Source organism: Phodopus roborovskii, unplaced genomic scaffold, assembly GCF_943737965.1.
Source record: "Phodopus roborovskii unplaced genomic scaffold, PHOROB, whole genome shotgun sequence".
In the NCBI taxonomy this organism is placed as follows: domain Eukaryota; kingdom Metazoa; phylum Chordata; class Mammalia; order Rodentia; family Cricetidae; genus Phodopus; species Phodopus roborovskii.
Window position 1 is genome coordinate 45585440 of NW_026126407.1, and position 122991 is coordinate 45708430.

Here is a 122991-nt window from a genome sequence, read left to right on the forward strand (position 1 = left end):
GGCGGAGCACTTCTCCCTCAGCACCTGCAGTGTGGTGGGGGAGCACTTCTCCCTCAGCACCTGCAGTGTGGTGGGGGGAGCACTTCTCCCTCAGCACCTGCAGTGTGGTGGGGGAGCACTTCTCCCTCAGCACCTGCAGTGTGGTGGGGGGAGCACTTCTCCCTCAGCAACTGCAGTGTGGTGGGGGGAGCACTTCTCCCTCAGCACCTGCAGTGTGGTGGGCGGAGCACTTCTCCCTCAGCACCTGCAGTGTGGGGAGCACTTCTCCCTCAGCACCTACAGTGTGGTGGGGGAGCACTTCTCCCTCAGCACCTGCAGTGTGTGGGCGGAGCACTTCTCCCTCAGCACCTGCAGTGTGGTGGGGGAGCACTTCTCCCTCGGCACCTGCAGTGTGGGGAGCACTTCTCCCTCGGCACCTGCAGTGTGGGGAGCACTTCTCCCTCAGCACCTGCAGTGTGGTGGGGGAGCACTTCTCCCTCAGCACCTGCAGTGTGGTGGGGGAGCACTTCTCCCTCGGCACCTGCAGTGTGGGGAGCACTTCTCCCTCAGCACCTGCAGTGTGGGGAGCACTTCTCCCTCAGCACCTGCAGTGTGGGGAGCACTTCTCCCTCAGCACCTGCAGTGTGGGGAGCACTTCTCCCTCGGCACCTGCAGTGTGGGGAGCACTTCTCCCTCAGCACCTGCAGTGTGGTGGGGGAGCACTTCTCCCTCGGCACCTGCAGTGTGGGGAGCACTTCTCCCTCAGCTATACTTCCAGCAGCAGCCTGTAGAAGGAGCCACCACTGAGCAGTGTCCTCACACCTCGGTTTCCTTTTTCCTGCTTAAGGTTCATCCCAGGCCTCCTCCTTGATTCTGAGCGCCTCCTGGCCATCACCTGGGAAACCCTTGCCCTGAGAATGCATTCTTCATTGGAGTTCTTGTAAACCCATCTCTTGCCTCAGTTTTCTGGAGTGCCAGCACAGCATGACCTCTGCCCCAGATGCCAACCATAGTCCCTCAAAAAGGGCCAGGCAGAGTACAGGCTTGCTGAGCAGGGAGTCCACTTCTTGGGCAGAAGTTCTGCTCACCCTTGACCTTGGAGAGTTGGTTACACTGCAGAAATATTTCTGCCTGGCCCTAGTCACCTTCCTCCACGCCTTTTGTGGTTTCACAAGGAAAGAGACCATTTATGGGGTAGATTTTAGTGCAATTTAGGCACTGTGTCCCAATGTCAGCTGCGTTTTATTTGCCTCAAAAGACTGGTGCTGGCAGGGGTAGGCCGTGTCTGCTCCCCTTTCCCTCTAGTAAAGAGGCCCTGGAGTCCTCTTATAGCTCACAGGATTGCTTGGGCAAGTCACTTGCAAAAGAACTTCCTTTGCAAGCAAAAGCCAGCATGTCACCTGGCCTCTGACTTTGCAGCTTACTGATGGAGACCCCAGTGTGTCAGCTCAGGATCTGCCTTGCTTGTGTGATCTGAACCCTCCAGCTTTCCTTCCATACATTTCATTCAACATCCTGTTCAAAAAGCAAGGAGACAGGACCAGTGAGATGGCTCAGCGGGTAGGGGGTCCTTACAGCTCAATACTGAGACCAAGTTCAACTCCCAGGCTCACAAGAAGAAAATTGACTCCCAAAAGTGGGCCTCTGACCTCTGCACACTCATGTGCCACACACACACACACACACACACACACACACACACACACACACACAAAAACACAGGGTGGGGGGTGTAAAGCATGTTTGGATCTAATTGTCCTTTTCTAGCAGTATGCTCTTGATTCTGCTTTCCTTAAGCCTCAGCTTTCCCATCTGTAAAATGGATGAATGATAAGTTTATTGGATGTAGTTAAGGAGACAGGGGACTGAAATGGGGGAAGCAAGTGAGCCTACAGATGCCTTGATATTGGATTCCAGCCTCTAGAACTGTGGAGAAAGATAGTTCTATGGCTTGAGCCATTCAGACTCTGGTGACCACCCATGAACTCTATGGTGGTTTGACAAAGAAGTATCCCCACAGGCTCATATGTTTAAACACTTGGCACCCAGCTGGTGGCACTGTTTGGGACCTTTAAGAAGTTCAGCCTTGCTGGAGAAAGTATGTCACTGGTCACTGGGGGTGGGCTTTGAGGTTTTACAACCTGGCCTTGTTCCTCCCTCCCTCCTACTCTCCCTCCCTGTCTCTCAGTCTCTCCCTGTCTCTCTGTCTCTCTATCTCCCTCCCTCCCTTCCGTCTCCTTCCCTCTGCTTCCTTAGGGAGATGAAATGTGACCAGCCAGTGCCATGACTGGCAGGTTGGTCTCACTCCTGCTGCCGTGCCTTCCTCATCACGATGGACCATGTCCCCTCGGCTTCCTCATCACGATGGACCATGTCCCCTCGGCTTCCTCATCACGATGGACCCTGTCCCCTCGGCTTCCTCACCACGATGGACCATGTCCCCTCGGCTTCCTCACCACGATGGACCCTGTCCCCTCGGCTTCCTCATCACGATGGACCCTGTCCCCTCGGCTTCCTCACCACGATGGACCATGTCCCCTCGGCTTCCTCACCACGATGGACCCTGTCCCCTCGGCTTCCTCACCACGATGGACCCTGTCCCCTCGGCTTCCTCATCACGATGGACCCTGTCCCCTCGGCTTCCTCACCACGATGGACCCTGTCCCCTCGGCTTCCTCATCACGATGGACCCTGTCCCCTCGGCTTCCTCACCACGATGGACCATGTCCCCTCGGCTTCCTCACCACGATGGACTCTGTCCCCTCGGCTTCCTCACCACGATGGACCCTGTCCCCTCGGCTTCCTCATCACGATGGACCCTGTCCCCTCGGCTTCCTCACCACGATGGACCCTGTCCCCTCGGCTTCCTCATCACGATGGACCCTGTCCCCTCGGCTTCCTCATCACGATGGACCCTGTCCCCTCGGCTTCCTCATCACGATGGACTCTGTCCCCTCGGCTTCCTCACCACGATGGACCATGTCCCCTCGGCTTCCTCATCACGATGGACTCTGTCCCCTCGGCTTCCTCACCACGATGGACCATGTTCCCTAGGAATTTGGAGCCAAAATAAACCCTTTTCTTTTTGCCAAGGTGCTCTGTTACAACAGAAAAGTAACCAATGCAGAAACCAGCCCTGCTTTGCAGTCAGGCTGCCTGGCTGGACAGGGTGACAGCTACAGGTGGACACGCCTGGCTCAGAGCTTTAGATGAGACTTTTTCTCAGGATTGAGTCCTGCTAGGGGCCGAGGAGGCATCGCCATTACAAGATGGCGCCCACTTCCGTAGGGCAAGTGGTGAACAACTCCATTTAAGGCTTGGAGCCATCTGGGTTCGCGCCTGCAAGAGTGCGCATGCGCATGAACGCCCTACGTCTCAGGCCAGTCCCGAGGCTTGGTGGCTCTGCAGACCTGCCTGGACCTATCAGGACCTTACCCGTGTCCATGGTCCCTTTATAAGCAGCTCGCTTGGCTTCCTCCGGGCCCTTCAGCTCCTGCTCTCCCTCAACCAATGTGCTCCAATAAAGTGTGACTCAAGAAGGATCCTCGAGTGGTGGTGGTTCTTCCTCGCTGGCCGAGGGCCTCGCCGCAGAGTCCATGAGCCAGTTTTGTCTCACACGGCTCTCATGACTTGGTCACCTCTTAAAGGCCCCACTTTTAAATGCCACAACAGAAGCTTGGGAGTGACAGCCATTTCTCAAGTCCCAGAGTCAATGTGGCACTCTGTGGATCTGGGGTCATTCAGAGATTTATCAGTCTGACTCAGATTTTGGTTTTAGTAAAGACTTTTTATGAAAAAGAAACTGGCCAGAACCAAACCAGAAAGACTTCTCCAGGTAAGGTCAAAGGATTACAATGGCAAAACCCATAAAGTTGTCATTTTGGGGAGTCAAATTAACTCATGTTCTGTCTGGGTGTGGGCAAGTCTTGATTTTGTAACAGATGTCCCACAGGTGCCCCAGCCATCCAAGCCAGCAAGCATTTCAGACAAAGACAGAAAACTTTAGTGACTAGCCTGTTTAATCTAGTGACACATTACCTTGAGACAGTGAAATACTTTGCAACAATCAGTTTTTTAAGACTAGCCCACCTGTATCAGGAAGTGGTCCATATCGGGCCAGCTGACAGGGTATATTGAAGGTAGGAGAGTCTTCCTCATGGCTTATACAAGTTAAAAACAATTTTGTCCTAACAAGCCTAACACAGTAAATTTATCCTCTAAAGATGGTGTTCACCATCACATTGGACACCCTTCTCTTCTGAGGGGGTCCCAGCTCCTTTCTGAAGTGAAACTAGGTAGGGGCAGGTGGAGAAAATCTGTTTGCTATGTGGCCATGTGTAAGTTGTTCATTCCTCTCTACCTAGATGCTAGGGCTGTTGATAGAAATGAATGCCTTCCCACATAGAAAGCACCTACTTAGTGCTGGCCACATAGACAAAGCCCACTGAGTGCTGGGATGTGGACAATGGCACCTATCGGTGCTTCATGATGGCTGCAGCTGGGCCCACTCTTCCCTGTTGGGAGTCTGGGATCTTGTAGAGAAGCATTTCTTAGGCAGCTTGCACTGCTATAACAAAATACTAGAAACTGGTAGCTTATGCACAACAGAAAATAACTTCTTATGTCTGGAAGCAGAAAGCTCCAAGTTGTTGGTCCAGACTCTGAAAAAGGCCTCCCAGCATCTTTCTCCATGTGACAAGAAGATAACTCTTCTTTAGGGCTCTGCAAACATCACCCCTCTGGACACCAGATGGGTGTGGGATACAGAAACAGTCAGAGGGAGGCCTGTCCCTGTAGCAAATGTGCAGTGGCCCCAACAAGGCAAGGGGGGGGGGTGGTGAGGGGCTGAGCAAATGCATAGATGAGCTGAGAAGTGTGGACAGTGGCTGGGCCAGCCTCCACGCTGAGCCACCTCCGCCCTTTCCTCCTGGAAGCCATGTCATTCCAACTCCATTCAGCCCAGATTGAAGTGTAAACCACGGGGAAACCCAAATACTGGTCATCAGATAAATCACCCGCTTACTAACCAAGACTGTCCTCCCACTGTTAAAACCTACTGTTTTCCCCGTGAGAAGTCAGCAGACCTCCTCCCAGCGCCCGCCCGACACCACACCGAGGTCATTAATCCAGGAAGGGCGGATCTCTCCACAGCCGGAAACCCCTTGACAGTGGAAAAACAGCCAGCCTGGGTGATTCAGTGGTCCCCGAGATGGCCAAGAAGTGTGCTTTCTGCCTTCCTGGCCCAGTTTGTCCTGCTTTGTCTAGGCTGAGATTAGGGAAGACACTTAAACCAGTGAGCAGGGTGGAGCTTAGTACTGGTGTCCTGGGGACTCTTCCCAGGACTGCACTGGGCCCTTGATGCCCAGAGGCTCTGAGCAGGGCACAAGTCAGGGAACAGGGCACTGGGAGGAAAGGATCTGGGAGGATGCTTAGGTCACCGAGGGCCAGCCAGAGCACCTGGATGACATACATTTGGCCCTGGCTTTGGCAGCTGGAGAGAGAACCACATATATTGGTATTTTTCATTTGCTGATATCAGTCAACATGTCCAGTACTGGGCAGAGACAACATTTGTACTGGACTGCGCTGCAGCGCAAGTGCTAGGCCTCCTGGGGGCGGGTCCTGCCTGGGGCTCTTTGCTCCTTCAGGCAGTAACACCTGCTTTTTCTGCCTGCTGGGCCTTGGCAGGAGAAGCCTGGAACTTAGAGACTTAGTCCCTACTCACAAGAACTTGTGTATTTCAAAGGCCCCACAGGCCAGTCTCCTGGCCCTTCCCTCTGACACCTATGCACCCTTATAACCCAGCTGCTCTTACGATTCCCTGTCCCTGCTATTCCCACTTTATTTTCTCTCTTCTCCTCCTCCATCCTCTGCTACTCTCCCCTCTCTCACAGATAGCCCTGACTTGTCTACTCTGCTAGGCGTATTCAGTCTACTTCTGTCTACTTCTTTCTCCTTTCTCTCTCTGCTCTGGATTCTTCCAGATGCCTCTGGCTGTTCTCTCTCTCTCTCTCTCTCTCTCTCTCTCTCTCTCTCTCTCTCTCTCTCTCTCTCTCTCTCTCATCTACAATAAAATCTTCTCATACAATGGTGTGGTCATGTGGTCAGCTTATATACAGGGAAGATCCAAGCTTCCCATATTCCCTCTGCCTGCCCAGACCCATTCCCATGCTTAACTGACTAGGGAGGCAGAGCTAGCCTACATCCAGGTAGGATTTATATTCTACTCTGAAATGCAGACATCCAGACAGGAGACAGGGGAATCCTCTCCTGGATTTAGCAATATGTATCCAACCTTAGGAGATGCATCACTGACCTATGCCCCATTACTGGATAATTTTTACTTTGGGTTGGTCATGTGTCCCTGTTCTGATCAAGCAGATGTCTCCAAAGGTCCCTGGAAAAGTTCCTTCATTAATAAATGGTAAGTTTCTACTTTGACCCAGGGATACAGTAGGTAAAGATGTGATGGCAGCCATCTTAGGACTAGGAGGCAGTCTGTAGGGTTAAAGAAAATATATTGAGGCTGGTAGAATTAAGTGAGTTTTCGGAGGGAATTTTAGATGTTAACTCTGAGTCATTGAGCCACTCTTGGGGGCTGTCAGTCTGTGATTGTCTAACAGATGATGTCCTGTTTACAATTCAGTTAGTTGGTTACCTTGTTGCTTTCAGCCAAATGCATCCTAATATATTCCACAAGTAAACACAACATAAGAAAATCCATCTTGGGAAGATCATACTTTCCTCATGACACTAATATCTATTTGTGCTGTGTTTTTGGAAGTTGTGTTCCCCTTCCCAGCCCCTGGTCACCACTGATATAGTAGAAAGAGGGTGGGTTGGTGGGTGTGGCCTGCAGGACACACTTCCCAGTGGTTAGTAGCCTCTTTCCTGTGCTACATCCTCCCCAGCATCTCACAGAAGAATGGACAAAATGCCTACCTCCCCACCTGCCTTGAGCACTGGATGTGTGTTGGTGGTTGATGGGACCTTTGACTCATTCTCTGACTGTCCACTGGCCCTTTGGCCTGCTCTCTTGGTCACTTGTTGAACATTGATCATAAATGCCATCACTTACAACTAAGAAAGAGAACCACAGACTCTCATGAACATTGATGGCAAAAATAGTCAACAAAATATTGGCAAATTGAATCCAAGAACACATCAGAGAAATCATCCACCATGACCAAGTAGGCTTCATTCCAAGGATGCAGGGATGGTTGACATATGAAAATCTATCAATGTAATCCACCAGGTAAACAAACTGAAAAAGAAAAACCATATGATCATCTCCCTAGATGCTGAAAAAGCCTTCAACAAAATCCAACACCCCTACATGATAAAGGTCTTAGAGAGATCAGGGATAACAGGAACATACCTAAACATAATAAAAGCAATATACGGTAAACAAACAGCCAACATCAAACTAAATGGAAAGAAACTCAGTGCAATTCCTCTAAAATCAGGAACAAGACAAAGCTATCCACTCTCTCCATATCTCTTCAATATTATACTTGAAGTTCTAGCTAGGGCAATAAGACAACAAAAGAAGGTAAAGGGGATATAAATTGGAAAGAGAGAAGTCAAACTTTCATTATTTGAAGATGATATGATAGTTTACATATGTGACCCAAAAAAAACTCTACCAGGGAACTCCTACAGATGATAAACACCTTCAGCAAACTAGCAGGATACAAAACTAACTCAAAAAAATCAGTTGCCCTATTATATACAGAAGATAAAGGGGCTGAGAAAGAAATCAGAAAAACATCACCCTTTACAATAGCCACAAACAACATAAAGTTTCTTGGGGTAACTCTAACCAAACAAATGAAAGACCTTCATAACAAGAATTTTGCGTCTTTAAAGAAAGAAATTAAAAAAAAAAAAAAAAAGATATCAGAAAATGGAAAGATCTCCTATGCTCTTGGATAGGAAGGGTCAACATAGTAAAAACAGCAATCTTGCTAAAAGCAATCTACAGATTCAATGCAATCCCCATCAAAATCCCAGAATAATTCTTCACAGACCTCGGAAGGATAATACTCAACTTTATGTGGAAAAACAAAAGACCCAGAATAGCCAAAACAACCCTGTACAATAAAGGAACTTCAGGAGGCATCACCATCCCTGACTTCAAGCTCTACTATAAAGCTATAGTCCTCAAAATAGCTTGGGATTGGCACAAAAATAGACAGGTAGACCAATGGAACCGAATCGAAAATCCTGATATTAACCCACACACCTACAAACACCTGATTTTTGATAAAGCAGCTAAAAGTATACAATAGAAGGAGGAAATACATCTTCAAAAAATGATGCTGGCACAACTGGATGATGGTATGTAGAAGACTGCAGATAGATCCATGTCTATGGCCATGAACAAAACTCAAGTCCAAATGGATCAAAGACCTCAACATAAATCCAGCCACACTGAACCTCTTAGAAGAGAAAGTGGGAGGTACTCTTGAACGAATGGGTACAGGAGACTGCTTCCTAAACATAACACCAGTAGCACAGACACTGAGATCAACAATTAATAAATGGGATCTCCTGAAACTGAGAAGCTTCTATAAGGCAAAGGACACAGTCAACAAGACAAAACAGTGGCCCACAGAATGGGAAAAGATATTTACTAACCCCACATCTGACAGAGGGCTGATTTCCAAAATATACAAAGAAATTAGTCAGCAAAACACCAAATAGCCAATTAAAAAGTGGGGTACATAACTGAATAGAGAGTTCTCAATAGAGGAATCCAAAATGACTGAAAAACACTTAAGAAAGTGCTCAACACCCTTAGGGAAGTGCGAATCAAGGCAACTCTGAGATACTATCTTACTCCTGTCAGAATGGCTAAAATCACAAACACCAGTGACAGTTTATGCTGGAGAGGACGTAGAAAGAGGGGACCACTCCTCCACTGCTGGTGGGAGTGCAAATTTATACAGCCATTTTCGAGATCAGTATGGTGGCTCCTCAGAAAATGGGAATCAGTCTGCCACAGGACCCGGTAATTTCACTCTTAGGCATATACCCGAAAGATCCATATCCATGCAACAAAGACATCTGTTCAACTATGTTCATAGCAGCATTATTTGTAATAGCTAGAGCCTGGAAACAACCTAGATGTCCCACAACTGAGGAATGGATAAAGAAGATGTGGCACATTTACACAATGGAGTACTACTCAGCAAATAAATAAATAAATAAATAAATAAATAAATAAATAAATGGAATCTTGAAATTCTCAGGCAAATGGATGGAACTTGAAGAAACCATCCTGAGTGAGGTAACCCACTCACAAAAAGAGGAACATGGTATGTACTCACTCATATACGGATTTTAGACATAGCCTACACCACCAGCCTACAATTCACACCCAAATTACACCGCCAGAGAAACTAGGATACAAGGAGCACCCTAAGAGAGTCATACAAGGTCCCCCACAGAAGGGGAAAGGGACAAGAGCATATTGGGACTGGGGGGGGGGGCAGTGAGTGGAGAGGGAGTTAGGAGAAAGAGAAGGGGAGAAGAGGAGGGGAGAGGATAACATGAGGGACCAGGAAGATTGAATCGGGAGACGAATAGACGAGAGCAATAAAAGAGATACCATAATAGAGGGAGACATCATAGGTTTGAAGAGAAAACTGATACTAGAGAAATGTCCAGAAATCTACAAGGATGACCCCAACTAACAATCTGAGCAACAGTGGAGAAGCTACCTTAAATGTCCTTCCCTGATAATGAGACTGATAGCTACCTTATATGCCACACTAGAGCCCTTATCTAGTAGCTGATAGAAACAGAAGCAGACACCCACAGCTAAACACTGAGCTGAACTCCTGGAATCCTGTTGCAGAGAGGGAGGAGTAATGAGCAAAGGGGTCAAGACCAGGCTGGAGAAACCACAGAGACAGCTGACCTGAGCAAGGGGGTTCATGGACCCCAGACTGATAGCTAGGAAACCAGCATTGGACCAACCCAGACCCCCTTAATGTGGGTCTCAGTTTGAAGGCCTAGGCAGTCTACAGAACCTTTGACAGTTGAACCAGGATGTATTCCCAGTGCACAAAAGGACTTTGGGAGCATATTCCCCATGGAGGGATGCTCCCTTAACCTAGAGACAGGAGGAAGGGCCTAGGCCCTACTCCAAATGACTTGATAGCTTTTGATAATCCCTCCTGGAAGGCCTCACCCTCCCTGTGGAGTGGGTGGGGAATGGAATGGGAGGAGGGACAGGGAGGGTGGGAAGGAGAGGGAATTGGGATCGATATGTAAAATAAGAAAAAATAAATTGAAAAGTAATAATAAATAACAAATGTCATCATTCATTCTCCTGGCAAGATCAGAACAGCCCTTTTGGTTTTCCCAAGTCTACCCTTTTTGTACAATCCCAGCTGCCTTCTAAAGGGCACAAGGTGGGTAGGTCAGCGGACTTCCCCAGGCCATTGCCCAGGGGCAGAGAGGGAGGACTGGGTTTGCATATCTCAGCCTCTCCCTTTGCTGGGGGGGGGGGGGGGGCTAGTAGGGATAAGCAGGTATGCTTAAGGAGGAGTGGATGATGGCAGGAACCCCAGGCATCCACTTTGAGGAGACCCTCCTCTGTGACTTGAGCCTGTCATTACCCACCCAGCCCTGTCTTTCCCCTCGTAGGCTTCAAGCCTTGCACTCTGATAGGATGTGCCCTCTGTCTCCACCATTCCTAATTCTTGTGTGCCAATCTCCCACCCCACCCCCCACCCCTCCTCCACCCACCCCCCACCCCACCCCACCCCCCGCCCCTTGCTCCTTCAAACTGCTTCAAAGCCTTTGACTATAATGTCACACAGAGCCCAGACTTCAGCAAGAGTCTGGACTTACTGTCCCTCCCACTCCATCCAGGAGCACTTCCTGTTTGCTTCAGCTGCAGCATCCTCCCAGAAAACACGGCAGGCCAGACCCAGAGTCTTGCTGTTTTGTGAGCCTGACTCTGAGCTGAGCTGTCTGGAAGCCTGCATTTCCTGTGAGGAGGGGTGGGTGTGAGGATTAGGAGAACAGTAACAGGAGAGTTAAGATGCCTCTGCAAGCCTGGGATTTGGGCAGAGGATGGACAGGAGTTGCAAGGGTTAAAAAAGCCATAGCAGTCTGAGGCCTGAGTGGGGGAGACTCGGATTGCAAATTGACCTTCCCCACCCTAGGAAAACAGGAAGCAGGCTTTACCTCCTGACTCTGAGCCAGAAGGAGAGGAACCACACCTGAGCATCCCAGACATAAGTTTCTAGCCCCGGGGAAACAGGGAAATCCTAGTTCCCTGCCAAGGAAAACATCTACCTCGCTTTTGGTAGAGAAATAATGACGTCCAGTAGACATCTGTGCCATCCCTAGGCTTGGGCCAAGTTACCATAAAGGGCTGGGATCATAAATAGCAATGGGTTGGGTGCAGGAAAATTGAATTCTGGTATGGCCCTTGTTTGTTAGCTGTGCGACCTTGGATACATCACTGTCCCTCTCTGGACCTCTGTTGACATAGCAGAGTCTCCTGTGAACTACTGTACAAACTCTCCCATGCTAGAATGTGAGTTTCTTGCTTAGACTAGCTTCAAGGAAAGGGAAGACAAGTTAGAAATCAGAAAACTTGAGTTCAAGTGTATAACCCTCCCAAATGAAGGAAGGGCCACCCCTACGGATAAAGTTTTGCAGAATGGACTCAGGGCTGCCCTACCATAAAGGGCCACAGCCTGTGTAGGGCCAGACCCTGCAGGGTTTGCAAGTGCAACACAATATCTAGAATACAGGGAGGCAGATGAGTCTCTACCCTGACAGCCCAGAGGACTGGAGAATGGAATCGTGGGTACCGGCACACATTTGGGCCCTGGAGAAGGGCTCAGCCCCTCACACTTCCTGAGCAGACTGCACAACATGGAGACTTCAGAGACTTCAGGGCCAGCTCCACACAAACTCAGGGCCACCTCTTAATGGGGCACTCACCCAGGCCAGGTTAGAGAGATGAGGATCCCAGAGAGAAGTGGACCCCACTCCCATCAAACCTCATCCCATTGCTACCCTGAGATGGAGGGGATGTCACACCCAAAGGGGACTGGGTTATGAACCCAAATCAGGAGGACTTAATTCCTCAAGTTTGAGCTGAAAAGTGGCTGCAGAGTGTGGTCTGGCACAAAGCTCATGTCGGAGCTCAGAAGTCAGCTTTTGGCTATGTTCTGGAACCAAGGCTGCATCTTCACAGGCTGGAGCTTGTATCCAAGAAACGAACATTCCAGATGGAAGCAAGGGATCTGGATGCCACAGGCCCTTGAGAAGGCTCCCAGCCACTCAGCTTCCCACACTCATCTCTCCCTAAACATGGCTCCTGGCAGGCAGAGCCCAAGTATACATATACAGATGTGTCCCTAAGAAGGTTCCCAGTCATTTGTCCTCACACAAAGGGAATGGTGAGTGGGACACTGACATCTCTGAGGCCAACCTGGTCTGGACATGGACCATGAATAACTTGGTCACAGATCTACTGCATGCTAAGTGTCTCACAGATAGCACCTGTAATCTGCAACAAGCCTGCAAGGGAAGTGCACTGGTTGATTTTGTGTCAACTTGACACAAGCCAGAGTCATAAGAGAGGAAGGAGACTCAGCTGAGGAAATGCCCCCATGGAATCTAGCTGTGAGCCATGGGGAGGGCCCAGCCCATGGTGGATGGTGCAATCCCTGTGCTGGTAGTTCTGGGTTCTATAAGTAAGCAGGCTTTGGGCCAGGCTATGGTGACACACACCTTTAATCCCAGCACTTGGGAGGCAGAAGCAGGTGGACCTCTATGGTCTACAGAGCTAATTCCAGGATGGTCAAGGCTACACAGAGAAATCCTGTATTGAAAAACAAAACAAACAACAACAAAAGCAATCTGAGGAAGAACTGTGAGTAAGCAGCACCCTCCATGGCTTCTGTATCAGCTCCTTCCTCCAGGTTCCTGCTCCGGTTCAGTTCCTATCCTGATTGCCTTCGATATGAACACTGATATGGACATGTAAGCAGAATAAACCTTAGCTCCTCAACTTGAGTTTTGGTCATGTTGTTCTGTTGCAGCAATAAAAACCTGTAGGTGGATATCTCTGTCCCTCCAGCCAGCTCACAAATAACCACACAGAGACTTACTAATTCTAGAATCTTGGCCTATAGCTTAGGCTTGTTCCACTAGCTCTTATATAACTTAAATTAGCCCATTTCTATTCATCTACATGTTACCACATGACTCATGGCATTTACCTGTCCTCCTTCATGTCTTGCTCCTTCTCCATCTGGCTATTGACTCTGAATCCCCATCCTTCTTCTCAGCATCCTCTTTGCCCTAGAAATCTTGCCTAGCTATTGGCTATTCAGATTTTTATTAAACCAGTCCAAGTGATAAATCTTCACAGTGTACAAAAAAGATTATCCCACAACATTTTTTCCTTTTTGTCTAAAAAATAAAACTATAAACAGTAAGAACAATTATCAGGTAACACATTTACAATGTCCAGGCCATTTGTGGTTGGCATATTTGGAGAAAATACTCCACTATTTATTTTATCTTGATGAGTCCAAAGCTCTGTACCTAATTTACCTTTTATCATAACTAAGGAAAACACTATGACTATCCAGTCTTTAACTCCATCAAAGACTGGAGAAGGATATATGTTACCTGAATAAATAGAAAGTGCAGTGCAAGCCACTTCCAAACCTGTAGAAATGACAGACATCTGGCTGCCTAGACAGACACCCAAGTTTTCTCTGCAATGTTGAGGCATACAATCTTTGGTCTAAAGGCCTAGAATATCTGGCAGGCATTTTTGAAGGACTGTCCTGCCTTATCTTGGCAAAGGTCAGCAGTCATGTTTCTTTGTGTCTTGCTGATTCAGTGTGGACAGCATAATGTCAATAGTCAAGGAAAGGACAGTTTCTTGCCAAAATGGCTAGCATTTTCCATAAAGAAAGCAAACTCCATAGGAAGGTTCTTCAAATGCCCATCATCTTTTTTTGAAGTAAATTAGTGCTGCCAGGAGCAGATGTGTCTCATTGTCATGAAATGTTATAACATTTTAAATGCCATATTCTGTAGGTCTTTGAAGAGTTTGAATAACACCTATCTATCTAAACTATATCTCTGTATGACCTAGTAAACATACCTAAAATGACTCTTATCCTGTATTATCCTAAATTGCTTTCAAAGACTAAAATTTTACAGAACCTTTTTAAATGAGCTGCATAAATACAATACCTTAAACAAGAAAAAAAAAACATAAATACAGTATAACAAAAATAACCTTAAATTTGTATCAATATACAAAAATCCATACCAATGTAAAATATTTGAGACTGACGGTTGTTTAAAAGTAGACTTAACAATCCACTCTTTTATCTCATCATTTCTATACTATAGCCCCCTTTTCTCCTTCAGAAAGAGATCTTTGAATCTAACTCCTTTGTTTGGCTTTTTTCCTGATCACGACAAATGACAACTTGTAACCAATTCCCCTAAATTATGACAAACATCTATAACCTATCGAATGACAAAAAGCCATCCATTCCACCTCTTGGGAATGTTGGTGTCATGTTCTCTAGACTGTGTTATGAGCATGTTTCCTGCCAGCCTAGTCCCTCAGCTGCACCAGCCCCAAATAACACACAGAGACACTATATTAGATATATGTTGTTGGCCTGTTACTAGCATTACTTATTGGCTAGCTCTGTCTTAAATATTAATCTATTTCTATTAATCTAAGTATTTCCATATGGTCTTATCTTACCAGAGAGAGGGGCAGGTGTTCTGTTCTCCCCATCCTACAATTTGAATCTCCTGCCTACTACTTCCTGCCTCCTCCTTGTCTCCTAGTCTCGCCTATCTTGCTTTCCTATTGGCCAACAGTGCTTTATTCATTAACCAATACGAGAAACATATTTACAGAATGACATTTCCCATCAAGACTACTTCTTGTTGTCTGTGGCAATGGAATCTTTAGGGAACCCTGGGAAAATTGGGAAAGTGGTCAAGTCCTGGGAGAGCTAGCTGTATTATTTATTGTCTAGTCTCTGTGCAATGGGAAAATGCAAGGCTTATCTGAAGTCCTGGCTGGAGAAGTCTGTGAGGCCAGACCATCTCAGCCAGCAGCCTTGAAGCTGTTCTGGATGCAAACTGTGAGGAAACTGCAACAGAGGTACTCTTGAGAGGCTGGATTGTAGTGAGATATCCATCACGGCCACACATGGGCATGGTCAGTGCAACAGGTGCGGTTGGGGTGGATATCCCACTACACTGTATCACCTGGACCATCTGTTTTCATTGGTGTCTGGTTCCCTTCCTCTGAAAACACATATACTTTCAAAGGTAACATACATATCTTCATTAACAGAAGTATGGAATGTGTGGTGTGCACAAGTCAATTAAAGATGACTTTTTTGTTGTTCTATGTTTGAGCAGGTAAAAGGCATCTGTCAATGTTATAAATCCATTTGGACTGTATAATCAAACTTCAATATAAATCTCTGTCCATGCTATATGAAAGGATGACATGTAATAATAAGTCATAAGGACTCTGTAGCCAACAAGATTTTGCTTTTTCCCTTATGTCTGTAGCCAAGATCCTCAGGTCTGTCCCAGTCAAATCTGATCTCTTTTAATCTGTAAGGAATCCACAGCCCTTTGTTTCCCATGGAAACAAAAACATAATCTCTTCCCTGACCTAATACAGTTTTTGACATACATTTTCATGTTAAGCCGTTCTTAAGGTATCTAGGCAGGTTTAATTCAGCAGTTCCTTTCACAATCCAGTGTCTCTCAGCAGCAGTTGTCTATTTATTAGCATTCAAAAAATTCAAAGACAACACAATAACATACAGGACTTCCTGTGTATTTGCCATCTCTGCAAAGCTTATTCTTTTTTTAAACTTTACTTTCTTTAAAGACTTTATTTTTACACTATTTATTTTTATAAGTGTCTGTGTCCTTTTTCTTTTTCTTAATCCTCCACACATTTTTAAACACACTGTAACCTGTTTAAATTTTTTTTCCATCTGAACCTGCTTTACTGCATATCTGTATCCTTTTCTGTCTGCATGAGCAAAATCTTAAACCTGCCATGTGATTTAGCTCATGACACACTGGCAGGTCAAGAATACAGGCAGCAGCTGGGAGATGTATCTCTGTACCACATCAGCATGAGAGACATGAAACTAGGAAGCAGTGTTTGGCTGTGTGTGTGTGTGTGTGTGTGTGTGTGTGTGTGTGTGTAACCCTTTTTAAAAAGCTTTCTCAGAGGCTGGTGAGATGGCTCAGCAGTCAAGAGCACTGACTGCTCTTCCAGAAGACCTGAGTTCACTTCCCAGCAACCACACTGTGGCTCACAACCATCTGTAATGAGATCTGGTGCCCTCTTCTGGGGTGTAGGCATACAAGCAAGCAGAATATTGTATACATATTAAATAAAACTTTAAAAAAGACTTATACTTAAAGTAATACAGAATGTGCTAGATGGTGACAAAGACTGTTTAGATGACCAGCTGGAGGCACCTCCCATCTCCATGGCATGATGGACAGCACTAGACTCGTAAATTAGCTGCTCACACAATCTTCTCTAAGGAAAAGGCTTTTAGCTTCTACCTGAAAGAGAAGGAAGCAAATGGCAGGTAGTGATGGAGCTTGCCTTTAATCCCACCATTAGGGAGGCAGAGGCAGGCAGATGTCAGTGAATTCCAGGCCAGCTTGGACTACAAAGTGAATTCCAGGATGGCCAGGACTGTTACACAAAGAAACAAAAAATTAAAAAGGGGAGGGGGGTGGGAAGGAAGCAGTCATGCACATGCTGAGAGAGAAATGCATGCTAGACAGAGGAACAGCTCATGCAAAAGTCCTGAGGCAGGAACCTAGATGGAGAACACTCCTACAGCTGGTATGTAAGGCAGAGAAGCCTGATCCAAAATGGCAGGAGTGAGAGCTCTACAGCTCACAGCAGAGTTCCTGTGAGATTTGGAGGGCATGTTGGGATAAAGAATAATAAGTTGGGACCACAGATGACAGGTTCTGGGGCAGGTGATGGACGGAGGGCAGATGGGGAAACAGAGACCTCTAGACGTGACTCATACTGAAAGTTTTATTGAGGGGGAGGTAAGAAAATAAGGTAAAGAGACACAGAGACAGGACAGAAAAAAAGGGGGAGATAGGTGGGAAAGACCATAACTGGGCAGTTGCCTTTCCATTAAAGGGGTCCTTTGCAACTTCAAGCAGCCATGGAACCTTGGGCTGACCAGAGTACTGCCTGAGTGCATTCTGCCAGGTGATAGGGGCAGGCCAGCGTAATGCCTGAATCCTTACAAGAAAGGTAGCCTGATCTCATTTGTTCGTGCAGATTGGCTGGCCCTGTGTGGCAGATGAGTTTCAGTGGGAAGGCAAGGGCATAGCTGCTCCCAGCATCCCAGGATGATCAAGCTGTTTAAGGGCACTGCTCCTGAGGCCACATGGGCAATACTGCCAGGGGCCGGCTGGGCTCTTTGTCCTCTGGTCACCTGTCTAGCCTTGCTGTGTGGCTGTGCCATCCTCAGGGGCAGACCTCTTCTTGGTTCAGGTGAGGACCAGAAATGATGGTGCCCAAGCACAGAAAAGTGTGGCCTTCATTCCATGCCAAGTGACTCCAACATACTTTTTAAGCCTGTACGTGCTTTTACCCTGGCTCCTCTGTAAAGAGACACACTTTTGGATGTGTTTTGAAAAATATTCCATATGCTAATGGAATGTCACCATCTGCCAAAGAAGGCAGAGCTGTTTTTAAAGGAAAAACTATTACAGAAATGAGGTATTCACAGAGGGGCACTAAAGAGCCAACTGTCGCTGACCTGAGGCTGACCTGGGCCACCTGTGTTACCAACATGAAAAGGGGCAAGGAAGTCTGGGACCAATCCCCCACCTTCCACCCTCTCTTTCTCCTTCCCTCCTTCTTTTCTCCACCCCACCCTGCCATCCCCACCCCCTTCTTGGAGACATGATGAAATTTCCTGAAACAAAACCTCACAGCCTATTCTACAAACTGCTTTTGCCTTTGGTGGAGAAGTCCCCACGGCCCCTTTTATCTCCTGTTCCTGGGGTGCAGACCTGGCCCTAGGCTGTTTGTGCAGATGGGCCTCAGGAACATTCCCAAGGAGGGAAGCCAGCAAGCAGGAGCTGCCAGCGAGAGGCTGGAGGCTGCCACAGGATCCTGGAGTCCTGGCCGGAGTGTGAGGAGAGATTCGGTGTCCGCTGCTCCTAAGGAGAAGCCTGCATTCTGGTCCTGTCTGTACCACGGCCCCCTTCCTTCTCCTAAACCCACGTGTTCCTCCAGATTCAGGAGCAACCATAAGCCCCTTTTCTAGGTATCTCTGAACACCTTCACTGTTCAAACTCAAAAACATTACCTGTCCACATCACCCCCTGCCAAATCTTCCTTTCTCCTTTCTAGGGGACTGGTTAGGCTACAGAGACCATTTCAAAAACAAACAATTCTCAAGGGCCCACTGCCCTATCCTCAGGCACATGCTGGCACCCTAAAACAGACAGCTGTACGTTCCATGATAGCTGGGCACTTAGTGCACGGAGCCTGCAAGAATCTGGGCCTATCCTCTATAAGCCCCAAAGCCCCTCACTGATAGTCAATCAGCACATCTCTAAAAATGCTTACCATACCACTAGTTCAGAGACGCAAGCTGCTGGACAGCTTGGCTTAAAAATAAAAGTTACCAAAGGCTGGATGGCTTAACAGAGGGCCTAGGTTCAGTTCTCAGCATCCATATCACAGCTCACAGTTATCTGCAACTCCAGTTCAAGGAAGGGGACCCAATGCCCTTATGGCCTCTGTAGGCACAGCCCAACTTGGCAGGCAGTGCTGGACACAAGCTGGAGTCATTTGAGAGGAGGAAACCTCAGGTGGGAAAAAACGTTCCATTCTGACTGTAGGCAAGATCTGACTGTAGGCAAGCCTGCAGGGCATTTTCTTGACTAGAGATTGATGTGGGAGGGCCCAGCCCATTGTGGGCAGGGCCACTATAGGCAGCCCTTTATGGTGGAAGAAAACAAGCTGAATAAGCCAGGAGGAACAAGCTAGTAAGCAACAGTCCCACATGGCTCCTGCCCCAACTTCCTTCAGTGATGGAGTGTGAGTTGCATGTAGTACGCCTAAGCCCTTTCCTCAAGTAGCTTTCGATCATGGTGTTTTATCACAGTGATAGGAACCCCAAGACAGAGCGTGCACACACAAATAGGAATACATCTCGAAGACAAAGTGCTTCTAGCAGCTGGGTGGGCACCGTGAAATCAGCGCTGGCATCACTGGGTCTACTATTACTTGCAGTCACCTAAGCTTGCCATGTGTCTTCCTGCATACCAAGTCAGACAGGGAGCAAAGACCCCAACCAGGAACCCCTGGTAGCTAACACGGGAGGAGCATCAGCCAAACGGCCCATTGGAATCTTTATTTAGAAAACAAGCAGGCTAGATGCTCGTCTCTGATGGTAGTCAAGGAGTTAATCATGGAGTTCAAGAAAACCCTCAAATCCCCAGCACAAGGGATGCATCTGAAGCATTCAGGAAGAAAGGATGGGAGGGAGGAAGGGAGTCTACCAGCTATGGGAGAAGGTCAGAATCTTAGACTGCTGGGATAAAACATCATGACAAAAATGTCAGTTGGGAAAGAAAGGGTTTATTCTATTTACACTTCCATATCACTGTTCATCACCTGAAGGAAGTCAGGACAGGAACTCAAGGCAGGAGCTGATGCAGAGGCCATGAAGGGTGCTGCTCATGGCTTGCTTCCCCTGGCTTGCTCAGCCTACTTTCTTGTAGAACCCAGGACCACCCAGCCCAGGTTCGGCTTTTCCTCATCAATCACTAACGGGCCACACTGGGAGTCCATCCCTTGTTGTTCGTAAGGTCTAGCCCAAACCATGAGGCATGGCTTACTGTATTTAACACTTGGGCAATCTCCACTCTCAACTGAACTGGCAAAAAGATATATTCTTATAAGCAAATACTAAGCCACTGAACAAGAATGGCATGGAATGATCACCAGAAAAGGAGGGGGGTGGGGAAGCAGGGCTCTGTACTCTTTTAGGGGTTACAAACTAGTTTTCACGGGATAATGCATCAAAATACTGTTCTGTTCCATTCAAAACGCCCACTCTCATGGCAAGCTCACTTCCTGCACCTGTAGTGCCATCACCCACACCACTTCAAGAGGAAGGCTCTTCTCACCTGGAAGGACTTGGGGACCTCTTTCCTACTTTGCAGAGCTTATGAAAATCTCATGCACACCAGACACGTGAGGAGCCCTGGGCTCTGGAAGCTCTCTGGGAGAGCAAAAGGTAAGGAATCCCGCAGGCCACAAACACTACCTTCAGCTTCACCTTCTAGACCAGATGGCTCTGAAAATCCACCTTTAGGTATGTCACTTAATTCCTGATAGCACCAAACTGTTTTTTTCTGAAAAATGTAACAGAACAGCGGAGTACTGCAACACTTTATTGAGAGTATTGGCTTTGAATTAGTAGCTGAAGTAACAAAGGCCATGAAGCCAGGCCAGGTGTACTGCATAATACTCATCTTGATTTACTGACATTACTTAGCAATTTATTGGACAAAGGTCAAACTTTTTATTAAGCACATTCCACAGTACAAAGCTGTCATGATAATATCTGTACAATTTAACAGCTTCAATAGCTGTTCAGACACATATTTATTTCAAACAGATAATTGGCAAACATAATTAATTACCAGTTAGAATTAGACTACCCCAGTGCTTTAACACATTAATATAGCAGTAATTTACAGTTGCTCAATTACAGTTAGCAAAATAAAGTCCAGAGTACAACTGGGAATTACTACTGCAATCCCAGAAATTGGAATTCCTTGGGTACCCAAGTCCCCTGCTATAATTTAGTAGGCACAATTCAAAGGTCGTGTGCATATTTGAAGGCCATGATCTCCCAAGGATCGACACGAACTTCTATATTTAACATGCAAAAACAACATAAAAGTCCAATTATTTAGAACTTATTTCCTCCCCTCCCCGTCCTTCTTCCCTGGGCACTCCTGTCAAATGGGTGATGAGCTGTGAGTGGTGTTCACACCCCCTTATGGATAGAGGCCTACTTTCTATACATTTTGAGCCTCCACCTCTCAGAAACAAATGTAGAAGAGCGTGAGAACGATGTATTTAAAAAACAAACAAACAACAACAACAACAAAAAAAAAACAACAACTAAAAAGCACCGCCAACCCAGTAAACAAATCACCAACACACACTGATCCCCACAGCATTCACAATGCCAGCCAGAGGCCTTCTCTCTCCTAGAGTGTGCTTCCAAGGGAAGAGGCTCCATTCACAGGGAGGGGCTGGTTGGTCCTTTAAAAGGGTACTGACATTTCTTGATCTTTGGAAACAATGGTGAGGAACAAATCAAAACCTAATCTTGAGAGAGGGAAACAATGTCGACCAATGTCCTGTCTGTGTGCCCCTCCCACTCGGAGCTTTGAGAACGGAGTGATAAGTGGCACCAGAACTGACCGGGCCTGAGGTTGTACTCCACACAGGTCTGCCTTGCCCTTAATGTGGCTCTGAACAGCTCACCTGCTCCGCAGGCTCTCACTCAGCAGATGACTCCAACACTCTGCCAGAGTGCACAGAGTCTGAAGCCAGGAGCCCCGTCAACAGGGCTGCCTTCTCGCTGCCTTGGGGTACCTGCCATATAGAAGGATGTTGGACAGAGAAGTCATCCATGATCACCACGATGAGATGACCATTAGCTATCGGGAAGGGCACTCAGGAGGAAAAGAGCAGTGACAGAGAGACTGTGAAGCTACCTGTCCACTGCAGATGTCACAAAACAAATAAACACCATGTTAAATTTCTGAAATTCCATCTGAAAACAGCGCACACAGGTCAGTGACAAATAAAAAACGCAAATGAATACTGCAGAAGGTTCTAGAATCACAGCAACCTTGGAGTCAGGCTCTCGGGCCCACCTGCTGCTAAGAGCAACACTCCACAGCAGTGTCTCCACGCAGGGGGCCCCGGTACGGCAACCTTGAGCTTGAATTGTTATGTACATTATATCTACATGCGGGTACAGTATTTTAAATTAGGAGGCAAGCACATGGATAATGGTGTTACTCTACCAAATATCAGGAAATGATAAGGGAACAGAACAGTTAATAAAAGAAAATAACTATTACCTGTGCAGAGGTAATATAACTTGCTTATTCTTTAAATTAAAAAGAAACCAGTACAGAAAGGAAGTATAATCCAAAAATACTAAAATAACCCAGAGCTGTCCATGTCCGACACATTCCTATGCTCGTCAGAACAACAGTGACCTGAAGGTCTAAGGAGAAGCTGCTGCTGCTGCTGCTGGAGAGGAAAGCCCTGAACGCCCAACACTTCCCCGAGAATGCAATGCTGTTTTTAGTACCAAACCAAAGTGCAAAGCGATGTGAATTATAGCCAGTCTTCTCCGGATGTCGCCTTGCTTCTGAAAACAAGCCATGTGTCCTTCACGTGAACATGTGCATCAGAAGGAAGCGCTGGGCTCTTCACTGGAGGGAGGGGCATGAGCTGCTGCTCTACTTGCAGTTGGTGAGCTAAGCTGTCCTTCTCCAAGTAGAGCCGGGGGTGGCGGTGAGAAATGTTGAGGCCTGAAGAGTGGGGCTGCTTTGTGTCTACCCAGCATCTAGAACCAATTCCAGCCCCAGAACTCAGCTGTGAACGAACTCCCTTAGGCATGTGGTAGCCATGTAGCCAGTAGTTCAAGACCAGGAAACCCTGGAGAAGAAAGGGGAACAGACATTAATTGGACAGGACAGGCACAAAGAGGAACAAGAGTGCAGGCTCAAGGAGAAAAGGGAAAGACCAGGAGGGAGGCCACACCTTCTCCCCCACCCCCACCCCATGCTCCTTAGGGTTTTTTGATTATGACTAGTCAAGAGCTCCTTGTCTTCTGCCTGTGTGGTGTGCTCCGAAGATTTCACTTAATGAATACAAGACCCTGCCAGGTGGATTTTTCAAAGGACTTACAAAGAACCTTCCAAGAGGAAGTAGCAAGGGAGTGGATGACTGTAAGCACAGTGTTAACACATGGGAGACCAGGAGCAGTAAACATGTGAGTGGCTCTCAGGTCCTTGATACTGATGACCTCCCCAACACACAGTAGGTGTCACCAGCCCACCATGCCTTGCAGTCACTTGGGGTTGCAGAGCTGTTCCCTCAACTAGCACTACTGATTATCTGTCATTCTTGATGCTGAGTTTTGATTCTTAAAGGACTACACAGGACATGTTATATAGGCTGTGAGAACTTTGTCCCAAGTATTCAATTCTGCTGCTGATGCACAAGACGCAGCCACAGTAAATGTAAACAAATGAGTGTAGCTATGCTCCAATCAAAATTACTTCATGGAGGTTGAATTTTAATATCATATAATTTTTACATGGCATCAAACTTTCTTTTTTATTATTTTTCAAGTGTTTAAAATATAAGAACTATTTTTGACCTGGAGTGGCAGAAGAAACAAAGCATACAATGGGTCAGATTTAGTGCTTGGCTACAGTGTGCTAGTCCTGAGCAAGGTGAACTTCTTGAGAGTCATTTAATTGACTGAAGAATATCTAAAATGATGAGACTTTGGGTAACTTGATATTAGGGGTTCTTATCTCTCCATCCCCACTGTTTCTCAATTTTAGACATGGATGTTTTGTCCTTTTTAATAAAAAAGAAAGTACTATTAAAAAGCTACAAAGAATTAAGTATTGCTTTTAAATCAAGAGAATTTTAACCAAAGTCTTTATACATATATATTCAAAGAAGTATGGGTAGGTACAAGTCTACACAGTATGATGTGCACAGAATCCTGGCAAATCTTCCTATTGGGAATGTTATTCTTAGTCATGGGTATCTGGAATATGGACAAGTTGGCGATCTCTCATCCTTCTAAACTGAGCATATTGGTGAGCAACAATGTGATGGCTCTATAACTAGAGCAAAGGATGTGTTTCCCAAAGCACCTGCACCCTCACCATGAAGAATGGCTTTCAAGGCTCACAGCATACATCAGTGATCTCTCTTCCAGAGATGGCAATGGAGATGGACTGTGGTGGTGCTAAGAAGAGGAATTTGGATTATTCTTGTGTGTGCACGTATGTATGCGTATCTGGCAGCCATAAAACCAAAGGACCAGGAAAAAAGGTTAATTCCTACACTCCAAAATCAAACCCAAAGAACTATCCTGGAGTGTAATGGTCATGACTATTTAGGAAATCACTTAGGAAGCCAGTTTCCAAGACAGCAACCACATCCATCACCTGTTATCCTGTGAAAGTCCACAGTGCACAGGGTTCTATGGTGAGACCATCAGGACCTCACCTGTTAGGTCCAGAAGAGGCTTGTTCACATCACCAAGGAATTCCCAGAAGGAAGACCTTGAAGAGCCCAGGTAGGGCTGGGGTTCGAGCACACTCACCAGATTGGGCCAAAGTGCAGACCGCTATCTGGAGATATAGGTGTAGGTTCTGGAAGGAGAGCGTGTCTCATTCTGGGCACTAGGAGGCACATTTAAGAAATCCCAAATCAAAATAGTGTCGTCATGGGAACTGCTAATGATCTGGAACTCATCAAACTGCAGCCGAAACACGCGTCCAGAGTGTTCCTGTGGAAGAGCAGCTTAATTAACAGGACAATCTTTACAGCCTCTACCTCCAGAGTTGGGATTTAACTCAAGTTGCAAAGTCAGCATTTACCCAAGCTTCCTACATGACCTTCCAGCCACTAAGCAGGTTCCTTTCTGAGAACAAAGGCTCTGCTTTGTCTTCTAGGTTTTTTCCCTTCCTTCCTTTCCTTTTTTGAAAGTTATAAACATTATGTCCTACATTGTGGACTAGTAATATGTCACAGAAGAAAAGTCATGTGATCCCCTCACAGAGGCCATCAGAGTTAATACCCATTTGGGATAAGTTGTAAAACCAGAAATCCAAAAGGCAAAGTTGCTGTGATTTTGTTTGTTTTTTGTTTTTTTTTTTTTTAAATTTGTTTGTTTGTGTGTTTTGAGGAAGAGTTTCCCTGTGTAACAGCCCTGGCCATCCTGGTACTTACTCTGTAGACCAGGCTAGCCTAAAAACTCAGAAATCCACCTGCCTCTGCCTCCTGAGTGCTGGGATTAAATGTGAGTGGCACCACCACCCAGCTATGATTAATTTTTTAAAAAAGAAAACCAAGAACATCTATGTTAAACCACAGCAGACATCAAATTCATAGTGAAAGCAAGAGTGGCCCTCGCCACAGTTCTACCTGACTGGCCTAGTCAATGAAGGAAGTAAGAAAATGCTAATACAATTACTGGGTATGGAGGGAATGCTCAGTAGTTAAGAGTACTTGTTGCTCTTACAGAAGATCCAGGCTCAATTCCCAGACTGTGAATCTCACAGAATGAGGCAAAAAGGAGGATACTAGAGTGGGAGAGGGAGGAAGATTGGATGGAGAGAGATGGGCTGAATCCAATGTTCATCAAAGGGTCCAAAGTTTCAGTTGGACTGCAGAACCCCTGTCAAACATCCACTGAACTAGAGTGACCATAGTATAAAGCAAAATGTTGTATACTTCAGAATTTATGAAGAGTAGTTTTGCTTTTTTGTTTTTGTTTTTACAAGTGGGAGACAGGGTCTTATGTATCCCAGGCTGGCCTCAAACTCATTATGTAGCCAAGAATGATGACCTTAGACTCCTGATCCTCCTGCCTCTATCTCCCAAGTGCTGGGATTACAGGTTTGAACTACCAAACTTGTTTAAAAACAGATTTTTTAATATTTCTATCACAAAAAAACTAAAATTGATACTCATTAATTATAGACCAAAATATCACACTATAGTCTTTTAACAATACACAATTATCTAGCAATTTTAAATAAATTTTAAAAATTAAAGTGTTCTTTTATGTGCCAAAGCAATAGTCTATTTAATGAAGACTGAGGGGAGGTTCTACCTTGTCAGTACACAAATGTGCAGTTATAAAATGTAACACAATGAGCGACACACTAAAGACTCCCAAGCTACATAAGAATAAAGCACAATCTATGAGGATGCCTACCCACCCACAGTAGAGTAAATGTGCTATGTCCTGGCTGGTCAAAATCACCCATGAATCTCTGAAAGCATGGTACAAGACAAGCTTTCCTGGGTACCCGTCCACCCTAACAAATCACATACCACCAAGGTGCGCAGACACAATGTGCTTGCCGGGGCCCGAGGGTCAAGAGCAGCTTGCAAGTCCCAGACTTTAATCTTCCTACAAGGGAAAATGAGACTGGCATTAACACAGAAGTTAACACTGTGTACACAGTGTGCATATCCATGACAAGCCGGAGTGCACCTGCAAGTCTCCACTGGGTAACATGCCGGAGTTTCTAAGTTTTTAAACTTAGATTTTGAGTATTTGATTTTGGAGAAAGAACCTAAACCTTCCCAGAGTTCCTGAAACTTTGAAGGAATGTTACTGTTAAGGAGATAACAGGTAGAGGTTACCAAATTCATTTCCTAACTAGTTATCTGTGTCGTCAAATTCATTACTTGGGGGGCTAAGTACAAGATTCTCAGGATGCCTTTCTCCAAATAAAGAAATATTTAGAGCACTAATGTCCAGTGACCAAGCATATATAGGCAGGACTGGGCTTATAGCTTCCATTTGTCGTTGAAAACAAGAGGAGAAAAGAGGGAGAGGGTAGTGGTGTTCCATTTATTTATAATCAAGTCAAAGAACAGAATTCTCCGTAGTTTAATCTATGTGCCAGCTCCCATGCATATTCATATGCACACAGGTCTAGAATGAGTTCTCTCTTCACTAGGGGTTCCAGAATTGCACTCCAGTTGCCAGGTTTGCACAGCAAATACATTCACATACTGAGCTATTGTGCAGGTCCTACCCTTTATATTTCTGGTAATAGTTAGAATATAAGCTAGAACTCAAGTGCCTGGCTATGGTGATTGAGGCAAGCTTTACTTCATCTTTCGGGGCCTGGGCATCCTCACCTGACCCACTAGTATGATGGATCTTTCTCACACAGAGTCCAGCATGCAGACAGCTCTTTAATACACAGCAGTTTTGTTCCTGACAAAGCTATAGCCATGCACATGCAGACTAAACACATACCCATCATAGGCGCCACTGACAATCCTCTTGTTATCAAAACGAATGCATCGGACCAATTCTTCATGCCCCTCTAGGACTCTTAGACAGGCACCACATTCAATATCCCATAGCCTTAAACAAGAAACAGTCATCTATGAAACAAATTCTTACACGTGACTCATGCCCTCCTCAAGTTCTGTGCACCCATTCCACACAGGTAAGACTTTTCATTCTCCTTAAATTCCACATTCCCTTCTCTCTCCTGGCTCATATCACATACATAGCTGACTCGATTTCTAGCATTTGTGCTTTCAGCACTAATTTAGACAGAAGCCTCACTCTGTTATATTTTGTTTTATGTAATTTGAAACTTTTAAAAGGCATTTTCTTTTTAAATCAACTCAACAATGACACTTCAATTCTGCTTAGTCCCTATAATTCTCTTGGTATCTCAGCTGATAAACCCACAGAGCCTGGTGGTCTTGGAAGAGCTTTCCTGGAGGAGACACAGGCTTGGAGCAGGAAAGGAAAAAAAAAACAAAAAAACAAAAAAAACATGTCCAGCAAAAAAGGACAGGGAGGTCACACACAGCCAGGGACTCTAGTCCCAGTGTCTCCAACCCTGATGAAGTTCAGTGGTGCCTTGTGTCTACTAGATGTCGGGGATGCCTGGTTCCTAAATAAGGCTGGGTCTCAGACTCACTGGGTGTGCGGTGTTTTAGAAAACCAAAGAATCAACCACATCAAGCCTTCTCCTCTGCATGATCCATAGGAGATAAACTCCTATGTGTTCTAATTCTGGAGTAAGAGACTCTTTGGTTTTGTTTTCTACTGATTGGCTTTTGTACATAAATAAACAAACAAACAAACCAAGTCTAATTTCTACACACCGGATGGTGTTATCTGATGATCCACTAACAACCAGCCGGTCCCGGTACTGCAGACAGGCAATGCCCCGCTTATGCCCGTTCAGAGTGCGAACGAACTCACAAGTGCTTGTGCTCCACACCTGTAGACAGACAACAGTGCTGTTAGTAAGATGACACCAAATCCTGCCACAAGATAACCTTCGGAGAGAGCCAGGCAGGGAGATGTACGATCCTAGCATTCAGAAGGCAGAGGCAGGAGGATAGCAAGTTTAAAGATAGTGTGGCTTGATAATAGGGAGGCAAGAACTCAAAAATTTTCTTCTGTGTTAATAATGGGCTGGGGTAGAAACTGGGCAGCATGAGCTTTCCTGGCTGTGGGTAATAAAACTGGAGTGAAATACAGGGGAGTTTAAAAGTCTATAAATTTTGAGATCTTCACAAAGACAACTTCTGACTGTGATGTGGTTAAGTTAATGCACACAAAATCTACTTATTCAGCTTCTACACACCTAAGTTTTGATGTGACATGGCCCATGATTTGTGGGGCAACTTACCAGAGCACTCCCCAGTGCCAGTTATCAAAACATCCTTAAAGCCAGGACAAAGCCTTATGCTGGCAGGACCATAACATGGACAACCACACTTTGGAAAGTCATTTGGCAGTTCCCTGGGATGTTAATCAATTACGAGAACTAAATGAATGTGTAAAGGTGAATGTTTACAGCAACATCATTCATAATTGCCAGCAGAGGGAAGCAAACAACATTGCATCTGCACACAGGGGAAACAAAGTGTCATTTGTTCAGAGTAAAGATCCCATTCGGCCACCAGAAGCAACAAAGCACTGGTCTGGGTTGAACCCTGCACTACATGAGAAAGCCAGATACAAAAGCCACAGGGTACATAATTCCATTTACATGAAATGTCTAGAACAGGGTAGAATGCTCAATGTCAGGACATGTGGTTGACTCTTCTGCATATTAAGTATTGTAGGTAAAGGTGTTTACAAACTAGACTAGGGTAATGCTATACAAAGCTATAAACGCACTAATAGTACATTTGGAAAAGCCAAATCTTAAGGTATGGAAATTCTAGATTAATAAAGCTGTTAATAAATATGTGACAATGCTAGAAGGATCTCATGAAGCACAACCCCTTACTGATGAACTACTGGCTACTGACAGATTCTGAGAAAAGGTGGTCACCTTCTACAGTTGTACACTCACCTCTGAGCCCATTAGGCTCCAACAGATAACTCCAAATCCATGGTTCCCAGTCAACCCTGGACAAACTCAATGGCTCACAGAACAAAATGAATAGAGATGAACATAGAAAGAGATTTGTAGGGAAATGGAGACTAGGGAAGTGGGAGGCTGGGTGAAAGTGGTCAGTATGGACAATGTGTGAAATTGTCAAAGAATCAATTTAATCATGAGTATATGAAAGCTAAACTTTAAATAGGTTAAAAGGGATAAGGAATCAGAATTGAATTTCCCATACCCTGTGGGTTATCTGAGTCTACAATTACTGGTCACATTTTGCTTTTCACCTGTCCCAACCTGGTTTCTGGATGGCAGGGACATGTCTTCTTGTTCATCCTTCTTTCCCTGGCATATAATAATACTATATATATATATATATATAATAGGAAGCTCTCAGAAGAGAATAAACCAAATCAAACTCCACATGACCAGTTAAAGCCATGTTTGTGAAACAGACTCTCACCCTAAATAAGTGTCATGTTGTAGTGGCATCTTGCTTTGGTGATCACATCCTAGGGTAGTAGTTTCAGGAATGCAGCAGACATGTCATGGTAATGGTGGTGAGTTAACAAGTATAACACTCCTATACACACAGCATGTTCAGTTTAGTCTCTGCCCCTTAAAAGCACTTGGGAGGCAGAGGCAGGTGGATCTCTGTGAGTCTGAGGCTAGCCTGGTCTACAAAGTGAGTTCTATGGCTGCCAAAGGCTCTTACACAGAGAAATCAACAACGTCATCTCCTGAAATTGGCAAATGATCTCTATTGAGACCAATGACTTTTTTCTTCTTGCCAGTGGCTCCGGAAGCATGTGAAATGGGAGGGTCTCATGGGAATACATAAAGCACCTAGTGCTACCCACCTCTGCTTATTCTCTGCTGTTTAAGGACAGGAAGAATCAGGGTGAAGACCACAGATACACTCACTTTAATGGTCCTGTCTCCAGAGGCAGACACGATGTACTTATCGTCAAAGTCTACGACATTGACAGCAGCACGGTGGCCAACCAGGACACGACGTAAAGTGATATCAGTGGCAGAAGCCATGTCCCACACAGCAATAGAACGGTCCTTGGAACAAGTCACCATCAGTCCATTGCTGAAGCGTAAGTGCAGTACAGCTTCATTGTGATGGATGAGCGTGTTGAGGACTTCACCCGTATTCACATCCCAGACTCTAGAAAAGAACAGAGAGCTGTGACAGTGAGAGTCAGGGAAAGGTGAAGTCTGGGTTTAGCAACAGTTAGTGTACCAAGTGCATGCTACCAGAGGAACCCCTGCATTCAAGTGCATTCTGCCAGCAGAAGCCCTGTAACTCAAGTAAGTTCTGCCAGACTGCTATCAGCAGAACGCCATACCCAGGTGCATAGTATGGGGTACTCATACCCACAGTATGCAACAGAACCCAGGCAGCAACCTCCTTTATACTAGAAACTGCTAAGATGCCTTTAAGAAGGAAGCTAAATCTTGCTGGGCTCGGGTTTATCTCACACTCAAAGTGATAAACTCAGGGATGTCTTCAGGTTTGTACAGGTGACAAAGATGATCCCTCAAGTCAGTAGGCTTTCAGTGAGTCTGGAACAATAGCAGGACTTTGACGAGTGAGGAGCCCAGAATAGTCCCAAGCTTAAGGTTTTTGTTGGTCACTGGCATTTTGAGGAATCTATTGCTTATATATGCAAACTAAGCTGGGGCATTTCATCACAGCACTTTTTATCTGATACTTGAGACATGCCCTCCCCCCCCCCAAAAAAAAAGCTCCAGCATCCTAAAGGATACACTGACATAGAGCAGAAGATGACCTTGAAGGCTGAGCAATGACCTGTAACAAAGCAGCAGCCTAACAAATTCAGGCACAGACAGTAACTGTGCTGTGGGCAGGGTTGAGATGAGACAAATAACTGAAAGGAAACATGATAGAACCCAGAGATGGGCTGGGCACTACCCTGTCTCTGCAGTGAGCCTGCAAATAAGCAATCCTCCACTCCTTTCTGTTCCTCAGTCCATCTCAGACTTCATTACATGATGCCCTTTCGCTCTGCTGGACTCTGTCACCCCACTACCAATTAGGTACTTTCCCAGGAGTACAGTAGCAGATCTCTGCAATAGTCCCTTTTTAGTCTTGATACCCAACTACCAGTCACTGCTTCCCTTCTGCAATGTCTTCCAATCTGCCTTCGGGTGGCAACTAAAGCTTTCACCATTGCAAAGGCTATAAATACAGTCATAAGTGGCATAAACTCAAAGTTTAAAAATTATTGGTTATGTGACTCCGAGGAAATTACGTAAGCTCTCAATTTTCCAATATACCTACAGAGATGAAGACAATGCCTAAAAGAACTCAAACAGGTATCATAATCAAATGCATCATCTCTGGTTCTCAGACCTCATTTTCTCAAGGGTCTACAAACAATTCTTTCCATTCCTGTACCCTTCAGAACAACAGACATTTTTCCCTCGCTCTGGATGGCAGGCTCTTAAGAATAGGAGGCAAGCTAATATAGAGCAGTGTGATTTTATAGGAGAACATACTGCCATCTCTACAGAACGCAGCAAGAAAAACTCACTATTCTAGACAAGCTGGTTAACATATTTCCATCAAAGAATCTTAAGATACAGCAAGTAAACATATGTACAGAGTAGCATGTGTGCATGTATGTAGATGTGTGTGTGTGTGTGTGTGTGTGTGTGTGTGCGTGCACAGGCATGCAAAAATTCCTAAAGAGAATATGTATGTCTGTCTCCTCAGGAACAGTCATTGACATCAGAAAATGAAGCCAGACCACTCACCTCACTGTTGAATCAGAAGAACCAGTTACAATGACTCGCTCATCATACTGGAGGCAGAGGACAGAGCCTGTGTGTCCCGTTAGCACTTTCAAACATTCCAAGCTGGTTTTATCCCAGATCTATTGAGACAATTATCAACCAGAGCAGCAATTTAGTGCATACACTTTCCACAAAGGTTTCTCGTGCACCCTGTACTCTGAATCAGAGAATACACACAGGACATAGGAGACAAGGTGAGTACCAAACAGATATGGGGAAGAACAAGAGGAACCAGAACTGGACCAACACCAATCAGCTTCCAGAATAGACACAAAGCTTTGTTTGCTTAATGTGAATGTTCAGCTGTTGTGCTCATTTAATTCAGCAGCTTGATAGAGGGGATTTTCAATAAAATCTGGGAAGAACCAGCTCACTCTCTGATAAATAATGTGACAGTCTCTACTAGGACCTTTCAAAATGCATACCCCTGATAGCTTCAAAACTTTTTTTAAAAAATGAAGTGTATGTTCCCTAAAAACTCCAAACAAACTATCAACAGTTCTTAATTAGAAAATAATTAGAAAATGTTTTATTATAAAATTAAGCATTTAGGAATCAAAACAAAAATTAGCTATATAGTGAAAAGGAAGTAAAACATTTGTAATATTTTCACATGCTGAGCTTTTCCCTTCCTTCTTTTACTATCTTTATAACTTCTCCTTTCTAAAAGGTCACCATGAATCCTGAATTATGCAGCCTTTTCAACATTGCATCTTTAACTTAGTAACACACATTTAAGGCTCTCCATGGCTTTTTATGGCTTGTAAAACGAATTCTTTGCAATGATGAAAATTATCCCACTACCTGGATGAACTGCAGTTATCCAATCATCACTGTAGGACACCTGCTCATTTCTAAGGCTTGGCTTTCTAAGTTGTGAATAAAGCTGCTACAAATGTGTTCGGGTGTTGGGGTGGATTAAGTTTTCAATCCCTTTGAGCAAATACTAAGTAATGTAATCACTGGGTCAGATGATAGAGGTTTTCTAGGAAACTCCCTTCCAAAGCAGCTGGACAGTTTCACGTTTCCACAGGCCATGGGTGAGGGCTCTGTTCCATCCCTCACCTCCATCCAGTGTGCAAGTACTGTGGATGTTGCTACACTAATGGAATGTGATGATTTTTTTTTCCACTGTTGCTTTCCCCATTCTTGAAGATTGACAACATGGCCACCTTTGCAAATGCTGCTTTGTTGGCTAGACACACTCTTTGGAGATGTATCTATTAAGGTCTCTGCCCCTTTTTTTGGTTTTTTTTTTTTTAATACAAGAATTTCTCTGTAGCATTGGAGCCTGTAGATCAGGCTGGTCTTGAACTCACAGAGATTCACCTGTCTCTGCCTCCTGAATGCTGGGATTAAAGTAAGCTACCATACTCGGCCTGTTTTTTTTTTTTTTTTTTTTTTTTTTGTTTGTTTGTTTGTTTTTTAAGACAGTGTTTCTCTGTGTAGCCCTGACTGTCCTGGAACTCAATCTGTAGACCAGGCTGGCCTCAAACTTGGAGATTTGCCTGCCTCTGCCTCCCAAGTTCGAAGATTAAAGTGTGTGCCGCCAACACGACCTGGCTTGTGCCTATTTTTCAAAACTGTTTTATTTCCTTATTGTTGGATTTTTGCACACTTTAGCTAGAACTTCTTTGTCAGACGTGGCTTTTATATGCATTTCCTGTTGTTCTAAAGTTTGTATTTTCAGAGAGCAGAAAACAGTCATGCTAATGAAGCTAAGCCCATCAATTCTTCCTTCACAGACTATGGTCCCAGGTTTCCACTCACACAGGTGAGCTGTACTCATGTTCCCACAAAGACCTGCATCTGTGTATTTCCAGAGGCTATAGTCACAATCCTGAGAAGCCACAAGTAGCATGAACTTCCCTGAGAACTAAATGGGTTAGCACGCTGTGATACACTCAGTAACATGGAATGCTACTTCGCAATAAGTAATGAACTATTGCCAAAAAAAAAAGCAGAGACTACCACACACCAGCACTTCAGCCCTATACATTAATCTAAAATAGCACACAGAATCAGTAACTCACCTTGATGGAGTTGTCTCGGAGGCCACTGATAATTTTGTCATCATCGTACTGCAAACAGTAAACACCTTTACTATTTTCAGAGCGGCACTGGATTCTCTGCAAGTTATGTCGCCCACACCGCCAATTTGATTCTATGGTCTAGAGAAAGGAGTCAAGAGATGGGTTTTGTGAGTCAACTATTCTGTTAGGTTTCACAATCTGATGTTGCTTCCAGAAGCAGAACACCACTGGCACCCCAATTTTGCTCCTTTCCTAGTGAGACACTAGCTAACAATGTTTGTTCTGAAACCCTCCCTGCCTACCTGACAGCTGTCATAGGATTTCCTGGGAGTTCTGTGTTAGGTCTGAAATGGACTAGATAGAATTCAACTCCCCCCCCCCAATACAAATAAATAATAACTCAGTGAGTTACTCCCTAGTGCCAATTAAAATACTTGGTAAAAGACTGCCCTGTTACTGTCCTACCCTCACAACACACACGACGAATTCAAGAGTGGTGTGATCACTGTGCTAGTACCAGCCAACAAATAGAGAGCTGATCCGCATTGTCACTTTTAAACTACAGTCAGACTGAAATCACTTTAAATAAGAATGGAATGCTTTGCCTGGTGGTGGTGGTGGCACAAGCCTTTAATCCCAGCACTTGGGAAGCAGAGGCAGGCAGATCTTGGAGTTGGAGGAAAGTCTGGTATACAAAGTGAGTTCCATGAGAACCAGTGCCATACAGAAAAACCCTATCTCAAAAAACCCAAAGAAAACAACAACAGAAAAGGAATACTTTAGCTACAGGTTCCAATTCTCTCATCATCTATGCATGGTTTAATGAGTTGTTAACATATTCCCAGAACTGAGAATGAAAGATCAACAGGATGCATGCTGCATTCCCAGGAGGCATCAAGTCAGCTGTGAGGGTAAACACTTGAAATCCCCAGAACTGAGGAAGCAGAGGCAAGAGACAGCAAGTTCAAGGCCTGCCTGAGCTGCACAGTAAGACCCTGCCTATCTCGACATTCTCTCTCTCTCTCTCTCCTTTTTTTAATGGTTAGGCTTAACTTTTTTTCTTAGCCTTGTAACACAAAAGCAATACACATTCAACAGAAACTATATTTTGAATTTTGACCCTTTCCTATTTGGATGATACATGACAGCAGCAAGCCATAGTCTGCCACTAGATCACAAGATGAAAACAATTATTATCTACAGTGCAATGTATTACTGAATTAGGATGCTCATCAGCAGGTTCAATATGTTAGAAACACAACCTACACTGTTTTCAACTTACCATGATGGTACACTCATGCACCTCATGGTATATTCAAGATAATCTACACTCTGAACTAAATGTATTTGGCTAAAGAGTATGCAATCATCTTGGTAGTAATTCTCATTGCTTTCCTTTTATAAAGAAACAGTTTAACCTGCCTAAGGCCACAAAAACAGTAACTGACCTACTTAGAAATCAAACCCAGTTCTGATCAGCCCAGGATTCTGCTAGAAACATATTCACTGGTATAAAGGGTAGACCTAGCTCTTAGGCAGAGTACACAGAACTCTAGCTGCAGGACCTGAGGGCCATAAAGGCACCCTGGCTTGAGACCCTGGCCCAGTTCAATGAAGAAGCAGAGGGTGTCTACCAGAAAGCCTGGCCTCGGGGAGCAGCTAGAAAGTACTACCCAAAATGAAAAGGCATAAGCCTCTACTAAGTCTAGTCAGTCTTGGATTCTTAGCCTTTAAACCAGTAGACAGCAGAAACAACAGCTGTTCACACTTGACTTCAAGTCCAGCTTGAAAGATGACTTCTGAGTAGCTAAACTAACTGCTTGATGTATTGAAAAAGATCAATCTCGCCTTTATTCACAGTAAAAGCCCAATTACTGGTTCTCCTGATACCTGATAAGCCACATTCCTCTTACTCTGAAGACTGCATCCTTTCAAACTCTTTCAAATGCTAACATTCACTCAATGTTCCAAGGCAGACACTTAGCTTCCTAACACTATCCTATTTTATATACGGCCATCCCTGTGTATCCATCCATAGGGAGTGGTTCTATAATCCACCACAGAAACCAAAATCTATGGGTGTAGAGTTTGTAAAATAGCACAACTATGTAAAACATCATGATTTCTTGGTGCATGTTTGCTTTTTTTTTTTTTTTTTTTTGAAAGGTACTTTCAAAAGGTACATTTTGTATTTAAAGCTAGCTTTAAACTCTCAGTCTCCTTGCCTCGGCCTCTCCCCCCCCCCCCCAGGTATTGGGATAGTACCCATTTGAATGTCATAATATTTTCATATACCTAGGACTGTCTTCCTGTATAATTTAAATCCTTTCTAGATGACCTTTAACAATGAATATAATATAAATGTTGGGAGGGTTTTTTTTGGGGGGTGGGTTGTTATTGTTGTTTTCAAGACAGGGTTTCTCTATGTATCCCTGGCTATCCTGAAACTCGATTTATAGAGCAGACTGGCCTCTTAACTCAGAGAGGTCCACCTGCCTCTGGCTCCTGAGTGCTGGGAGTAAAGGGGGGTGCACCACTACTGCCCGGCCACTGTCCACATTTTTATAGAGAAAGAAATGGAGAGTTGGAGCTACTAATGCATATATTAGCACATGTGTACTTAAAAGGACAAGTGACCATTACAAAGGTCACAAATGTGTGACCCTTATGCTTAATAAGGACCCTGAGAATATCTGGGTCTTCAAAGAGCCAGTATGGAGCAAGCAGGACAGCACATGTCCAACCTCTGGAGACAATAGCAGTGCAGAAAAGCTCGTGTTTGCACCTGCTACCATCAGGACTCCCTAGTCCAGGCGTTAACTGATGACTGGTAAAATGTCAAAGCAAGGAAAACTAACTCACACCACCACCACCACCACCATCACCATACAACCATCTCTCAAGATAGGTATCAATTCATCTCTATGAGCAACTTTTTTGTTTGTCTGTTTTGTTTTGTTTGTTTTGTTTTTTCGAGTCAGGGTTTCTCTGTGGCTTTGGAGGCTGTCCTGAAACTAGCTCTGTATGTAGAGCAGGCTGGCCTTGAACTCACAGAGATCCACCTGTCTCTGCCTCTCTGCCTCTTCCTCTCTGCGCCTCTGCACCTCTGCCCTGCCTCTGCCTCCCAAGTGCTGGGACTAAAGTCATGTGTCACTACTGCTTGGCTATGAACAACTTTTTAAAGGGGTCCAGAGCATAAAAACGTATTTAAGCAAACCCAATATTTTAGAAACATGTAGAGAAATAAGTATATTTTTGGACAGTAACTGGCCACTTCAGCATGCTATCTGTTCCAGGGAAATGCTGGCCTAGAAAACCAGATATGCTAATAAGGAGTCTACTCCTAGGCCAGTCAGTGATTCTGAGTAGAAGTCACTCATGTTGAAATGATATCCTTACAGAAGCACAACAGTTGATAGAGTATGTGACTCCACTTGAACCCAAAGCATGGAATACATGGCATGCCCTAGGTAGAGCAGGCACTGTTTGAAAACCGCATGGCTACCTTTGGGCTTTAAAGTAGTGTGAATCTAAAGCAGGCTTCACTCTGTATTTTCAATGAACAGTGAAAGCACATTTACATTACAAGAGAGTTTAAAGGGGCTTGTCATGCAAATACAGGAAATGAGAGGACTTCTTACACACTTTCCTACTACTCTTACGGTATTTTCTAGAATGGGGTGAGCTGACCATAATGTTTAACTATATTTAACACAACAAACAGATGATGGATAAGAGCTGAAATGACACCACATGGTCACCTAAGGCTAAATCAGTTCCTGAAACACTGGGTGAAACCTTAAAGCTGAGCTGTCCCATCTACTCCTGACTCACAGACAGCAGGACACATGCACCACGATTACCAACTTTCTAAGACATTTTAAAGGGAAAGTTCAGAAGACCCTTGGTGAGTCACTCTGGGAAGACCCAGTTAGGGCAAGGTTTTAAATCTTTAGGTTCTTGAATCCAAGGTAAGTACAGCTTACTGGAACCCAACAGGAAGTCTCTGACAGCCATGTAGCAACCAAGGGCACTCCTGAGACCGCCTCTTCCTAGTTCTGCAGTCCACCCACACACAAAAGCAGCACTCACCCACGATTATGCCTACTCAGAACACTGCCACCATGTCTGACAACCTCAACCTTTTTTTTTTTTTAAATTCTTCTAAACCAGGTTTTCACAAAAACTAGACTTTCAAACAAGTCTGGTAGCCCTTGGTGACAGAAATGACCCAAGTCAAGTGACAACCTTGGCCAGTGGTACCGACTGAGCACTGGCTTCCGCCTCTGCACAGAAGATCAGCAGAATCTGTTCCCCCAGCTAGCAAAGGAACTGTGTAAGACAAAACACATGACGTGCTCATCACAGCCTATTGACAACACTGCCAAAAACAGTGGTTTGTAATTACAAAGAAAGAGCTGACCCCAAACTAGAGAAATTACTGTGTTGGTATAGGCCGCTATTTGTTGGTGGTAGCCTGCATTTTGTAGTGGGCCCAGCAAGGTGCTCAGCCCTCAGATGGAATTCGGCTATTATCTGAGTTGGGCAGGAATAAAGCCAGTCACACAGGTGCCCTCGACAATACCTGCCATGATATGAGCCATCACATGGTACAGCTACTGTGGAAGAGAATTTCACGTGTTACAGAACTTGTAAAACCCCCTTACCCTGAGCAAAATTTCAAAATACTGGAAAGTAGCCATGATATACAGAGTATACAGCGGCATTTCAATTGGCAATAGAGTGAAAACAGATGTCTGAGTATGCAGGAATAACATTATTTTTAGAAGCCTAAACATAACTGGGTGGGTGGGCAAGTTTCAGCATTTTCTAGTCAGGACAATGTTAATATCAAGCTTGCAAACCACAAAAAAGCTTTCCACTTTCCCTGAATGAAATGTGGTTTATTAAAAGGTGTGATACAACACACCGTCATTTTCCCCATGGCCAGCTCCAAGGAGTATGCTTCAAAGCCACTTACTTGGTAAATATAGAGTCACTACTCTGAAATGGCAGAAAAGAAAAATCCATGTTCAGGGAGGGCACTGGCACACTGGATTGTAAGAGCAACGGCCATTTGCTTGTAGAAGAGCTTGGGTGTGCAGGGTGGAGAGGCCCTGGGGAGTGAGGATCCCAGTTATGGGAGTGAAGCTCAACCATTCTAACCAAGTGCCTTGCTGTACACAGTGAGCCACCCTGAAAACAGCACTCTAGATAGTGAAGCAGGGTGTGACCGCCTCTGTTGGGACAAGCCTCAGGTTTGCCAGGAGTTCCTTCTCAATTTCGAGACCCCATAAACCCTCTGTGTGGCAAGAACACCCATGAGAGAGGAACCTTTTCGAAAGTGAAGAATGTGAACTATTCTCCACAGGCTGAGTTTCACTTCCCCGTTTTCTGAACACCCAAGTTAGCCATACAAAGCCAGGTTGTCTATTTTTCCTTAAAACAGAGCCAATTTCTGGTGACTAGATGTAGAAGGCAAAGTTCAGAGAGGAACACATTTCCTCTGTGCTCATCAGTTCCCAAGCTGAGAATGGATGTATTTCAGGAGTTAGCACACTGTCAAAACAGAGGAGAGGGGAAAACAGTGCTGTCCCAGAAGCCTCATCTGTGGAGTGCAAGGGGGAAAGAACAGACTTGCAAGGGCGAGGGAGCCACGACACTCACCTGCTGTTCTGGTGTTCTCTAAGAACCCTTTAATGCTACCATTAACAGAACGAAAGCAAGGCCAAGGACTTTCAACTAATTCATAGCTAACAGTCAACTTGACCAACAGTCAAGGTACTGAATATCCACACACTCAGATGAAGATGGACGTCGTCTACAGGAATAAAAGAATAAAATATACCTTTCTCCTTCATTTCCTGAATTTTCTACTTTGGAAATAGGAGAGGGCAGGGAAGGCAAAAAAAAAAAAAAAAAAAAAAAAAAAACACCTAACTGTAAGCCCAGGACTAGACAGACCTTAGCTAAAGGCCCATCTCTTCTATGTAACTAAAACTTATACTCTCAGTTTCCCTCTATTACAGATAGGGATATGGCATGGGCATTGTAAAATTACTGCAATTATATGTGTAAACTACAGGGGTGACAATCATAATGCCTTGCAGGTGAAACTTTCACAATAGTCATGCAAGCAAAGCCAAGCTCATCCATGTGCCGTCTCACATTATGATCTATGAATCACAAGAGGGAAGACCTTCCATATTATGTTGCTCTGACAAAATATATGAAGGTCCAGAATGTGTGGTTGGCTGTGGACTCTCCCACTCACTGTGTATATTAGAGCCTGTGGACTACACTACTCACTGTGATCCAGGGTAACAGTTTACCTTGTCAGCACTTCTTTCTTTCCTTTTCAATATGGACTTACCCTACTTTTCAGGCTATCTAGGTTATCTAATTAAGAAAATACGCTATGGGCTTCTAAACAAAGTATCTGGTACAAGTAAGTGCTGTATTAGTGGTACACTGCTTCTGTCACTGTTACTATTAGTGAGTACACCAAAGTATAAGCATCATCCTTCATACTAAGAAACTTAGCCACAAAAATCTGGAGGAGACTCTTGTGGCCAGGCAGTGGGTTTTCCCAAACCACACTTTAAGAACCACTGGGAAGACCACCATGATGCAGAGGTTTTGTGTCAAACAGTGTTTCCCCAATGGTTCCATTTCCCATCACATCTGCCTCCTCTGCTAGCTCTATTATTTCAGTGTGAGGAAATGGTTATGGTAGCTGCTGTCATACTGTCAATTACAACAGTAGTCATGGTAACTAAATAAAATAATCCCCATCACCAAACCTCAATTTGATAAAGGTCCTCCAGAGTCCCTGTTTATTAATAACTGGCTTTAAACAGCACCCCTCAAAAGGAATGTCTACTTGGGACCACTCAAGAAAAGTCAGAGTTTCTATCAACAGCTCCCCCTTGCCAAAGAGCAGAACGGCATTTCTGAGATGTCTGGTTCACCTACCTAGAGCAGCCCCTTCCCTCCTGAAATGCACAAACATTAACCTATGATGGCAGCCCTCTAAGCACTGCAGGGCATTAGTCCAAATTTTGAACAATAGGTTAATTAATTCCTAAATTTTATCTGGTAATGGTTTTAAATTATTAAGCCTACCCAAAAGGTTAGTTTTTAGGACATTTTAGAGAGCATACACTCTAGACAAGAGTTTCTCTTTTAAATAATGATATCCAGTCACAAGCTAATGCACCATTAATGGGATGGGTCCATTAGTCCACATCTGCCTGAGAAGGGGCAGGGATGAACTCTACAAAGACACATGTTTCTCCATTAACTAATTTTGGCACAGTATCTTTTATGTTCATCACCTGGGGAAGAGGATTACTTCACATTTTGGAGACCAGCTGTAACTTTATGGGAGATACAGCATTGCCCAACGAAAGCTAATCTTTTCTGCCAAAGAGGAAACAGTGAAGTAACCAAGAACAGGCGAGAACACATGTGAAAGAGTTAATGAGAAAGAAGTACCTGTGCATGTCTCTCCCGGTTCAAGGAAAAGGGCTAAGTAATAAAACTGAACTGGAGCATTCCAACAGCATCAAACACTGCTAAAGTTTCTGGGCAAGTACACAGATCTCTGCTGGTCACTGAAGTTACACTAAATTCCACAGTGGCCCCACAGCATAACCTGCTTTACAAGGCCCACTTCACCACTTCTTAGAGTAATAGTCTGAGCTGTTTTTATGAGGAACTATGCATGACTTAGAGAGGCAATTGCAAACATGCCCTCTACAATGATGGCTCAAAATATAAAAGCCAATTTACCTAAATCACTGGGCCTAGGATTGTGGAAAATTTATCAAATTAGAATATAGTTTATCTTGGATTAAGGTTTTAATTAACTGGCAACCTTATAGAAGCATTTCATGTTTTTGAGAAATTGTATTTCTAAAAAGGTATGATAGGCTCTGAAGAACCACAGATGACACACTGTGACATTTATTTCCAAAGCTCGACTTTGAGAGAGGGGGAGGGGAGAGGGAGAGGGAGAGGGAGAGGGAGAAAAAGTTCCCTTGAGTTTAAAACAAAAGGACCTTTAAAACAACATAAAAAGTTGAGAACAAGACCCCAAAGGGTGCAAAACAATTAAGTGAAACAGTTACCTCTATGTCCTGGATAATCTTTGGGTATAATGATCTATAAAATGAATTGGGAGGGCCATCTGTAGGTCTGTTTTTAAACAGGTACTGATCCCTGGCAATGAAAACAAACAGATGTTACATTTTTGCACATAAAAGAGCAGATTTTATTTAAACATGCTAAAAGGACAGCCCATGTTTCATGTCTTCCCCTACACTGAATGTTAACAGTTCAAAAGCAGGATTCCTGACAAACTGCAGTTTCTATGGTAGAGACAATTTAGTTCTGGCATGATGCTGGCCTTTGTTTTTTGAGTACCGTCACACAAATAATTAAGCTTTCAGTCTAGAGCTGTTTTCCCTCCCCCTATAAACCTTATTAGTAAAAACTTGCAAATAAAAAACAGGACATACTGAAATCAACTAGTTGCAAAGCCTATACATACATCTTAATGAGGTTCTAAAAAATTACCATGGACATTCTGAGGCTGTGAGCCTCCCCCACTGAATTTTACACTTTCACTATCAAATATATTTTTATGCTCTTATCCACTACAAAAAATTAAAACTCCATGCCAGAGTTAGAATCAAGGAAACCACCAGCCTGCTATCTTTTTTCATTACTCATACCCATTAGTCATGTTCAGTTTTTCCTCATTCCCTGACACTTAGCTTTCCTTGCTCTCTCTTCCACATGTTATACTGCACCCTCATGCATAAGTGCTAATGACGCTTAGGAAAAGTCTTATTCCTCATTAAACTCCTTCCCATAAAGGAAATGCAGCCCCACCCCCACACTTCCCAGTCCTGTGCCCTGTCTGTAGCTTTTTCTCTGTGCTGACCGAGCCAGGGCACTGACAATACACAGAACTATCAAGCTGCATTTAAGCTCACAAGCTTTCTTGGAAAACCCTATGGCTGTTTCCACTCTTCCCCATGAGCAGTAATAAATAGTGAAAAGACATAAAATAACTCAGGCTGGTGGTACAGCTCAGTGGGGGATGCAGTTGCCGACCATGAATGAGTCCCCAGGTTTAATACTTAGCAATTACAAAAGTAAATAAAGTTATTTGATTCTCCTATTTTCCTTTAGCAATTGTTTTATATATACAGGGGGGGGGGGTTGCTTGTGTGAATGTCTGTGCACCACATGTGTGCCTGGTATCCATGGAGGCCAGAAGAGGGCATCAGATCCTCTGGAAATGGAGCACCAGACAGTTGTGAGCTGCCAAGTAGGTGCTGGAAACTGGACCAAGGGCCTCTGACCAAGTGGCAAGGGTTCACAATCACTGAGCCATCTCTCCAGCCCCAACTCTCACTTTTTTTTTTTCCTTATCTTTTTGTGATGGAATCATTGCCTAAGTTTTGAAAAAGTATAAAATTCACAGCTTTAAAGAGATGAATGAATCACCCATTTGAATGATTCAAAACTTTCTAATAACAAATGCATACATGTCAGAAGGAGGAACTCTAACAGCTTTAATCAGCCTTGACTAATGGTTTTCCTCCTTGTTTAAACAGACTGACACATTCACAGACAGAATTGCCTTGAGTAAATAAGATGACTGTACTGCACACCGGGGGACCTTTTTCCAACCAAGCACCCCATACTCACCACCCTCTTCTTTCTGAGAGGCCCTTCCAGAGAGGGTCAGTGCGCACCATCCTCTCGATCAGCTTCTTCCACAGCATCCCTTCCGAGATCACTCGCTGCCATTCTTTACACACCAGCTCTGCCGCACACAGAGACCTGGCATCCAGGTAGGAAAGGATGTTTTCTGCTATGTGATCTAAGCCTTGTTCTACAAAACAGAGAAGCAATGAAAAGAAAGGGGAGGGCAGAGGACACAGGCCTAAAGTAAGTAATGAGTAAACCCTGAGGCAGGTGAAATGCCCAAGAGCAGGACATGGAAACGCTCATAAACAGCAGGTGCAGCTGCTCTTGGTGTAAAAGCTGCCCTGGACAGTTCTGTCTGTCTTGGAATTTTGAGACATTTTCCCCTTCCCCATTTTCCTGCTAATCCTTCACAAGCCAATGGTTCTCCAAAGTTACAGCTGAGGCATAAGGACAGCTCTCAGGCTTGTTGTGCTTGTTGCTCATCTTCACTGTCTTTGCAATAAATCACCCTCCACCATAAATCCTTGATAGCTACGGGGCCAAGAGGTGAGGATGGCCCATTTTTTTAAAAGGGCATTTGAAGAATTAAATGTGTTCATATCAATCTTGTCATCTCCCTCTGATGGAGATCTACTTTCTGTTCTAAACAGATAGGTATGAACCCTCAGAAGCAACAGGCATGTGCTTACTCACTTACTTTGAACTGAGTTAAACAACCCACAGAAAGGTCAGCCATGAGAGCTCATTGAGTCTGTTGACCTGAGGAACCCACAGTGAAAGGAGATAACCAACTTCCAAAGTTGTTCTCTGACTACCACACAAGTGCTATGGCATGTGTGTGTCTGTGTGTGTGTGTGCGCGCACACACACACACACACACACACACACACGCGCGCGCACACACACACCAAAAATTTAAGATAAGCTCACACAATGCACAAAGGATCCTTCTAAAGAAATTCATGCAAGATCCAGTTCTATCTGAACTTTACCATGGAGATCACCAAGTGTAGCACTGTTACCATCTGTTATATTTCTTCTTGTAGTTCTAGGTGTGTCCTCTGTAGCTATAACTCATACTCAAGCTTAGAACATTCGAATTCCATGTCCTACATTCATTGTGTACTATGCATACACTGTGTGCTATGACAGAAACCAAACTCTGAAACATCCTTGCGCCTTGGTTTTTCAGTAAGTGCTGGTGGCAGCCCTTTAGCACAATACCTGAAAGCATGCTGATGAAAAGATTTCAGAGCAAGACAGCATTCCCTAAGGGTGATGTTCTTGTTTTTTCAAGCTCAGCAGCACTAAGCTTAGTGTTAACAGCCAGAAGCAGGTGAAGCACTGGCCTTTCATTGCCTCAGTTACCTTATTTGCATAGAGTATGGGCATAGTTTAGTTGGAAGAAGGAAGGGGAAGGTTTGCTATACAAACTGAGGTTGCCTATATGTCTCAGAATGACATGGTTGCACTGCCAATGACAAGTTTCAAGGCCCTATCCTGGACTAGATCTAAGACCCAAGCTCCACCCCCTGATAATGAAGGCTACTCAGCACCACTGTTATCCTGTATTCTCAAATTACCTTAGAGTCACATAATCAAAGACTGACCTCCTTCCCCTAATGGTCTTATCACAGCAGATTCCTGAGATTGCTGCATGTTAAAATCTAACCCCCTTCTCCCCGCTTGCTATTAAAGCAATTACCCTTAATTATCTATTTGACCGCTGGTGGGATGTGGTCAGCAATACATTAAGCTTATCCTCACTATAACTCAGCTTCAAAAGTTCCATGAGAACCAGCCACTTCAGTCTCTAGAATTCTGGTTTCTAGCATCCAGAAATGGGAGTATTCCTCAGCAGACCAGCATAAGAAGCAAACAGATTGTCTTTACCCCCAGCTGAGAACAAACATGAAATGGATCAGAACCAAGGACAGCACCCAGGACAGTAGCTTTTCCCCTGCAGGCTATTCCTGATGAATCCAGTAATAAATACTCTAGGGTCCTAACACTCAGCCACTAGTTCTCTAAGTCACTTAAATATGTCCAGTTCAAATCTGTCAATTCAGTCCTCAGGAACATCTGGAGAAGCTCTCATGAGCAGGCAGAAGAGGAACCAGTTGAATCTGACTTACTAGGTTTGTGACCTTTCATTGCAGGTTGGCACCAGTTGCTTTGGGTTCCTTCTTACCATATACAACCCATTCTCAATGGAGAAAAATGACAAAACACACATAAACAAATTAACTGCCTATTCTAAAACCCATATCCAACAGATCTTTCATATCCTACACTCACCCTTTGAGGCTTACACATCCTACCTAATCTTTTCAAATGCCAATTAACTTTTTTAATTAAGATGTACTGAAGAGTAACATCCAGGGTAACAGGTGACATCTTATAAACACTTCCCCTGCTCTTAAAACCTGGAAACCAGTTCCACATCTCCTCTGGGATCATCAGGCAAGACTATGAGCCCAACTGCACCAATGCACTCACTCCCCAGTTCTGAACATCAGTCCCAAGATCCATCACCGTCCCATAAATTTCCTTGCAGGATTTCTAAATAAATTCATGCCTTGCTTGGCCAAAATTTTTCTTTCCTTTATGGCTTGAGGGCATTATTCTTAGGGACAGAAAAGAACTAAGTTAAACAAGACTAAAAGCAGACCTTTTTTCTATTCACTATTATGCTATTGACTTCAAGCACAGTGCCCCCTTCATTCCTTGCAACTTCCCTCCAGATGGCTGAACACTATCTTCATATCCATCCCTCCCTCCTCCCCTGCCTCCCTCCCTATTTCCCTGGATAATCTGATATAATGTGGAACTAATGTTCTAGATATCATTCTCCAAAGTTCAAATACCTTGTATAAACCGCATGTGTGCACATGCCCTTCTCCTGTATCTTCTATGTGTATGGAGTCACAGGCACACTGACTTAAATTTCTCTCAGCTATCATGAACTGAATCTATACTTATCTCAACTTTCCCTAATCATAAAGTAGCACACTTAGCTCTTCTTTGAACTTCTCTAATTCTGGGGCTCACTGGACTTCATCCTCTAACTCCTACATGGGGTATCAACAGTTCACTTTACATGGCTCCCATGATTTCCACATCACTAACCAGATCCTCCTAACTGGTTATACACATGCCCTAATCAATTCCCCTTTCAAATCCTCTCTTCTTAGAGAGATGAAACAAATAGCAAGGCAAGCACACATTGAAAGAAAACTGTCTTTCCAGGTCTCAAGGGCACAGTTCCCATCACTTGTGAAGAACCAGGAGAACAGAACTTCCAGGTTACTAACAAGCCAGAGACTGCAACCATGAGATGCTAAAGCCATGTGCTGGATTGGAATCAATTAGGGTCACTGACTTTCAAAAGCACAACAACAAAAACAGAACCCTAGGACTTTGTACTGAATCAACCTCTAAAGAAGGCAGTCTAGGAGCCATTCTCTTGGAAGTGCCACCTAATTCTGACAATTTGGAGACTATTGGTTTATAGCAAGGTATTCATGTAGTCTTGGATCTTTTCTCCTCACTGACTCCTCATAGCTAAGCTACCAGTAAGTTTTTGAGTAAGCAAATCCCATACATATTTCCTCTTTCAAATGCCATCAGCTCATTTAAACAATGTCCTGATGACACCTAAGGCTGGGCTCCTTTCCTTTGGTGACTACTTTAAATTCCCATCATCCTTACAAGAGACAGAACACTTTAGTCTTACAGAAAATGCAACCAATGTTAAATCACATAACCCGGCGTACATTTTATCTAGTCAACTGCTATGTGAATGGCCATAAGAAAATCTATTATCCTTTTTGGATATCATTAGTCTATAACACAGGAACAATCTTTAGTGCTGAAAGGAGTTAGTTCATATAACTGTTCATATACTGTAAAGTAATGCTCCAAGATAATCACTCTATATACCTACATTTTAGAGGGAAGGAATCTCTCAAGTCCACTGGGAAGGCTACTAACATACAAGTCCACTGGGAAGGCAATAACATAAGAGACGTAAAGTACCAGAATGTAACAGATACTCAATAAATGTCCTTGGTTGCCACACACACCCCCACCTCTTTAAGTTGATATGAATGGATGTTCAAGGAGACTATCATAGTCTTCTTCTGCCAAAAACAAAAAACAAACAAACAAACAAAAAAAATCACAGCTGCAGCTTCCATTCTATTAATTTAAGCCCCATATTCCTAAATGTTCTGAGAGGAATAAGAATCAAATGCTCTATTTGGGCACCTAGATCTACTGAAGAAAAGAAGATTCTTCTGTAGTTATCCTAAAGAGACATACAAATTTTGCAGCTTTCTAATTTCAAGCCCACTAAGGAAAAGGAGGCCACCAAACACAAGGCAATCTTTTAGCCAGGGCTGAAGGAAGTGCTTCTTCCGGTGTTAAACTAAGTACTTTCCTAAACAGTGTGTCTGGCTCTTATTACTCTATCATGCTGAGTGAGCCCCCAACCCCCTCACACCCGCACATCCTTGGGAACATTAGGACACAGTACGGCCTCAGAACGCAGCCTGACACTGCACACACAATTCTGGAAACGCTGCTGCTAATGAGAATTAAAGGCACCATGTGAGAATCTGGGAGTTTGTCAGCAACAAATTCAAACAATGACAAGGTACTGATTTCAAAGTTCAATGTGTAAAAACCATCATATTAAAATGAACTTCCAACGTGTGATGTCAGTTCAAAACCCTTGATGAGGGCCAGTTTCAAACAGCTGCTTAGATCATATAAGAACAACCTTTCAGAAAGCAGCTAGCTTAAAAAAAAAAAAAAAAAAAAAAACACCTTTCTTCCCCACCTCTGCTGCTCCTTGCTTCTTAGCTAGTCACAGCTCTGATTATAAAATCTGAAGTCAGAAAGCCTTTAAAACAAGATAACTACCTACAACCACTGTGTCAAAGCCTTTCCTGGGAACAGGTGGCTCTATGGGCTATAAAGGAAGAGAAAAGCACAGGTCACAAATCCAAGGGCTTCCTTCCCGACACTATCCAGAAAACCAAATGACAGTGGAAACACCTACACGGGTGTACCCACCAGGTGCCAAGCATATGACACACACGCCGTCTTTAATCCTTTCCCCACACAGATGACATTGAGGCTATTAGGTGCAGAGTCTGAGTCTGAAGCCTAGGGGGATCTAACTCCAACTCTCTACTATGTGATGCTGGGTCTTTGACCCTGCATGAAGCCCCAAGTCTTAGCTCATTCCTGCCCATCTCCTGCAACTTTTGATCTAGTCTATCACATTTACAACTTATAATGACTGTCTTGGGGGCTAGACAAATGAATAAACCATAGTCAGCAAGCTAAGTGTTTCAACATTTTTAATTGCACAGATACCTCACCAAACCGATCAGCAAGACTTATCATCCCTTTTGAAGTACAATCTGCCTCTATTTTAAATGGTATAAATTTCCCCTTCAACAACAGTTCTTACAAACCACAAACTTAGCCTGCAGAAATTGACATTGCAGACTAAACATTTACCATGATTTTTTAGAAAAAGCGTATCATAATTATCACTTTTTCCACTGAACCAAAAGGAGCCAGAAACCACAAACATTTTCCATTTTCCCTATACTGACAGGTACAATGTTCACAGTAAGCACTTAAAAAAAAAAAAAAACCAAAAAGCCAAAACTATAGACAATATTTTACAATTAATGCTTTTCACAATTAAAAGTTTAAAGTGGTTGTCAATCTTAACAGTAAAAATTCAAACTCAAGGTACTTACTGAAAAGACTGAACCCTGAACTAGTAGAATGATTAAAAGTTGTTCTGCATCTTATTAAACTTATGTTAAGTGCACAGACCTATCTTCCCCATAATGTTCTACAGCACAGGTCTGGGATAAGGACTAATGCCAGGTTTAATCCAAGTCTACTAGTCACAAACACAATCAACTGGACCAGCTTGTCCTCAGCTATTAGATTCTCATGTATGAAATACACTGACATATGTATACATGTTCAGATAAAATCCTGTTAAAACAAATAGCATTTTAACAGAAATATTTCCATGTCCCAGCAAACAGTCCATTCATTTCATATAACATTCAATACCACAAAATTCCACTTTAACAGAGATATGGACAATGCCTTAAAATTCGCTATAATGAAAACTGAATTGTATGCAATTATACTAACCATATTTATATACATAACACATGTTCATCTGTTCTGCCTCTTCTCCAAGGCTGTGTACTCCCCAGAAGGAGCTGCTTGAAGCTATCAAGGGAACTTCAACAGTGCCACCTTGTGGCTATTCTGTAAACATAAGGGGCAATCACCCACATCTAAACCACTTGGAAAGAAAATAAAACCAAAACAGAAAACCAACAATAAACAGATTTTCTTAAGAGAACAAAGTCTTGGCCTCGTTAGTTAGCAGTTACTGATGAGGAGCAATACAATCATCAACTTGAAAAACGTCCCTGACCCTTCCTGGAGTAGCTCAATAGCCAAGGCTCTGAAGTGCTATGTGTACAGAGAAGGTACACACAAGAATCCATTCACCTATACCTTTCTCTCTCACATAGTGAAAGGCCCTTCCTCTCACCCTCCACAATTAAAAGTGAATTTTATTGCGTTATTGTCCTGGTTAGGCTTTTGTTTTGTTTTGGACAACCTGACACAGACTAGAGTTATATAAGAAAGCTAACAGCATGCCAGAGGAGCAAGCCAGCTAGCACCATTCCTTCGTGGTCTCCAATTCAGTTCCTGCCCTGGCTTCCCTCAATGGAGGACTACAAGCTGAAATCCCAGAGGAATCTTAACTCTGGATAACTGCATACTTTGAACCAATGTCTGCCCACCATAATTTTACAATCGCACATGGCCAACAAGTCATGTGACACAAGGTCATTTCACCCAACTTTTCTGATCCTTGTCGTTTTAATCTGCTTAATGAGAAATTGAACTAAGCAACTAAATGCTACTATTCTGGATAGAAAAGGTTCCTATTTGCGTTTCTAACGGAAAAGAACTGATGGAAGACAGGACAGCATTCTGGCATCAAATGGAACAGCAGAATCAAGACTTTCTCAGCTAACTCCCAAATATTCTTTACACGCCTAGTGTAGAAAATAAAGACACAAACCCTGGAAGAGCACAAAGGAATCAGAAGCTTCTCTGTCACTTTGTAGCCCAAGTTCCAGGCCTAGGACCCCAGCTCTGGTCCCGTGTGCTATGACAGCACCAACAGATGAAGTCTGCTGCCCCTGTGGCAGGCTGGTGCCCCTAGCTTGGAGCTACCAAGGACTGCACTGGTTTGATGGCAATAAGCACACTATACTGTGTCACAGGAGATCCAGCATTCCCTTTAGGAGTCAGAGCTCTACATCTTACCTAGCCAAATTGAGGCAAAACATTTCAAAATCAGGAAAAAAAAGTTGTCAAAACCCAAAGTAGAATGGAATTACCTTGAATGAGAGTGGCGGGTACAGGGTTACATATTGCCCAGACCCATCAGAAGTACTGCAACCACAGATCCTAATGTCTAATGTGGATTTGGGAATGATGATGTATCAGTAAATTCACCCATGAACACAATGCAGCCAGCAGGCACTGACAGTGCAGGTGGGTGTGCCTGCGGGAGGGGAGGGGTGGGCATAGGCAGGAATGCAAGAGTTCTGTACTTCTCACTGGATATTGTTCACAACTAAAAATGTCATAAACACAAAGCTTTAAAAAAAAAAATAAATAAAACTTAATCGAAAAATGTACCCATAGTGCACATACATGAGTGAGGGGTTGTGGGGTAGCAATGAGGAATGGATAGAGATGCAAGTTTTAAGAAATGCAACAGAGCTAGAGAGATGGTCCAGTGGTTAAAAGCACTTGTTTCTCTTAAGAGGATTCAGGTTCAGTTCTCAGCACCCAGAACACAGTGGTTCACACCAGTTCCAGGGTATCCAACACTCTGCTGACCTCCATGGGCACAAGATGCACACATGGTTAACAGATATAAGTCATACCATAAAATAAATCTAGATTTTGAGGGAGGGAAGGAGGGAGGGAGGGAAAGAAACTGGGTGGTGGAGGCACACTTGGAAGGAAGAGATGGGTGGATAGATCTCTGTTAGTTTGAAGCCATCCTGGTGTACAGTGTGTTTCAGGACAGACTTCAAAGCTACAGAGAAACCCTGTCTCAAAAAACCAAAAAGGAAAGAGAGAAAAGAAACTTCCTAAGTTAACCCTCCAGATATAAGTGAATAGCCTCAATTCTGTCAGCCTCAACTCTGTGAGGCTTGCCAAGACACAGACTTAAGGAAAAGTAGATGCATGTGTGCATGTGCACTTGTGTATGTCTTTCCTATCTGGCATTGAGATAATTCTCCCATCTTAGCTTACTGGCTGTCAGGAAAGCAGGCATGATCTATCATGCCCAGCTCCATACATTTTTAAAAATTACATGTAAAGTACAGAATGTACACCTATCAAAATAAAAAGTGTATCAAACAACAGAAAGCAACTAAAAGAAACAACAGCACTGACTAATATGCCACATGGTCAATCACAGGAATAGCCTGCATTTCTTAGAAATGTATCTACTGGAATTTAATATATGGCTCTTGAGGAAGGATTAAAAACCAACTACAAATACAATGACTTTCCCCCAGAAATGATGGCTCATAGTATAGTCATCCATTCACCACTCACTTCATAGACATCCACTCAGCTTGAGGACTGGGTATCTGGCCAACAACTGTCAAGACAAGCATGATTACCTGGTAAGGCGGTGATAAAGTCCCGCTGCAACATGGGCTTCAGGTAAGAGTTAATATGTCCATGCTGATAATGACACATTCGTGAGATAAGGTGCTCCACAAATTCCACCTGATCTGACTCAGACCACTGGTCAAAGTATTTAATACACAAGTCCTTTTCTTTCTGGTAGTTCCCCTCTGATGGCCTCTTTCTGGAGACAATCACAGATGATGTTCCATTACTTATCTGTTTTGGAAAAACAAAGAAACAATAATTAGCTAGAAAGGCATTTAATCTGTTTCATCAGAAATACCCTTTGTCCTATGGATTCAGCTTTAACTTAAACCAAACTCATTTCTTTGTTCATTCATTCATTCATTACATAATTAAAATGTATTCAAGGCCTATATATATCCTCAAATTAATGACCACAGTCACTCTTCAAGTTGCAGTTGTTACCAAACCTGACTGGTGTCTGAGCTCATCATTCCCCAATGTTTACTGCAATACCGTGCCATCATTAGGTAACTCATTTGGCGATGGTCATCTTAGAATAACTAACTGCCTAACTTGACAAACTGGCATCTGGTTGGCTCGTAGTAGTCTGTTTCACTTCCTCAAAATTAAAAGCTAATGTCTTTCTTATTTTCTCAAGATATGTTCCAAGACCTCAGCTAGATGTCTAGACCCATGGATAATATTAAATGCTACATGTTTCTGCCTATATGTATATACATACTTGTGATAAAGCTGAGCTTATGAATTATGTATAGTAAGATATTACTGACAATGAAAATAGAATACTTAAAATAATGTACTATATTATTATGTAAATATGCACATACATTCTCCCAACCACACTTCCGAAATTTTTCATTTAGTACTTCTAGACTGCAGCTAACCACGGATAATTACAACTGGAGCAGGGCTGGTTACTGTACACCATTGCTAATGGTTCTCCCGCCTAAGCAAGCATTAGAGTAGCAGAGCGCCTATTAACACTGTCTGGATGAGAGCCTGAGAGTCTATTATTTCTTAAAAGTTCCCAAATGTTTTGGAGTCCACTAGGCCAGACTGCACTGGAGGGACACACTGAGAACCCCAGTCTAGCTCAATATAAGAAGCACCTAAAAATCAGTCAATCTATACCACTCCACTTTCTCCTAATAGTTGACCTTCTCCATATTAGTTCCCATGACTAATAAATGTTGACCAAATAGTTTAGACTTCCATCCCTTCCTTTGTCCTACTTCTCAGAAAATAGTCCAAAATTAACCCCTGTACACCCAGAAAAGTAGCCATCCCAGACGGTTTCTATACGATCAGTGCACTTCTTACAGCAATGCCTTTCTAATCAATTCTATCTCTCTTTCCCTGCATAGCATCATCATATAATCCAATAGCCAATGAGATAGCTCAGCCTGAGTTTGATCTCAGAAACCCACACAGTGGAAAGAGACTATTGACTCCAGAAAGTTGTCCTGTGGCTTCCATACTTGTACTATAAAATGTATGTCTGTTAATTAATTGATTTAAAGCTTTTAATCAAAACCAAAGGACTCTGGGTAAAGCCCCAGGGAGGGTTCAATTCTATTCCCTAAAAAAGGGAAAAAGAAAAAAGATAAAGATATCCAACAATCTAGAGGCTGGGGAGATGGCTCAGCAGGTAAAAGCACTTGCTGTGCAAGCATAAGTCCCTGAGTTCAAAACCCCACCACTCATTAAAAGTCTGTATGGTTGCACATGCCAGTAACACTAGCATGAAGGCATGTAAACAGGCAGATGCCAAGAGTGCAATGACTGGCCAGAAGAGCTGAAAATGCAAGCTTCCAGTTCAGAAGGAGACCCTAGCTCCCGAGAATAAGGCTGAGAACAAAAGAAGACATTACATTCTTCTGTCCTAACACATCTGCATACTCACATACACATAACCATACACACCCTCCCACACCACCATAACAATATAGTCTACACCACTCAAAGTCACAAACCTACTAATGCTGGGAAGCATAACACCTTGTATTTAAAAGCAATATCATACTAGTGTTTCATTTTGTTTTGTTTGGGGGGGGCAGGGTTTCTTTGTGTAGCCCTGTCTATCCTGAAACTCACTCTGTTTACCAGGCTGGGCTCAAACTCACAGAGATCCACCTACTTCTGTCTCCTGAGTGCTAGGATTAAAGACGCACCACCACCACCTGACCATATCAGTGTTTTTATATACTTGCCAAGCCATTTGTCCATTACTCCTCTGATAGTCTACTCGTAGACACTAACAGAAAGAGAGTAAAGGATTTTCAGACCTGAAGAGATGAACTGCAAATGCCCATGAATTCCATTTCAACTTGTTTCCAAAGCCTTACGTGGAATAAAGAGGGTTGTTTTTTTTTTGTTTGTTTGGTTGGTTGGTTGGTTGGTTTGGTTTGGTTTGGTTTTGGTTTTTTGAGACAGGGTTTCTCTGTGTAGCTTTGTAGACCAGGCTGGCCTCAAACTCACAGAGATCCGCCTGCCTCTGCCTCCCAAGTGCTAGGATTAAAGGCATTCACCACCACCACCACCCATCTGGAATGAAGAGTTTTTATTAATGGTATGTTCTCTAATTAAACTAAACTTATCAAAGAAAGAGAATCTCTAAATATTCTAAATATTCAATGGAAACTTCTGGCCTTCCCTGACAAAAAGCTTTTCAGTTTTGTGTCTCAAGTAAGTCTTTATTTCCACATTTAGATACAAGGTTTACCCCCAATTCCTGGAGCAAGGGTAATTCAATTGGCGCCTGTTGCCAGAGGGCAGCATTGAACAGGAATTTAAAAGTTTTGCTTATTGAAAACCATTCTCATCTAACCAACTCAATAGAACTTGAGGCAAAGTAAAACTTCTTTGCTGTGATAAATATCAACAGACATAAAAGGAGATATCTAGGTTGTTTTAAGCATAACAGTATCCTAGTTATAACAAGGAAAAGTAGAAGTAACTACCTAATTGCAAATAACGGGTAATGCAAATTACAGTACCATCTATACACAAGGGCTACAGTGTGGCCGCTAAAGTCCAGTTTTCAGTAAAGCTGCACTAAGGAAAGGCAGCCTTTGACAGGATGGGAAGGAACAAAGACAGATGTGGAGTCTTACGGTCCATGAACACAATCATCTGTGGAAAGGGGAGCACACAAAGACAAAATTAGGCTATGCGTAGAAGGCCAACTGTGAAGTAGTCCTACAGACTTCATGTGTTCTCACCTCCTTTACTCAACATCTGCATGGCAATTTTCCAGAACATATGCTTTCACAGCAGGTTAAACAGAATTATAGCAATGGCCTGCATCTGTGTTGCATATTAACTCACACAGTATTTTCACGTCCACTTTCTCATTTGGTAGGCAAAGGGATTATTTATTATTTAATTCACCATCAAGTTTCCCACCAAGTAACTGACTAGGAGGTGGACAGATGAAGAAAACTGAAGGCTAAAGAGTTGGGAGCCACTGCAAACTGAACAACAGGGAACAGAACTATGACCGGCAAGAAGGTCTCACATGGTCCTTTTACACATGAAGAATGCTGTGAAAGGCAAATAGGCATATGCACATTTAGGAGCACACTTCCCAGCTTCTACCTCCAGCTCCCTGGTGGGCCCAGACAATCCCTGCTGATATTATTACTTTACCTTTTCCATTTCATTTTAAATTTGTGTGTATATTATTCTAACTAATCTACCTCCAAGAGTTTTTAATCAAATGAGTCTGAGGTCGGGGTACCTTTTGTTTGTTTTTTTTTTTTTTTCGTTTTGCTTTGTTCTATATATGTTGTGCCTTTTCTCACAACCTCACAAAGGAGAAAATGTATTTTCATGCAAATAAAATAATAAAGACACTAAACTATGAAGGTCTGCATGTTCCCCAAAACCCCAACACAAATCCTGGGAGGTTGGAAGGAAAAGAATGAAATGAAATGATATGAAATGGGAAAGTACCCACAGGAACAGCTTGGGGGTGGGGAATGTGGTACAAACAAGACAAAAACAGCCTTTCTAAACATGGGACAGGACTAGCATAAGGTTTTTGCCCTTAGCTCTAAGTTAAAAGCTCTAAGTTCCCTGGATGGAGGATTTCCATGTGGTCTATCTTGGGCCTCAAAATCCGGATTTTAGGATAGTGCCCTTTGGAATCTTTCCAAAAACTCCAAAGTTATCATCTACTACTACTACTACTACTACTACTACTACTACTACTACTACTACTACTGACACTTTCTGAGGAAAAGATGGGCAAGTAGGGTGGCTTCTGTATATAGCAACCCTGCACAAAGCAGAGGCTGGGCCCTGGTCTCAGTGAGGACACTAGCAAGGGCAGAGCTTATCTACAATGATCTGCTAGCTTATAGTGCCTACCTGCCAAAGACCATTTTTCTTTGGGGACTCATCTTCATTTTGATCTTCCATAACTGAAGTGTTCTGAAGGGGGAAAAACAGGTTATTTGAATTACACCACGTTCTGCAAAACCTAAAGACTACAAGACATAAACTTTGAGATCTCAAACTAGAGTAGATGGATGCAAACCCAAGACCTCTGGCTTGTGGCTAACAATTGCCATTCTGGGTCAGGAAGCTCTATCAGCTTTCACAAACCAACGGTAAGCAGTCTTCACTCATGGAGGCTGGAAATGACTGGAAACCAGCTAACTTGTGAGGTGGGATTGAAGTACACCATCATCGTTGTTGTATGGCAGAAAATTCAGAGACTCACAAGTTCCCAATGCTTGTACACAATGTCTCCTAGAATGCTGCTGTTCAGGAATGTATCCCATCCACCAACAAGACTTTCCAAGTGCCCCACCTCTCTCCTCTCTCCTCTCCCTCCATAGTTCTGTTTTGGAAAATGGCCTTGCCATCTCCCCCAACAAGCATGGAGGGGTACCCCAACGTTCTCCCTCAACAGGAGGATGCTATTAGTCAATAACAATCTGGCTTGCCTTCTAAACACATTTTCCCCCCATTTTAGTATTTGCTACACAAAGCACTCTGTAATTATCCCCTCTGGTGACCCAGTGGCCCAACAGATGCCCATTAACTGGAGATTATACATGATTGGGCTTTCCCTTTTGAAGCTGCTACCTAACTGCTAAGTGGAGTCTTAATGAGAAGAGGAAGTGGACTCACTAGTGACTAGGGGCTAACTCTCTGCAGTTCCTTCCCAAACCTAGAGCTCTTAAAGAGTGGAGCAGAGAAAAACCCCAGCATCGGTCCCACCTTTTCCAGAAGGTTCATTACAGATCTATTAAAGTTGCCAATGTTACAGGATCTGTTTATACTCTCCTTGTTTTTCCTCTACCTTTTAAGTCCTGAAACATTTAGGCCCCGCCCACAGAGTATTTCCCAATAGACCAATGGGAAATCCCCAAGAGTCAACAGGCATCACCACTGGGCATGAGTCACTGCTGTCTACTTCAGTGGCACACAGTAGGAGAGCCAAAGCAAGAAGCTACAACAGTGACAAGGTCACTCAGCGTGGGACCTTAGGAAAAGGATGTCACTCATCAAACAGAGAGCCATGAGGTGTGGTAAGACCACCATGCTAAAATCTCTGGTCAGAGATGCCCTCCTTCCCTGCATTGAGAACTCTGCTTTCCCATAGTTATCTTCATACTTGTTATAACTTCAGTGACCTGGTCACAGCAGAATGGCTCTAGAGGGAAAATCTTTCTCAATAAAATGTAAAAGTCCCAGAATGTCAAGGCCAGTGACAGGGTGCAGATGAAAGGGGGTAGGAAGGGGAAGGAGCAGGCAGTGTGTCCTGGTGTTCAAAACCTGGCAACAGTAGACAATCCTGAAGCAAAAGAGGGAGAAGAAGCAAACAAAGGCTATGCTTTAGAAGGTCTCCCCATATCACTCTCCTTTACAGCTATCTAGGACAGCCTGGAGAGAAACAAAACCAACAGTTTTCCTTAGGTAAACAGGCAAAATGACGATGTGACTCACTACCTCATCCCTGAGTATGGTGTTACAAAGTGATCTGTCTGTCATGTCAGTGGCATCCAAGAAAGGCAAGGAGATGAGGGCAGTGCTGGATGCCTTTAACCCCAGCACTCAGGAGGCAGGGGGTTCTCCCAGAGTTCCAGGCCTGTATTATTTTTTAAGCTTAAACTTTGTGGAATCCCGTGTCTTTGGTTCCTGAGAATGGCGTTAGAAAAAGTGGTTCTGACCTCTCTTTTTGAATGAATTGGCTCTCATGGGCCCATAGAATGCGGCACTATTAGAAGGTGTGGCCTTGTTGGAGGAAGTCTGTCACAGGGCATATGTTTTGAAGTTTCAAAAGCTCAAACCAAGCCTAGTGTCTCCTGCTGCCTGAGGATTAAGATATAAAACTCTTAGCTCACTCTCCAGCATCATGTCTGCCTATATGCCATCAGGTTAATAATGAACTAAACCTCTGAACCTTAAGCCAGTCCCAATTAAATGTTTTCCTTTTTAAGAGTTGCTGTGGTCATGATGTCTTGTCACAGCAATAGAAACCCAACTAAGACACACCATGATGTTTTTCTTCACTCAAGGAAGAAGCAAAACTATCAGGAGTCCTGCAGACTATACTAGTAACAGCCAACATTACAGTGAGAAGTTTTCATTCATCTGTTTAAAACTGCAGAAGCATTATTTGCACAGCTGAGAGGGAGACAGCTCTTGTGAAGAAATGCCAAATATTCTCTTCACGCTAGACTACAGGTCAATGAAAGCCTCTCAGGGCCAGACTAGTTCCCCTTGTTACATATTTTCCCAGCTTCTCTTATAGATGCTTGAGAAAAACTACCAACAGAGGACAGCCCTCAATCTACACTAATGAGGGTGATTTTCATGTCTTATCCCACATCTACAGCTCAAACTCAGGCCCTCGTTTGCTAGGAAGCACCTGACCCCTAGACCACAGTCCTGGTGAATCACTTCTACACCGGATTTAATCCTACAGGGTAAGAGAGCTGCTGAGAGCGAAAGGACCTGGGTCTAAGTTTGAGAAAGGCTGTCTATGCACATGAGCTATCACACATTGCAGACTACCATACATTCTGTACAGAACTAGAACTCTGAGCCAGACCAGGTTGGTTTAGCACTCCTCTCTCAAGCTAGTTGGACTATGTGCTAATGATAGCTCAGCATGTGGACTGGACTATGGGAAAGTCTTGGTCCTCCCACTTCAACAAACATCTCTAGCACAAAGGAAAGGGGCACTGTGAGGATGAAAAGCAGAAGACATTTCTCCATCTCCTTTCTCAATCTGCTATCTGGGGTTATGAGGTGAGTGATGATGGCAACAATGGAAACTAACTTCTCTTAAGAGAGCTGTTTGTGCCTTACTGGCACAACACCAACACACACACACTTTCATATCACTGAATTTTACTTCTTAAGGCAACAGGCAAACACCCCCACCCCTGATCCAGGGTTCATGTGGAGTCAAGGTTAATTACACACATCCAAATTCTCAGGTGAAACCAGGGGGTCAGGCAATCTAAAAGGTTGAATATCCTGGCTCCCTCACACCTGCCTGCTTGTAATCACTTCTGGTTTTATGCACCTACCTGCCAGGAGCACAGCATTGCAAAGAAGTAAACATTTTAGACCCTCCTGTTCTGAACCTGCCACCAAAGAATGCCATCCAAGAAGCAGCCACTTGGCCTGGGCACTACTGGTATTTAGGGACAGAAAATTTCTTGTTATGGCAGCTGCATTATAAGACATAAGAGACATTCCAGGCCTCTACCTATGCCTGACCCATGACAATGTGATCATCAAAACTATCTCCAGATTACCACTTGTCCAGAGAAGGGGAGAGCAAAATCACCCCGCCCACTTGAAAGACAGCGTTCTAGGATTGTGTACTGTGCCTGGCCTTCAAAAACACTGCAGTCCCTCTGCTTGGCCCCAGGGACAGTATTGAGACTCTTCACATTCAGTGTGACTATAGCATGCCACATAGTACCTTGTTTAGTGTGAGAAGGTTATATATGCACCTCTGGACTAAGTAAGTACTGCTTACCATCAAATTGTTATTCGACAATCTTCAATAACAAGAGTTCTTACTAGAGCTCCATAGGCTTTAACAACACTTTTGTAAGTTCTCTGAATTATTTTGATTTATGTCTCTATTTAAACTTCATCGCTATGGCAAAATGGTTTGGCTATGTGACAATAGAAACTTAAGGAGTGAAGCCCCACTGATCTCATCACAATGTATCCAAGCCAAATTGCAAGACCCCAGAACTACCAAATGCCATTAGAATCTAATGTACTGCTGGTATTCTCTGCAAATTGTATCCAATTACATTAAAAACAGCACTACATACCTTACCCAACAGGTCTTCCAAGGGTAGAAATAGCAATAGTTGTCGTTTCAAAAATTACACCTGACCAAGTGCCATGGCCCACATGTGGAAGGCAGAGTGCAATTTACAGTTGGTTCTCTCCTTCTATCTACCATGTGAGTCCCAGGAGTCAACTCAGCTCATCCAGCTTTGTCCTTACCCACTAAACTACTGCTCCAGCCAAAAACATTACCATTTAATGATTGCCCACAATAGTTTCTGGTTTTGAAACTTTCAAAACTTTGTATGAATTACCTCTATTCCTTACAACAACCCTACATGATACTACATAAATTCTCTTCTACCAATGAAGAGAACCATGACTCAGACAGAAATATTACACAATTGGCCTAACATTACACATCAGTAAGTGTCAGGCTTCAAAGCCAGTCTTGTCCTTCATGCAAAGTGCCTTCTCAGCAACAGGGCACACACAGCAGCTGACTCCCTATGAAGATCCCAGTCTTGTTTTGAAGACACTTTTCTATCATTACAAGGGAACTACAGGCCCTGAGGCTATGGCCTTCAGAAACACCATTCTGCACAGGACCCCAGTAGAAGGGCTGCAATTCCAGGTTCCAGGGAAGCTGAGACGGGGGAATCACTGGGGCCAAAGCCACCTTAAACTACAGGGTGAGTTCCAAGCCACCAGAGACAATTTAGTCGGACCATGTGTCTCCAAACAAGTAAAAAGAAGGCTGGTACACCTGGGCGGTAGAGCGCTTGCCTATAGACACAGGGCCTGAACTCAATACTCAAGCAAACACACCCAGCATTCCAAGCATTAAACAGTGTAAATTGTTGTCCTGAGGAAGAAACATTGGCTTGATTAGTTAGTTAAATTAGTAGGATCTCCATTAAATGTATCCAATCAAAAATAAAAGAATTCTTTAAAAGTTCAGTTAAAAAAAAAAAAAAAAAAAAGCCAACTGGTCAGTGATATTGCATACCTTTAATCCCAACACCCAGGAGGTGGAGGCAGGCAGATCTCTGTTGAGTTCCAGGTCAGCCCACAGAGTGAATTCCAGGGCAGCCAAGGCTATCACACAGAGGAAACCCTGTCCCCAAAACCCAAAACACAAACAAGCAAACAAGCCAATGTTTAAAAATGCCCTAATATACAAAGGCTGTGACAAAAGGCTCAGCAGAAGCAGCCACCTTCTCCACCATGACTGTTGACACTTCCCCCAGGCCAGGATGGAGAAGAACAAAGCACATGTAAAGCGAATATGAGAGTTTTCTGTCTTCTCATACAGTCATGACAAACATTACCACCAGTCTAGTTCCAAACACCCCATCTCCATTTTCTTTCAGCTTGCAGATGAGCAGTGAAGCTTCTTTGCTAATAGCAACCAACACAGAATATATTTCACTTCAAAAACTCCCTACTTTGAGAATCACCTAAAAGGAACTGTATTATTTTTTAAAAACTGCAAATTCTGCAGTAAGAGGTTAAGAATCACTAAGACGTTCTACCCTGACAATAAACTTTCCATACAAAAATATGTCTCTCATGTGTTTTCCCAACTGCAGGTTGTAGCCCATGAATCAATTTAATGGCCTGCAACCAGCATTTTTAAATTTGAAGCAGAGGAGAAGGAGACAACAGCAACATCAGGCATTCACCTACCCTCAGAGTAAAGCACAAATTCACAGAAAAGACTCAGGACACAGTGGGTGGGTATGGGGGGTGGGAAAATACAAATTAAACAGAAAGCAAAACCATCATTCAATCAAAATCCTGAATGACAACTTTCTAAATCTCTGGAAAGCAAAGGTCACAAAGAAGATTAAATGTGCTTTTACGCACTGAGTAAAATTTCACAAAGCACACCAAAAAGTCATTAATGTGGTTTTCAACACACTTCTCTACCCTCTCTGAGGGAAACAGGTTTAGGTGTCTGAGGAAGGACCAGGCACAAGTGTTACACACCCCCACAGCCACCCTCACTGGGGCTTTACTGGCAATCCCCGGTGATCAGTGTTGTGTCTTCCACCTGGAATACCACTATATTAACTATCCTGTTTGACACTGTATCACTGAAATACAACAGCAGTTTGTTCATTTTGTATATACTAGTCCAAGAAGTATTTGAGGGATGTAACTCAAAAGCAGAGTAGCTCAAAAGGAGAGTGCTAGCCTGCAAGAGTTCCTGGGTGGGTTCAGTCAAAAAAGTCCCAAAAGAAAGCCATGAATGCAGAGTCGCCTCCACCCCAGCTTTGCCTTTTTACTTCCTTGGTGCTTAGGGTATGGCCATTGAGCCAAACACTTCTGGGCCAAATCCCAGTCCACTTTCAGCATTTAAAAATAACTGCTGTATCTTCTGGTGTGCACATGGGCAATACTATCAGGTCTATGTACACGTGCAACAGGGTCACTACGGTATATATTGACATTCTCCCAAAGTGTGTATCTAGCTACCATTTCATTGGGTCTTGTTTCCAGGGCCTTTTTAAGTTAGATGGTTCCCTTTCTGACTTAAAAGTGTAATTTTAAAATATGTGAAAGGAGTAAAAGAATAAATTACAGTATGCAGAAACACAGCTTTCTCTCAGTATCCATGTAGGCCTGATCTCAGGAACCTCCCCAGACACCAAAATGGAAGGACAATTGCAGTGTCTGCACTTAAAACTACATACATGCTCTTTACGTCACCTCTAGACTCCTCACAGTCCTACCATTGAAACATACTGTACTGTTCAGTGGGTAATGATGACAGGAAAAGTACCTGCACAATTGTTACAAACATGAATGTTTTTTCCCCTGTTTGCTTTTAGAAGTTTTAATCTGAATTTGGTCAAATCTCTTGATGCAGGTAGACACCCATCTGTATTGTGAGTGCCCATAAAGATGGCTGCACTCCATCTTGGCACAAGGCAGAGAGTTCAAAGCTGTCAGCAAATCATAAGACCTAAAGGTCAAAGGTGTGGATATTTTTGCCGTCTTAGTCTAAATAACAACAGACTTGAATCTGAGATGTGGCTACTCCTGACCTCAAGGCTAGGGAACAATAAATTGGAGCTAAGGTGTGGTTACTGAACCCTTAGAATGAGTGAGGAAGAAAAGTCTGTTTGTTCCTTATACATGGTACTGTGTTCCCCATTTTGGCTATGGTATATAAGAGTGGTGAAAAATAAACTCGTGGCATTTCAGTATTGACTGATCTGCCCTCCTGACCTTCTGTCTCTGTGTCTTTCTTTATTGTCTATAGCTAGCTTTTCCCTCATCCACACTCCCCCACTCAGGCACAAACTTAGGGCTGCTAGGCTGGCTCCAATTGTAGCCCCACAAAGACCGCTCCCGACACTGTATACCACAAGTTGTGAAGACAAGTCCAACTATGATAGATTGGTGAGACTTTTTTTTGTTTTAATTTGTTTGTTTGTTTGTTTGTTTAAGATTTACTGTATGAGTGTTTGCCTCCATGATGTATGTGTATCATGTGCATGCCTGATACCTACAAAGGCCAGAAGAGGACACTGGAAGCCCTGGAACTGCTGCTTTTGACAGCTGTGGGCTGCCATGTGGGTACTAGGAAATGAACCTGGGTCCTATGCCAAGAGTAGCAAGTGTGCTTAACCGCTGCACCAACTCTCCAGTCCCTGGAGAGCTCATCCTGCAAATAAAATAAACTTTAAGAATAAATAAATAAAATGCATTTAATAAATATCTACTTAGACAGCCAGGAAAAGCAGGAGATTCACACCAAAACCACTGACACACATGTTCTAGTCTCAGGAAACAGAAGCCAACTACTCAACTTTCCAGCGTGTTCAGTCCTGCTAAATGTCACCTGGCACCTCTGTGCCTGCACACTCCTTCACAAACAGGCGACAAAGACCTCAAAAAGGACTTCATTGGGAGAAAATTGTCAAAGATACTCCCAGCACTTGGAAGGAAGGGCTCCTTTTTAACCTGTAATTGTCACAGAATATATGTGACTGGGTCTGTTCCTTCTATAGCTCAGCTCTTAAAATACCTCTTGGCATCTGTAAATGCAGAAGTAAAATACATATGTATAATAAATACTAGCTATTGTCCCACCTTTTAGAAAGCATACAGACAGACGTGTGTGTGTGTGTGTGTGTGTGTGTGTGTGTGTGTGTGTGTGTGTGTGTGTGTGTGTGTGTCCAGGAACCCCAGTGCAAATCCTGAGCCCCAACTCAAAGCTGTCAAGTTATAAACTTGACTCTAGCAAGTCATTGGGCCCCTCTCTTGGGTAGAGTTTCTCCTTTTTATAAAACAAGGAGAAATCCTGCCTGTGCTGCTGGCATAGGAATAACATGAACACACCTACAATATAACACTGCTCATGAGCCAAAATAATGCAAAGCTTGCAAAATGTTTCTTTATCTTGGTTTGCTTCTACTGAAAGGCACTATAAAAGAAAATAAAAAGCACCTTACCACTGACATCTGCCAAAGCTAGAAATACCGTGCCATCACACTACTTACATTATTGTCCCACAATAGCTTGTCCAGTCCATCTAAGATTAAAACATAAAACCAAAGAAATTACAGATTAAATTATGATGGCTACCATTTGCTAAGTAATGAAAATTGGGGAAGAAAACAGAAAACAAAACAAACAAAGTCCACCAAAAGCTTGCCTTAAAGAATAAAGAAAAAGGCCCGTTGGTAGTAGCTGCACAAACCTTTAATTCCAGCACTCAAGAGGCAGAGGCAGGAGGATCTATGTGAGTTTAAGGACAGCCTGATCTACAAAACAAGTTCTAGGACAGCCAGGGTAACACAGAGAAACCCTGTCTCGAAACAACAACAAAAAACACAAAAGAACAAAGAGATATCAGATTCAACACAGTGGCAGTCAAAGTACCATTAGTCTTCTCTGGGCAAGCCTTTCCCCCTTCCCTCCCTCCAGTGTCCCCACCTGCCACAGACACATTGAGCTGAATTAAAAATTTATAGAAAAATATAAAGGGCCCATGGAGAATCAAAGTAATCTAACAAACTAAGCCAGGGGATCCACACCATGAATACCAAGTGCTAGTATATAACTATAATAAAAGATCGCCCTGCAGACAACCGTGTAGACAGATGATCAGTGGAAAGGCACAGATGAAAACACAAAACTACATATTAAATTTACTCAACTAAACACTGGTTTAGTGCAGCAGGAATAGAATGGACTTTTTAGTTAAAACATCATAGCAAATGTTGTTCTAAAGACATTTTAAGCCTTCTCCCACACAATCTATTCTACATCAGAGATCTAAATGTAAACAATAAATACTAAAGCTATTATTTTTCATCCATTGCACATTCTTTTAATCTTGGGATGAGCAAATTTTCATGAACAGATGCATTACTTATTGTTAAGATAAATGTGAATATTTGTACTATACTTAAATAACTCCATCCACCAAAAACATTACATGTATGGGTATGCATATGTGTGTGGACATGGGTGGAGACCACAGGCCAATATCTTCCATGATCCCTGTCTAATTTATTTTTTGACGGACAACATTGACTCTGAAGCACCTGGATTCAGTGAGGCTGGCTGCCCAGTGTGGTCCAAGGATTGTCCCGTCTCCGCCTCCCCAGAGCAGCAGTTACAAATGTGCACCATTGCCCCCTAACTTTTATGGGTGCTGGGGGGGGGCCTCATGCTTGTACAGAAGGGGCTTTACTGGGCGAGCCATCTTCCCCAGCCTCTGACAGTTTTATTATTAAGTGAGCAAGAGTAATCTGCTTATGGTGACAGTAAAACATCCTACAAGTTACTGTGCTGGTGCTTTACCACTGCATTGCACACACAGAACAAAAAATTTAATTCCAACCAGGTAAAATATTTACATAGGCATTACACATGCATGCATAAATAAATAAATACATTTTTAAAGCCCAAATAATCAAAATATTGCACTGTCTTGGTGCAAAAATCACAAAGTGCATATGTACACACATGAAAACTACTTAAGACATACTCTTTAGAAAACAGTTTTTTCCAAGTGTCACTGTGTCCTGTATTTGTATTTTAGTGGCTACAGTTTACTTCATCATCCCATAATTTGTGACATCAGCAGGAAGTAAAGACACTGTTTTTTAGCTCTATTAAATATAACATGATAACAACCTTTTGTGCCTACAATTGCCCCTAATTTGAGTTCCCAGAAACCCAGCAGAAGCTTAGGAACCTGTATTTCGTAAATAGATGATCAGACCAAAACCTGCCATGCATTTTCCTTTAACAACAGTCACTTCCCACTCTTCACATTTCCTGCCCTGAACAGAGACGACGGACCTTTCTTCCTGACAGTCACTCAGTTTCTAGGAATAGTCACAAAAGCTAGCCTTAAGGTTCTTCAAACAGGTTAATGACACCAGAAGGAAACTTTTGAATCTGAAAGCAATGAAGGTATAAATGCAAAGAATAAAAAAGAAAAATAATAAAAGCCAGAGTATATACATTTTACATATATATTTTACATACATAAATTTTAACTAACAAACACAAGATGTTGCTAAAAGAAATTTAAAACACAAACATTTAGATCAAAGACTTGAGCGGTCAGTATCACCAGAGTCAGAAACAGGACACCCTCTGTCAGAATCCCGGGTACTTTTGGAAGAAACAAAAATCCATCCTAAAATTTTCATGAATCTCCTACAAGACCACAAATGGGGGGGGGTGTTAAAAAAAGGAACAAAGTTGGATTTCAAACAGTTTTGAAACTAAAGCTTACAACAAAGCAGTAGTAATGAAAATGTGGCTCCTTGTAACGACACCAGACCAGTTGGTCACCACAGACACACTCAGAATATCGAATATGCAAAACCCATCCACTATTAAAAACTGTCAGTTGACATTTTAAATATGATTACCTCTGATTTAATTCCCAGAGCCCAGAAGATGCTTGGGAATCTGTACTTCACAATGGATAAGGCATGGATGATGAAGTAAGAATTTACAACATCTATGTAGTCCCAGTACCTTGGAGACTGAGGCAGGCAGATCTCTGTTAGTTCTGGCCTGCCTGGTTTACAGAGTTTGTTTCAAGGCAGTCAGGGTGTGTAGCAAAATCCTCCCTCCCTCCCTCCCTCCCTCCCTCCCTCCCTCCCTCTCTCTCTCTCTCTCTTTGGGGGAAGTGGTTTTTGTTTTTTGTTTGCTTATTTTTCAAGACAGGGTTTCTCTGTAGGTTTGGAGATGGTCCTGGAACTCTCTTTGAAACCCACAGAGATCTGACAGCCTCTACCTCCCAAGTGCTGGGTTTAAAAGCATGCACCACCACAGCCCATAAAACCCTATCTCAAAAAAAAAAAAAAAAAAATTAAACAGTAGAAAATAAACATCTACCTAACACCATAATTAATGTTTCAAGATGAAATATTTCCCCCAGTCTCAAGAACAAAGCTGGAATGTCCATTCATGTAGCAAAACAAATTTGAAGTCATGGCCAGGGTAGCAGAGCAAGAAAACATAAAACACCAAAAATATTGCCGACAGCATGCTTTTATAGGAAGGAGAAAGAGGAAGCATATACAAAAAAGGGAAAAGTAATACATGACATTAGCAAAGCCACAGGACACAAAGAATACAATTGTCTAATAGTAACACAACACCCAGGCACTCAGCAAAACCAGAAGGCATAGACAGCAGCAGAAAATTAAACAAAGCTTGGAACTTCCAGACAGAACAGACATGAGATCACAGAGTTTGTTTGGTGTCAGAGTGTCACAACTAACAGGGGTGAAGGGTGCATGGTAAGAGGTAGCCTTTGAAAGATAATTCTTAAGGACATAACATAAATCTGAAAAGCACTTTGTGGGAGAAATTTCTCCACTTAATAAAGAGTATCTACAAAAACCCTATGGCTAACACCACACTTACTGGGAAATGTCAACTTTTCGGCTCAAGTTGGAAACATCAATACTTTCAATAGCATATTAGAAACATGAGCTAGTGCAGATAGAGGATGAAAGGCCGGTAAAACATATGACATGACTTAAAAAAGAAAAAAAAAACCTGAATGGGGGGTGGGGGACTGGGGAGAGGATTCAGCCGTTCAGAGCACTGTCTACTCTTCCAGAGAACTGAGTTCAGTTCCCAGCACCCACATGGTGGTTCACAAATGTCTGTAACCATTATTAATTTTAACTGACAACCACTAGATGTTGCTAAAAGAAATTAAAGACACCCTGCTTCCACAAATCACAAGACTTAAACTATCAGTATCACCACAGTCAGAAACACAGTCAATCTCTCTCAGATCCCAAGTGCTTTGGGAAGAAAGAAAAATCCATTCTAAAACTTTCATGAATCTCTAACAAGACTACAAAGGGGGGGGGGGTTGTAAAAAAAAAAAATAGAAACAAACTTAGGCTTCCCAGAGCAATCATATTCCAGGGCATCTGATGCCTTTCTTCTGGCTTCCAAGGGCACCAGGCGTGCAGACATACATGCAGGCAAACATCCACACACATTTAAAAACAAAATGAAGCCAGGTGAATCTCTATGAGTTTGAGGCCACCCTGGTCTACAGAGTGAATTCCAGAACTACACAGAGAAAATCTGTCTTGGGGGAGGGGAGAGCATCTTATAATGAAGAAACAATTATAGCAAGGATAAAGAGGCCAACCTAAGGCCAACCAATATTGACAAAGAACAAAATCTCTTCAACAAATGATGCTAGAACAACCAGACAGGTAAACCAATGACTCTACACACATGCCTCTCACTTATCCCAAAATTCATTCAAACAAACAACCAAAAAAAAAAAAAAAAACTTGTTAGTAAGATGTTAAAAAAAAAAAAAAAAAACCCAGAGGGCAGTGAGATGGCTCAGCAAGTAAAGCTACTTGCCATCAAGCTCTAGGACCTGAGTTCAATGCCTGGGACCCTCATGATAGAAGAAAACTGAGGCCTCAAGTTGTTCTCTGACTTTCACAATTATCATATAGACACATAATCAATCAATTAATATAACTTTTAAGACTTTTACAGTGGCCAGATGTGGTTGAGAGTTCAAGGCCAGCCCAATCTACAAAGCAAATTCCACAACAGTCAGGACTACATAGAGAGACCCTGTCTTAATAAACAAATCAAGAGCTATAAGTACTTCAATATTACAAGTAAATAGAAATAAACCTTTCTCCCCACCCCCCTACCCCTATTCCCCCATCCCCCAAGCCCCCACCCCACCCCAGGACTTCTCTGTGTAATAGCCCTAACTGTCCTGGAACTAGCTCTGTAGACCAAGCAGGCCTTGAACTCAGATCTACCTTTCCCCTCCACCCACCCCCCAAAAGGCAGTGGTGGCATGTGCCTTTAATCTCATCACTCAGGACAAAAGAAGGCAATCTCTTGAGTTCAAAGCCAGCATAGTCTACAGAATCTGAGTTCCAGGACAGCCAGGGGTACAAAGAGAAACCCTGTCTCAAAAACAAAAAAAAAAAAAAAAAGGTGCCCATGTGCCACCCAAAAAAACTCCAGGAGTATACACAATACATCATGGGTAGAAACTAAGAGAAACACAGAGCATCCCAGAAGGAAAGTATCTTGGGCCATGGCTCAGGGGCAGAATGCTTACCTAGCATACAGTAAGGACTAGATTCAATCCCAATGACTGAAATTATTCTACACACACTATTCTCAATACAACGCAGCTCAAGGGGACAAAATAAGGCATAACTGATGAAGTGGGCAGATCTTAGAAGTAGGTATCAAACTTTACACTGCCTACTAAAAAGAGACAAAATAATCTGCTTTTCAACTGTGCCTAAAATTGACAAAAGCTGATCACAGACTAAATCACAAAGAAATAAGACTCCATAAACAAGAAAGATTAGAAAATGTAGTTTGTGATTGAAAGAGCATCTTAAAACTGGGAATAATTCCCATAAAAGTAAGTCTTCAAAAACTAATGTCACAGAGCTGTACGTATTCATACTGTGCCTGTGGACTGGTTGCTCTGAACTTCTCTGGTAAACTTTGTAAGTTGCTGTTGGAAAAGACAGCTCAACATTATACAGATGTTTTCTCCCGATTTATAAGTCAGCATGTCCCCCCCCCCTCTCTCCCTCTCTCCCCCCTCTCTCTCCCCCTCTCTCTCCCCCTCTCCCTCTCCCTCTCCCTCTCCCTCTCCCTCTCCCTCTCCCTCTCCCTCTCTCTCTCTCTCTCTCTCTCTCTCTCTCTCTCTCTCTCTCTCTCTGTCTCCTTATGGGGCAAGATAAGTAAATACTTAAGCTCATAAGGAAAAATGAGCCTGTACAAGTACTCAGGAAAACCAAGCGTTGGTGGTTCAAGCCTTTAATCGAAGCACTCTGGAGGCAGAGGCAGGCGGGATTTCTGTGAGTTTGAGGCCAGCCTGGTCTACAGAGCTAGTTCCAGGACAGGCTCCAAAGCTACACAGAGAAACCCTGACTAGGGGGAGGTGGGGAAAGAGGGCCCAAAAAGAGGGGGGGAAGGTACTCAGGTAGTCAGAAAAGGGGGGGGGGGAGGAAGTGGAGCTTCGGGGGAAAATCACCCAGCCTCTCTAATGGAGCTTATAGAACACCAAGGCAGAAAGAAGTAAACCTTAACCTCTGCAAGCCTCGGTCTCTGTCCCAACCACTCAATTTTTCTACACAGTATGAAAGGAGTACAAGCATCAAACAGCAGTGCCTGTGTGACCATGTGGCTGTGTTTACATACCCAGGGCTGGATTTGCCTGTGGGCCAGTATGCCAAATTGTGGTCTAACAGAAGAGAAAGTCCAGAAATAGACCCCAATACACACGGAAACTTAGCTCAAGATAACAATGGCATTTCAATGACTACTCTGAACAAGTAGTGTGGGGGAAACTGGTCAGCAACTTGACAACATACACTTAGATCTACACAGAACCTACACCAACAAACTTCACAAAGAATAGATGCTTGAAGAGTGAACATGTAAATCCTGAGGAGAAACAGAGATAAAATTGTTACAGCCTACTATAGTATGCGCAATCCTTTAGGAGGAAAATCTGGCAATATATACATACCTCTTCATCTAGCAAAGCTACCACTAGGAATTTTCACTGAAGAAATACTAAAATTCAATCATAATATAAAAATATTTGTGCACACTGCATCTGGGCATCAGGGTCACAAGAATGGTACCCTATTCATCAGCTCAAGTTTATTTTTAAATAGTGTAAAAAAAAAAAAAAGTGATTATTTAGTACATTTACTTTTCAGTAATATAAGTCATTCTAAAGCTATTTCCTAGGTCCTAAGACTAAGCAACTGAAAAAGTGGAAATTACAAGTCATGTTTCTCAGTGTTAAAAAGGGAATTACAAACTGGGAATGGTGGCACACACCTTTAATCCCAGCACCTGGAGGGTGGATCTCTTTAGCTCAAGACCAGCTACAGAGAGTTCTAGGACAGTCACAGCTACATAGAGAAACCCTGTCTTGAAAAATCGTAACTAAATAAATATGAACAAACAAACAATCAAAAGTAAGTTATAGAAAGGGTCATATAGTTAGATGTGGTGTCTCACAGTGAGGCTGAAAAAGTGAGGAAAATACTTAAGTTTGAGGTTAACCTATACTACATAGTGAGTTCTGAGAAAAATACGGGTACTCTGGAGGTGGTGGGTACAGATCAGTACACACTTAGCATGCAAGAAGCCCTGGGATCAATCCTTAGCAACAGCACCCCCAAGACCACCCCGAAAAGCATCCCCACCACCACAAGAGCTCTGGCTGTCGTAGAACTTATTATAGATCAGACTGGCCTTGAACTAACACTCACTCTCTCTCTCTCTCTCTCTCTCTCTCTCTCTCTCTCTCTCTCTCTCTCTCTCTCTCCCTCCCTCCCTCCCTCTCCTCCACCCCCTCTGTGTGTGTGTGTGTGTGTGTGTGTGTGTGTGTGTGTGTGTGTGTGTGTTGTACTTTTGGTTTTTGAGAAAGGGTTTCTTTGTATAGCCCTGGCTGTCCTAAAACTTGCTCCCTAGACCAGGCTGGCCTCGAACTCAGAGGTCTGCCTGCTTCTGCCTCCCCTGTGCTGTGATTAAGGGTGTATACCACCATCACTTGACTCAAAAGAATTTTTAAGAAAAATAGGTATTCTGTTCCCTTTTTTTAAAAAAAATGTAAATTAAGACACGAATTTTTTTTCTTTTTTCTCTGTGAAACAGTCCTGGCTGTCCTGGATCTCACTCTGTAGACCAGGCTAGCCTTGAATTTACAGAGATCTGCCTGCCTCTGCCTCCCAAGTGCTAGGATTAAAGGCAATACCAATCTTTCTTACTGGGTGATAACCACCAATATTCTGGAGGTGAAGAAAAAAACAAAAAAAAAAAAAAAGGCTTGCTAAAACCCAGTCCTCACATGCTTTCAGAAAATAACACTCAAGCAACTGTAAAGCTGGTGTGGTGACCATACCAGTTAGTAACTCCCCACGTGGGAGGCTGAGGCAGGAAGACCTCATGAAATGGAGGAATGGGACTGTGTTGGAGTTGGCGGTTTCCATCCACTAAAAGGTAGAGGTTTCAGAGAGAAACAAACTACATTTCCTACTACCCTGGCTGGGCCCAGAAGCAATGGCTCCGAACGCTTGTACGGAAGTATGGGAAAACCCATGAGCCTGGAATGGGTTGCAAATGATGTACAAAGCATTTAGAACAACGATGAAGGCAGATCAAGCACATACATGAGCTGCCCTTGAAGCAATTGCTAACCAAACTGAGCAATCTGACCACCAAAATAATGACTGACAGACTATAACCTACAGAATAAAACAGGAAAACCACCTATCCTGATACAATAAATGAAATGCCAGTGAAACCATACACTTACATAGTTTTAAAGGATCTCTCTATGAAACAATGAGTTACAAAGAGATAAAGACTTTACCACACAGTGAGCTTGCCAGGCTCTACTTAAATCAAGTAATCACTGTTGAGGAGACAAATTAAAATCACACATCCACATAGGACATTATGGAGAGCTTTGGTAGAACTTAGGTAGGGCCTGAACTCAATGTGTCAGTGTTAACTCATGGTTCAGGGCCACCAGACTGCAGGACACTCTCACTGCACTAAGAGAGGAGTAAGACAGCAGCCAGCTCTGCTTCCAACTTTGGAAACACTTTTTTGTAACGCACCTGCAACTTTTCAGAAAGCCTAGAACCAGCTCAAATGAAGAAAAAGCAACCTTGCAATGGTTTGTTCACATTAATACCCAGCACTTCAAATTGTGGGGGTCACACCACCAAGAAATGGATATGATGAAGTATTTGAAACATCCTCCTTTCAATGTAAACAATCAGGTTCATTTGTTGATGTACTTGGTTTTGTTGTTGTTGTTGTTGTTTGTTTTTGTGTGTTTTTATGCAGCTCCAGTGTCTTGCACATGCTCAGCAAGCTTTCACTACATCCTCATATCCTCAGCCCTAAGGTGTTTTGTTGTTGTTGTTGTTGTTTTTCTGAGTGTGTGTGTGTGTGTGTGTGTGTGTGTGTGTGTGTGTGTGTATTTTTTAAAATTAAATCCTGGGACTAGGGAGATAGCTAAATGGATAAAGTGCCATACTGGAACCCATGTAAAAGGCCAGGCAGGCACAGCAGCCAAATTCCAGTATTGGAAAGTAGAGACAGAATATCCCTGTGGACAGAGAGCTAACTAGACCTGCAAGAATCAGGCAGAAAGCATCAGATTCAGCAAGAGACCCTGCTACAAGAGCAGAAGGACATCCAACATAAGCTCTAGGCTTCAAAGCATATTCACACACGTGAACACTCATATAGATGCATGCACACAGCATATCCATACACATGGGAACACTATACAGGTGCATGTACACACATTTAAGTCCTTTCTACAAATGATCTTTTTTTCTTTCTTTCATTTTTTTTCACCCCCAGAATCCTTCCTTGCCCCACCTATTCTCTTCCTCTTCTCAACTAGTTCCCCATCCCATCACATTTTTTCCTTTCATTTTGTTTTTGGTACCCACTGAGACTGATTAGGGCTGCTTATGTGCAAATAGGAGACCTTACCAGGAGCCACCCCACTGAAGAAAATGTCTCTCTCCATTAACCGTTAACTGAACTTGTATCTGCAGGAAGAATGGAGCCTCATAACCCCTCCCCTCTTGTTCCCTCTGACAGAATTGGGCTGAAGGCCCAATGTTGAGCAGGTCTTATGCTGATAATCAGCCCTGCTGGAGTTCAAGAAAGCAATGGCTATGCCATGCCCTGAAGAAAGTGTCCCACAAATCACACCCCTTCTCCCATCTCTTAGTTTCTTTCAGCTCCCTCTTCTGTAATGTTCTCTGAGCTTTGGAAGGGGTGATGAAGATGTCTCATTTGGAGTTCAACTTTTCAAGAGTCAGTTATTTTCAGCATTTTGACCAATTATGAGCCTCTGTAATTACTACTGTCCACTAAAAAAAATACACCTATGACTAAAGCTGTTGACAGACTTGACCCTGGGCAAAAACAAAACTATTTCAAAGATGCATCATGCCCAATTAACAAAACCACAGCAGCATCTTCCCCCACTAAAGAGATGGGGAAGAATTCCCTCCTCAATACCAGCTTCAAACCCAATCACACAGTAATGGTTATCCCTGAACACCCTGCCCCCTTAAACTATTACTACCACTTAAGCAGCATCTGGGGCCAGCAAGGTGGCTCTGCAGGTAAGGGCAACTGCTCTATAAGCCTGATGTGCTGAGTCTAATCCTCAAAAGCCCTGTCTATAAAGGTGCAAGGAAAGAACCAACTACCTACCTACCTACCTACCCACCCACCCCCACCCCCACACACACACAAAAAAAAGAAGCACCTGGAGCCAGTGCTGACTGGGAACAAAGATTCATGTGTCTCCCGAGGCCATCTATGATAGCAAGGAGAGCATCCCTGATCCCTCTTATGATGACTACAAGATTTCCTGGAACAATTTTTCTTTTGACAAAGTATTTTTTTTCCTCTGAAACCACAAAATCTGTTCCTACCTGACAGCATAGATACTATTACTGTAACCTAATTTTTTGTTCCCATTGTTGTAAAGATGAGAGATTTTAATTTTTTTCTCTTTATTTCAAATTAAGTAACTAACAAGTATCTGAGCATAAAAGTAATTTCTCTGACTCCAGTAAAGGATACCTGGGTTTCTTAGGGATAGGAAGCTTCCTTATATATAGCAGTGAGTGCATGTTTACAGTGCCCTGACTAGGACTGCCAGCTTGATATAGTGGTCCCCAGGCTGGTACAAAGACAGTATACCATCTTAAGTATTTGTAAATGGTGCCATTCTAATTGAATTATCAACACAAAACTCTAGACAGAATACCTAGGTAGCTCAGTCAGAAGGCCTGGCCTATCACTGGCACCGCTGCATGCTTGAAAATGTCTCTGGGGTTCTCTTTCTCATGGCCAAGTACACCCAAAAGATCTTCTTTCATAGGCCATGACTTCAGCTGACTCAACATACACTTTAGTTGCTCAGAGTGAAGAGCTGCCATGTGTCATGATGTCTGTCAACTTCGATGCCACAGAGCAACAAGCTTTCTAAACTTCTCAAAATAATAATTGCCACCTTGGTGAGGGTTTGGTGAAGTGTGTTCACAAGCAAACCACGTGGCAAGCTCTATGCACCTAGCCCCTGAGCAGTCCCAATGAAGGCAAGGAAGAGATGATGACACATTCTGCAATATCTAAGATGAAGATTCTGAGTGCCTTGGTAAGCAACAAGCTATGGGAAACTTTTATGAGAAATTACAGAAAAAGGCTAGAATAAACATCCTAAATAGGCCAGAAGTGATGGTGCACACATTTAATCTCAACACTCTGGAAACAGGAACGGGTGAATCTCTGTGAGTTTAAATCCCACATTGTCTACATAGTGAGTTCCAGGACAGCCAGGACTATATAGAGTCTGACTCAAAATAAACAACAATGACAACAAAACACCTAAGTAAGCGTATAAGGCACACAGGAAAAAAAAATGAAGCCTGTACAATATACTCATAAAACAGTCTCAACTACATGTAAAGCATGTGTACAGATTCAAAACAAAAACAAAAAAGGCCAAAATATGAAATATGTCACCTCCCTCACGTTCCATTTTACCCCAATTCTCTATTATTAACTATGTAATTTTAAAAGATTACTTTTAAAAATAAAACAAAACTACAAATATCTGGCTTAAAAGCTAGATCACTTTTCTTCCAAGATTACTTTCCAACTCATGGAAATTAAATTCACAGAACTTAGACAACCAAGTCGAAAGTGGTCCTGTGAAAGCCAGAGCAGAGTCAGAAACTTTCCCTCTCATTCCAGTTGACTACACACACTCCTCACCTCAGTCAGTGAGTAATTACTAAGTACCTACCTACTACCTGCCAGGAACTAATCCAGAAACAAGCCTGTTTACCAAGCATTGAGCAGGTAAATATGACCTGTTTTTTCTCAGAACCTGGATTGGGGTAGGTGTGGCAAGAGACAGAAAAAACAAACCAACAATCTAATTTCAGCCAGTGCTAAGTGCTACAAAGGGGGTGTAAAAAAAAAAAAAAAAAAAAAAAAAAAAAAAATCAAACAGTGAAGGAGCAGTGGCCAGCAGGACACTCGGTCCTCCAAGCTATGCTCAGTGACATAATAAATAGCACTTCTCATGCAAAACCAACCTAAGAGTCTGAAAACCTAAAATACAGACAAAACTGCAATGATTATAACAACTAGCAAAGTTCCTAAGAACAGAAATTAGCCTCCCTTCAGCCCTGGCACCTCCGTTTCTCTTCTCAGTTGCAATTCTCTCACATATAAAATAGACATAATGGGGCTGAAGAGATGGCTCAGTGGTCTTTCAGAGGGCCTAGATTCAATTCCCTGTACCCACATGGAAGCTCACAACAGTTTGTAACTCAGCTCCAGGGGATCAGGCACCCTCACACAGACATACAAGAAGGCAAAGACATTAATGCACATAAAATAAATCATTAAAAAAAAATTGCTGGGTGGTGGTGATAACATGCATTTAGTCCCAGTACCAAGGAAGCAGAGGAGGTGGTTCTCTGTGAGTACAAGGCCAGCATGGTCTATAGAGTGAGTTCCAGGACAGCCAGAAATACACAGAGAAACCCTACCTCAAGGTAGGTAGGTAGATTTGTAAGAATAAATAAAATTTAGGCCTGATGATGCCTGGTTTAAAAAGTTGTGCAGAGGGTGTAAGGAGGTAAGATAGCTCAGTTGTTTATGCAGGTACATGTTCACTGGCTGTTGAGTTCCCCTACACATTGAATGGATTCCCCACCAATGAACTAGACTATACTCTTGAATAATTCTTCATGAAGTACTGTTCCACTGTTGTGAGCAGACAGTTTCACCTTCAGAGCCAACCAGACTCTATCCACAGTCCCAATCGGCTCTAAATTCTCATCAGGTACTGGTGCTATAAACATGACACTGGTTTGATACTCTCCTTTCCTCTTTTCATGGCATCACAACTGTCTCTGTCTCTACTTAATCTTAACCTAACTCCCACCTGGCACCCCTCCACTCAGGTCTGGTTTTGTGATCTCTAGTTTTATTTATCCTCTTGTCTAGGCTATGGTAGCCACTTGTCTACTCAACACTAAGTCAGTTGCTGCTGGGAAAACACTTTCTGGGATATGATTTGCACAGACAGCCAGTAAACTTGCAGTAAAGCTGATGTGTTACCCCACAATGTAAGGCAGCCTCATCCAATCAGTGCAAAGCCTTGGAGTAAAGGCTTAATGATTTCAGGGAAGACAGGGAAACCCTGCCTGCCTTCCAAAGCTCAAACTTAATCAGTAGGCACAATAAAGTGAGCTGGCTCTTTATGCTTTCTTTCCTGTCTCCCTTTGATGCTATGGCTCTGGAGAAATGCTGTCTGGCATACTGTCGGTCTAGAACTGGTCTCATTGTGACACAGTAGCCAGAGAGAGCTTATTGGAGTGTTAGATGACTTTCTGGTGAAGATGAAGGAAACACTAGTATTCTGAGGTAGTAAGTGCTTAGAAGAAGGGGGTTAGGGTAGTGCAAGCTTTGGATATGACTTCAATTTACATGGAATGAGGAGAAGCCCCCTGAGAAGAAGGCATTTGAATGAATACTGGAGGAAATAAGTGAACAGGCTGACAGCAAGGGCAAGAGAATCCCAGATGGCTCAAGCAGCAAGTGTATATAGGTCTGTGTGTTGGGAGGGCAGCAGAGGCTGCTGTCTGTGTGCTGGTATGTGAAATGAGGGGGAGAGTAAGAGGTGAATTGAGAACGGAAGGCAGGGCAGTCCTGTGTGCTGTCCGGTCTCGCTGCTGCATCAGTCATTAGTTAGGGAATTGTTACTCTGTGTGTGTGTCAGGAACCAGGGTTTTCTATTCGTGTGTGTGTGTGTGTGTGTGTGTGTGTGTGTGTGTGTGTGTGTGTGTGTGTCTCCCCACAAAAACCAGAACAGTGCATTGGATCCCCTGAAGCTGTAATAACAGATAGTTGTGAGGCACTTATTCTGGGTGCTGTGAACCAAACTCAGGTTCTCTGGAAGAAACAAGTGCTCTTAGTCACTGAGCCACCTTTCCATCTCCAACAAAGGGTAGTTTTAAATGTATTCTTCATGAGTTCCAAGGTTTTCTAAGAGTTTGCACTGGGCATTATTTCAGTACAATCATAATCGGACAACCTTTTTACTTAACTTTAAATCTGCTTATAGGAACTTTAGGAAAATTCAAATTTTCCCACTGAGTATCTCTAGGAGTTAATCATGAACACACATTAAAGTGTAATGATCTAGATGTTCACTGATAAAAGACTGATTAATGGGGTTGGAGAGATGGTTCAGTAGCTAAGAAGACTAGCTGGTCTTCCAAAGATCCTGAGTTCAATTCCCAGCAAATACATGGTGGCTCACAACCATCTGTAATGAGATTTGGTGCCCTTTTCTGGCCAGGAGACGGAACACTGCATATATAATAAACAAACAAATCTTTCCCAGGCCATAGTGATGCACACCTTTGGTCCCAGCACTAGGGAGCCTGGTCTACAGAATGAGTTCCAGGACAGCCAGGGCTGTTACAAAGAGAAAACAGGGGGGAGTTGTGATTAACTTATCATAAGCTAGACCAAACAGTCATTTAAAATATGGCCCTGGTAAGCCATGCCTGTAATACCAGCACTCAGGATGCTGAGGCAAAAGAATCAGGAGTTCAAATACAGCCTGGATGACATACTCAATAAGACCCTGTCTCAAAAAGCAAGCAAAATATATAGAACAATATTACCATGTTGTTCAGTTAACTATATTTAAAAGTAGTTTATAATTGAGACTGCAATATGAAACTTGTGGAAGTCAGTCCTCTCTCTGCAAAATGAAATAGGTCCCAAGGATAGAACCTAGGCCATCAAGCTTGGAAACAAGCACCTTTACTCTGGGGAAACCAGCCCTTTACCTAGAGTCTAGGTAGTCCAGGCTATCCTCAAACTCCCTGACAGCACCAGCTTCCCTGAGCAGGAGCAGGGCCACTCAGGCCTGTCATTCTACCCAAGGGATAAAAGAAAGGAAAACAAGATCTTCCACACCTCCCTACACTTCTTGGCCTCCCTAGTACTGAGATTATAAAAATACACCACCATAATATGGCACTTCTTATAGCTTTCAGTACCAACTGTTCCTTTTCATTCTTAACTATATTTTTAGATGTTTAAATGCTGACAGAAATCAGTTATTATTTGTCAAACTTTTTTTCCCAGTTACAACATCTTAGGTTTGCTTTAAAATATCCCAGAAAATGGTAAAATGGGAGGTCTGAAGACCATTCAAAAATAAGTTTATTGCCTGCATACACATAAGAAGTTCCACAGCAAGAAAGTTTTTTAAATAAAATCCTCTAGAGAAAAGATGGATCCAGAGGTGTTGTGTAAGGAAGAGTTCAAAGAACACAATACCCAGCTTCTTCTTTGCTTCTGCTGACCCCCAAACCAAACCAGGATTCCATGAGGTATTGGAACCCAGCCATCATCATCAGAACTACCCAGCTGCAGGTGAAATAAAGCCCCTGGATAATGACTGGACTAGTTAGGTAACTGATGCATTTGTGAGGTATCTGTTATCTTTTGACCTACTCGGAATTAGCCCAAGGCTTCATGAATGCTGGACTTGCTAGGTCAGTGTCTATCATTCAGCTACATCTCTAACCTGGGCACTTGTACTCTGCAAATTTCCCTATAGATAGGAAAACTAGTTTTGTTTGTTTGTTTCTTAGGGGTTTGGAGCGTTTTTGTCTGTTTTAGTTTTTCAAGATAGAGTCTCTATGTGTAGCTCTAGCTGTCCTGGAACTCACCCTGTAGACCAGGCTGTCCCCAAACTCACAGAGATTTGCCTGCCTCCGCCTTTTGGGGACTGGGATTAAAGGCATGTGCCACCAATGCTCGGCTGAAAAGTGTGGTTTTTAATGCTCATATAACACGTAAAGACTATAATATAGAAAAATTTCAAAGGTTATCCCTGGCCTAAACTGCAAGTAAAATAGTCTCTTCTTCAATAAAGAACTCACTGCAAGCAAAGAAAGAAATGGATTTCCAATCCCTCAGAAGTAGGCCTTCAGCATGTTGGTGTTGTCCTAGTAAGCACAGTCCTTCCTTCCTTCCTTCCTTCCTTCCTTCCTTCCTTCCTTCCTTCCTTCCTTCCTTCCTTCCTTCCTTCCTTCCTGAAAAAGGGGAACACACTCCAGGCTCATGAATACAGAAGATGAATCTGGGTTTACCAGCTTGGAGAGCAACTGCAGGTAGCAAGCCACCTCATTCCCTACAGTCCCACTGTCAGTCAGAAGCTGCATCAATCAGGTTGAAATGTAGCATTCCCAGCCCTCAGGCTCACTGACTGAGCTCTTCACATAAAGGCAGCTAGGAATGAGGCACACAATCCTCAGATCCTCATGGTTGTTTCCAATAAGCATCCCTACCCCTAAGGAACACTGTCACTTAGCTAGCAGTCAACTAACTGCACTGAGCCTCTACTCCATCCTTACCTTTTCAGTTTTGACATTAAAAATAAGGGGATTTTGCCAGGCAGTGGTGGTACAGGTCTTTAATTCCAGCACCCAGGAGACAGAGATAGGTGGATCTCTGTGAGTTTGAGGCCATCCTGGTCTGAGTTCCAAGACATGCTTCAAAGCTACAGAGAATGGGGGTGGGGGGCGCAAACGGGACTCGGTTTCATTTCTAAAATGATTGTTGCCAAGTTAAAGAAGGAGGTTATCACTGCAGTCTGGGGACTTAGACCAGATCTAGATCCAGTTCTGTTAAATAAATATATAACCTCAGGCAAATCAATCCAATTCTGTAACTTCATACACAAAGCAGCAGCACCCCCCTCCCAGGTCATTTTTCCTCAGATGATCCAATGAAGGGATCCAATGACTCACTGAAAGAATAGAATGCCAGCCTAGCAAATGTAAGGCCTGGGGTTCAATCCTCAGCACCAAAAATCAAACGAGAAGCCTAGGTCACAACACATAGAAGGTAGAAAATAAAAGGCATGCTCATCAATTTTAACATGCCAGAGTCCCGGCAAATCAGTGCTCTTGGATTATCTGCTCTAAAAACCAACCCACTAGGTTCTGAGACAGTCAGACGTTGCAACCCAACTGTTTCAACTGGTTAGCATGCTTCTAAGTATGCCTCAGCTAAGTTCAGAGCCTCCCACCCCACCCTCCGTTTGCAGTTCAGTCTAGATTTTCATGTGTGGTTCTGCTTACCAAAGTTCCCTGACAATAGGAAGCAAACCTGTGCCTCTCATCTATACACCGGGGAACAGCCCATGCATAGCATACCAGGAATATACTCATGGCATTAAATTCTCAGAAATCCACTCAGGCTTCCTAACTCTAAAACTCAGGAGTATTCATTTTGGCAAAGGGAATGTCTGAATTTAGCAAGCTTTTGTTCTTTGATGTTAAAATAAATAACGACTAAACAAGCCATTATGTATCATTAGTACGATTTCCACAAATGAAGCTTTGCTGAAAAACTAGAAAGGGGTGTAGTGAGATATTCACCTTGTCCGCACCTGTGGCACGGACCACGCCCATGGGGGGTGGAGACAGGGCTGGAGGCGACCTGGGGGAACTAAGGCTGAGGAGGGGGCTCCAGAGAGCCCTCTTGTTTGCAGCACAGGGACAGGAGCACTTCTGGAGGCACCCCTGAGGACCAGGAACCTGCTGGTGTTCATCTGTCTATGTTGTGAGTTATTTCTCCCTGAATAAACATCTATTCGGCCTATTTGTTTCTCCTGATCCTTATTAAACATCAATAAAGGGGGGAAAACAGTAAAGAGGGAAGAGAGCCTGAACCCATGTAACTGGATCTCAAACACCTGCTCTAACTTCACAGCCTTACAAACCTAAGCCAGTCAATAGGCATCATCTCAGCCTAGCAGCTGCATCATCCACCTCAGTTGCTACATGAGGAAAAGGAAAGAGTAACTTCTGCACCTCACAAGATTGTCATAAACCTAATGTGAAGTATATATCATTGGTTAAAATAAAAATAAATACATAAATAAAATTTAAAAAAAAAAAACTGCTAACCCTCTTCTCCATTGGCAAAATCTGCAAATGCTAAATTAGGCCTAAATACAATTACTATGTTCACCCTGCTCTTTCAGAAAGTACAGATAGTCACACGGGGTAAAAGTCTGAAAGCTGTGGTTATTACTGGGTCCAGTGTGCCAATTCAGACCTCTACAGCCCAAGCAAAGTCAACCAAGTCTCTCCTTCTTCTAGAGCCTTTTTAAATAATTGGAGGCATCCAGCGCCAAGGACAGCCATCTTTGTACCAGAACAAACATGGAGTATATATCAGCAGGTGCTTCAGCCTACAGACTGCAGCAAAGCACTGGTACTCCCATACAGAGAGCAAAACAAGAACAAGGGCCAACCTTGACACAGCATTTATCTAGCATGCATGAGGCCCTAGGTTCAATCTCCAGCACCGAAAAATTAAAACAATAATTAAATTTTAAAAGAAAAGTGAAAATTAAAACTATACATTTTTCTGTTTAAAATAGTAACCAACAATATGTATAAAACAGTAAGTAAAAAGGAAGGAAATCTTCCAGGTTCATTTTCACACAGAAAATAACAATTTGCTAATTCATTTGCTAATCGGTGAGGCCCTGGTTCATGCCACTAAGATGCATGCCCTCAATTATAGGCTAATCAAAATAAAAAGCGTCATAATCAAAACTCCTATGTGCATTTAATAGCAATAGCACTTCCAATCATTGACGCAAGGCCCAATAAAGGCAACGTTTCATCTTTTTTCCTCTGAGGAAGATGACTTTGAAGAACTGTGAAGGCATTTCCCCATTTTCAGGAACCCATACTTCCTCCCACTCTCTAGCACCTCAGGAGATCTCCAAACACAAGCAATGACTGGTGCCTAATGCTGCCCAATTACTTTAACTGAATACAGTCAAGAAAACCTCCGATTTAATAACTTAGACTTCATAAGTACAATCCTTCCCCTACTTATACTGCCAAGCTCTGGCTAAAACTGGGTCAGCCCACTACAAACCAAGGGCGAGCCTCAAGGGCCTATTGAAGAGACAGACTTTTATAATGCAAATGCCCTTTCTGTGGTACTGAGAAGAGAAAGCACTGCAATCCCTCTGCCCTTTCAAGGCTAAGAGCCTGAGTGAAACAATTCTGTATCCTAGACTTGGGACCTATCTTCTTCCAGAGAACCTAAGAACTGGGCAGTATGCTGAATCTAAACCCCAGCTAGCTGTTAATCAAATGCCAGCACAATTTTCTAAAGACAACTATTTCAATCAATTACCATACCAGTGCTACTCAGAGGCTGGCAATAAGCAAAGAGCCCAACATCAGTCAATATAAAAGAAACCTCTTCCTTCCAAACCCCTAGTACCATGTAAAGACTGTACACATGAATAGAACACCTTGAGAAAGAACAGGGAAATCATCCATGGCATCAAAATCCCTCTAACTCTTTTCCTAAAATCTGAGCAGCAGGACACCAGGAATTTAATACTGCTTCTAAAAGAAAGCCATACCAAACTGTATGAACTATGCAGTAATAAAAGCTGACATTGCTACTGACACATTTAATTAAACACATTGTCTAAACAGAACTTCCAGGTAAAACCATGATGGTTTTGACCTTGGTTTTATCAGAAGGCATCAGGAGAGGTCACCAACTACACTCCTACTAACAGTGTTATCCTGAGCAACCCCCACCCTCACCCCTCCAACAGCCCCACCCAATATTACTTTTATCTGTGGAATTCTCTGCCGGCCTAGGCCTGGAAAACTGGGTGGACTCTGAGGACAGATATCAGATCTGGCCTTTTTTTTTTTTTTTTTTTTTTTTTTAATTGGCTCAAACTGATGGTTCCCCAAAGCATAAAGCTGTAGTGTTTATAACCCTCAATTTGAGGTTTAACCCCCCCACCTCTTTTTTGGAATGCAGGAGAAAAGGTAAACCAAAAGATGTTTCAAAATAGAAAAATCATCATTTTAATTATGAAACCCTCCCAACTCAAAACTGTTAAAGGTACCAAATGGGAGATACCAGAGTATTCATTCCATTTTTTGTTCAAAGGTTTAACTATTAAACATGAAAATCACAACTCTGAAGTGAGGGGGGAAAGAATTAAAAGGCAGGAGCAGAAGAAAGGAGCAAGAAAGGGCCTTTCGAGACCTGCTTGCTCGGAAGGGCCCTCTTAGTACTCCCTCATGGGGCATCCAGGCTGGAGGAAAGCAGAGGGTTACACAGAACATTTAGCAGACTTAACATTGGATTAAACACACTACTGCAAGTTTCAACAAATGTTCATGGCATACGTAAAAACACATTTACAACAAGAAAGAAGAGAGGCACCTGGAGACATCTGACACTGGGCATGCTCTGCAGGCAACTCAGTGCGCACATGCTCTCTACCAGGTTGGCGCAGCCTAGCCACAAAGACCTTGGCACAGAACACTGCAGGATGACAAAAAGGAAGGAAGAGAAGAAGCAGTTAGAGGCCGCAACAAGTCACTCCTTCACACAGGCAGCTTGAGTGTTAGTCAGGGCAGGGGCACACCCATGCAGTTTAGAGGGCAGGGATGGTCCTAAATTTCCTGAACCCTGGGGAGCAGGGCCCCTTTCTGCCTTAGGGAGAGGGGTTTGTGCTGCCAACCATTCATTTCACAGGATACAGTAACGGAATCAAGAGGGAGAGAGTGCTTAAATGAATACCCACTAGAGGGACCATGAGTCTGAGTGTAAAGCAAGATCACTCAAGAGAGTGTGACAATTCCGTAAGAGTAAGGGATTCTGGTCTATCTCACACAGTCTCAATTGCTTAAGAAGCTATGACAGCAACTTTCTGAATGTACCCCCTACCACAAAACCTGCTTCACAACTTATTTAAAGTACTCCAGAGAAGACTTTCTTTTATCATTTTTAATTGAGGCTTAAAACAGTCAATTCTCTCCTTTTACCTTCCATGTGGTTGAAAGGGTTCCCAGGACAGAATTTGGGTCACTAGATCCAGTAGCAAGCACCTTTAGTACTAAACCACCTTGCTTGCCCCATTTTTTTGTTTCATTGAGACAGAATCTCAGTATGAAGCCTAGGTTGGCCTCAACCCCCATGATCCTCCAACCCAAGCCTCCCCAGTGCTATAACTACAGGTTATTTGCCAGCATGTCCAATTCTATTGGGGGTGGGAGGGTCGTATTTTAACTGGCTGATGATCTAGTTCAAGAACTTGTCTTCCTACTGTGTACAGTAGACCCTGTAGAAGAATGATGGGAGTGTTCCCTGAGAGGTGGATGTATCTCACCATACTAAACACAACTCAACATCATTTCAATCCTCACACACAGTACTTTTTCCCAATATTCAGAATAGGAAAGTGGGTTTAAAGAGATGCAATTTTCTTGTCTAAAAACCGCACAGTGCTAGCACTGAGCTGGGGCTTATCCTAGTAACCCTAAATTAGAACACCAGCTCCACAGCTGACAGATCTGCTTGAGAATAGAAGCTGCAGAGACAGCAGGCTGGCTCCCAGGCACCACCCACCTGGAACTAAAAAGCGAGGGCCAAAACCTATCAGTCAGAAATCAACCCTCGCTCACTCAGGCCTGCCATCCATCTTCCAGGTCATGAGGAGGGCCAAGGCAGCAGCACTTAGTAGGCATTAGAAGTGCTCTCTCTCCACACCCAGTTACCCTGGAGATGGTCAACAGACATACTGCTAGGAACAATAGTCTTCACTAAACAGAAAAGGCCACTGTGGGGAAACCCATGCACCCTGTAATAATGAAGTCGGTATATGCTGCCCTAAGCTCCAGGAAGATAGGGGTCCAACTTGAAAATGGGCAAAAATAAAAGTTTTGTACTCGCTAACCTAAGAACATCAAATAAAATGCAACCAGGACTTAACAGTAATTGATTTGTGACATTCTAATTTAAATTTAAACTTTAGGACTTAGTTAAAAAACGCATTTTTTTTTGCAATAATGAAAAATGTCTTCTCATTAACTATGTTCGACTATTCCTTCCCTTCTTGTATACATAAGTAAGGTAAGTGAAATAGCTTTATTAACTGTCATAGTAGATCTGAGAGAGTTACCCCCAACAGCATATTTACCAACCTTAACAAATATATATTGACCTACTTAGTCACCAAACCACCAAAAGAGAGCAAGCCTTTCTTCTTGTGACCATAGATAGCATCAGGCTCCAGAGACCCTTACAAGGACATCCCAGGGACCATAAAATCATCAACATACATTTGTGACAAGTTCATATTTAGCTACTTACATTGTCCAGAATTCTAATTTATGATTATTCATACTTACAGAAAACATGAAATTATCCATACTAGTTTCTGGTATTAACAATGGCAAATATACAATCAGGAGAAATACATTTTCCAACTCTAAACTCAAATAAAACTCTGGCTATAGAAGCCAACAGTGCTTACTGATTCTGCCACATTCACCACCAGCTGAGAAACACTTGAAGTAGATAAAAGACAAGAATAATACCTTTCTGGCATTTTTCAAAAGCTGAAAGTTTATTAAAGGAGGTAGGAGAGACATGTCCTAGGCTCTCTCTATTACCATAGGAACCACAAATCAAATGACAAAGTGTTGCTGCAGCCTTGTCTTCTCATTGGCCAGCTTGAACAAGTGCTCACAAAGACTACCACTGGTCTAGTTATAGATGGCATTGTTTCCAATCTCCTGCCCTGATTCCTTCTCAAAGAGGCAATTCTTTCAAAGCTCTGTACACACAAATGTTTCTTGATTTAGAAATCTGCATCATTCACTATTAGTTTCCTATAATCCCCTCAAGAATTTTTCTTTAAACCACTTCCCACCAAGTCAAATCATTACCTTCATCTAACTCCTATCTTTAAACCTGAGATGGCCAAGTTGAATGTCTTCAACCCCAACTTCATTTAATAAAAATGTATCTGAACTTATGTGTGTGCATGCGTGCACGCACACACACACACACACACACACACACACACACACACATTTTCCTCTAGACACATCAAGATATCCAGACAATGTATAAACACACATATGCACCACAAAATGACAACCTATCCAAAGGAAGAGGCAACAAAGCCTAAATGATGAGTAGGGGGCAGCCAAGGGAAAAGATGAATTTCAAACAGAATAAAGATGAATTAAACATGAATAACTAAGAAATGGCAGAATTTCTGCAAGGGCAAAAGCCAGTTGGGTATTAACACTTAAAAGAGGGGACACAGAGATGGCTCAGCAGGTTAAGAGCACTTACTGATCTTCCAGAGGATCCAAGTTCGATTCCCAGCACCCACACTGGTGTCTCACAACCACCAGTTCGCTACAGAGGATCTGACACTTCTGGCTTCCATGGGCTCTGGCACTCATGTGCACACACCCCTGACATCAACATACACACATATACATGATGTAAAATAACACATCTTTCTAAAAATGGGCCATGGATTCTTAGCTCAACAAGTAGGAGGTAGAGCACGCTATCAATCCAAAGTGGCTTTCAAAGAAAAAAAAAAAAAAAAAAAAAAAAAAAAAAAACCTGTTCCTAGAATGTGTAGCAAACATACAAGTATGAAAAGTCTATTTAAAAGGAACCCAATGATAACAGGTAGAAGCAAATAGTACAAAACTACAGTTGCACAGTTGTCTTTAGTAGATGCTGTAAATTTTGTTAAAGCTAAGTATGAATACTTGGATCATTTAATTCTGTTTCTGTTAAGCAAAATATTTAAAAATTTATTAATCAGGAGCAGGAGCGAGGGGCAGGCTCAGTAGGTAACATGCCTGCTGCACAAGCCTAAAGATCTGTGTTCAGATCCCCAGCACATCAAAAAGTTGTGTGTAGTGGGACACACTTGGAAACCCTAGCACTGAAGAGAAGCAACAGGAGGATCCCTGGAGTTCTCCTTGGTCAACTGTTTAGCATGTCACTGAGCTCTGGGTTCAGTGACCAGCTGTCACAAATGTTAAAGTCATAGAGCATTGCCTCCACATGCCCGCACAGACACCCATGAATGAACACACACACACACACACACACACACACACACACACACACATATCACACACCCAAAAAAATTTTAATTTAACAATCAAACATTGGTAAGGCAATGACAGAAGGTATTCAACTACTTTTAAGCAGAGAAAAGTTTGGCAGCAAGAGAAAAGGCACAATTTGAGGAAAAATGGAAAGGCTATCTCAGGGAACTCCAAGCCATTCATTTATTTTTGGTTTACACACTGCAAACTTTGCTCAACAGAGCTACAAGAAGTGCATGAAGAGCAGTACTTACCAACACTCATTTCCCATGTCCTCTCTCCCATAAGCCTTCCATTATGCCCTCCTTTTAAGATGGAAAACAAAGGGTGTCATGGTAATGAAATAGGGACACTAAACAGGAGTAAAATAACAGATTCATTTCAGGGGAGGGCACTGGGCAGTTAACAAGCTCCCTACTAAACATCTAGTCAATAGTAAGCTCTCTAAACCTAGGTTTAAGAGTTGTCAGGATCCACTCAAATTTCTCTTCAAGACTGCATTCACCTCAAGACAAACAGGATAAGCATTAAAATTAATCAAAATTAGGAACTATGCTATTATGTCTAATTGCCTGATTTGTCACTTGTCAAGAAACAATGGTATCTGCTACAATAGGAGACAGCAAAGCTTTTCCAAGTCTCAGACGACTTAGCACCTAGGTTTCAAATGCTAAACAGTGACCTGTAAAATACTGCAAATAGCTAGGTGTGGCTTGGCGGTGGTGCAGGCCTTTAATCACAATATTCAGTAGGCAGAGGCAGAGGCAGGTGAATCTCCGAGTTCAAGGCTGGCCTGATCTACACAATGAGATCCAGGACAGCCAGAGAGCTACACAGAGAAACCCTGTCTCCCCCCCCCATCAAAAGCAAACATTCTGATAACCTAACTTCAACTCCCAGGTGGCACAACGGAAGGAAAGAACCTACTCCCCAGAGCTGGTTACCAGTCTTGTCATGTCATGGTCCAGCCACACACACGCACGCACGCACGCACGCACGCACGCACGCACGCACGCCCACACACACTAATAGTAATTAATAATAGTAATAATAATACTGTTAACTGGAAATTTAATTGCATTTTCCATACTTTAAAAAAAATATGATACACCTCCATGTGTAACAATCTTTTAAACAGAATGACACTTTGTTAAAAACAAAATTGGGCAGTAACATGTGTCATGTGACAATGACAGTTCCTGTTCAATTCTTAGCAAGTATACTTTAGACTTGCATACTTGTCAGGCATTACACCATATTATTTTCAAGCTGAGATATATAATAAGGGAACAAAATGAATGACAAGGGGTAAAGGTAGAAAGGGGGAAGAAAAGGAAAGTGCAAAATAAGAAAAATGGAAATTTACTATTTGCTGAGTTGTAGAGATTCAAACAAAGCAAACAGTGATAGAATTAGAACTCAAAGCCAGAGCCCAACTTATTCTTACACACTATCCTCTCAGTCCTGAACGACAGATAATCCAGAATAAGACATTCAAACTCCAAAGCTCACAAAACCATTATGATCTGCATGGAAATCTCTGGAAAGGGAGGGATAAAGGATAACTAGTTTCCCTTTCCCTTTTTTCCTCTTGCTATTTGTTTACTTACTTTACAGTGCTAGAGAATGAACCCAAGCCTTATACATGCTAGGGGAGTACTCTGTCAATAGCCTTATGCCCCAACCTTTTGTTTTTTTGTTGTTGTTGTTTTTGTTTGTTTTTGGTTTTTTTTTTTTGCTTTATGAGTAACACAGAGTTTACTTGAGGTCCCTATAGGAGCTTGGGTGATGGGCTATATACAGGAGCACATGCAACTACACTGTCAATGCCTACATGACTTGGCGCCTACCATTAATCCCAGCACTCAGGAGGCAGAGGCAGGCAGACCTCTTTGAGTTAGAGGTCAGTCTTGTCTACAGAGCAAGTCCCAGGATAGGCAGGGCTACAGAGAAACCCTGTCTGGGGAGGGGAGGGGGTGTCTCTCCATGAACTATAAATCTAGAATTCTGACTCCAAAAACCCTGCTTCCTTTTCTAATTTACACTGCTTACCATTCTCTGTTTTATATTAAACTCTCAAAAGCAGCATATCCTCTTGGTTAATTCAAATTCTGTCAACCTGCTGCTCATCTCTCGGTCCTAATGGAGTGTAACCTCTGAGGTGCAACTGCACAACATGAATTCAAAGTTCGAAAAGCGTGTGTATCATTGACTCATCCATTTAAAGATATTATAGTAAGGAGAAAAAACAAAGACATCTAGGAACACAAAGATATCCATCAGATCAGATCACTATTCATAATGACGAAGAAAACAACAAGAACCAATGAATAAGTTATGGATTATCCATTGGAAAAACATGTTTCTGTCACATAGGACCATCCATCAGGAGCCTATTAATGACTCAGACAGACAGGCATCCGTAGACAAATTCCAATACACATAAGTAATTCAAACTTTATGTGAATAAAGGCAGTAACTCAGGGCTTGCTTACAGTTATGGTTCTATTTTAATACATATAAAATACTCAGAATAATAATATGCAATTATTTTTATTTCGTTCTTTAAGTTAGCCACACACAATCAGAAATACAGCATCTAGGCTTCTGGATCCTATGTCTTGAGTGCACAACACTGGCCTTTCTATCCTCACTTGGGGATCTGAGCACAGCAACCTGTCCCTTGATTGCAGGTCACAGACCTTAAATGAAGGTAAGAATCAAATGGGCTAAAAAAAAAAAAAGCTGTCAGTCTGCCTATATCGTAGTTGGCAGAGGCATTACTATTGCTTCCACCTATGGCTACCAAATCACTGAGTTCCAGTCAGAAAGCCAGTCTTCCATCTAAGAGGAACAGTAGTTTGCTGTGGCAGCCCACGCACTAACATTCTTTACACCACAAGGACTTCCAGCCGACAGGACAAAGAATAGCCTTGTTTATCATATCTGACCTAGAAACCAAGACAAGCTCTGGCTGCTTCCTTCTTTCCCACTGGCCATGCATGGCTCTGTGGGTTAGTGCCCTGGCAGTTAAGTATTATAAGGAGGAGGAAGAGGAAGCTCACCAGGAGCATTGTCACACTGAAAATGATGTACTTCATGGGATCTCAGTTGGTTTTATGGAATGAGCAAAAGCCACCCCTGTTTAGTTCCATGTGTTCTTCTCTGAACGAATTCCAGCCATTTTAAATGTATCTGTCACTGTCAAAAGATCCTCACTGAAAACCAAACAGAGCAACAGATCCTGGACTGTCAGCCTCCAAAACTGTCACCTGCACAACCTCTCTTCTTTTTAAGTACCCAGCTTTAGGTATTTTTTTTTCCATAACAGAAAATGGATTAATAAACCACCCCAGGGACAGGTACAAGATCGATCTATCTATCGATCTATCTATCTATCTATCTATCTATTCCAGGTCCAAAAGTCTTTGGAAATGTCTACATAAGAGTCTGCCTTCTAGCATACCAAGTTTTCTTTCATGTAAGAGTGCAAAATTTATCATGTTTTATATAAAACAACAGAACATATGGGAAGTAAAAAACTTTGTCCCCATATGATAAATATTCTCATTTTTGCTAGGAAAAGATAACTATTTCTGGAAGATGGCTTAAGAACAATTAACCTTTTCATTTTAAGCTGCTTATTCATTCAAAAATATCTGTTGTACAGGCCAGTATACTAAATGCTTCAGCAAACATAAAACCAAATATTCTGGTATCAAAAGCTATTTATGCAAATAAGGTTGTATTATTTTCTAATTTACTAAAGGGAGAAATGTGGCTAACTCCTTACAATGCAAAATGCTGTAGACAAACCCCATCTCACTGTCTTAGCACTAACATTAGTTGGTATTTGAAAAATCTTTTGTAGATCAACTGTAAAACTGTCCCAAGCTTTTAACCTTCTAACGTGATTTCTGTCTCTACAAACTATGAATCAGTGTTTAAAATGGAAGGCAATCTGGGCATGGGACTCACGCCTGTAAGCCCAGCACTCAGAAGGCAGGATCACCATGGTTTCTGAGCTACACAGCCTGGGCTATGCAGTAAGTTCCTGGACATGAACAGCCTAGGTGAGAGGGAGGGAGACTGCCAAAAAAATAAAAAGAGGACAATAAAAACCCAAATAGAAACAAAACTAAACTATGGATTCTGCTAGCAACCTTGGGAATTAAACATTCATACCATCTAAACAAGCCTCTGCTTTCTCTAAATATTAATAGCTTTCAGGAGTTAACCAGTCTCCCCATCCCCAAATAAACATACCCCACACACACAATGGTAGGGCCTCAATGTTCTCATTTTTACAGACCACAGACTCAGCAGTGCTGATTAAAATCCTACTTCTTCAAGAACTCAGAAGTAAGGAATCACAAGCTTGATTTCCATGGAGCATGTTTTATTAGCCCTTAATTTTAAAAGTTTTATTACATTGGAAGTTGCTCATCCATACTTTCTGCCTATCCTAGAATTGTTATTTTCCTTCTCAGGTCTTTGATGAGGTTGAAGATTAAACTATCACAACTATTATTCTCTCTTCCTAGTTAAACATATCAGGTACTGGACTTAAGCTTTCCAGCTTAGGACAACTCTATTGTAAACCCCATTATGCCTACACCCTACAACTAAATATGTAGGTCTTAAGTTTGTATGTTCTTGATTTTCTTTTTCTTAGAGCACACTTATTATTCACTGTTTTGTATATAGTTTTGTATCAGCCTAAATCTTTTCTGTAGACTAAAAGGGGAATTGTAGTGAGATATTCACTTTGTCCGCACCTGTGGCACAGACCACACCCACTGGGGGTAGGGACAGGGGCAGATGTTACCTAGGGAACTAAGTGTGGAAGGGGCTCCAGGAGCTCTCTTGCTTGCAACACCGGGACAACACCCAGAGGCATCCTGTCTCTATTGCCCAGCTCAGTGGGGAAGAAGTTTCTGTATCCCACACAAGTCTTCTGATTCAACCTTGGAGTGTGTGGACAGCCAGTGTGACTGGCTGATGTGGCAAAACAAAACAAAACAAGCCTCACAGTCAGGTTTTTACTTTACCTGTAGACTTTTTTTTTTTTAATGTTCATTGGTGTTTTGACTGCATGTACATCTGTCTTTTGGATCCCCTGGAACTAGAGTTACAAGCAGTTGTGGCTGCACATATTTGCTAGGAATTGAACCTTGGTCCTCTGGAAGGGTATCTCTCTCCAGCTTGTCTTGAAGAATTTTCTAGAGCTGGCTTACTGATTATCAGCAGCTCACTCGGCAGTTATTTATTGAGCTTCTGTTGTATATGGGTGCTGTAAGGACCTGAGGCCACCAAGTTGTAAATTGGCTTATTGTCTTGACAATTGTTTATAATGTTTTAGTTCTTTTTATAAAACACCTGGTTATAGCAAGTAAGTATAGTTTGTTGAGGAGAAAATTAGTAACTTTTAGTAGTTTCCTGTTACATTTAGACCGATTTTTGACTTTTTAATTTAATGATTGTCTGTCTGTTCATCTGTCCATCCACCTGCCCAGCCCTGTCTCTCTGTAATTGAGACTGGGTTTCTCTTGTAGCCTTGGCTGTTCTGGAACTTATGCTGTAGATAGGTTGGCCTCTGCCTCCTGTGTGTTGGGATGAAAGGTGTGCAACCCAACTGCCCAGCTGATTATTTTCAAAGAGACAGTAATTTCTTCTTTGCCTCTCATTTTCACCTGGCAGTGTGGTAGCTGTTTCTGTTTCTGCAGACTCCATGCACACATGTATGGAGGTCAGAGGTTAGTCCTGGTTGTCCTTCAGATGCCATCCACTTAGGTTTGTGAGACACTGTCTCTCTTACTCATGGCCTAGAACCTGATTAGGCTAGGCTAACTGGTCAAGAAGCCCCAAGGACCAGCCTGTTTCTGCCTCCTCAGCTTTGGGATTACAGTTGTACACTATCACCCCCCACCCCCAAGGTTATAAGGATCAAACTCAGGTTCCCATGCTCGAAGTCAAGCATTTTTATCGACTAAGCTAACACCCCAATTCTCTTCTACCACCTTTTTATGAAAGTTGGTATGTGTGTGGTTGTGTATGCATGTGTAAGTGAGGGCCAGAGGACAATCAGTCTGGGTAGCATCCTCAGGAAGCTTGCCATTCGTCTGGGGCTCACCAAGTAGATAATCTGGCTGGCCAGCAAACCCAGGTGTCCTTTAGTCTGCCTCTCCAGCACTGAGATTACAAGCTGTGCCACCATACCTGACATTTTTACATGGGTTCTGATGGTTGATTCAGGTCCTTCTGCTTGCAAGCATGTCACTGAGCCACGTCCCAGCCCCCTTCCTGCAGATTCCTAATTCACCACTTAATCTTGTGTGTCTCAAATTTTCTGCATGGCACAGGCTGATCTGGACCTTGCAGTCTTCCTGCTTCTGTCTCCTAGTTGCTAGGGTTATAGGTGTGCATCATCACACCTTTTCATTTCCATGTTTGCTTAGTTATTGGACAGTTCATTATGTTGGTGGCATCTGTGTTACTGGCTTATGGAGTATTTTGATTATTTGCTTATAGCTAAGTCAGTCACAGAATTATTGAAACAGTGGTACTAAAAGGGCTTCAGCAAGTTGATAAGCATCCGGCATCTCTGACATTTATATAAGGCCTTTACATGGCTTCATTGCTGCCTCTGTGTGAGGACAGTGTGGCAGCGCATCTGTAGTTGCAGTGCATTCACACTGGCAAAAATCACTAGCTGTTAAGATTGGGCTGCTGAAGTCACCTCACCCTAACCTGGAGCCATATATAATATACCTACCTTTCTTCCCAGATTATAAATTCCCTTTTGGGGCTTCAAATACTTTTGAGTTTTCTATGACTTTCAAGTGGAAAATCATAACAAACCTTTATTTCATACAAGGGAACCTGCTGTAGTGGTACACACCTGCAATCCAGGCACACAGGAGGGAAAGGCAGAAAAATCACAGCCACAAAGCACAAGCCCCTGCCTCAAAAAATTAAGTTTAAAAAAAAAAAAAAAAACCCAGACTGCAAAGATTTTTTTCCCTTCCTATGGAGTCATTAAATTTGCTGACACTTTAAAACTAAAGGGTCTACAATACTCCATCTCTGCTAGAACTGCAAATACCAAAGCAGGAAGCAGCAGCAAGAGACTGGAGAATCCAAACCTAAGAGGATTACAAAAGCAAGCACAACAGAGGGGTCCACACTTCCCAAAGACCCATGGAACCCACACTGAGCAACAAGACCTACAGTAGCTTATCCTAAGAAGGGTATTTGTCACCTAAGACACAAAAGTACTACCTGACAGAGCACAAGCTGGCCCCTTCTCTAACAACCAACCTTGTCTGTGTTCTAACTTCACCTTACCACCGTAGTTTCTCTCCTACCCACTCAGGGTTCATCCTCCTCAGATGGCATGCCATGGTAATCAGGCAAATCCTTTTAGCATACACTACAGTTTAAGTCCTTACATTTGTGAACTGAGAAAAAGAAAAATATTTAAAAGCAAACATATGACTGGGGCTGGAGAGAGACAACAGTAAGTGAGCTTCTTGCTCTTGCAACGGAACTAAGTTCAGTTCCCAGCACATGTATCAGGTGGGTGCAATCCTAGATCCAGGGGTTCATGATCCCTTCTGGCCTCCTCAGGCACTGCATGCCCATAGGGCACATCCAAACACTCAGGCACATACACATTAAATAATTTTTAAAGATTTAATAGAATTATATCACTAATTATTATTAATTATTGTCATTAACATAAGTGTATCATGACTGATTTAGCCAAAAGCAATATATAACTTAGATTTTCACTAAGTTCTATGTTGTGATGTTGTGTCAAAAACCACTTACTTAGAAGTAATATAGGTAAACAATTCAGAAAGCACTACAGCACTCTAAAAACATATAGTAGCCATCAAAAGAGCTTTTTTGTGGGGGGGGGTTATTTCTTGCTTCATATTATTTCTAATTTTTGTAAAACACATGTGGATACTTCTGTAAAAGAAAATATAAATTAAGTTTAAGTAAAAATTATAGGAGGCTTCTGTTTGGAACTCCTGCACTGGACCATCAGTGCAGATCAGACTAAAAGTCAATATGGAATCACCCATGTCAACATTCCATGTTACTAAATTATCTTACTACCCTAGGATTGAGGGAAAGCAACAGACAAGCTTCCCAAATAGGCCAACTGGCATGACAAAGGTCCCTCAGCTCCCATCTTTAATCCTCTATCCCCAATGTAGCCTGAAGGGACCTGGTATTAACACACCAGTTGTTTTTCTATTATTCATCTCCCTTCCCACAAGGAAGCAACTCTGACATGACCAATTACTTCAGCCTTCTCATCATAAAACAAACCTCCCCTCACTCACTCACTTAGTATTACCAAATGTATACAGTGAAGTGCTGCCCGATCCTGGAAACACAAATAAAACCAATCAAGATCTCTGAATTAATTTGGTAGAATTTTGTTCTTTCACAAGCTCAAGTTTTTGTTTTTTGTTTCTCAAGGCAGGGTTTCTCTGTTCTGTCCTGGAACTCACTTTGGAGACCAGGCTGGCCTTCACCTAACTGTCTCCCAAGAGCTGGGATTGAAGGTGTGAAATCGCACAACTCTTACAGGACTTTTAAGTAGCCAATAAGCACATAAAAGCTGATTAACATCATTAGTCATTCTGTGGGTTAAACTACAAGGTTAAACAAATGCTCATAAGTAAAGCAAGTGACATTTTCATATATTGCCAGAGGAAATAAAAACATCTCTTTCTGATTTGAGGAAGATCTAAGTTGCTTTTCTAACTATCTGTGTGTCTTGTGGTATAATAAATATACATTCCATCCCTGATTTACTGCTATATACCCTCTGCTCCCTTTCAGAAACAACAGCTTCTAATCTAAAACTTAATAATTCCCTGAGTACAAGAGATGAAAAAAAAACCACTTACTGTCCATAATCAGAACTTTCAACCAGACTTGAGCTTACATGAGTAAGGAACACTTTGGAGGGGGTGGGGGAGTTGCTGGAATAACCACCTCTAGCACCTTTTAATCCGATCATTCACTTGTGTCCTTTATGAAATCTTTTCACGGGCTAAAGTTCTTTCATATGGCTCAGTGATTAAGGGCACTGGCTGTTGTTCTTCCAGAGGACCTGGGTTCAATTCCCAGCACCTACATAGCAGCCCACTACTGTCTATAACTCCAGTTCCATAGGATCTGCTGCCCCTCTGGCCACCTCATGCACTACATGCATACTCAATAGTTGTAAAATAAAAATAAACAAATCTAATAATATCATTTCATAAAATCAGTAACCATAAGTAAAGTGTTCCCAGAACCCTAAGCCACTGTGACACATTACTGAACTTGAAGAAGAAAGAGGTCATGGAAACTCCCAAGGTATAAGGAGGTCACAAACCCCTGGAGGGGTAGAGAGGGAGGAATATGGAAAGGAGGGAGGTAGGGGAGAGAGAGAGAGAGAGAGAAGAGAAAAAAAGGCTTTTTTCCCTCTGAATTCACACTGTGACAAGTCCACTTGTAGTATATCTCCGCCTGGAAACATTCTCAAAAGAAGTCTAAATAAATGTTCACTCACTTTATTCCCAAAAAATCAAGCAATGCAATAAAAAGGAATAGAACAAGAACAATTCTTGAAGCTGGATATGGCTCTCAGCAGGGGAAAAAAACCCTGGCTGCATAATCTAGAGGACCACAGTTCTAATTACAGCACCCACATAATAAGCTAGGCATCCCACAAATGCCTGTAACTCCACCGCAAGAGGATCAAACTCCCTTTTCTGGCCTCCAGGTACATACCTGCACATGTATGTGTACTTGCATACACATTCACACAAAACATGTACTTTTTTTTTTTTTTAAGAATGAACGCTGAGGAAAACAAAGCAAATATAACTGAGTACACCGTGTGTACAATGTTATATAACTATCCAGAACAGATTGGATTAACCAACAGTTACAGAGAGCAGGACACTGGAGGTTAGGATGGGAGAAGGATAATAACTGTATGTAAAGGGAAGCAAGTAAGGAAGGTTTTTGAAAGCATGGAAATGAACCTTATGTAGATTATGTTGGTGGTTATATGAGCATATGTATTCCTGAAAACTTAAATACTACACTTAAAATAAGTAGTACATTTAACTGAACACCAACTCTGTCTAATAACTTAAATCAAAAGCAAACAAAAGCTACAATAACGATACCAGCACACAAGGACTGACAAGGACTGGCAAACCATCAGTTGACAGATGATACTGGAATTCTATCTTAGGGATGGAAGCTTAAACTGAACCTCCTCAGTCCATCTGCCCACCCAGAGGCCAACTCATCTATCTCATCTGTCTAAGTTCCCTAAAATACCCAATAGAATCTGTCTAGTTACAAGTGTTCAGTAGGGCAGTAGTGGCGCTCACCTTGAATCCCAGCAGAGGCAGGTCGATCACAGAGGTCAACCTGGTCTACAGAGCAAGTTCTAGGGTGACCAGGGCTACACAGAGAAACTCAAATGCAAGGCCATGTGCACACTAGCTATGAGATTTACCACTGAGCTTCAGGCCTCAGCCTTGATGAGGCTAAATATTTTGACACCTACTAACAGAATTAGCTTTACCCAGTGACAACAACATACTGATATCTACCAAATTAACCAACAGATATAAAAAGCAAACAGCCAATTTCAAGAACGTGATCAATGGATATAAGTGTCTTAGCTGTACAAAGCATTTTAAAATTGTTTTTGTTTTGTTTGCAGACAGCAGGCAAGAGCTGGTATTATCACTGAGCTAAATCTTCATCCCCAGAGCTTTGTATTTTAAAGAATTTTAAGAACTCACGGGTCTAGCAAGATGGCTGTTGGGGACCATAGAAGTGACTCCACTAAAGGTGGTGGCGCACACCTTTAATCCCAGCACTTGGGAGACAGAGGCAGGCAGATCTCTGTAATATAGAGGCCAGCCTGGTCTACAGAGTTCCAGAACAGCCTAGGGCTGTTACACAGAGAAACCCTGTCTCCAACCAAAAAAAAAAAAAAAAAAAAAAGGGGGGGGGGAGTTCCATTCCATATTGACTTAAGGCCAGAAAGTGAACTCTTAATCTTTCAAGGATAAAGGTCTAAGACCTAAAGGTATAAAGTGTGGCTACTAAAGGATGTTTGGCCTAAGGTGTGGTCACGGGATCTCTTACCTAGATAATAGAATACTTGATCTAAAGTGAATTCCTAGAAGTCTTAATCCTAAAACCAGAAAACAGGTTTGGTCTAAGGTGTGGTTACTAGATCCTTTGAGATTTAAGGAAGTAACTATGTCTGTTTGTTTCTTGTATCATTGGTAAGAAAGTCCTTTTGCTTTCCTTCCCTTTTTAGTTGGGATTTTTAAGAACTTTGAGCAATAAACTTAAGGCGGATCCCAGCATTCACTGAATGCCCTCCCAAATCTATATTCTATCTCTAGCCTATTTTTCCTCAACCCGAACTCCACTTCTCAGGTACCAACCACACTAGACTGAGCAATGGCTCAGTAGGTAAAAAAGCATTTGCATTTACCATGTGACGCTGAGAACCTAAATTCAATCCTTGAATTCATATAAAAAAAAAGTTGGCTGTGATGACTCACAACTACAACAGTAATTCCATCACTGCTATGGTGAGATGGGAAACAGGAGAATCAGTCTGACCCTGCCTCAATATGGTGGGAGGAGAGAACCAACCCCCAGAAATTGCTCTGACCTCCAAGCACACTATGGTATATGCACTTCCACACTCTCACATACAAACAGTACGTCTTTTTTGTTTTGTTTTGTTTTAACATAAGAGTTACATTCTTTTGTCAATCCATAGGCATGTACATCATGTTCACATCTACCAGTATACTCTATCCAGTCTATATCTAAAATGACTCATTTCCTCCTCTTCCACCATCTGTTACTAGCTTGTCCTTTCTTCCCTCGAATAATGCAAGTCTATTAACTGCTCCAGTTTTCTTTTGGTGCAGCCTCCCAACTGACTGCAGAATAACCCTGTAAAGCATAGAAACTGCAGCGTCAAACTCCCACAATCCACATCCACAGCACTCCTCTTCTGATCCACGTAGGAATCACAAACTCAAATGCATCAGCAGATGACATGAAGACAGAGCATGGCGGGGCAACAGTAGACAGGAAAGCACAAGTTCTGGTTCAAAAGGCCAATAACTACAAAGCTCCAGTTTTCACACAAAACTAGAAATGGGTGTTTTGACATGCAGAGTGACAATCCTTAAAACCTGTGCAGATCAAATAAAATTGTCTGCGGACTCCTGCCTATATGTAGACTAGTCTGTAACTTGTGACCTAAAAGAAGTCCAAGATCTCGTTATAATCTACCTTTGCAAGGTATTATATATATCATCTATCTCAGTTGCTTCACTCAAGCTATACTAAGCAATCCACAGGACTACTGACTCATTCTTCCTCATAGAAATCACACACACTTGCCAGGGATGGGTGACAAATACCTGTAATCCCAGTTGTTGAGAGGTCAAAGCAGAAGATTGTCATAAATTCAAGGCCAGCCCAGACTACATAGCTATACTCTAAAAATGTGAGGGACAGCAGGCACCTGTACTCACATGCATGTAATTAAAAACTAGGGGGGAAGGGGATGGAGAAACAGCTCAATTAAGAGCACTTGCTCTTACAGAGGACAGGGTTCAGCTCCCAGACCCCACCCACACGGTGGTTTACAACCATCTATAACTCAAGTTCCAGGGAATTTGAAGCCCTTTTCTGACCTTCATGGGCACCAGGCACACATGCGGCGCACATACATATATGAAAACAAAATACTCATACACATAAAATAAAATATATGTAATCTAAAAAATTAAAATTAACATTAAAAAGAAAACAAGATAGTCTTCTACTTTGTCCCTGGTTACCTTTGCTATGACAGTCCCCTATCCCAGTACATCTTATACCCACAACTAATTCTGCCAAGTCTCAAAGAGCAGTTTTTAGAACGTTCCTTATGGAGCTGAAGAGATGGCTCAGTCTTGTATGCATAAGATTGGGAGTTGAGATTCCAGCAGCCATGTAAAGGCTGGGTGTATCCTGCATGTGCTTTTAATCATAGTATAATTTAGCCCAAAAGCCACAAACTCCAGACTCACTAAGAGACCAGACTTAAAGAGCATGGCCCCAGAGTGAAGAGAAAGACACCCAACACCTTCCTCAGGCCTCCTGTACACACATACATATGTATACATACACCACACATATAAACAATATTCACACACAAAATAAGCAACTAAAACGTCCCTTATGAAACTGTCTTCCTTCTAACTCACACATCACCAAATAAATTCATTTCTCCATAGAAGACTACAAACTACTAGAAGCAATATACATATCTGATTCCACTCTGTAGTTCCGTATCACCAAAGAGGACATGCTCAATAATGAATGAATGAAACTACTTACCTACTTATATAACAATGTGCACTTCAATTTGATGGTCACTGTGTTAACAAGATCCCTTAGGTTTTTCAGTATGGAGACTAGCAAGATCAGAGGGAGGGAACTGTAATATTAAATTTGAATGAGAATATGAACTCATGGTTCTTCTTGAACATATTCTTAGCCCTGTCTACCATAAGGGTCTACAAACAGTGGCAACAAATAATTTCTAGAAATATGCCCCCAAAAAAGCCATAGTATCACATAACATAGACATGGGACAATCTGATCCAAAAATGCCAGGAAATACACAAAGATGGGGGGTGGGGGTGGAGGGGTGGGGGCGCCATCAAAAGAAAAGTGGGAGCTACCTAGAAGGGGCTCTCATTAGCCAAATCTGGGACACAGAGAATCAGTGAAGATGGTAATCGACTATTACCACACTGAATAAACAAAAGCCCATGAGAGCACAGTGGCACAGATAGAGAGGTGGAAAATCAGGCTAGTTCTGTGAACATTAGCTAATAAACAGAAAGAGTGACAACTAGACCAAAATTTTGTAACTCTACTTTAATGAGAGACTTCCTGGTTGGGATACTGCAGTCTCTAGGTAAGGAGCAAGACTGTTACAAGGGGCCAAAAAAATGCCCTGCAGACAAACTCACCAAGAGCAAAGGAGAAAACTACAATTATTACAGAGATCTGGCTGGGGCCACCTTAACCAAGGGACAATGCAACATAGTTCCTAATGCCTCATGATGTGATTTGATATGAGATACATTTCTCCTATGATGAAGCATTGGTACCAAAAGCTTGGCTTGGATGCAGCATACCACAGCTCCAGTTTACAAGCAGCACAGTAGCTAAAGAAGCAAGTTAAACTACACCATGAGGAAATACTCAAATGAATGCAGAATGCTGCACATTGTTGCACATGTATAAAGCAACTAACTAACCTGGGCTCTCCCAAGAAGTCAGAGGGGAAAAGAAAGAAAAGTAAATAGCCTGTTCTAAATTAAGACAGTAAGTAAAGAGACAACTAAGTAAAAATTTAGGGGCAACAATACTAAAATGCTTACAACCTATTTTCACATATTTATGCAACATAGGAAAGATTTGCACCAGGGTAAGAAAGAAGGAGGTGAGGGAGGAAAACAAGAAGTGAGAGAAAGTAACACAGAGAAGATACCAAGGTGGCCCACAATGATTGCTGAGCCCAGGTGAAGAGAATGCTTCCCCTGTTTAACTCCCAACTCTATGTCATATGCTATTTCTCATGCAAAGTCAAGAGGCTTACCTCAGTGCTAGAACAACTACCAAGCTAGCAGAAAATCCTGATTTGGGGATTGGACAGGGAGGAAGACAACAAGTTTTAAAACTTCCAGTTTAAAGACCACTTACAGCTGGGCGTTGGTGGCACATGCCTTTAGTCCCAGCACTCAGGAGGCAGGCAGATAGATCTCTGTGAGTTCCAGGCCAGCCTGGTCTATAGAGCAAGTTCAAGAACAGGCTCCAAAACAATATAGAGAAACCCTGTCTCAAAAAACCAAAAAGATAAAATAAAATAGAGGCCACTTACCACCACTAGAGACTCAGGAGATACGTGCAGCCCAAGGCAAAGCCTACTCTAGGTGCAATGCTTTAATCGACATTCAAGTCTATGAACATGCTAGGAAAGCCAGACCTAAACCTCTGCCCAGGGCCAGATCTTTCAAAGCACCTACCACGCCCACCTCCTCCTCAGAAACTACTTCATATGTGAAATGGCATATGTACAAAATTACTTTTGTAACATTGTTATAACAAAAGAGTAGAAATGGTCCACATACCAACCCATCACCCCAGACTAGTTACACAAATTACAACCTATTCACACAATAAATCAGCGTTCATTTTTAAGTATCCCCTCAAAAAAAAAAAAACAAAGCCCTTTGGGAACGGATAATGCAAGATGATCACATCATATTTCAGATAAAATAAGTAAGAAAGATTTGGGAACTAGACAGATGTCTCAGCAGTTAAGAACACTAAGACCTGGATTTAATTTCTAGCACCATATAGTGGCTCACAATTGTCTGTAACTACAGTTCCAGAAATTCTAATGCTCTTTTCTGGCATCCTTGGTTACCAGGCACATGTGTGGCACAGACAAGTGTGGAAGCCCAAAAAAATAAAAAAAGGAAATAAGAAAAAAGAAAAAGAAGACAAACAAAAACAAAAAACACATAAGATAAAGTAATATTAAAAATAATTTTTAAAGAAAAGGTTCAGGCAATGCATGATAGAACATGCCTTTAATCCTGGCACTCAGGAGTCAAAAGCATTTTCTTTTGCACTATGTACTTTTTGGTTCATACCACACATACATACAATTTACTTTAAAATGTGTCAAGTACTGATGGCCATCTCCATTAGTCTTAAGTAATTAAGGTAGAAATTGCATGTAGTTAAAAAGAGTTAAACTAAAAATCCATCAAGAAAGGCATGAAAAAGTAACTAAGCAGCTAGAAGCACTTGACACTCTTGCAGAGGACCCATTTTCAGTTAGTTCCAGAACCTACGTGGCAGCTCATAAGCATCTCTAACTCCTCTTCTGGCCTCCATGGGCACTGCACACATGCAGTACACCTACATGCAGTCAAAACACCCCACACACATAAAATAAAAAATAAAATATTTTTTAAATCCCCTAAAGAATGGTGAAGTTGAGGCCAGCATGAGCTACACACACAGGGAAACTCAAAATTAACTTCCTGAAGGCGCTGCACTAGAGACCAACACAGCATCTCAATTATTCTAACAGCTAATTTTGACTCTTAGCACTGGTACAGCTGTTTCTATAACTGACGAGTAGGTAAAATAGCTGGCTTGTACTTAAGCTTTATGTTGCGATGTTAAAAATGTCTTTTAAAATACCATAGTGTACTTCCCAGAGCTAGGGAAGAGACACTCAGAATGGAGGCTGGCAAGGAGGGCAGGTATCTCTTTCCTATCTCTGCTCAGGTGACTTTTCTCTTGGTTTAATAACCAGATGTAGAACTGAAATTGTATGAATGAATAAAGGATGTGCAGTGACTTTTTGGAAACATACTTTAAAAACTATGACTCTATTGATCATCCAGTTAGAGTAAGAGAGAAGATGGCAACTGAATGTGATGATGTCACCTGGAACTGGGAACAGGAACCAGGAGTCTGTTAGGAAATCAGGGTGAGAGAGGTGTAACCATACTTCCTGGCCAACATCATAGCCCATCCCTGTACTGGCATTCCCAGACACAGTCTGTGTTTGAATAATCTCATAATTCTATTGATAAAAGTCAGCTACACCAAGGCAAAGGCTCCCAAATTTCTCTATTTGGTGAGCTCAGACCAATATTTCATATAAATACCTCTACCCTTAGATTTTTCTCATCTCTGGGCAAGTCAAATTCATTATTACTTTCAGGTAACATAAACTTACTCTTTCTCCTCTAATCTTGTGCTCTATTCCATACAGTATCACCCATCCTGGGGTAGAAACATCTACCCAAGGGCCCAAGGCAAGAGAAAAATCTAAAACTAATGATTATTTCTCAATTCCCCCATGACTAAAACCAACCCTTAAACTCTGTATAACTGTCACACATCCCCCAATCACTTTGGCTCACTTTTATCGCTGTCCACTAAGCCAAACAGATCTCTGCCTTCAGGCTCTTCATTTTGCATCCATTTGCCAAACTAACTTCCCAAAATGTGTTAGTTATCATTTCTACTTCAAGAACAAAATGAAAATAATGAGGCAGTAGGCTAAAAAACAGACTCCACTGAACAACATGTTGTAATGCAAGGAGAAATGTACTACTGGGTATGTGGCCCTAAGAGTATGTCCTATTTACAGCATACTATATGGTCAAATTATGTAAGCTTAGTAAGGCAACTATCTTCTTAAGAATAGAAAAATGGACAGAAAATGGGTCACAGCAATGACAAAGGAACTCATGCAAAACCAGGAGCCAGGGCTGGGAAAATAAATGGCTCAGAGGAAAGAACTCTTGTCCCACAAGCTGGAGGAGTAGTGTCAGAATCCCAGCACAAGTGGGTGTGGCTTCCCAAGACTAGGGAGGTGGAAACCTGATTCCTTGGAACAAGCTGGTTAACTAAGACTAGAGAACTAATGTAAATAAAGCAAGAGCAAACAATGAAAGACATCTGATGTCAGCTTCCAGCCTCTGAATGAACACACATGCAAACAGACACATACATATGAGCCTGCATACACACAAGAATGTACAACACATGGAAGGGAGAGAGGGAGAACAAGAACCTCGAAGACTTCTAAATCAAAAATACATTCAAGCTGACTATGCTATGTGACCTAAAAGCAAATGCTCTGAAGCAGGTTGTGGAGACACGCAGCTATAATCCCAGCACTGAGGGTGAAGGAGGCACACAATTCCTATCCAGGCTGGGTTACATACAAAATCCCATCTCAAAACCAAAAACAAAGTAAAAGGGGGCAAAAGGAAGAGGAAAACCCAAAACCCCAAATGCCTCAATTAGAAAAGGGTTTGGAAAGTGAGGTTTTGCCATCAAGAAATCTATCCACTCCACAGGAAACCAAAAAAAATTCTCTCTATCCATCCAGCAGATATCTTACTTAACATATTGGGTCCATGATGTGACCTGCTAGGCAAAGTTTACCTACAGCAAGAAAATGTTATAGTCATTTTGGCTGGAGTCTACAGGCCCTTCTGAATTAAACTAGTATATAAATTAGCATCGAACAAATCTTTCTTTAAAAGTATACTTAGGCCCAGGCAGTGATGGCCCACACCTTTAATCCCAGTACTTAGGAGGCAGAGGCAGGTGCATCTATGTGAACTCCACGCTAGCCTGGTCTAAAGTTTCAGGACAGGCTCCAAAGCTACACAGAAAAACTTTGTCTTGGGGAAAAGAAAAAAAAAAGAGTATACTTAGTTGTCCATTGGTGGTAGCACATGCCTTTAACCCCCCACACTCGGGAGGCAGAGCCAGTCAGCTTCCTGTGAGTTAGAGGCCAGCCTGATCTACAGAGTGAGTTTCCAGGACAGCCAAGAGTTATACAGAGAAATCATGTCTTTTTTTTTTTTTTTTTTTTTTTTTAAAAGAGTATACTTAGGGTGAGACACAGCTCAGTTAGTACTTACTCGTCCAGTATGCACAAAAGCCCTGGGTTTGATCTCCACTATCAAATAAAACAGTATAGTTGTGCATGCCTGTAACCCTCAAGCACTCCCCAAATAGATGCAGAAACATCACTAGTTTGAGGCCATCTTCAGCTGTACAGTGGGTTCAAGGTCAGCCTGAGCTACATGAGACTGTCTCAAAAAGAGAGAAGAAAATAATATACTAATCATGCCAACATACATATTATCACTCTATAATTTATAAATTAGTTTCTGGTCTTACACAACAGTATGGTAAAGCTACTGATGTTACCCCATCCCTAGGATGAAGATGCACTTTGAGCTGGGTACTGGTGGCACATGCCTTTAGTCCCAGAACTGAGGAGGCAGAGGCAGGCAGAGCTCTGAGTTCGAAGCCAGCCTGGTATACAGAGCTAGTTCCAGGACAAGCTCCAAAGCAATATAGAGAAACCCTGTCTCAAAAAAAAAAAAAAAAAAAAAAAAAAAAAAAAAAGCACTTTGAACACACTGAATTTCTGAGGATGCTAAAGACATCACCTTGGATGACAAATTGTAAGTTTACATGTTCCTATTTAAATAAAAATTTTGATAGTTACATTTCCAAGGTATCACACATATGCCAGTACACTGGCACACACCTGTAATCCCAGTGCTCCAGAGGACTACACAGGAAGATTCACTGTGTCTCAATGAAACCATGGTTATGGGGCAAGACCCAATCTCAAACACAAAACGCAGGAAGCAAACGCTTTAACGATTACTGACTGCTATAGTGAAGAGAACAGGTTTCAAACATCTTGACCATGGCAGCGTTTACCACACAGCACTGTTCTGAAAGATGATCTCAAACTCACTACTGGGGTTTGCTTGGGAAAGGGAGAGCCTGGATGGCTAATGGAACCTGAAGTCTAGACTTTAAGAGACAGGTAGAAACAGACATTCAACAATTACTTCCTTTTACTGAGACAGTATCACACTCTATAGTCCTGGCTGGCCTGGAACTCACAGCCAGCCTCCCAATACTGGGATTGTGGCTCACAAGCTGCCACATCCAGCTTCAATGATTTCTAAAACTAAGAAATTTGCATGCAGTGTTATAAGAGATCTCTGCCTGTGTACCTGTGACCAGATGTGGCTCTAAACAAGAAGAGCACAGAGGATAGAGGCATAGTCTCAGAAACCACATGCCTGGATTCCTCTCATCTCTGCTCTTGAGCACATTATTTAACCACTCTGTGTATTGACTTCCTCAGCAATGAAGCACTAGGAGTTCTTACCTCACCAGGTTATTGTAATAATGTTCATATCCAAAAAGTAACTTGACTAATCTTCAGGAGAGCATGTGTCCACTGACATCACCTGCTCTTCTTTTGGCTACTACAGCCATCACCCACAGCTCTGAAGGTGGTGTGGGAAATGCTTACCTAGATATTAGCAAATGCAAAAAAAAAATCCAACTCAAACAGGCCAGTATGTCAGTCTATAATAGAAAACTTTCAAACAGTACAGGGTGTAGGTAATCTAAAGGAAATAGTAAGTAATGAAAAAGTTGTGATTTCAAGGGTTTCCTGACTATATCTACCTGTCAGGCTGTCAGATTACAGGTCAAAAGAAGTGTATGCATTTGCACTATAAGCTATTTGAGTAAAACAATAAACATGAAGAAGGGATGGGAAAGATGAGGGGTTGAATTCACTGGAATTCCTCATGTACACCACACACTTTAATGTATCTGCCTGACTTGTGCTCCTTAATTACTTTCATATTCATCCCAAAAACTGACTAAAGATCTGCTGAATTTTCAGAAAGCAAGCAGAGCACCAGAAATGATCAAAATACTGTGCTACTAGTTTATGTCAACCTATCACAAGTCAGAGTCACTGGACAGGAAGGAGCTTCCACTGAGAAAATACCTCAATAAAATAGGGCTGTTGACAAGTGTGTCTGGCTTTTTTTTAAATTAGTGATTGATGAGGGAAGGCCTACAAAAAAAAAATATGTCCTGGCAGCAACAATAAACCATACAAGAAAATGTCTCAAAATGGTCTCTTGTTTTATGAACTAGCTACCCAAAACCCCTCAAATCCCTGTTACTCTCTATTAAGACTCTGGCTAGATACTTAAGGTATAGTTGTACTACTTACATTTTCTCAGCTGTTTTGTTTTGTTTTTTGCTTTTTTGAGACAGGATTTCTCTGTGTAGTCCTGGCTATTCTGGAACTCACTCTGTAAACAGGCTGGCCTTGAATTCAGAGACCCACTCGCCTCTATGGCCTGGGTGTTGAGATTAAAGGTGTGAGTCACCACCACCTGGCCATTTATGCAGTTTTTCCTGGTAATTCTACCACAGCCCCTTCACTGACCCACATACACACAATACTAAGCACAAATATCCAATTATCTTCCATTCCCTAGCAAAGGAAAAAGAAAAGGTTTGTTTATTGTTTGAAACACAGTCTCACTGTAGCTCAGGCTGGCCTCTAACCTGCAGCAATCCTCCTGCTTTAGCCTCCCAAGTACTGAGATTACAGGAGTGAGCCACAACAATCAACTCTAAAAAGACTTTTATTTTTTAAGTTTCTCTCAGTGAGTTGAGTCCCACAAAACAACACAACACAGGGCGAGGCTTACCTGGAAGTACTCTGCACTTCAGATCCACCACTGACTGAATGGGGCATCCCCTTTCAGACTAGTCTGAGAAAAGACAGCAGTCAAGCATCTTCCAAGACTCTCCGTTTACTGTATCCAGCTTTCTTCAACAAAATCCCAAACATGCACTTCGGTAACTGTTGAAAGACAGAGAGCAATCCATACACCCACCATGGCACCAGCTGCAAACAACAGCCACCAAGAATGGAAAGAAAGGAATGGTGGATCTGAGACACAGACCTTGGACATGAAGGGCCTGGGGCAGCACCCCTCACCCCAGCACTGAGAGAAGGATTTTACATAACAAATAATGAAATACAGCTAATATTATTATTTACTCATGATAAATAGCATACAAATCTACAAATGGGAGCAACTAAAAACTTACTTAACCATCCACATAAACTGCCGCTGATCATTCAATACAATGAACTTCTGTCAGTTGTCTATGACAGCTCTTCCACCATTACAAAAAGCAGTTTGCGGGCCAAAATGGAAATAAGTGAGGGTTCAAATATCTCCCAATATTTACTGATATACTTATCAAAGAAATCATCTAGTTTGCTGCTGAAAAGACATCAAACCTACATATATTCCTCAAATCTTTGATGTCCAACCATAACATAGAACATTCTTAACCATGACAAGTTCACAAGAGGTCAATACCCCACAATAGCTGATCATCAGGTAAACCAAAGAAACAATAAAGAACACTAATCAATAATTTACAAGATGACACCCATAAACATTACAGCCCATCCAAATTCTATTAACATTTTTTTCTACCATATGAGTTGTCCCATTAGACTGCAAATCCTAACAAGCTATAACAAAAAGAGAAAAGACACTAAATAGGATGGACAATCAGCGAGAACATGAAGATTCAACTTACTTGTCACACTACTGCCTAAGTGTCCCTGCAGCATTAAATACCTATAGGCAGCTGATGGGCATATTTAATTCTCAGGAATGTCTCCCAAGCCCCTTCTATGGCAGATGAAGCCATGCTGTTTTCATAAAGAACAAATGCCAAAGGACAAGGGTCAGAAAACCCATTATTTTCAGGACAGAGGACACAAATACTCTCACAAGGCCCTAGGTAATGAGAAAACTCCAGATTACTCCACATTCAAAGGCCCATTACCAAAAAGAGCTATGCAACTGCAAGGTCCCAAGCATTAATGTCATAGCAGAATATATCCTAAAGGTGCCTTAGTCCCCTCTTAGCAGCAAACAAGTTCCTGATAAAGAATTTCTAACCCTTCTGAACTCTGAACAGTCCACAGGCGATGAATATAGTTGTGCTGACTTTAGCACTATGGGCACTGAAGGAACTGAATGCCTATCTGAGGGACTGCAACACAGGGAACAGATGCAAACACTTCAGTCCTCACAACTTAAAGAAAGCATGCAAGTGAAGCACCATGCCAAAACTAAAAGTTCAATTTGTTCCTCACTAGTTGATGTTACTGAGTCAAGAATGAATTGAAGGCTAGGGATGTGACTCAGTTGGCAAAGCACTTTCCTAGCATTCAAAGAGTGGTTCCCAATCTTCCCAATGCTGCAACCCTTTAATGCAGCTTCTAACACTATGTTGATCCCTAACCATAAAATTATTTTCATTTCTACTTCATAACTGTAACTTTGCTACTGCTCTTGACCCACAGGTTGAGAGCTGCTATCCTAGGGTCTGCCCTGTCACTTCATTAACCTGGTGCACATCCCTGTAAGCCCAAGACTCCAGATGTAGAAGCAGGAGGACAGAAGTTCAAGGGCATCTGTGGCTACACAGCAAATTCAAGGCCAGCCTACGATACATGAAACCCTGTTTTAATTAATTAAACTGGAAATCCCAGTGTGACAAAAGTATCCAGTGAACTACGCTGGTAGCTGGTTGCTAAAGCAATATACTCTGCTTTTTTCAAAGTGCAACTTCCATCCACACTGCAGGACAGGACACAACAAACAAGCACTTCTCCAACCAACTCATTTTTCACTGTACTCAAGCCTCTGGCCTTTCCTTGTACTGTTGAGTTAATTTTTCACCCTTCCCTCCAAAGAACAACCTCTCAAATGCCTAACTGGCCGAAGCTTTGCAGAAGATTAACAGGTGAAGGCTAAGAGAGTGAAGACTGACTTCTCCCTGCCTCTTCTCAGACAACCAAAGTATAACTTTATCATCCGTTTTTTGTTGTTGTTGTTGTTGTTGTTGTTTTTTTTTTTTTTTTTCAAGACTGGGTTTGTCTATGGCTTTGGAGGCTGTCCTGGAACTAGCTTTTGTAGACCAGGCTGGTCTCAAACTCACAGAATCTGCCTGCCTGTTCCCCAAGTGCTGGGATTAAAGGAGTTCGCCACCACTGCCCAGCTTTATCATCAGTTCTTAAAAGCCGCTAAAGGCTCTCAGCTTAGCTCCTTAGAAAGCCCACAATTGGGCTCTTCCTTCTGTAGAGGGCCTATTCTAGAGACCACACCCATCATATTTGCACAGTTCTCCACTCACAAGATAGCATTTTTATCTCTTTTCCCTCCATTTTTCTCGTTAATGTCCCTAATTCTACCTCACTGCACTCTGGCCTGTGAAGAAGGCCTTTATGTTGCCTAACCATGAGAGGGAATTTCCTCAACAATCTTCCTGCTGATGTCACAAAACTCTACACAAAACTCAACATTTGTTAAGACAGTATGGCCAAGGTTAGAGACACCAACTGGATTGTCAGGTCCTCCTAGTCGTCTCTCATTTGTCTCCAAAGACAAACTTCCTGTTAAGCAATTGTGATCAAGCAGAAACTTAACAGAAGGTAACAAGCTCATTCTTGACCAACAGGTTTTCCCCCATTGTCAACTAATTCAATTAACAATTCAACCCGGAAGGAAAGCTTGCTTATTCGGTTAATGGTCAAAACCACCTGGTGCTCTGCCAAGAACCAAAAATCTTCACTTCAAAGAACCCCATAAACCAATGAAACACTACTCAGAATATTCAATGCTCACAAACACTAACCACACAGTCTCTTTCTACTGGGATACCCAACACAGGGCTGGGGAGGAAGTAGGGATTGTCTCTATAGCTGCAGAAAAGGTCTGATCAGACCAACTGATAGTTCCCACTACACATCATGATACCTCTCCCATATTTTCCAAACCATTGTGGACAGTGTAAAATGTTATTATCACTTCCATCAAAGAATGATTCATCCCATCTAAGAACTAAAAGCAACTGAAAATTAAATCTCTAAAAATAAATGTACATACATGTAAATAGCTTTACGAATAAACACATGCACAAATCATGAGGAAAAAGACTAACTTTTCTCACACCATCTGTTCTGATTTTGCTTTATAAAATATAGGTTCCTGAAGGCTTGTCATGATGGCACACACTTATAATCCTAGCACTTAGGACATCAAGGACATCAGGACATCAAGTTTGAGCCAGCCTGGGCTACACAGTAAATTCAAGACTAACCTAGGTTATGAAATGAGACCCTGTCTCAAAGTTTTTAAAGCCATTAAAAAAATTATAAATAAAAGTCAGGGTTTGCAAGGTAAACCAGATTGCCATGTAAGCTCAGCAATTCAAGGTCAGTCCCTGGGAGCCACAAAATGTGGGCAGAAAAGACTCCACGAGTTGTCCTCTGACCTCCACATGAACACTCATGGCATTCACCACACATGCTCACACTCTCATACACAGTCACACACAGTAAACCTCACACAGACACACACACATAAATACACTTAATGCTTATGCATACACGGTAATAAAACATTTTTTTAAAAAGAAGCATCATCCAGATGTTGTGGTATACACCCGTAATCCTTGTACTAGGAAGACAGACAAAGGAAGAATATGTGTTTGAATATGGTCTTGACAACTTAGTAACGATCTTAAATATTAAAATTAAAGAGGGTCCCTCCACTTGCACATACAGTTAGTAAGGCTGTCCCCTCTGCAAAGTCATTTCATATACATGTCTCTTAGCCTTCCAAATAATTCAGAAGGTCAGCCAGGTTTCTGTGCATATATAGTTAAGCTACAATAAAGCTTCCTCCAAGGTCACACAGCAAGTGCAGAGCTGTGGTAGAAAATCAGGTGTTTCACCTTACAGCCTATGTATGCCCTTTCTCCTAGTTAAATCACAATTTTTTTTTAAAGTCAGGAAACCCTTGCAGCTTATCAACTGTTCTCACCAACAGATAGAAAAATATCATGGCTTCCTCATTTCTTGGCTAATCACCAGTCTAGGATGCTTTTTTAAGTCAATATTTATATATGTAGGTCTGTACATGATGGTTAAATGTCTATGCATGTGGGCCACACACAAACTTCCACTTTCCCTCACCAGTCTTTTTCTTTTATACACATCTTTATGTTAAAGCTATCAAAGGAAAATCTTAAAAGGTATCATAACCCCTAACATTAATTTAAATTAATAAATAGCCACCAGCACTACACACTTAGCACACGGTGAAGGAAGGATCATCAGCTGTAACTTCTGGCACGAGGGTTTAGACACAAATCCAATTCTGTGTAACATGCAGTAATAATGTGAAGGCTCCATAAAGAATTGGTAACAGGTGCAGCTTCCCAGACATGAAGATGGCTAAGATAGAGAGAAGAGTTCACCATTAAACCAACAGCTACTAGAAAAGTGCACTGTGTATGTGAAGGAGCCATGGCCAGAGCAAGGGCCACAAAGACCTTTTCATTTCATGGGGGACACAAACACATAACTACAGCATAAGCTTAGACTATTCTAAGTACCACTAGATAATTCATTCATTTAAGGATTGTTCCACAAAAATTGTGCTATGCAGCCAAACAAGATGGTATCTGCCAGCACCACACAAACTGACATCAAAGGGGTGGCTTCCATTATGTCTCCTGGGCTGACAAAGGTTTATCAGCAGAAACAAAAGAAAGATTGCTGAGATGTGACCTAGCCAATTTGGCCAGAGGCTGCTCAAGAATGGAGTTCTATCAATAAACAGCAGCTACCTTCAAAAGATGTACTCAAGGCAGTTTTCTATGAGTGCTGACAACAGAAGAGTATGAGCAGAGTACGAAGGACCAGCATCCCTTGACTCTGGCTGAGTATAGCAGAGAAGAAAGCAGGAAGAAAGGATGAAGGGAGATTCAAAGACAAAGGAAGTGGAGGAGGTAAATGGATTGGAAGTGGAATGAAAGCAGAATGAGCAGGCCTGGAAAAGCAGGCTATAGCCCCAAAAGTACTGCCACATGTGTTCAGGTCTAGGAACATAATGTTAATGGCCTAGTGAGTATCCGGGGCTAGCTCCCTACTTAAAGGACAGACTACAGCAGTCAGGGCCATCCTTGTCAAATCTGAAGGACATTTAGCCTACTGCAAATCCTCAGACAGATTATATATTAGAGCCAGGGCCTCTTTAGACAGGTCAAAGATCCTATAAACACATGTGGGCCCTGAAACCCGCATCTACTTCTGCACATGTGGTGAGTTAGCAGTCACCAGAGAGCAATGAGGGGATGGATAGCTGCTGACATCCAATTTCTTGATTGATTCACTAAACAATCTTATTTGCCTCACTAAGCCAAAGATAGGAAGGGAGGGGGAGAAAAAAACTGAACCTAAAAGAAAACAGAGAAAAACACGAACAATTACCTATCAGTTTTGCAGCCTGCCTATACTTCAATAGCTCTAAAAATAACATTTATATTGCACCTTCTTAATAAGGACCACCATATTTTAATCTGCATTACTTCATTCACTTAAGAGATTTAAAACAAAAACTGGAGAGATGGCTCAGCGGTTAAGAGCTGTTTGTCCAAAGGTTCTGGATTCAATTCCCAGCACCCACATGAAATCTCACAACTATCTGTAACTACAGTTCTAAGGGATCCAACACCCTCACAAGAAAAACAAAACAAAACAAAAAAGCATGAATGCAAAGTGCCAATGTACAGAAAATAAAATTTAAAAGAGATAAAAACAAAAGGAAATGACACACTTAGGGTCTCTCAGCAGAGGGGAATCCTTCAACAGCTAATAACGCAGCAGAAGTGTAACCAGTCAAGTTTTGCTCACTCCATGAGGCAGAATTATCAGACTTAAAAAGGGTTCCTCTATGTAGCCCTAGTAGTCCTAGAACTCACTTTGTAGACCACACTAGCCTCAAACTCAGAGATTTGCCTCCCTCTGCTGGGATTAAAGGTGTGGGCCACCACCACCTAGCTAATCCTTAAACGTCTTTAAAATTAAGATTTATTTATATGCTGAATGCATGCATTGATAGTGCTTTCTGGAGGTTTGTTCTCTCCTTCCTCTGAGTCCTAGGGAATGAAACTTAGGTAGTCAGACTGGCACCTTTACCCATTGGCTGTGTTCTTGAACCGTTAGAAGCATTTTGCTGTCTTTTCCTAGGAGAAACTAGCCATCTCTGTCAATCTGCAGCTCTTCTGAGTGCTTCCTAAAGAGTGCCTATACATCAACCCATGCTCCCAATTCCATGTGATGCACTGAACTGTGATACCGTCTGCATTCTTTCCAGTGAAATCAGCAAACCAGACCCACAGCCTGGTGAACTATTTCCAAAATGGATCACTGCTGTTCTAACCAACTCATAATAAAGCATTGTTACAGAGAACTTTAGAAAACGGGTCCATTAAGCTGGCCCAGGACTGGGCCAGTATAAAACCATGAAAGCCACATGGCAATTAAATTATTCACTATCAGCAACTATGAATCCATTGTCATTTATAGCCAGACATACCCTAGCACTTGGAAGGCAGAAGCAGGCAGATCTCAGTGAGATTGAGGTCAACCTGGTCTACAGAGTTCCAGGACAGTCAGGGCTGTTACAGAGAATCCCTGTTTCAAAAACTCAAAAACAAAAGAGTTCAGTTATCACCTAGCTGAGGACAGTGGCACAGACGCATAATCCCAGCACATGGAAGGCAGAAGCAAGAAGATTGGGAGTTCAAGGCCAGTTTTGGCCAGAAAGTTCCAGGCCAACCTGGGCTAAATGAGATGACCCTAGAAGAGGGTAGGGAGTTGGTAAAAGGAGTATGTGTTAAAAAGAGGGGAGGCAGGTAAGAGGAAAAAGAAGGAGAAAATGGAGAGAGGGAGAGAGGACAAGAACACTCTTAAGGTCTTTATTAAAGTCAGAATGCCAGAGATATGCAAGCACCTTTGGCAGACCCAGGCCTCAAGTAGGGGTAAAAGTCACAAATTTTAACTATTCTAGTACCATCCTTCTCCTCCAACCATCTCCTTGCTAGGGATAGGATAGTGTGCACTAGGGTAAACTATAGGTGTAGTCTCCACTATAACTAGTTTTAATTTCTCCCAAATGTATAAAATAAAACAAAAACGATGGACTGGAGTGAAGTAGCTTAATGGCAGAGCAGTTGCCCAGAATGAGCCAAGCTTGGCTCTGAGCCCTGTAAAAGAAACAGTAAAAGGTATCTAGTGGCTCACACCTGTAACCCCAGCACTTAAGAGGCTGCCAACAGGAGGGCTGCCATGAAGTAGAAGGTTGACAATTAAGAACTGAAGATGACACAGTCAGTTTCCTCTTTGTGATGCAGTGCAATCTAGAAGAACACACACCGATCCTGTCAGACATTAAGTACCAAACTCACACAGGCACCATAATCACAAATATCCGAGTCCAGAAGAAGATTCACAAAAATTTGAAATATTTTGTGTTCTAGGCTTTCAAAATACCATCAATTTAACCGGTTCTCCTCCTTCAATCATTTGGACATCATTATTAAATGAATTTTCAGCCAATTTCTGGAAACTGTAATTGAAATATAGTGAATACAGAAAACCAGATGCCCCTGGGTTTTAAAGACATTCTGATCTGCTCATTAACGCTAGACTTCTTGAGTAGTGGCTAAGCACTCTCAAGCTTTATTACACTAAAATAAACACCTACAGTTCATTGAAAAGGCTGCCTAGGCGTACTAACAGATATCACCTTTGATGAGAAAAAAAAAAAATCTTTAAAATTATGCCTTTAATCCCAGCACTTTGGCAGAGCACGCAGATCTATGTGAGTTCAAAGCCACCATGGCCTACAAAGAGAGTTATAGAATAGGCTCCAAAGCTACAGAGAAAGCCTGTCTTGGGGGGGGGGGGGGGAGGAATCTAACTTTCTATATCCTCAGTTGGGCTGACATCTCTTCCTATAATCACACAAAGTCTAAACCATCCATCAGGGATTCATGGTTCTAAGCTTGTGCTCTAGCACTGAGGTGCACCCCAACCAGCACCCAAAACAAACCTTTTTGGTTATAAGCATAGAAAACAAGGAAATGTGGGGTAGAGACTTTCTTTAGTCACATACTAAAAACCTATGCCTTGGGTTACACTGTATTTCTTCTAACTCTTTTGAAGAAAACATTTTGGCTGTTTGAAGTAAATGTGTTTCAGTTTGAAGTACTCGACACACTGAAAGCTGATATACTGTTTAAGAAGATGGAACATGTCTGAAATTACTTTGCCAAAACAGAGGTCAGCAAGATGGCTCAGCCAAAAGGCATTTGATCATACAAGCCTGACAACATGAGTTCAATTTAGGGTACCCAGGTAAAGACAGAAGACAAGTGACTGCAAAGTTGTCCTCTGATCACCAAATGCCCACTGTGGTACATTTGCACATTTGTAATAATACATTTAAAAAAATGTTTAAAAGATATTGTGTCAAAATAACCCACTTCTAAAGTTGCCTAAACTGTTGATGCTGAAAAGGAAACACTCCTCAGGACCTAAAAATCAACATCCCACAAGTGACAGAATTCCTTCAAACACATACACCCCAGATCTACCAAAGGTTTTCTTTTTCCCCAATTTTCAACAAGTCCAGTTCTGCACGTTGTGCAGAGGACAGCAGACATGACACTACCACTGTATTTATTTTATGCTACTATACTTCCATTTTAAAACGTATAACTCAACTCCCTGGATAACATCATCCACAGAAACCATGAGGCTATCCGACAGACTTTCAGTATCACCATTTATTATTTATAGCATTAAATGGGGGAAGTGGCTCTGATGTCACCAACCCTACCCAGTGGAATCACTGACTCAATAAGCATGTTCACACTGAAGAAAAATCGACGAGGAAAACGTTTTGCTACGTTCAGTAGATCTTTCACCTTTCCTTACTACCCTGGAGCTGATACTAATTGTTACTGTATTAGCAGAGATACAAAGAAACTATCAACGGTTTCACAGGAAGAAGCCCTTTGTGTATGTCCATTTGCAGAGGCTGATTTCCTTCCAACTCTCCTGAGCCGTTTGATTTCCCTCACGTTTAAATTGGGAGGTAATACCAGCCATATTATTTCTTCCACCAATAAGCAAATTCTTCACTTCTTCCAGCCACTCACTCACAGTCCTGTTTCCAAAAACCCTTCTGGCACCAAGTCTGAGGTCAGAGAGGGGTTAGGGGTGTCCGGGAAGATCTTATCAGTCTGGCTACCAATGGTTTCTAACAGTAAAAGGGATCGTTACTTCTCTGTGGGTCAAGAATCCACCTCTGTTTTCTTTCTTTTTTCTTTCTTTCTTTTAAAGAGCGGGTGGCGGGTAATGAGGGCGACCTCTTCCCCCTCCCCTCTCATTTCCCAAATGGTAAAGTTATGGTTTCCCTTTCTGTGGAATGGAATCCAGAGTACCTGAGGCCTTGCTATACAAACATCCTTCACGGCAGGGTAGAAAACCCTTTGTCCAAGAAGCCTGACACCACAGGGGCCCAAAAGAGACGCCCCTTATCCAGCAAGCCTCAAACTCGAGGGCACCCCCAACATCCCAGCCCTACGGGGCCTATCTTGGCATCCACACAGCCGAAGCTTGGGGAGAAAGTCCTGAGAGCCCCCCCCCCCCAAACCTACCCCCTCGCACCTAGGTTAGGGAGGCCGAAGCGGCCCCAACTGGTTCTCGGACTCCCTCCAACCACCATCACCCTCGGCTTGAGCGCGGCCGGGAACCGCGATGCGGGCCTGCCCGGAGGAATGGGAAGGGAAAAGAAATCCCCTTCTAAAAAGAGACTGCGATGGCAAGGCAAGAGTGAGCGGAGGCTCCCGGAGGAGCGAGGCAGGGGCGCCAGAGACCGGTCGGAGCCCGGCAAAGGGGGGAGGGGGCGCGGGGAGAGGAGTCCGGGCCGGCCCGGGAGCGCGAGGCGTCAGCAACGAGCCACAGCAGGGGACCGGCCGGGCCCGGGCGGCAGGGAACGAGGGCTGGCCTGGCACGGACGCCGAGGTGGGCAGGCCCCCGGGCCGCCGGCTGGCCGGAAGAACGGAGGGCCAACGGGCCGCACTCACCATGAGCTCGATGGTCTTGTCCTCAATCACCGAGTCGGGCTCCATGGCGGCCCCGGCGGCCCCGCCTCGCTCTCCCCGCTCAGCAGCGAACGGCCCGGGCGGAGGAGGCGGTGGCAGCGGCGACGGTGGAGGCGGCTCTCGCACCCACTCTAGCTGCCAGCCCGCCCGGGCCGCCGGCAGCTCCGCCCTCCCCTTTGCCGGACGTAGGACGCGCAGCGGGCACTACAACTCCCGGTAACCACCGCGGCGCGCGCGGCCTTGTGGGAGCAAGAAGCCGCCAGGCCCACTCTGCCAGGAGTTCGTCACTAAATAGTGAGCTTCGGGGAGCGCAGGGCTGAGAGTGTGGGAAGTGTAGACCTGGAGAATCTAGGGCTTGCTCGGGGTAGGGCCTCGTGAGTGCCGCGACTACTTGTCCCAGAAATCCTCGCGCGCGAGGTCTCCTTCCGGCTGGTCGTTCCTGACTTCCTGGCAGCCCAAGGCTGCCCAGACCCGGACGGAAACTCGGAGGCAACTCCTCACTTGTCTGCGATCTTTGCGGTGCGACCGGTTTCCGCACATGCGCCGTGGGTGTCTGCAGTGCCCACTCGTCGCCCAGGTGGCTGTACCGCCGCTTCGTGTATGTTGCATTTGGTAGAGACAGGTAGTGGCGACAGGTGGGTCCAGGTGCACTAGGAATGGTGGAAGGGGGCCCGAGAGCCCGAGGTCGCAGCCAAGGGAAGATGGACATCTCAAGAGGAAGAGTTTGGAGACCGAGTTGAGAAACAGGTGTATTAAGATCTGCTGCACTGACTGGGAGGACCTGAACCATGAGAAGGAAGTTTGTTCGGAAAACACTTTTTTGTTTTGTTTTTTGTTGTTTTTCGAGACATGGTTTCCTTTGGAGCCTGTCCTGGAACTAGCTCTCTAAACCAGGCTGGACTCTGCCTCCCGAGTGCTGGGATTAAAGGCGTTCGCCACCAACGCCCAGCTGAAAACATGTTTTTAAGCATTCAGTTTAAACCGAGTACTGCCGAGTACTGGAAATCAACTTTCGAACATAAGAGAAGAGACCCCTGTACTCCTGAAGCTTAAGTAATGGAAAGACAGAAAACATTAACCAAGAGTTAGAGATGCTATGAAGGAGCACAACTGGAGACTTCCAGTGAACTCTGCCTCCAACTCTTTGGGAGGAACCTTCTCCAAATCTGTCAGTACCCTCCAACCAAAATCCCCCAAGAGCACACTGATAATTGAACAAGATGCGTTTATTTCCAGCTGAAGCAGAAGAGAACATACATCATGATAAATTGTGGAAGGCTCAGTAAAAGACCTTAGATAATATAGAAGAGCATTTGAAGAGGCTCTGGAGCGGGTACTGTCAGGGAGTGGGAGTAATTCTAAGATTGGACACTTCAGTCTTATCTGGGGGAAGTTAGATGAAGCAAATGCAGTAATTGCTGACAGCCCCTCACATTAGCCAGGTTCAAGTGTTTAGTCTTTGTAGCTCTGTGTGTGTGGCTTGGATAATGCTCGTGTTTTATCCAAGCTCACAAGTTATGGAGTGAGTAGCCTTGGTTTTGTCTTGATCCATAAGATAAGGTCACAGAATGGCCTTGTGTGATGTTGGTAGTCTGTGAAGTTATTTATGTTTTACAGGAGACCTAGCTGTAAGGGCCAGACTCTGGCTATTATCAAGGGCCTGGATGATTGTACAAAGCCCACTTCTCAATGGCAGAAATTGCTTTCCCATTTGTCTCTCAAGTGTTTTTCAATTCTCTGCCCCAGTGCAGCAGATGACCTTCCAACTCTTCCCGTTTCCAAAGATCAAAGTATTACAGTTATCAGTATACATCCAAATCACTGTATACATTCCCTGCAGTTAGAGCTTGAAATTTTATAGTCTTTATCCGGTGGCTTGAAAGAAATTGAAAGAAAAGCAACTG

At 42.8% G+C, this 122991-nt stretch overlaps 1 protein-coding gene across 4 annotated transcripts; it reads right to left on the reverse strand.

The window, feature by feature from the left end:
- Window positions 1-20471: 20471 nt before the first annotated feature.
- Window positions 20472-121267, reverse strand: Fbxw11 (F-box and WD repeat domain containing 11). 4 transcript variants are annotated; one of them, XM_051180983.1, is made up of 14 exons: window positions 121070-121267; window positions 85809-85910; window positions 56997-57059; window positions 52628-52853; window positions 43851-44037; window positions 42260-42350; window positions 34128-34265; window positions 32056-32174; window positions 30193-30442; window positions 28028-28146; window positions 27159-27269; window positions 26219-26297; window positions 24480-24665; window positions 20472-22786 (listed from the first exon to the last, which is right to left on the reverse strand). In XM_051180983.1, the coding sequence occupies exons 1-13, from the start codon at window positions 121112-121114 to the stop codon at window positions 24504-24506; spliced, it is 1692 nt and encodes a 563-aa protein (XP_051036940.1). In that variant the 5' UTR covers window positions 121115-121267; the 3' UTR covers window positions 20472-22786; window positions 24480-24503. The 4 variants fall into 4 exon arrangements, with proteins under 4 accessions (XP_051036940.1, XP_051036942.1, XP_051036941.1 ...); XM_051180985.1 differs by lacking the exon at window positions 85809-85910 and having other exon boundaries at window positions 121070-121266; XM_051180984.1 differs by lacking the exon at window positions 56997-57059 and having other exon boundaries at window positions 121070-121266.
- Between the last annotated feature and the right edge of the window lie 1724 nt (window positions 121268-122991).

Bases quoted from the DNA above. Each gene is read 5' to 3' on its own strand.
- Fbxw11 (XM_051180983.1), bottom strand. From the start codon at position 121,114: ATGGAGCCCGACTCGGTGATTGAGGACAAGACCATCGAGCTCATG. The intron at 85,911-121,069 runs GTGAGTGCGGCC...GTCATCCTGCAG, and splicing joins ACAAGACCATCGAGCTCATG to TGTTCTGTGCCAAGGTCTTT. The intron at 34,266-42,259 runs GTAACTGTTTCA...TCCTTTCTCTAG, and splicing joins AGATTATCCAGGACATAGAG to ACCATAGAATCAAATTGGCG.